At 50.3% G+C, this 138,858-nt stretch overlaps 9 protein-coding genes and 1 pseudogene across 11 annotated transcripts; 7 read left to right on the forward strand and 3 right to left on the reverse strand.

Annotated features, from left to right (window-relative positions):
• Positions 1-1,690: 1,690 nt before the first annotated feature.
• On the reverse strand, positions 1,691-9,247 carry LOC140912229 (serine protease 27-like). The gene is made up of 6 exons (XM_073346359.1): positions 9,190-9,247; positions 8,726-8,752; positions 6,040-6,202; positions 5,498-5,769; positions 2,711-2,877; positions 1,691-2,231 (listed from the first exon to the last, which is right to left on the reverse strand). Exons 1-6 carry the CDS (start codon positions 9,245-9,247, stop codon positions 1,920-1,922), a joined length of 999 nt encoding a protein of 332 aa, XP_073202460.1. The 3' UTR covers positions 1,691-1,919.
• Positions 9,248-22,816: 13,569 nt separating this feature from the next.
• On the reverse strand, positions 22,817-34,458 carry LOC140912230 (serine protease 33-like; annotated as a pseudogene).
• Positions 34,459-34,847: 389 nt separating this feature from the next.
• On the forward strand, positions 34,848-40,782 carry LOC140912311 (serine protease 33-like). The gene is made up of 6 exons (XM_073346525.1): positions 34,848-35,060; positions 36,065-36,085; positions 36,215-36,377; positions 38,437-38,708; positions 39,171-39,340; positions 39,475-40,782. The coding sequence occupies exons 1-6, from the start codon at positions 35,006-35,008 to the stop codon at positions 39,775-39,777; spliced, it is 984 nt and encodes a 327-aa protein (XP_073202626.1). The 5' UTR covers positions 34,848-35,005; the 3' UTR covers positions 39,778-40,782.
• Positions 40,783-46,301: 5,519 nt separating this feature from the next.
• On the forward strand, positions 46,302-48,152 carry LOC140912313 (uncharacterized). The gene is made up of 3 exons (XM_073346528.1): positions 46,302-46,334; positions 46,431-46,839; positions 47,428-48,152. Exons 2-3 carry the CDS (start codon positions 46,434-46,436, stop codon positions 47,967-47,969), a joined length of 948 nt encoding a protein of 315 aa, XP_073202629.1. The 5' UTR covers positions 46,302-46,334; positions 46,431-46,433; the 3' UTR covers positions 47,970-48,152.
• A 2,437-nt stretch (positions 48,153-50,589) lies between these two features.
• Positions 50,590-58,596, forward strand: LOC140912316 (serine protease 33-like). The gene is made up of 8 exons (XM_073346532.1): positions 50,590-50,891; positions 51,088-51,337; positions 51,592-51,724; positions 53,408-53,428; positions 53,715-53,877; positions 55,105-55,376; positions 55,839-56,008; positions 56,143-58,596. Exons 3-8 carry the CDS (start codon positions 51,670-51,672, stop codon positions 56,443-56,445), a joined length of 984 nt encoding a protein of 327 aa, XP_073202633.1. The 5' UTR covers positions 50,590-50,891; positions 51,088-51,337; positions 51,592-51,669; the 3' UTR covers positions 56,446-58,596.
• A 4,373-nt stretch (positions 58,597-62,969) lies between these two features.
• Positions 62,970-64,820, forward strand: LOC140912314 (uncharacterized). The gene is made up of 3 exons (XM_073346529.1): positions 62,970-63,002; positions 63,099-63,507; positions 64,096-64,820. The coding sequence occupies exons 2-3, from the start codon at positions 63,102-63,104 to the stop codon at positions 64,635-64,637; spliced, it is 948 nt and encodes a 315-aa protein (XP_073202630.1). The 5' UTR covers positions 62,970-63,002; positions 63,099-63,101; the 3' UTR covers positions 64,638-64,820.
• A 2,440-nt stretch (positions 64,821-67,260) lies between these two features.
• LOC140912312 (serine protease 33-like) lies at positions 67,261-73,205 on the forward strand. Of its 2 annotated transcripts, XM_073346527.1 has the most exons (8): positions 67,261-67,559; positions 67,756-68,005; positions 68,260-68,392; positions 70,076-70,096; positions 70,383-70,545; positions 71,773-72,044; positions 72,506-72,675; positions 72,854-73,205. In XM_073346527.1, the coding sequence occupies exons 3-8, from the start codon at positions 68,338-68,340 to the stop codon at positions 73,145-73,147; spliced, it is 975 nt and encodes a 324-aa protein (XP_073202628.1). In that variant the 5' UTR covers positions 67,261-67,559; positions 67,756-68,005; positions 68,260-68,337; the 3' UTR covers positions 73,148-73,205. The 2 variants fall into 2 exon arrangements, with proteins under 2 accessions (XP_073202628.1, XP_073202627.1); XM_073346526.1 differs by lacking the exon at positions 67,756-68,005.
• A 3,487-nt stretch (positions 73,206-76,692) lies between these two features.
• Positions 76,693-86,292, forward strand: LOC140912315 (serine protease 27-like). Of its 2 annotated transcripts, none has more exons than XM_073346531.1 (6): positions 76,693-76,740; positions 81,305-81,331; positions 83,118-83,280; positions 83,771-84,042; positions 84,288-84,445; positions 85,120-86,292. In XM_073346531.1, exons 1-6 carry the CDS (start codon positions 76,731-76,733, stop codon positions 85,384-85,386), a joined length of 897 nt encoding a protein of 298 aa, XP_073202632.1. In that variant the 5' UTR covers positions 76,693-76,730; the 3' UTR covers positions 85,387-86,292. The 2 variants fall into 2 exon arrangements, with proteins under 2 accessions (XP_073202632.1, XP_073202631.1); XM_073346530.1 differs by lacking the exon at positions 76,693-76,740 and adding an exon at positions 78,645-78,755.
• Positions 86,293-86,542: 250 nt separating this feature from the next.
• LOC140912231 (serine protease 27-like) lies at positions 86,543-92,705 on the reverse strand. The gene is made up of 6 exons (XM_073346361.1): positions 92,677-92,705; positions 89,788-89,813; positions 89,538-89,700; positions 89,060-89,331; positions 87,158-87,339; positions 86,543-86,854 (listed from the first exon to the last, which is right to left on the reverse strand). The coding sequence occupies exons 1-6, from the start codon at positions 92,703-92,705 to the stop codon at positions 86,543-86,545; spliced, it is 984 nt and encodes a 327-aa protein (XP_073202462.1).
• A 19,777-nt stretch (positions 92,706-112,482) lies between these two features.
• LOC140912232 (serine protease 27-like) lies at positions 112,483-118,832 on the forward strand. Its single transcript, XM_073346362.1, has 6 exons — positions 112,483-112,594; positions 114,534-114,566; positions 114,801-114,987; positions 115,139-115,410; positions 118,048-118,217; positions 118,551-118,832. Exons 1-6 carry the CDS (start codon positions 112,483-112,485, stop codon positions 118,830-118,832), a joined length of 1,056 nt encoding a protein of 351 aa, XP_073202463.1.
• The last annotated feature ends 20,026 nt before the right edge of the window (positions 118,833-138,858 follow it).

Here is a 138,858-nt window from a genome sequence, read left to right on the forward strand (position 1 = left end):
AGGAAAGACAGATCTTCCAGAGATTTAACACTGGCTCCTGATATCCAGGGATCCCAATTTTTTACAATGAAATAGGTACGTCGGGAAAATGCCACGTCTGGTTTCCACCTTAGGGCTCTGAACCACTGAGGGGCATGCTCAGGTTTTATCCCCATTCTAATTTTGGCCTTTTTAAAAAGAAGTTCGTAGCTGTTCAAGTTTTCTTTAGGCATTTCAACTGCCACCTCTGCTAAGGGTCCACTGAGCTGCGGCCTCAGCTCCACCATATACTGGTCTGTAGAGATGCTGTACCCAAGGCGGGCCCTTTTGAAATTTTTTAAGAAGGCCTCTGTATCATCGCCTACCTTGTAGGTGGGGAATTTTTTGGAATGGGGAGCGGTACTTGGAGAAGGACTATTAGGGTTATCTGGTAGACCCAGCTTAGCCCTTTCCCGATCTAAGCGCTTCAGCTCTAACTCTGTCTCCAAGCATTTTGCCTCTGCCTCCAAGCATTTGGCCTCCTTCCTCTCCTCCACTTCCAACTCCAAGCGCTTTAAGGCCATTTCTCTTTCATCTTCTTTCTGTCTCTCTTCAGCTTCCAATCTGGCTAATTCTAGTTTCTTTTGGACCTCACTTCCTGTCATCCTAGCCTTCCTGTGCTTAGCCTAACCTAAGCCAAGAGTGTTACTACAGACATTTCACAATGACATTCATCACCGGCATGGCATTAGCACTCAGAAAAGACCTCGCTCCACACACACTTCTAATGCAGGAATATCATATGCTGTAAAAAGAACAGGAGGACTTGTGGCATCTTAGTGACTAACAAATTTATTAGAGCATAAGCTTTTGTGGGCTACAGCCCACTTCATCGGATGCATAGAATGGAACATATAGTAAGAAGATAGATATATACATACAGAGAATCATGGAAAGGTCCGAGTTGCCATACAAACTGTAAGAGGCTAATTAATTCAGATGAGCTATTATCAGCAGGAGAAAAAAAACTTTTGTAGTGATAATCAAGATGGCCCATTTAGACAGCTGACAAGAAGGCGTGAGGATACTTAACATAGGGAAATAGATTCAATACGTGTAATGACCCAGCCACTCCCAGTCTCTAGTCAAACCCAAGTCAATGGTATCTAGTTTGCATATTAATTCAAGCTCAGCAGTTTCTTGTTGGAGTCTGTTTTTGAAGCTTTTCTGTTGCAAAATTGCAAGTTGATTAAGTTGCTTATCACTTGAGGTTCAGCCCCCCTCCCCACCCCACCTGTATAGCCCAGTAAATCTTCACAAAGGATTCTTCTGAAAAGTAAAACCCAGACTAAGCATCTCTCACCTGCTAGGTGTAGACACCCGGCAGTGTTCTCCCCACTTGTGAGTGTGAGGTTTGCCTCCACCCCTTATTAGTTTGATGGGTCCGTGTGCTGCTTGTATGGAAATGGAGCTGAACACATCATCCTTTCTTTAGGAGAGACCTATTTAACAACTCCCTCGACAAACCTGGTTTGAACTCCTTTTAGTGACCATTCCAGCGTATGTCCATAACCCTTAATACCCCTTGCATATGTAGATCATACAAGGATATGAACGATCAGCAATATATAAGTTTTCAAATCATAGAATATCCGGGTTGGAAGGGACCTCAGGAGGTCATCTAGTCCAACCCCTTGCTCAAAGCAGGACCAATCCCCAATTTTTGCCCCAGATCCCTAAATGTCCCCCTCAAGGATTGAACTCACAACCCTGGGTTTAGCAGGCCAACGCTCAAAACACTGAGCTATCCCTCCCCCCTCACAAGGAGCATTTTGTACAGAGATTGTTACAACAGAGTATAGGGTGTGAATACTAGGGTCTAGTGTCACAGGTGACATGGTCTATCTGCACCAAGGGTTAGAAAGGGCTGGTGTGGGATGGGGACCCAGTCTAGGAGGGGGTCACAGAGTCAGCCACAGAAGCACAGCTAGGAGAAGGACCCTGGGGATTGTAGGAGGAGAACTGGCACTGTTTGGAGTGACAGTGGTAGATGGTTGGGGGCTGATCAGAGTGAAGTTCACCTCTGCGAAAGTCACACCAGGCATGTTCTTCTTGATCCACTCATTGTGGGCATTGGGGCGGTTGTAGACTCCAGGATAACCAGGGGCAACACTGACTACCCCATTCAATTTTATCCCCTTTCCCCAGCTCACAATCCCAGCAAGGTACCAGGTCCCGCCTTCTTCACACACCAGGGGTCCCCCAGAGTCACCCTAGAGAGAGGGAAAGAAATAGGGTTGGAAAGAGTCCAGTCTGCATTGTCCACAAGGGCAGTGCTGGATTCTCCATCTCTCGATGGCTTCACATTCCCACTGGCTGCCTTTCTGGGAGATGCTTTATCCAGACATATGTCTCTGGGCACAGTAAAGGGGTAACCAGGTGCAATTGTTGGCTGGGTTATACACTAGGTCAGACTGAATGGGCTGATGGACCCTGCTGACTTTATACTCTACAGACGCATCCTCAAGGCAAGAGGCGTCTTGTCTAAACACTGGGGAATGAACTCAGGGTTCAGCCCTTCCATCCAAGCCCTCTGTTCGGTGGGTGCCCCCGACACACAACACCAAACCAGCAGGGGCAATGGACCAGGAAGAACAGGGCCCAGCACAAAGGGGGCCCTGATCTTTCTCGGGGTCTGGGTATTGCCCAGCAGAAAGGGGGAGGTCTTCCAATCTCAGTCAGAGAATCTCACCCAAGCAAACCCTTTATAGCCTTCCGGGTACTCAGCACAAATCATGTCATCTTTGATAGGGTTGTAACCTGAAGGCTCTCGTAATCCTCGGTAGCGATCGTTGCAAATCGTGGAGTCTACGGTGAGCACCTCCAGCTCCTGCAGTGTCTCCGGTGGCTTATAAACCGCTGGAATAAAAGGCCCGAGAGCAGGGTGACTCATATGGCACATAATAAGCTGTCACATTAAGGATCTAGAAGAAGTTTCCAGCTCTGGAATGGGAGTGGGGTCTAGTAGGCTAGAGTGGGAGCATAGGAGCCAAAACTCTTGGGTTCTCTCCCCAGCTCTGGGAGGGGAGTGGGGTCTAGTGGGTTAGAGTGGATAGGGGGCAGGTGGCTAGTTTCACGCGTTCTAAAGGCAACAACCCAGATATGTAAAGGTATTTTAGGTGCTGCTCTGATTAGCTTTGCAGCCCCAAACCTGATTTAGAAGCCTAAGTTTAATTATAACCACTTGGGGGAAGATAGTCATAGGGATTCAGGCACTTATTGACACAGGAAGGAATCTAGTGGGATTTTGAAAATCTCCAAGGCACCTACAAAAGATGGTGCTTTGGAACCTAAGTCTAACAGAACGTCAATGGGAGTTAGGCACCTAACCTGCACAGCTATATTTGAATACCCTGTTCGGAGACCGTCTGCACCTTTAAGTGCCGAAAACACAGGCCGGTAGGGTGCATTTGAAAATGCTGAGCCTTGTCTACACACAGTTTGCCCTGGTTTGGTTCAATGGGTTTAAATTTCTGAGCAGAGGCTCCTGATTTCCAGGTCAGGCCTAAACACAAGGCCATGAAGATGTAACTAGGTGTGTGACTAGATAGTGCTGGGTGCCAGCTGGCGGCCACCTCTGACACGGCTTCCTGCTGGTCTAGAACCGGCATCGGCAAATACACAGGTGCCAACTACCCCAAGAGGAGTGGTTTGAAACCCAGATTAGGACTCAGACACACCAAAACACGAACATCTCTTCTTTGTGCTAGGAATTGAATCCCCCATCCATCAAATGATCATATTTATTTTTAAGAATGTTTTTACGTTCATCAATTTAAATGTTCAGTTTTGCAAAATTATGGGTTTTAAGCATTTTTGAATTTTTATTGGCTTAAATTTTCCCAGTTGTGGACGTTTATGGGACGGGCTAGGCAATAACTATTTAATGACAATGGAGGTTGAGATTCAAAGAATCAAAGCTTTATAACCATGAAAACGCAAATTGTCAATATCCCATGTCAAAAAATGGAAAGTAAATATCCTTAAATCAAACTCTGAGTTCTCAAGCAGCATTTCTCATCTTTTGCCTATATGTAAATTTTGATTATTTCCAGTCAAAATACATTTTTGTCCGTCTGTGTGTGTACGGTGAAATCAACATTGACTGACAACAATCCAATCCTTCCAGGGCTGTGTATAATGGTACCCGTATAAATGTGCGGCTGTTAAACTGTGCAACCATATAATAGTTCAATTGTACAACCATACCTGTATAACTATATAACTGTGTCACAGTACAACTGTGGCTGTTTAACCATGAGAACAGCCATATGGGGTCAGACCAAACGTCCATCTAGCCCAGTATCCTGTCTTCCCACAGTGTTTGGTGCCATTCAGAGGGAATGAACACAACAGGGCAATTTATGGAGTGATCCATCCTGTCATCCAGACCCAGTTTCTGGCAGTCACAGGTTTAGGGACACCCAGAGCATGGAGTTGTGTCTCTGACCATCTTGGCTAAAAGCCATTGATGGACCTGTCCTCCATGAACTTATCAAGTTTCAGAGTAACAGCCGTGTTAGTCTGTATTCGCAAAAAGAAAAGGAGTATTTGTGGCACCTTAGAGACTAACCAATTTATTTGAGCATGAGCTTTCGTGAGCTACAGCTCACTTCATCAGATGCGTACTGTGGAAAGTATAGAAGATCTTTTTATACACACAAAGCATGAAAAAATGGGTGTTTACCACTACAAAAGGTTTTCTCTCCCCCCACCCCACTCTCCTGCTGGTAATAGCTTATTTGTTAATAGCTGGATTTGTGCTGGAAATGGCCCAACTTGATGATCATACACATTGTAAGGAGAGTGATCACTTTAGATAAGCTATTACCAGCAGGAGAGTGAAGAGGGGGGAGAGAAAACCTTTTGTAGTGGTAAACACCCATTTTTTCATGGTTTGTGTGTATAAAAAGATCTTCTACACTTTCCACAGCATGCATCCGACGAAGTGAGCTGTAGCTCACGAAAGCTTATGCTCAAATAAATTGGTTAGTCTCTAAGGTGCCACAAGGCCTCCTTTTCTTTTTATGAACTTATCAAGTTCTTTTTGGAACCCAATATGCTTTTGACCTTCACAACATCCTCTGGCACCGAGTTCCACAGGTTGGCTGTGCGTTGTGTGAAAAAGTATTTTCTTTTGTTTAAGACTTCTGCCTATCAATTTCATTGGGTCAGCCCTAGTTCTTGTGTTACACGACGGAGTAAACAACACTTCCCTATTCACTTTCTCCACACCAGTCATGATTTTATAGACCTCTGTCACAACCTCATCTTATCCCTGTAATTGTGTGAATGTACAACCATACAACTGTGGCTATAAAACCATATAACTGCAATAGTAGCTGTATAACCGTGCGACCGTGTAGCTCTTAGGCCATCTGTGTATATATGAGGCTGCTATCACCCAGCCTGTGACCTTCATCCAGTGCTGGCCTTTCCCCTGCCCTTCCCCTCTCTAACAGCTACGAATCTGCCTCACCTTGTGGGACAGTGTTCCCCCAACCAGTCACCCAGCAGGGTTTCCCAGAGGGCACATAGACGGAGGCGTTAAGCAGGCACACGGGGCTGATGGAGGCCGTGAATGCAATCGGCTTCTCCAGCTCCACCAGGGCGATGTCGGCAAGGAAACTTTTACTGTTGTAATTGGGATGGGGGATGATCCGCTTCACCGATGAGAACGACTCGGCTGGGGTCTCACTGACAATCCGTTTTTCACCCAGCTGCACCCGATATGCTGAAATGGCTACGGACCTGGATGCAAGAAAATCTGATTGGGGAAGAACTACACAGCAATGCCTCACAGCCATGGCTTGCGCAGCGCTCAGGTGAAGCTAGCTCTGGGGCAGGGTCGCTGGAGAACAGCCACACATAACACCTCATGGGGGATGGCTTCCTAAAGCAGACGTGCAGCCATCCCTGAGGTGGAGCAGCGGGGGAACACTGCACAACAGGAAGCCAGTAGAGAGGGAGTCCTTCCAGAGCATCTACAGTCACTGTCTCTGCCCTGCCTGGGGTACTCACAGATCGAAGCAATGAGCTGCTGACACCACCCAGCTCTCAGAGACGAGCGAGCCGCCGCAGATGTGGAAGCCGTTTTGCTGCACGCTGACCTGCCAGGGCCAGGCCCCGTCCTTGGCATCTTGACCACTGAAGATGCGCCCTGAGACCGAACGCTTGCCACAGCCTGGGAAGAAAACAGGGAACCTGCATTATCCCCAGGCAAGGGAGCTAAAGTGGGGAGGGATAATGCACTTCAACCCTCAGACCCCACAGCAGATAATACTGGCATTTTGCTTTGGGCACTTTTCCTGCTCGATTCCAACTCCCGCAAGCCCTGTGATACTTTTTGAGGTGACCCACAGTGTCTGGGTTGCACCACCCCCTGCTCCCAGCAGGAGGGAGCCCTACCTGTGTCCACCAGGAAAAACTCTCCCAGCCGCCAGCTGCTGGAATTCCTGGCGTGTCGCGAGTCCTGCTCTATCCCTCTGCAGGCAGCAATTTACACACCCAACACTGTTACACCCCAGTGCCCCGTCCCCTGTCTTCGGCACACCTGCCATGCACATGGATCCACTGCCTCTGTGGAAACAGCGCTCCCCAATTCACTGCTTTCACCTTAGTTCTACCTTCTCCTTAGCACCTGGCATGTAGACGATGTGACAGAATATACCCATATCCACTATTGTAATAATCTTTGCACAGAGTTTTCCTGGTGAAGTATAGTTTGAAAACTCATAATTTGCTGGTCATTAATGTCCTGGTAAAAGACATGCGGCCACATTGCACGTGAAGTTATCAGATTCCCCTGTATGACGTTACTCATACATATTCCAAGTCTGGGGACTGGCCAAACCAGCTCCTCAGAGACAAAGGACAAGCTGACCCCTCAGCCGGGTGTCAGCAACAGCAATGGGCCATTGCCTGCTCAATGTCCATTCTTTGGCAGGAAAAGGGGCAGGGGTGAAAAATCTTCATCTTAGCAGAGAAAGAGTCTGGAGTTCCCATCCACACAGGCTGCCTCTTGCCCTGCTTCCCACTGGAATTGCTTCTCAAAAAAAAGGGACAGGACCATAAAAAGAAGGGGGCAGACACCTCCTGCTCGAACCCACTAACCCCTCCCAGAGCCAGGGAGAGAACCCAGGAGTCCTGGCTCCCAGTCTGCCCCCTGCTGGGCTCAGGTTGCCAGCTCCCTGCAGCCTCTCTCTGATTGGCTGCTTCCCCAACAGCCTCTCTAGGCAGCTTGGAGGATTCACCTCTACTGCTCATCCATGGGGTGGGCTGGGGTAGGACTGTGAGGCCTTCAGCAGGGCCTCCGGGCTTGGTACACCCGGTCACAGCATAGTATTCCCTTAAAGGAATAACAGACTTAATATGGTTGCACTTTCCAGGAGAGAGCTGGGCAGCACAGAACGTACATTTCTGGGGAAAATCTGGGGCTGGGGATATGTCGGGGTCACCCTATGGGACTCTTTAAGGCTGGTAATAGGCAGGGTGTGGCTGGGCGGCTGGAGCCCAGGTTACGGGGCAAGGGTGACACAGCTACTCATTAGTCTGGACTGTGCCCTGGGTATGGTCACGGACATGCCTACAATAAAACCAAAGTGAAGTTGTTTTAACCGGGGGTGAGGGAGAGATTCAAAATAAAGCCAAGGAACATGAGGTTACAGATAGAAGAAAAACAAAACACAGTCTACGGCCTGTACCTGTTAGCAAGATACTGTCCTGTCTGATAGGGTGTTACTCACTAGATGGTGAGTTCTTCCAGCCCTTGTCCAGCCCATAAAGCTGGAATCTACCATTCCTGAGATCTCACCCCCCACTCTCTGCAGGTTCATTTGTCTTTGTGAACCTCCAGCCTGCGTCTCGTCCAGACAGTAAACAGAGGCTGTCTCTACGGGCGTCCAGTTTTCAGACGCCCCATCAGCTTTGGAACACCACAGACTACTTCACTTAGTTCTAAACTCATTCCCCACACAAACGTCTCACAATAATTTGACAATCAGCTGAGCCTCAGAGACCCCACGAGTCCCCTTCAGTGTGCCTGGTTGGACATAGATATAATGTCCCTGCCAGCACGTGGCTGGGTGAGTTTGGGCATGTCTATGTTGCAAGCGCTTAGGGAGTGAAGGAAGAGCAGGCAGGGCTCAGAGTATTGGGAGTTGAGGCTTCCACGGAGGTTAGGTTAAAGATATAATGGGACTGGGGACAAGGTCATTTAGATATAAAAGTGTTATTTACATAGGCCAATTACATAAATTAACAGAAGCCATCTCGGTAAAACTTTAACTCATCCTGTCTTCATTCTGCCACTAGGTCGGAAAGAAAGAAAGAAAGAAAGAAAGAAAGAAAGAAAGAAAGAAAGAAAGAAAGAAAGAAAGAAAGAAAGAAAGAAAGAAAGAAAGAAAGAAAGAAATCAAATGAAAACTAGAGAATGACCTTAACTTCCATGATAAACTTCGTTATAACCCCAATGATAACCTTCACCCAATGATACCCTTAACTCTAACCCAATGATACCCTTAACCACAAGATAACCTTAACCCTTGTCCCTAATCCCAATGATACCACCTTGTTCCCCTGCCCTAACACACGAGACCCCACTCCGTTTGCAAGTCAGGCTAGGACCCAGGAGTCCTGGCTCTCAACCTAATTCTCATTCCAAATCACCAGGGCAGATAAGTCTCACATTTTGCTGTGGGTGTCTTACCTGCCTGATTCTGACTCACTGGAGCACCTAAGGAGCAAACAAAGAGAAAAGAAAGCTATTACTGTGTGTCTGCGGGGGGGGGGTTATACAGTCAGTCCTGTTGTCTGACACAATGTGTCTTTAGGAATGGGTGCCAATAGCTTCACCCACAGTTCTCAGGCTCCACCTACTCTCCTGAACCATCCCTGCTATCCACAGCAACAGCTAAAAGTCTTAGTAGTGTCGCTATTCAACTCACCATCTGTAGGTTCCAGAGTTAACAATCCCCACTGATCTGAAAGGGGTGGATCAGGAGTGAATACCGAAATAGGGGCTAGATGGGGAGGGGTATCTATGAAGGGTGAAGATGTTGGATCCTCCTGTTATTTACTAGCCCAATTCCCTTCCCCCCAAGCCAGTATCTCTCTCCTCTCCCCATGGGAGGTAGGCCCCCGTCTCCCAACTCCATTCCACCCCACACTCACCCTGCACCAGGCTCGTCGCCAGCAGTACTATGGCCAGGAGGGAGCAGAGATGCTCCATGATCCATCCTCGCCTGGTTCTGCCTTGGCCAAACTCAGCTGGCTCCACCGCTCCAACCAAAGCCCAGCTGGAGAATGAATGTGCCGCGGCAGGTTTTTATAGACATGGTTGCTGCCTCCACCCTCCCCAGATCAAGATCAAGAGAGAACAGATGTGACCCATCCCCTCATGAACCACTCCAGGAAACAAGTGCTGCTAAATTCTGCACGCGAACAGGGCGCGACCGTTCTCAGTCTGCTCTACCTGGAATTGCCCCATTAACGAGCATCCTGGAAAACCAACAAAAATGTCCAACAGCCAAGGTTTATGGTGGGGAAGTCCACTGTAATTTTAACTTCCATGTTTTGTTAGTAACTGAATGTGCCAAGAACAGATGGCCAAGGACAATGCCCAGGCAAAGCTAAGGTTGTAATGGGGGTAAGGTTAGCATAGGGGGTTCGTAGATTCTAAGGTGAGAGGACACCACTGTGATCAGTTAGTCTGACCCTTGGTATAACACCGGCCACAGACCTGCCCCCAAATAACTCCTAGAGCCGAGCTTTTCGAATCATAGAATCCTAGAAGATTAGGGTTGGAAGAGACCTCAGGAGGTCATCTAGTCCAATCCCCTGCTCAAAGCAGGACCAATCCCCAACTAAATCATCCCAGCCAGAGCTTTGTCAAGCTGGGCCTTAAAAACCTCTAAGGAAGGAGATTCCACCACCTCCCTAGGTAACCCCTTCCAGTGCTTCACCGCCCTCCTACTGAAATAGTGTTTCCTAATATCAAACCTAGACCTCCCCGTCTGCAACTTGAGACCATTTCTCTTTGTTCTGTCATCCGCCACCACTGAGAATAGCCGAGCTCCATCCTCTTTGGAACCCCATTTCATATAATTGAAGGCTGCTATCAAATCCCCCCTCACTCTTCTCTTCTGCAGACTAAATAACCCCAGTTCCCACACCCTCTCCTCATAAATCATGTGCCCCAGCCCTCTAATCATTGCCCTCCACTCGACTCTCTCCAATTTGTCCACATCCCTTCTGTAGTGGGGGGACCAAAACTGGACGCAATACTCCAGGTGTGGCCTCACCAGTGCCGAATAGAGGGGAATAATCAATTCCCTCAATCTGCAGGCAATGCTCCTACTAATACAGCCCAATATGCCATTGGCCTTGGCAGCAAGGGCATGCTGCTGACTCATATCCAGCTTCTTATCCACTGTAATCCCCAGGTCCTGCTGATCTTGTTTTAAAAAATGTCAGTGATGGAGAACCTATCACAACCTTTGTATATTGTTCCAAACATTAATTAATCTCACTGTTAAAAATGTACACTTTCTTTCCTATCTGAATTTGTCTGGCGTCAACTTGCAGCAATTGGATCAGAGTGACTGAAGAGCCCATTATTAAATGTCTGTTCCCCATCTAGGTATTTATAGACTGGGGTGAAGTCACCCCTTATCCTTCTTAAACTAAATAGATTGAGCTCCTTGCGTCTTTCACTCTCAGGCAGGTTTTCTAATCCTTTAATCATTCTCATGGCTCTTCTCAGACCCCTCTCAATTTATCAACATTATTCTTGAATTGTGGGCCCCGGCAATGGGTACGGAATTCCAGCAGCAGTCACACCAGTGCCAAATACAGAGATAAAATAACCTCTCTTCCTGTTCAAGATTCCCCTGTTTATGCATCCCAGGATCACATTAGCTGTTTTGGCCACAGTGTCCCACTGGGAGCTCGTGTTCAGATGATTATCTTTTTCAGAGTCTCTTCTTCCCAGGAGTGAGTCCCCCATCCTGTAAGAATGGCCAACACTCGTCATTCCTAGATGGACACATTTTCATTTAGCCATACGAATACACATAGTGTTTGCTTGCACCCAGTTTACCGTGTGATCCACATCTGTCTGAGTCTGTGATCTGTCCTCTTCCTTATTTACCACTCCCCCAATTTTTGTGTCATCTGCAACCTTTATCAATCATTTTTTCTTCAAGGTAATTGATCAAAAGTTTAATAAAATTGTGATTCTACACCCCATATTCTTCCTAGAAATATTGTTATAATATGATTATAGCATATCTGTCATAAATATAAAGGGAAGGGTAAACCCCTTTGAAATCCCTCCTGGCCAGGGGAAAGCTCCTCTCAGCTGTAAAGGGTTAAGAAGCTAAAGGTAACCTCTCTGGCACCTGACCAAAATGACCAATGAGGAGACAAGATACTTTCAAAAGCTGGGAGGAGGGAGAGAAACAAAGGGTCTGTGTGTCTGTCTATAGTCTGTCTTTGTTGGGGATAGACCAGGAATGGAGTCTTAGAACTTTTAGTAAGTAATCTAGCTAGGTACGTGTTAGATTATGATTTCTTTAAATGGCTGAGAAAAGAACTGTGCTGAATAGAATAACTATTTCTGTCTGTGTATCTTTTTTGTAACTTAAGGTTTTGCCTAGAGGGGTTCTCTATGTTTTGAATCTAATTACTCTGTAAGGTATCTACCATCCTGATTTTACAGGGGGGATTTCTTTATTTCTATTTACTTCTATTTTTATTAAAAGTCTTCTTGTAAGAAAACTGAATGCTTTTTCATTGTTCTCAGATCCAAGGGTTTGGGTCTGTGGTCACCTATGCAAATTGGTGAGGCTTTTTATCCAACATTTCCCAGGAAAGGGGGGGTGCAAGTGTTGGGAGGATTGTTCATTGTTCTTAAGATCCAAGGGTCTGGGTCTGTAGTCACCTAGGCAAATTGGTGAGGCTTTTTACCAAACCTTGTCCAGGAAGTGGGGTGCAAGGTTTTGGGAAGTATTTTGGGGGGGGAAAGACGCGTCCAAACAGCTCTTCCCCAGTAACCAGTATTAGTTTGGTGGTGGTAGCGGCCAATCCAAGGACAAAGGGTGGAATATTTTGTACCTTGGGGAAGTTTTGACCTAAGCTGGTAAAGATAAGCTTAGGAGGTTTTTCATGCAGGTCCCCACATCTGTACCCTAGAGTTCAGAGTGGGGGAGGAACCTTGACAATATCAAAGACGTATTTTGTGCAAGATGGATCTGGTGTGATATCATTGGAAAGGCTATAATTTGCTGAATATGATTACCTTATCTGTATGCAAGTATCATTTCTGTATCTGAAGTTAGGAATATTGACTATGTAACAATTATAAGTGGGTTTACACCTGGGGAATGCCCACCAGACAGAATGCTAAGGGGGAGCAAAAGGACTTTGAAGATGCTAATCTCCCACCTTCCTGAGAATGTTCCTGGGATGCTAGAAACAACCTTTGACTCATGGCTGCTTTCACACTGCAGGGTCATGTGATTAAGTCACCTGGTACTAGATTCCATGATAGAATACCAGTATTTTTCCACTGGGGGTGGAAAGGAACCACAGTGGCAAACAAAGGATTCCTACCATATGTAAAACCTATTCAAGACAGGGGACTGACTTAATCAGTGTTCAGTCTTCACTGAATCCATGTTCACGATGACTGCTGGAAACATCTAAAAAATGAAGACAAAAGTGGGGGAGAGTAGCCGAGCCCAGGCTGGAAAAGCCCAAGCTAAAACAACATTTAGGGAGATAAATTACTACAACCAGTTTGTGTAGTGTATTATGCTTAGTTTATGTGTTTGTTTTATTTGTTCAGTAATCTGCTTTGATCTGTTTGCTATCTCTTATAATCACTTAAAATATATCCTTTGTAGTTAATAAATTTGTTTTTCTTTTCTCTAAAACCAGTTTGTGGAATTCATAACAGGGGGAGGGGGGACAAAAGATGTGCGTACCTTCCTCTACATTGAAGGAGGGGGCAAATTTCATGAGCTTACGTTGTACAGTTCTCTGTGCAGCACAAGACAATACAATTCCCTAGCCGAGTCTTCCCACGCAGAGCTGATCTTAGTGTCTGTGTCTTTCCGCAGCTGGGTGTGTCCCTACCTGTGTGTGTGTTGGAGGAGGCTTGAGGGCCTGGCTCAGCAGCACAGTGTAAGGGAGTGATGGAACAGCAGGCTCACTGGTACCCCAGTACATCAGGGGGCACCCCAGATTGGGGAGTAACCTGTCAAAAAATGCTGATACATTAAAAATAATGCACATTGGAAACCATAATCCCAATGATAGACACAAAATGATGGTATCTAAAGTAACTGTTACCACTCAAGAAAGAGATCTCGGGGTTATCAAGGATAGTTTTCTAAAAATATCCACTTAATGTGCAGCAGCCGTCAAAAAAGAATGTTAGGAGCCACTGGGACATCGATAGATAATAAACCAGAAAATATCATAATGCCACCATATCAGTCCATTATATACCCACTCATTGAATGCTGCATGCAGTTCTGGTCACCACATCGCAAAAAATATATATTGGAACTGGAAAAGGACCAGAGAGGGGCCACACAAATGATTAAGCGTATGGAGCCAAAGGCCCCGACTCAGTGGGTGCTCTGGGGCTGGAGCAGCCACAGAAAAAAATTGTGAGTGCTCAGCACCCACCAGCAGCCCCATGGATGAGCACCTCCCCCTCCCTCCCAGTGCCTGCCATCCACTGTGATCAGCTGTTCAGCGGTGTGCAGGAGGTGCTGGGGGTGAGGGGGAGGAGCAGGGGTAGGTAGAGGCAGGGGTAGGGCGGAGCATGGGTGGGGGATTGGGGGATGGGGTGGAGTGGGAATGGGTCCTGGGGCAGAGAGGAGGTCAAACACCTCCCGGGAAATGAGGAAGTCGGCACCTATGTATGAGCAATCATAGAATCATAGAATATCAGGGTTGGAAGGGTCATCTAGTCCAACCCCCTGCTCAAACCAGGACCAATCCCCAATTAAATCATCCCAGCCAGGGCTTTGTCAAGCCAGACCTTAAAAACTTCTAAGGAAGGAGATTCTACCACCTTCCTAGGTAACGCATTCCAGTGTTTCACCACCCTCCTAGTGAAAAAGTTTTTCCTAATATCCAACCTAAACCTCCCCCACTGCAACTTGAGACCATTACTCCTTGTTCTGTCCTCTTCTACCACAAAGAATAGTCTAGAACCATCCTGTCTGGAACCACCTCTCAGGTAGTTGAAAGCAGCTATCAAATCCCCCCTCATTCTTCTCTTCTGCAGACTAAACAATCCCAGTTCCCTCAGCCTCTCCTCATCAGTCATGTGTTCCAGACCCCTAATCATTTTTGTTGCCCTTCAGTGGACTCTCTCCAATTTATCTACATCCTTCTTGTAGTGCGGGGCCCAAAACTGGACACAGTACTCCAGATGAGGCCTCACCAATGTCGAACAGAGGGGAACAATCACGTCCCTCGATCTGCTCGCTATGCCCCTACTTATATATCCCAAAATGCCATTGACCTTCTTGGCAACAAGGGCACACTGCTGACTCATATCCAGCTTCTCGTCCACTGTCACCCCTAGGTCCTTTTCCGCAGAACTGCTGCCTAGCCATTCGGTCCCTAGTCTGTAGCTGTGCATTGGGTTCTTCCGTCCTAAGTGCAGGACCCTGCACTTATCCTTATTGAACCTCATCAGATTTCTTTTGGCCCAATCCTCCAATTTGTCTAGGTCCCTCTGTATCCTATCCCTGCCCTCCAGCATATCTACCACTCCTCCCAGTTTAGTATCATCCGCAAATTTGCTAAGAGTGCAATCCACCCCATCCTCCAGATCATTTATGAAGATATTGAACAAAACCGGCCCCTGGACCGACCCCTGGGGCACTCCACTTGACACCGGCTGCCAACTAGACATGGAGCCATTGATCACTACCCGTTGAGCCCGACAATCTAGCCAACTTTCTACCCACCTTATAGTGCATCAATTGCAGTCTGTTGGGGTTCTTGGGGCAGTTGACCTTCCCATGCCCCATCTCGTTACATTTAAAACATTGCCCAGCTGACCGGTCACTGGGGAGAGGTGGGTTGCTGGAGAATGGTGTGGTGGGCTGATAAGGTATCTGGGGTTTTCCTTGGGGAATGGGGGGGCCTTGCACTGTCCCCGGTGAGAGGGTTTTGTTTCATGTCGCCCCTTCTGATATCCGCTCCAACTGCTACTAGCTTTCTTCTTTTCCGCCACCTCCACCCATGGGTTGTATTTCAGGCTCCGGCTAAGCCTCTTGCACAGGTTTAGCTGCTGCTGCCAGGGCGGGCTCGGTGGTGCCCTCCGACACTGGAGTTGCACATGGGGTTGCAAGCGCTGGATTCAGTGCTGGCAATGGTTCTGGTGCTGGTTGCTCCACCAGGTTCCGGTTCTGGGACTGCAGTGGTTCAGCAGCACTCTTCCTAGCAGACTGTCTACACCCCACAGCCCCACTCTGCTTTCCACCAGCCTTGGTTACAACCAGCAAGGGTGACCCCAGCACACCCCCACTCTCAATTTCCCTCAAACTGAAGTGTCCAGCCTTGTCCTAGACAGCTCAGAGAAATCGGAAGGTTCATTTGTTCTTTTAAAGACACAAAAGCACATCACAGCTTATTAACTTAACTGAGGGGTAGATACACTCTTCCCAGCAAACACAGCACTGAGCTGGTGGGTGGTAAAATAAAACATATTTATTAACAATAGGACAGAGGGAAAGTGATGTGAATGGAAAAGGAATAAATGTAGGAAGGGTTACAAGGAACTAAAAGGTTTCAGAGTAGCATCCATGTTAGTCTGTATTCGCAAAAAGAAAAGGAGTACTTGTGGCACCTTAGAGACTAACAAATTTATTTGAGCATAAGCTTTTGTGAGCTACAGCTCACTGAGCTGCAGCACATGAAAGCTTATGCTCTAATAAATTTGTTAGTCTCTAAGGTGCCACAAGTACTCCTTTTCTTTAAGGAAATAAAAGTGAAAACACACAGTAAAAGTCTAAAATTTAATCTAGCAAGATGCAGGCTTCCCATCTCCCTGTGTGTAAATGGGGCTTCCATTGTTTGCATCCCACCAGGCTTAATTTACCTAAGAGACAGGTAAATAGCTCTTCCCCCCCCCACTTCCTGCCTGGGCAGGAACTGCTCCTTCCTTTGTCTGGCCACAGACTTTCAAACACAATATCAATGAGTGTCCATAATTCCCCCTGTAGTGTTACTATAGTCATTTCACAAAGACATTCATCACCGGCATGTCATTAGCTCTCAGAAAAGATCTTGCTCCGTACATGCTTCTAATGCAGGAATACCGTAGGCAATCAGTTGATTCAGCTGCCTATCACTTGAGGTTCAGCCCTCCTATCTTTATAGCCCAGTAAATCTTTGCAATGGATCCTTCTGAAAAGTAAAATCCAGATGGAGCTTCTCTCTCCTGTTGGGTGTAGACACTTGTCAGTGTAAGGTTTGCCTCTGCCCCTTGTTAGGTCAATGGGTCTGTGTGCTGTTTCTATGGAAATGGACATAAACATACATACCTTAGTTTGGGAGAGAGTATAATTTACATTGGCCAATTAAATTAACACAAACCATCTTGGTAAAACTTTAATTCATCCTGTCTTGGTTCTGCCAAAGGAAAGAAAGAAAGAAAGAAAGAAAGAAAGAAAGAAAGAAAGAAAGAAAGAAAGAAAGAAAGAAAGAAAGAAAGAAAGAAAGAAAGAAAGAAAGAAAGACCCTATTTCAACCCTCACCCTATCCCCATGACAAACTTTGTCATAACCCCAATGATACCCTTAACCCTAACCCAATGATAACCTTCACCCAATGATACTCTTATCCCTAACCGCAATGATACCACCTTCTTTCCTCTGCTCTAACCTGCTAGATCCCACTACCTTCCCACAGCTGGGTATAGGACCCAGGAGTCCTGGCTCCCAGCCTCATTCTCATTCCACATGCCCAGGGCAGGTAAGGCTGGTGTTTTTCTGTGGTTGTCTTATCTGCCTTATTCCAACTCCCCTGGGCACCTAGGGAGTGAAGAAAGAGAAGGGGAGCATATTACTCTGTGGCAGGGAGGGGAGGTGTGTGTTATACACAGATATTTCACTGTGTATCTGGGGGAATGGCTGCCAGTAGCTCCACCCACCGTTCCCATGCTCCACTCAGTCTCCTGAAACATCCCGGTTATCCTCAGCAACAGTTAAAAATATTAGCAGTGTTGCTATTCAAGTTGTCATCTCTAGGTTCCAGAGTTAACAGTCCCCACTGATCTGAATGGAGGTGTCTCAGGATTGAATGCAGAAATCCAGGCTACATAGGCAGGGGGGGTCAATGAAGGGTGAAAGGGTTGGATCCCCCTGTTATTCACAAGCCCAATTCCCTCCCCCTGTCAGACCGTATCTCTTTCCGCTCCCCATGGAAGGTAGGGCCTGTTCCTACATCCCCACTCCACCCTCATTCTGCACCAGAGTCATCACCAGAAATGCTAGGGGCAGTGGAGACAACCCATGATCCAGCCTCGCCTCATCCTGTCTTGGCCAACCTCAGCTGCCTCCATTGCTCCGACCGAACCCTGCCTGGAGCGTGAACCCACTGGGGAAGACTTTTAGAGACAGAGCCTCCTGCCGCCACCCTCCCCAGATCTGTGGAAAATAGATGTGACCAATCCCTGAATGAGCTACTCCTGGAAACAAGAGCTGCCAAACGCTATCAGAAGGATCCATTGCAAAGATTTACTGGGCTATACAGATACATAAAGCTCCCACAACATGGAGAGCCTGGGGCCCAAGTGGGCTGGGCAGCTCCCACCAACCTCTGTTCTGCTGGCAAAAAATTGAAAACCTCTGTGCTAAATGGAAGGCAGAAATTTGGTCCCCTCCATGAGTCGCCTCTAGGGGGTGCAAATATGCTTGCTCACCCCGAACCCTGCAATGCCTAGTTACTGCTCTGCTTCCAAATTCAGCAGGTGAGTAGGGCGTGACCGTTATCACTCTGCTCTGCCTGGAATTGCCCCAGCATAGGCACCTCATAAAACCAAATAAAAAAATGCAACCTCCCAGGTTACTGGGGGAATCCTCAGAGTGATTTACATTTTCCTGTTTTGTGAGCAACTGAATGCACCACGAACAGCTGGCCAAGGACAGTGCTCCGGAAAAGCTAAGCTTGCCATGGGGGTAAGGTTATCGGGGTAGTTCATAGATTCTCAGGTGAGAAGGCAGCACTGTGATAACCTACATTGTAGGTTATTGTATAACACAGGCCAGAGACCTGCCCCCAAATAACAACTAGAGCAGAGTTTTCAGAAAGTTTCAGAAGTTTACAGTCTTGCTTTAAAAATTGTCAGTGGGGTGGAGAATCCACCACGACCCTCAGTGAATTCTTCCAGTGGTTAATTACTCTCACTGTGAAAAATTTACACTTTATTTCCAGTCTGCATTTGTCTAGCTTCAACTTGCAGCTATTGGATCTGCTCCACTGAAGAGCCCATTATTAAATATTTGTTCCCAGTGTAGGTCTTTATAGACGGTGACCAAGTGACCCCTTAACCTTCTCTTTCCTAAGCTACATAGCTGTATTATTATGTATAATTCTGCCATTTTCATCTACTAATGGACCAATACCATTGCCAGGATTCTTATTGTTCCTAAAACATTTTTAAAACTCCTTCTTATTGCCCTTAATTCTGCTGGCCATAGATTTCTCCTTGTGTCCCTTGGCTTCCCTTATCAACTTCCCCTATAATCAAAGAACCTCCCCACCCCCCCCCAGCACAGCCACCAACATGCACTTCGTGCACAAGAAATCTCTGCACCTGGAAGGAAACCTCTCTCACTCCCGCGCCAGACTCCCCTGTGAGCTGCCTCTGTTTGCAGCTCTCGCTGGATCTAGTCCCTCAGGAGCTCTCCTGTTAAGGTCAGCGTGAGGTGAGGGTTATAGATTGAAACATGGCAGTGTTGTTCACCTCTTTTCTTTCTTTCTCTCTCCTCCCGAACCAAGACGGGGTGAATTTACGGTCTCACAAGCTGGCTTGGCGGATTTATTTCCCCTTGGTAAATAACTCATTTGTTTTTAAGTGCCCTGCGGGTGTGTCCATCCATTGCTAAGGGAACCCCGGCACCCTGGTCCTACCACGGTTTGACTCATTGCATTCCACCTCCCAGAATTAGCCCGAGGATTTTGATGGGATGGATAAGTCTCTTTTTCAGTTTCTCTTCCAAACTTGCTCGGGAACCTCTCTTCCCTAAATGGGACATAGAACCCAGGAGTCCTGACTCCCAACACCCCCCCGCCCACACACACACACATACTCTCTAAGCAGTAGATCCCACTCCCAGAACTCCATTATGGCATTATAAATTCAGGGTAGGGGGACTCTACCAATTCAACCAGATCTCTTTCTGAACCAACACTGTTAAATCTGTGTATAATATACCTCTTTCTTTCCGTCTTTCTGCACAGTCTTTCCTTTTTAGTCTTTGGTTTTTTAAAACCTGTTCTCAAGATATAAAATAGCTGCAAATCCCCAGGAGCCAGGGCTTGAACCCCAGTGTCCAGGCCAAATTGTGATTCACTCATTCCCATTTTGAGTCCCTGGCTCCCTCTCAGTGCTGGGTGAGCCATTCCCATGAGGTCTCACTGTGTGGCTCTTCTCCAGCTGCTCGCCCCAGAGGTGGCTGCTTCTTGGTGCCAGATGGGGATCTCTGTACAGACAGTGGAAATTTCTGAGGGGTGTATCCCCACACACCCTTCTGCCCCCCCATACCTCCTCCTCCCCTGGGCTTTTCTCTTTCCCCAGGTACCCAGGGACTGTCTCTCCCTATGTGTCTTTGCAGCGCCCAGCCCGACGTGCGGCTCCCTATCTCTGTCAGTACCAGAGAAACCCAATACGCACATCAGATAAATTGTGTGGTCAGAGTGCTTTTTATTCCATACTTTCTGATCTTTTCATTTCGATTAACCTCTTAAAAGGGAGGAGCATTAATATCTGGGGGAAATTCCTTTGTAGGGAGGCGCATCGATTCTCTATCCCGTGGAGTATTGAAATTAAGAGTGAATTCCCTTTCCAAAACCACATGCCAGCTCACCTGTCAGATATGGGCTGGATGGGGAACCCCTCAATTCCCTTTATAAGTGACACATGCTTCCTCAGCTGCTCTAAAGGCCGGGGAGTGGGCGGCCTAGGGGTTAGCACTAGGCATGGGCCAGAGGAACCAGGTCAGGCTGGAATGCCAGGAGTGAGAATCAAGAGAGAAATCAAACGGCAGGGATCAAGGGTCTGTTACCAAGAATACCAGGAGGTCCGGTTCAGAGACCCAAAGCAGGAGCCTTAGAGCTCTCTCTGAGAGAGCGCAGGGGTGGAGCTTATACCCCAGTCGGGGTTCCTGGCCCCCAGTCCTAGCTGCTCTCTGCAAGCTACTTGGTGGAAGACTTGAGTGTAATTCATAGAATCATAGAATCCTAGAATATCAGGGTTGGAAGGGACCCCAGAAGGTCATCTAGTCCAACCCCCTGCTCGAAGCAGGACCAATTCCCAGTTAAATCATCCCAGCCAGGGCTTTGTCAAGCCTGACCTTAAAAACCTCTAAGGAAGGAGATTCCACCACCTCCCTAGGGAACGCATTCCAGTGTTTCACCACCCTCTTAGTGAAAAAGTTTTTCCTAATATCCAACCTAAACCTCCCCCACTGCAACTTGAGACCATTACTCCTCGTTCTGTCATCTGCTACCATTGAGAACAGTCTAGAACCATCCTCTTTGGAACCACCTCTCAGGTAGTTGAAAGCAGCTATCAAATCCCCCCTCATTCTTCTCTTCTGCAGGCTAAACAATCCCAGCTCCCTCAGCCTCTCCTCATAACTCATGTGTTCCAGTCCCCGAATCATTTTTGTTGCCCTCCGCTGGACTCTCTCCAATTTATCCACATCCTTCTTGAAGTAATTGTTCCCAGGTCCTCTGCGGACTGGGGTTCAAGACCCCTATGACCTGACAGCCATCAGATATGGGGTGGTATGTTCCCTTTGTAAGAGACACACACTAGCTCAGCCAGGAGGTAGGGCTTGGATGGAGGATTCCCTTTGTCAGGGTTTCCCCTGAACTCTGGGGTACAGACGTGGGGACCCCCTAAGCTTATTTCTACCAGCTTAGGTTAAAAACTTCCCCAAGGCACAAATTCCTTTCCTTGTCCTTGGACGGCCACCGCCACACAATTTACACAAAAGTTCAGGGAAGGGTCACTTGGAATCCCTATTCCCCCCCAAAAAAAATCCCCCCGAACCCTTTCACCCCTCTCCTGGGGAGGCTTGAGAATAATATACCAACGAATTGCTTAGCAATGTGAGCTCAGACCAGACCCTTTGTCTTCGGGACACTGAAAATCAATCAGGTGCTTAAAGGAAGAACTTTATTTATAAAGAAAAAGTAAAAGAATCACGCCTGCAAAATCAGGATGGAAGGTAACTTTACAGGGTCAATGAAAACACAGAGGATAACCTAACGCATTTCCTTACCTTACTTACAATTTCTGTGATTTTAGATGGATGATTGCAGGTATATTTTCAGGAGATGTTGAATCTGCTTGGCCTCTCTCTCCGTCCATAGAGGGAACAACAAAGAGAGAGCTACAAACAAATCGTCCCCCCACAGATGTGAAAGTATCTTCTTTCCTCATTGGTCCTTCTGGTCAGGAGCTAACTAGGTTATTAGACCTACTTAACCCCTTACAGGTAAGGCGATTCAGGCCAGCTGCCAAGGAGGGATTTTACGCTACCCTTCTCTCTATATTTATGACACCCTTTCTAAGATGGCTAGCTCAGCCATCACATATGGGCTGAAGGGAGGCCTGGGTTGGGCCATCTGGGCTGTGCCATGCATGAGGCTAGACTGGAGGACTGCAGTGATCCCTTGTGGCTGTGCTCTTAGCACCATCCCTGCCATGGGTTCAAATCCTCCCCGATCCCTAAGGGGTGGAGGGGAACTTAAATTATCTTGAGGCTTGGGTTGGTCACGGTCTGCAATTCTCAGCACAGCCAGATGGGGGTGCTGCAGGGCTAAGTCACCTTGTCCCCCTATCTCCGTGGGCTTGCCCAGGGTCTGTGCATGCTGCCCCCACCCCACATTCTCCCAGGCACAAGCCTATTGCATTAGAGTTTTGATGAGGCAATGGGGCAGCAGCTGATGCAGCAGCACATGAGGTAGTGAGGCTAGGAGGATGGAGGCCCCCCACAAGCCAATGCAGTGCCGGTGTCTGGGTGTGTGGTGGGGAAACTGAGGCAGGGAAGCTGGAAAGGGAAAAGCAGGCCAGAGAAGTGGAGCTGCCGGGGAAACAGGCCAGGAAAGATAATTACAGAGAGTGGAGGAAAAGGAAATAACAGTCCCTTCCTGAAAGCAGAGAGATATTTTGGCATCCAGAAGAGGAGGGTAAAGAGGCCTCGAAGGAGCCTGTGGGGTGGCTGGCAAAGAGCCGAAGAGAGGGATAAAGAGGTGGGGGTGGAGAATAGAAGGATATAAGGACACAGTCCGGCATTGAAGCAGGTGGGAGAGGGAGGCTACGGCTTGATTGCTTCTGTGTGTGTGTGTGTCCCTGCTGCCCCCTGCTGGAGGGAATCAGGACCCTTTGCACCCTCGTTAGCATTAGCAGCATTTGCACGGGCCCAGTTGGGATCAGGGCCATGCACCCATCTGAGGCAGAGATGAGCTGAACCCCCATCTGGAGGGGGCTTTCCTGGGGGCCTGGAGGGATGCGCTGGGGCATGGGGGGTGCATCTCACAGGATCATGGGGACAGCTGCAGCGAGGAGAAGCACGGCAGGCCGAGCCGGTGCAGCCCAAGCAGGCCCCTTATCTGCTTTGCCTGTTTTAATGTTGTGTGGGTGGGGGCGGCCCCCAAAATATTCCTTAGGACCCCCAATGGGCTAGCTCTGGTGCTGTTGCACTGCATGACTGACATGCTACAGATGGTGAAGGGTAGGGTGGTAACATGTCCCTGGATCCATTTGGCGTAGGGGGGCAGCAGGCTGTAGACCCCCGGGCGATTGGGGTTCCCGCATTCCACGCCCCAGCTCACCACCCCGGCCAAGAGCCACGTGCTGTCACATTCGCAGACCAAGGGTCCCCCGGAGTCGCCCTGCAGACAGCAGAACAATGGGGTCAATTCCTGGTATGTCCTTGAGGGGGCGCTGGCTCTGATCCGGGCCCAGGACAAGGGACTGGCCGGCTCAGGAGGGCAGGAATGGGACGTGGGACTTTTCCCTTCTAGGGGGCACCAGATCTAGCCCCAGGGAGGGGGACTGGCTGGCTCAGGGTGGGTGGGGAATGGGACGTGGGGCCTGTTCCCTTCTAGGGGGCACCAGATCTAGCCCGAGGGAGGGGGACTGGCTGGCTCAGGGTGGGTGGGGAATGGGACGTGGGGCCTGTTCCCTTCTAGGGGGCACCAGCTCTAGCCCCAGGGAGGGGGACTGGCTGGCTCAGGGTGGGTGGGGAATGGGACGTGGGGCCTGTTCCCTTCTGGGTGGCACTGGCTCCAATCTGGGATTAACTGCCATGGGGGGAGGGAGTCAGGGAATAGGATACAGGGTCTCACCTGACACGAATCTTTCTCCCCTTGCGGATACCCTGCGCAGATCATATCCTGCTTGATGGGATCGATCTCCTGAGGGTCGTCCGCGTATGAGCCGATTTTGAAGAGGCTGTTGCAGGCGTCTCTGTCTATCAGGGGCACCTGCACCTCTTGCAGCGTTTTGGGGGCTGTCAGGTTCCCTGAGGACAGACAGACGAACAGGGCCGAGTCACCCCCCATGGAGACAAGCCTTTCCACAGCTTCAGACCTCAATCGGCGGAGCATTGCCGGACAGCTCGTCCCCAGCCGCTGATGGGACTCCGGCACCAGCACTGCTCTGTGCTGACCAGCAGGGGGAGCCCTTGACCCTCACGGTTGCGTGGATCCGCCCAACTCCCCACCTTCCTGCGGAGCTATCCTGGAGGTCTCTCTCCCTGCCTCAGTTTCCACATCTGTAAAATGGGGATACCAATCCCAACCTCCTTTGTAAAGCTCTTGGAGATCTACGGGATGGATAGAACTAGGTACGAGCCAGTGATGTGTTAATACTAAAGGATCAAACCCACAGCCTCAGTTGCTCCCACCTCGCCACCAGCGGAGGGACCCGCTTCGGGCATGAAACCGCCGGACGCGGGCATCACTAGAGATCCATGCACAGAGCCCTAGCACCAGCCAAATCCCAGGCCGCAGCAGGATGCGCAAAGCTGCCACAGACTCTCACCCAGTGCAAAATCAGGGACCGTAAACTAGGCGTGGAAATTGGAGGGTGCAAAGACAAAGAAGGATGACAGTGGAGATTGCAGTAGCAACTCACGAGACCGGTGGTTTTCAAACGGCGGGTTGTGACCCAGTACCGGGTCACGGAATGTCAGGCCCTGGGTCGCGGCGGCTCTGGTCAGCTCCGCCGACCGGGCCGTTAGAAGTCCCTTCGGCGGTGCTGCCCAGCTAAGGCAGGCTAGTCCCTGCCTGTTCTGACACCGCGCTGTGCCCCGGAAGCGGCCAGCAGCAGGTCCGGCTCCTCGGCGGGGGGGCCATGGGGCTCCGCGCGCTGCCCCCGCCCCAAGCACTGGCTCCGCACTCCCATTGGCCAGGAACCGGCCACCACAGACTCTCCTAGGAGCCCGACCTGCTGCTGGCCGCTTCTCGGGTGCAGCGCGGTCGGCGGTGCCAGGACAGGCAGGAAGCCTGTGTCTGCACCCCCGCTGCCCCGCTGACTGGGAGCCGCCCGAGGTAAGCCTGTGCCCCAATCCCCTGCTCCAGCCCTGAGCCCCACCTCAACCCGGAGCCCCCTCCTGTACCCCAAACCCCTCATCCCCGGCCCCACCCCAGAGCCTGCACCCCCAGCCCAGAGCCCTGACCCCCTCCCCCACCCCAACCCCCTCCCCCAGCCCTGAGCCTCATCCCACACCCTGAACCCCTCACTCCCAGCCCCACCCTGCTGCCCTCACCCCCATACCCCAAACCCCTCCTCCCCAGCTCCATTGGGTCGCGGGCATCAACAATTTTCTTCAACCAGGTCGCCAGAAAAAAAGTTTGAAACCCCCTGCGCTCGACTGCTGCAGCTCCAGGCACAGAGCTAGCATGCTAGCAGATTCCCTTGCTTGGTGTGTGGATGTGAGAAACTAAAGCCTGACCGTGCTCAGTGTAAGATCAGAGGCTGTGATTGAGAAGTGGAAAGTAAGTGCTGTCCAAAGCCAGACAGGAAGGGCAAGCCAGCTCGCTACGGAGCAACCGGGCATGCACGCAGAGCGAAATTTTCAAAGCCAAAGCAGGCTTTCGCCAAAGGCAGAATCAGTGGGGCTAATATCCAAGAGGTGGAAATACCGGAGGCTTAAGCCAGCAGCACACTAGATGGCTGCAAATCCATGCATCCAACGATCACGCCGCAGGGTCACACTGACTGCATGACAGGGGTAAAGCAGGGGTGGGAACTGGAAAATGAAAGGCTGGTCCAAAGCCCAAAGAGGAATGATGGTGGAAAATAGCTAGCAATTGGCCAGCCTGCTATGGATCCATGCACAGAACAGTCACACGAATAAGTTATCTTGCCACAGGAAGATGTACAAAACTAAAACAATCTCTCACCCAATGCAAGATTAGGGGCTTTAAAGGTTAGGGTTAAGGCTAGGGTTGGGGGTAGAGTAGAAGTTATCTCTCTGCTTTCAGGAAGCGGCTGTTATTTCCTTTTCCTTCACTCCCTTTAGTTATATATAGAGGCCGGTAGGGGGAGAGAGAGCTGAGCCCTGATTAGAAGGAAGGGCTTCTCTGACTAGGGGTCCTATAAAGGTAGCCAGCCAGTCGGAGAAGGGTACAGCCAGCAAACAGAGCTGTGAACAGGGGAGTTGGAGTGGGAGTCCTGTTGGAGGAGTTTAGAGGGAAGACTAAGAGAGGCAGGCAGAGGAGCAGCCAGGCTAGTGAAGGGAGTGGGGGGTGGTCTGACAGCATTGTGGTGCTCGTGAGGGGTTTGTTTTGCTGTGGGTGGTGGTGTTTTGCTTTGGTTTGTGTTTCCCGGACTAACAGGACTCAGGTGAGAAGGCGAAGACAGATAGAGAGGCAGCAGTGGGAGTGACCCAAGCAGTGGAAGACACAATGAAGATGAGTGGATGTGGAAGCTGCGGCATGTACATGATCCTGGAGGGGGGACCTGGAAAGAGTTTCGTCTGCATGAAGTGCCACCTGATAGAGCTGATGGAAGAGAAGATCTGAGGTCTGGAGATGCAGATGGAGACTCTGGTTGAGTTTAGAAGGGGGTTCGAGCGGATGGTGGAGCAAAGACATGAGGAGGCTGAAGGGGAAAGCTCAGACTTGCAGATGGAAGCAGGACCGAAGAACTCTGAGGGGAGACTGCTGGGTGAGGAAAGTGGACAGTGGAAGCATGTGACTAAGAGAACCAGGCAGAGGAAAAGACGGGCTAGTGAAGGAGAAATCGAGCTCAGGAACAGGTATGCAGAGTTGGAAAATGAAGAAGGGGCACAGCAGGTGGTCACTGAAGGTGAGAGGGCAAGGAAGAAGTGAAGAGCAGCTAGTCCTATAGGAAGAGGGGAAGAGTCAGTGGAGATAACAACACCAAATATGAGCCCCAGGGGGATACGGGATGGGTTGCAGAGGATTGCAAAGGAGAATAGGAATCGAGAGGACTTGCAGCCAGAGGGAATAGTGGGGAGGGATAGCTCAGTGGTTTGAGCACTGGCCTACTAAACCCAGGGTTGTAAATTCAATCCTTGAGGGGGCCATTTAGGGATGGGGGCAAAATTGGAGATTGGTCCTGCTTTGAGCAGGGGGGTTGGACAAGATGACCTCCTGAGGTCCCTTCCAACCCTAATCTTCTATGATTCTGTGAACAGGGGATAGACTGGAGAATAGCACCGTCACCAGGAAAAGGCAGGTCTATGTGACTGGGGACTCCTTACTGAGAAGAATAGACAGGCCTGTAACAAGAGCTGATCCAGAGAACAGAAGGATGGGCTGTCTGTCGGGTGCTAAGTTATGGGATGTGGACCTGAGGCTGAAGAGGATCCTAACGGGAGTGGGAAAGAATCCACTGATCGTCCTTCATGTGGGAACAAATGATACTGGTAGATTCTCCCTGGAACGTATCATGGGAGACTATGCCAGGCTGGGGAAGACACTAAAGGAAATTGAGGCTCAGATCCTGTTCCTAGAGAAGGGCAACAAAGGTGTGACAAAATTATGCTGCTCAACAGATGGCTCAGACAGTGGTGCCATAAGGAAGGCTTTGGGATGTATGGCCACTGGGAGGCATTCATGGACAGAGGACTGTTCTCTCCGGATGGACTTCATCTGAGTAGGGAAGGAAATAGACTTCTAGGATGGAGGCTGGCACAACCGATCAAGAGAGCTTTAAACTAGGAATCTGGGGAAGATGGCTGGGAGATGTCCAGGTAATCTCCATGCCAGATTTTAACTCTGAGAGGGAAGAAAACGAAGTAAGAAAGGATACAGCCGTGGGTAGGAGAATGGACATAAGGCAAAAGGGCAGTGTGGATACCAGTCTAATAGGTCATACTGGCTGTAGAATGACCGTGCCCAATCGGGTAAGGAATGTGAGCGAGGCCAAACAGCAAAAATTAAGATGTTTGTACACCAACGCGAGGAGCCCAGGTAACAAAATGGAGAAACTAGAGTTACTGGTGCAGGAAGTGAAACCAGATATTCTAGGGATAACAGAAACATGGTGGAATAGTCGTCACGGCTGGAGTACGGGTATTGAAGGGTTTGTGCTGTTTAGGAAAGACCGAAATAAAGGTAAAGGGGGTGGAGTAGCATTGTCTATCAATGATGAGATAGAATGTAAAGAAATAAGAAGCGATGGAATGGATAAAACAGAGTCTGTCTGGGCACAAATCACATTGGGGAAGAAAACTACTAGATCCTCCCCCGGGATAGTGCTTGGGGTGTGCTAGAGACCACTGGGACCCGATCTGGATATGGATAGAGACCTCTCTAATGTTTTTAATGAAGTAAATACTACTGGGAATTGTGTGATCATGGGAGACTTTAACTTCCCAGATACAGACTGGAGGACAAGTGCTAGTAATAATAATAGGGCTCAGATTTTCCTGGATGCGATAGCTGATGGATTCCTTCACCAAGTAGTTGCTGAACCGACTAGATTTTAGATTTGGTTTTGGTGAGTAGTGAAGACCTCGTAGAAGAAATGGTTGTAGGGGACAACCTTGGTTCCAGTGATTATAAGCTAATTCAGTTCAAACTAAATGGAAGGATAAACAAAAATAGATCTGTGACTAGGGTTTTTGGTTTCAAAAGGGCTCACTTTAATAAATTAAGGACATTAGTTAGGGAAGTGGATTGGACTGAAGAATTTGTGGATCTAAAGGCAGAGGCGGCCTGGGATTACTTTAAGTAAAAGCTGCAGAAGCTATCAGAAGCCTGCATCCCAAGAAAGGGGAAAAAATTCACCGGCAGGAGTTGTAGACCAAGCTGGATGAGCAAGCAGCTCAGAGAGGTGATTAAGAAAAAGCAGAAAGCCTACAGGGAATGGAAGATGGGAGGGATCAGCAAGGAAAGCCACCTTATTGAGGTCAGAATATGTAGGGATAAAGTGAGAAAGGCCAAAAGCCATGTAGAGTTGGACCTTGCAAAGGGAATTAAAAGCAATAGTAAAAGGTTCTATAGCCATATAAATAAGAAGAAAACTAAGAAAGAAGGAGTGGGACCGCTAAACACTGAGCATGGAGTGGAGGTCAAGGATAATCTAGGCATGGCCCAATATCTAAACAAATACTTTGCCTCAGTCTTTAATGAGGCTAATGAGGAGCTTAGGGATAATGGTAGGACGACAAATGGGAAGGAGGATATGGAGGTAGATATTACCACATCCGAGGTAGAAGCCAAACTTGAACATCTTAATGGGACCAAATCGGGGGGCCCAGATAATCTTCATCCAAGAATATTAAAGGAACTGGCACATGACATTGCAAGCCCATTAACAAAATTTTTTAATGAATCTGTAAACTCAGGGGTTGTACCGTATGACTGGAGAATTGCTAACATAGTTCCTTTTTTTAAGACGGGGAAAAAAAGTAAGCCGGGTAACTACAGACCCATTAATTTGACATCTGTACTATGCAAGGTCTTGGAAAAAATGTTGAAAGAGAAAGTAGTTAAGGACATTGAGGTCAAGGGTAACTGGGACAAAATACAACACAGTTTTACAAAAGGTAGATCATGTCAAACCAACCTGATCTCCTTCTTTGAGACGGTAACAGATTTTTTAGACAAAGGAAAAGCAGTGGATCTAATTTACCTTGATTTCAGTAAGGCATTTGATATGGTTCCACAAGGGGAATTATTAGCTAAATTGGAAACGATGGGGATCAATATGAAAATTGAAAGGTGGATAAGGAACTGGTTAAAGGGGAGACTACAATGGGTCACACTGAAGGGTGAACTGTCAGACTGGAGGGAGGTTACTAGTGGAGTTCCTCAGGGATCGGTTTTGGGACCAATCTTATTTAATCTTTTTATTACTGACCTTGGCACAAAAAGCGGGAATGTGCTAATAAAGTTTGCGGATGATACACAGCTGGGAGGTATTGCCAATTTAGAGAAGGACCGGGATATCCTACAGGAAGATCTGGATGACCTTGTAAACTGGAGTAATAGTAATAGGATGAAATTTAATAGTGAGAAGTGCAAGGTCATGCATTTAGGGATTAATAACAAGAATTTTTGTTATAAGCTGGGGACACATCACTTGGAAGTAACAGAGGAGGAGAAGGACCTCGGAGAATTGGTTGATCACAGGATGACTATGAGCCGCCAGTGTGATATGGCCGTGAAAAAAGCTAATGCGGTCTTGGGATGCATCAGGAGAGGTATTTCCAGTAGAGATAACGAGGTGTTAGTACCGTTATACAAGGCACTGGTGTGATCTCACCTGGAATACTGTGTGCAGTTCTGGTCTCCCGTGTTTAAGAAAGATGAATTCAAACTGTAACAGGTACAGAAACAGGCTACTAGGATGATCCGAGGAATGGAAAACCTGTCTTATGAAAGGAGACTCAAAGAGCTTGGCTTCTTTAGCCTAACCAAAAGAAGGCTGAGAGGAAATATGATTACTCTCTATAAATATATCAGAGGGATAAATACCATGGAGGGAGAAGAATTATTTAAGATCAGTACCAATGTGGACACAAGAACAAAAGGATATAAACTGGCCATCAGGAAGTTTAGACTTGAAATTAGACACAGGTTTCTAACCATCAGGGGAGTGAAGTTCTGGAACAGTCTTCCAAGGGAAGCAGTGGGGGCAAAAGACATATCTGGCTTCAAGACTAAGCTTGATAAGTTTATGGAAGGGATGATATGATGGGATATCCTAATTTTGGCAATTAATTGATCTTCGACTATTAGCAGTAGATATGCCCAATGGCCTGTGATGGGGTGTTAGATGGGGTGGGATCTGAGTTACTACAGAGAATTCTTTCCTGGGTACCTGCATGGTGAGTCTTGCCCACATGCTCAGGATTTAGCTGATCGCCATATTTGGGGTTGAGAAGGAATTTTCCTCCAGGGCAGATTGGAAGAGGCCCTGGGGGTTTTTTGCCTTCCTCTGCAGCGTGGGGCACAGGTCACTTGCTGGAGGATTCTCTGCACCTTGAAGTCACCATGATTTGAGGACTTCAATAGCTCAGACATAGGTTAGAGGTTTCTTACAGGAGTGGGTGGGTGAGATTCTGTGGCCTGCATTGTGCAGGAGGTCAGACTAGATGATCATAATGGTCCTTTCTGACCTTAAAGTCTATGATTCTATGATCTTTAGGTGTAGGGTGAGCATAACTGTTAACTTGAAGGTCTAGGATGAGGGTTATTGGTGGGGTACAGCAAGATTTAGTGTTTGTGTTAGGGTTAAAGTGAGTTAAGTTTCATGGTTAATAGAGAAGGGTTAAAGTGTTCGTGTTAAGGTTGTGTTAGGGTTAGAATTAAGGGTTAGGGTTAAATGAAAAGGTTTGATTTAGGTAGGTTTGGAATGATTCAGTTTTGATCGGTAACTGTCAATTTCACCAAGCACACACAAAGGGAAGACAAAATATTTCCACTGATAATAACTGCAATTTACATAGAGGCAATGTAAGGAAAGTGCCGCTTGAGAACTCATTGTAGTCACACCTCAATGCGTATAAAACAGGTGGTAATGTATGCTACATAGAGCACGTAGTGACAGTTCTACTAAAACAGCTGGTGTCTGCATTCCCGGGGCACGTGCAGCAGGTAATTATGCAGCGTTAACAAAGCTTTCACCTTATGAATCTCATCATCTACTGGAATTAAATAATTAGTGTCTGACTCTCCCCCTATAATTTCCCACAACTGTGAACATTTAAATTGATAAAAATGGGGAGAAATGCTTAAAAATAAACATTAATATCATCCATCTAAATTATAAAAAAAAGTCAAATTCTGCCAAATCTAAATATGATCAGGGACCATAAAGTTTAGGACTGGGGTTAGGGTTAGGGTATAGTGTTATCTTTTGGTGTAGGGTGAGCGTAACTGTTAACCTGAAGTTTAAGAAAGCCGGTTATTGGTAGGGGGTAAGGTTAGGGTAAGTGTTAGGATTACTCTAACACTTGTTCGAGGTTAAGGTTGTGTTAGGGTGAGAATTCAGTGGTAGGGTTGAGTTTAAGGGTTAGATTCAGTGTTGAAAGTTAAGATTAGTCGTTAGGGTTAGGGTTAAATTTAAGGGCTAGAGATAAGATTAAGGTTAAAGGTTAGTATTAAGGGTTAGTGTATAGCTTTAGCTTTAGCGGTAGGGTAAGCATTTACATTAAATTTAAGGTTAACGTTTAGGGTTGGGACTGGGGTCAGGGTTATGTTTAGGGGTAAGGGTATATCAGGGGTAGAGAGCTAGATTTTTATTTAGATTAGCATTGCAGTTAAAGTAGGGTTATGCTTATCTAGGATTTACGGTTGGTGTTGCAGTTAAAAATAAGGTTAGGGGAGTAGGGGTAGGGGTATAACAGGGGTATAGCGCTAGATTTTGACTTAGGGTTAGTAATGCCCTTAACGGGGCTAGGGTTATGGCTAGGGTTAAGGGTGTACCTGTGGTATAATATTAGAGTTTGATTTACTGTTAGCATTGAAGTCAATCGTAGGGTTATGGTTAGAGTTAAGGGTATAGCAGGGGTATAGTGATAGATTTGGATTTAGGGTTAAGGTCAAGAGTTAAGTTTTATGGTTAATAGTTAAGGATTAATAGTTAGGCTTAAGGATTATTTTGGAGATAAGGTTGTGTTAGGTTTAAAAGTAAGGGTTAAGGGTTATGGTTAGATTTAAAGGTTAGATCAGGAACCATAAAGGTTAGGGTGGGGGTGGGAGCTAGAGTATGGTGTTATCTTTAAGTGTAAGGTCAGGATAACTGTTAATCTGAATATTAAGGATAAGGGCTATTGTAGGGGGAAAGGATGGGGTAGGTTTAGTGTTGGGGTAGGGTTAAGGGTGGGAGTTAAGGTTATGTAGGGTGATAATTAAGGGTTAGGGTTGAGTTTAAGGGTTTAGATATAGGGTTAAGTATTAAGTTTGAGTGTCTAGGGTTAGGGTTAAGGGATACAGATAGGGTTCAGGTTAAAGGTAGCATAGAGTTTTAGCTTTAGCTGTAGGGTGAGCATTTAAATTAAATGTAGGGTTAAGTTTTAGGTTGGGGGGTGGAGGTTTGGGGTCTGGTTTGGGTTAAGGTTATAAGTGGGTCATTATGCTTGATTTTGATTTAGGGTTATCATTACAGTTCAAAGTAGGGTTAGGGTTCAGGTGAGTATTAGGAATTAGGGTTAGGGGTTATGGTTAAGATTATGGAAGAATTATGCCCCAAAGCTGTTTTCCAGTCAACATTCAGGGGACCCCTAGAATCTTCTCCCCAATTAACCCCCAAAGTCCTACCATTTCCCCACAGCCCCCTATTCACCCCCTCACCTCCGTACTTAGTGTCACCCCAGCCGGTCACTCAGCACTCCATGCCCGTGGGGAACTCCACAGAGGAGGCCGGAAGGCAGATGGGGCAGATAACTCTGTTGAAGTTCACAGGGGTTTCCAACTCCACAAGTGCAATGTCACTGCTGGACCTGATATCAGTGTAGTTGGGATGGCGGTAAACCTTCTTGATGGGAAAAGATACCAGACTTTCAGAGGGGGTTCAGGAGCTGATATTCCCCTAGGTTCACATGATAGGCAGACGTGTCCCTGCAAGATACAAGAGGAATATAAAGGTGGTTCAACCAGCAATCAGATGCAGCCAACTCTGGGGTGGGGCAGCTGGGTACCAGCTGCATAATGACAACCGATGTGGATGGCTATCCTGAGGCTGAGATGCAGCTGCCTCTGGGGCAGGGCAGCTGGGGAACAGCAGCCCATAACGCCACACAGGGCTGGCTCGCCTGGCAATGAGATGCAGCCATCTCTGGGGTGGGACAGCTTGGTAATGGCTGTACAGTGACGCTGCATGGGGATGGTTCACCTGGCACTGAGAAGCAGCTGCCTCTGGGATGTGGCAGCTGGGGAACAGCCGCACAGGGATGCTCCCACCTGGGTTACTCACCCATTGAAGCAATGAGCTGCCGACACCACCCAGCTCTCAGCAATGAGGGAACCCTCCGCAGACATGGTTGCTGCCTTCACGGATGCTGACCTGCCAGGGCCAGGACCCATTCTTGGCATCATTACCCCCCACAATGCGGGGAGATTCCATTGGCTGCTCACAAGCTGAGGAGAAAGGTGGGGAGCAGAGTGAATAGAACCCAGGAGTCCTCACTCCCAGCCCCCCCTGCTGTAACCCACTAGACCGCACTCCCCTTCCAGAGCTGGGGAGAGAACCCAGGAGTCCTGGCTCCTGGTTGCCTGGCACATAACCTCTATCCTGTCTTCCCTCCACAACGTCTGTCTCCCCACCCATGTGGTCTCACTTCTAAGGGCTGTTTCCCAGGTCCCCAGCCAACCACTCACCTTCCAGCATGGGCAGCTCCAGCAGCCTCCGAATGGCCAGCAGGCAGATTAGACCTCTCATGACCCACGGCCCTCCAGCTGCACCTGGGACAGAATCCTGAATGGGACAGGGAAAGCTGAGGGGAGGGAAATACAGATACACCCAGTTTCGTAAACAGAGGTATGAAAATGAAGAGCAGGTGGTGACAGGTAACAAGGGAACTTCCCTTCCGAGAGCTGGGGAGAGAACCCAACTGTCCTCGCTCCCAGCTTCCCCTCCTCTAGCCCACTAGACTTTACTCCCCTCCCAGAGCCGGGATAGAACCCAGGAGTCCTGGCTCCCCGCCATGTTCTAACCCACCAGACCCCACTCCCCTCCCAGAGGTCATTCATTGAGTTATTTCCTGGTTTCTGTCTCACTCCATTAAACCTGAAACAGTTTGTTCAAAGCAAATACAAGGTTTAATATTTAAACCCGGATGGAGTTGAACTCCTCTGTTAGCCACAAGCTCTGCTCACTCCTGTCTCCTCGCAGCCCCCTGCTGTCCCAGCCCCGGGCTCCCAGTCGTGTGATCTCCGGGTGGATATATTCATTGCCCCTTTGCTGCTTCTATCTAGTCCCCTTGCTTCGGTTGGTTCTTCCCCCAAAGCCAGAAAGCCATCTACTGTGTCTTGGTGCTCACTTGTTCAGTGCCATTAATCCTATAGGAGAGGACTGTGGGCTAGTGGGTTGGCGGAGGGGGTGCTGGAATTCAGGACTCCTGGGTTCTATCCCAGCTGGGTGGGGGCGGCCATCTCTACCTCTCGTGAACTTACCCGCCTTGTGGTTTTATAGCTCTGTTTATGAATGTGACGTGTAGCCGGTAAATTGCAGCCAGTGACTTTGCCCTCCCGGTCTGTGCTTTGGTCCCAGCCAGCTGGAGTTGGGGGACCTGCTGTCATGGGTGTTCTCAGCTGCCCGCTGGTCACCCTCCTGCTGCTGCCCCTGCTGGAGGGTGAGTGAGGAGTCTGCTGGGGTCCTGGCATTTGACGCCTTCTGACTGTGGAAGTGTGCTGGTATGAAGGATGAGGATTGGAAAGGGTTAGAACAGGGATGCAGTGGGGGGCTGGGAGCCAGGACTCCTGGGTTTTATCCCCAGCTCTGGGAGGGGAATGGGGTCAAGTGGGTTAGAGCGGGGCGAGGGGGGGGGCTCCTGGGTCTAATTCCCACCTCTGGGAAAGGAATGGGTTTCTGTCCCTCACATCTTCAAGCCCATAAGGAATAACTCCCTCTGCAATAACTTGTGGCACTCCCTGCTGGAGGACTCTGCCCTCTGTGGGTTTCAAGAGAAAAAGGGCAGGGGTGGGGTTCTCAGCACTTACACTGGGCAGGAGGGGATGGAAGTGAGGGGTAGGGGAAAGAGGAGATGGTGTTGGGTGGGCAGGGCGAGGGACTGTGGGAAGGGTAGGTTGTGGGTGGCAAAGGAAGGGGAGGATGATGTAGGGCTTGGGGGGAGGAGAGGGGATGGATAAGTGAGGCTGGGGTGAAAGTGTGGGGCATGGGGCAGGGAATAGCTCATGGAGGTTGCGCGGGGGATGCACAACCATGACTGAGAGAATGGGCCCTTCCCCCATCACCCATGGAGGGGAAGTTATGGGGCAGAGAACCTGGATTTAGGATTTGGGCTCTGTGTGGGGAATCTCAGACAGAGGGGAAAATCCTGTATCAGACTATGTCCCCCTACATACCTCACTTCCTGGGGGGGTCATACCCCAGGCCAGAGAACCCACCCACATGGGAGGAGGTTGGGGACCCATGGGAGGCATGGGGGCAAGCCATGGCTCAAAGGGGGCCTGATGGGATTGTGAGAGGAGGAATTTCAGGGATCTGCCTGTGGAAATTGTGTGTGTGTGTGGGTGGGTGTGTGTGTGAGTAGGTGGGTGCAGCGCTGCCCCCTGCTGGAGGGGTCAGGCCGTGTGTGGTTTTCACACCTCACTCATCCCTCTCTTTCTCTTCTAGCTGCTGTGGAGTTCCAGTCAAGTAAGGAATCTGGACACTTTCTATCCCCAGCTCTGGGAGGGGAGTGGGGTCTGGTGGGTTAGAGCGAGAGGGGGCTGGGAGCCAGGACTCCTGAGTTCTATTCACACACCTCTCCACTTTTCTCCCCAGCCTGCGGGCAGTCAGTGACCTCCAGCCGCATTGTAGGAGGGCAGAATGCCCGGAACGGGGCTTGGCCCTGGCAGGCCAGCGTCCGATACAATGGAGTCCACGTCTGCGGAGGGTCCCTCATCACGGGGGAATGGGTGGTGTCTGCAGCTCATTGCTTCAATCAGTGAGTAGAATGATAGTCCAACCCCCTGCTCAAAGCAGGACCGATCCCCAAGTAAATCATCCCAGCCAGGGCTTTGTCAAGCCGGACCTTAAAAACCTCTAAGGATGGAGATTCCACCACTTCCCTAGGGAACCCATTCCAGTGCTTCACCACCCTCCTAGTGAAATAGTGTTTCCTAATATCCAACCTAAACCTCCCCCACTGCAACTTGAGACCATTACTCCTCGTTCTGTCATCTGCTACCACTGAGAACAGTCTAGATCCATCCTCTTGGGAACCCCCTTTCAGGGAGTTGAAAGCTGCTATCAAATCCCCCCTCGTTCTTCTCTTCCACAGACTAAACAATCCCAGTTCCTCAGCCTCTCCTCATAAGTCATGTGCTCCAGACCCCTAATCATTTTTGTTGCCCTCCGCTGGACAATTTCAGTTTTTCCACATCCTCCTTGTAGCGTGGGGCTCGAAACTGGACACAGTACTCCAGATGAGGCCTCACCAATGCCGAATAGAGGGGAACGATCACATCCCTCGATCTGCTGGCAATGCCCCTACTTATACAGCCCAAAATGCCATTGGCCTTCTTGGCAACAAGGGCACACTGTTGATTCATATCCAGCTTCTCGTCCACTGTCACCCCTAGGTCCTTTTCTGCAGAACTGCTGCCGAGCCATTCGGTCCCTAGTCTGTAGCGGTGCATGGGATTCTTCCGTCCTAAGGGCAGGACCTCTGCACTTGTCCTTGTTGAACCTTATCAGATTTCTTTTGGCCCAATCCTCTAATTTGTCTAGGTCCCTCTGTATCCTATCCCTACCACTCCTCCCAGTTTAGTGTCACCTGCAAACTTGCGGAGGGTGCAATCCACCCCATCCTCCAGATCATTAGTACCCCAGCCTGTTCCCTAGCTGTCCCACCCCAGAGGTGGCTGCATCTCAGAGCGGGCTGGGGGGAGGGAATCCCTGTGCAGTGTCACTGTATGGCTATAGCCCAGCTTCTAAACAATCCCTTGGAGGAACCCTTCAGTGTGCCAGACCCCGGTGGGGTCTCACTCTGCCCTCGGGGTCGGCCCCACGGCCCCATCCACTCCATGACTGAGTCTCTGGGCTCCGGGCCTCCTGCTTCAATTCATGAGCTCTGCCCAGCGAGTCCAAGGGAGACAAATCCCCGGTGGAGGCTTCTCTGCTCTTCAGGGGCCTGTGCACCTCAGCCAGGATTTGCAGTGACGCCAGGCAGCCTTGTCATACCAGGGTCCGGTTAATTAATCAACTGGACCACAGCTCCGGAAAATCCTTAGGTGAGCCCAGAGAAACCACAGTGAAGATAGAGGCCATCTGGCCAAGCCAGTGCTCCCCAGCCTGCTCTGGACTCCATTTCACCAGCTGTCTCTTGGGGTACATTTACACTGCAATGAGGGACCCGTGGCAGGGCTGCGGCTGGCTTCGGGCAGCTAGCCAGGGCTTGAAGACTTGGCATGGCAAGGGTTTTTAGTGCAGTGTAGACATATCCGTTGAGCCTCTCCCAAACCTTGGCCAACCCTTTATCCCCTGGCTGTCAGCTCTCAGTCCTTTGTTCTCGGCTAGCTTCTGCTCAGATCCCTGTGGAGATATGGAAGGAATCCACCTTCCTCAGGCTCTTTGGTTGCTAGGTCTCAATGTTCCGGCTATTGCGGTTTTTATTCTCTCCTCAGATTCCCCATTGATATAGGGTTGGCCCCAGCTGGGCCTGCAATGACCCAGTCAGTCCGTGCCAGACAGCAATGACACCCCTCTCCCCCTTGTTTCTCCTGTGCTGCCCCATTGAGAGACTTAACGCTTTTGCACCCAATAGGGAAACTGAGGCACATAGAGGATTCATAAAAATATTACAGAAAATTCCCACTTTGCCACAGGCTGTTCCCCATCTGCCCCGTCCCAGTGGTGGCTGCATCTCAGCCCCAGGCAAGTCACCCTATGTGGCATTATGTGCGGCTGTTTCCCAGCTGCCCCGCCCCAGAGGTGGCTGCGTTTCTGTTCTGTGGTAGCGAGTATAATAACAAACTCCTGCCCAATGTCTCCCCCTCTCCTAGGAGCCTGCCCCTCGCTGGTTACTCTGTTTCCCTGGGGCAATTCCAGCTGAACATCCAGAGCGCAAACGCCTTCACCTCTGCTGTGTCACGGGTCATAATCCACGACAACTACCACCCCACCACCTATGCCTCTGACATAGCCCTGGTGCACCTAAGCACGCCCCTTCTGTACACCGCCTACATCCTCCCTGTCTGCCTTCCCGCCCGCAATGATTCCGTCGCCTCCGGCACCCAGTGCTGGGTCACCGGCTGGGGGAAAGTCCAGACGGCAGGTAAGATGCCTGGAGGGCCTGTGTGGGGTGGGGGTCCCCCAAAGGCGACATGGGAGACCCCTTGAGCCAGGGCTGTATCTGCTGCAATGAGTCATGTCGCCGTCTCGTGGTCGCAGCCCAAACAGGCAAAGCAAAGCCCAATGGCTGCCGAAGAGAGAGATCTTCCAATGGGAGGCAGGATGAGGTGTTGGGAAGCTAGTGGGGGCAAGTGAATTAGAGCAGGGGGGGCTGGGAACCAGGACTCCTGGGTTCTATCCCCAGCTTGGGGAGGGAAGTGGGGACTGCTGGGCTAGAGCAGAGAGTGCTGGGAGCTGATACCCCTCTTGTGCTTAAAAACTCCCATTCACACCTGACCGAGCTAGATTGACCCAGATGAGGTGGGGAACAGAGAGTGAGGGATGATCCTGCCCCGGGGGGAGATGGCTGAGGTGGGCCCTGATGAGGTGTATTTTTTCTCCGCAGAAAGTCTCCCTCCTCCCCGCACTCTGCAGGAAGTTCAGGTCTCACTCATCGATGCCCAGACATGCAATGACCTCTATCGCATACCCATCACAGGGTACCCGGGGTCGCGCCCCATCAAAGATGACATGGTGTGTGCTGGCTACCCTGAAGGAGGGAAGGACTCCTGCCAGGTGAATGAATTCAGGGAAGTCCCAGGAAATCCAGACCCCGGGGCTGAAATAGTAGGGGGCTGTGGGTCGGGCTTGAGGGACACCAGGTCAGGACTGAGGGGCACCAGTCTCACTAATTCTCTTTCTCTCTCTAGGGCGATTCTGGGGGACCCCTTGTTTGTTCGCAGGCTGGCTCCTGGTTCCTGATCGGCATCGTGAGCTGGGGAGTTGGCTGCGGCCTCCCCAACCGCCCTGGGGTCTATACACGGGTCTCCGCCTACTCCGACTGGATCCAGCAGCAGCTCCCCAGTGTGGCATTCGGGGTGGTGAATGTCACCATTAGCACTCAGTCTAATGCCGGCTACGCTCCAGCGCCCACCCCCCTGCTTCTCGGCACCCTCCTGCTGGCCAGCGCTGTCCCGGGGATGGTGCCACCGCTTTCTAAGCTGCTAATTTAACAGTCATCCCTGCCAAGGAAAAAAAAAAAAAACATCAGAATTACAACCCATTATTATAGGGCTGGGAGGGGAGTGGGTGTGACGTGATTGACAGAATCTGTAACCGTGTAGATCACTGTTGCAACCACTGTTATACATTTGCAGCAAATATTGTCCAAAGGTTGTAGTGTGAGGTGTCTGTGGCAAGCTTATGGTTTTCTGGTCATGATGATGCTTTCTATATGTGTGTATCATTTTTGTAGTTGAAGTTATGAATATTGGCTTTGTACCATCTGTATTTCAAACTTGTGCTGTGCTTCTGGGTGACACCCCAGACAAGTTGGTGTCAGCTTGGCCTAGCCTGCTTGATGGCCCATTAAAGACCAGCAGCGACCCAATTGACCCATTGAGAGAAGGCAGATACACCTTGTGACTCAGCAAAGTATGCATGGACTTGCCCATGTGACTCCAAACTCCATTTTGCTGTAATTTTTCATAGTAAGAACAAAAAGGTGTCCTTACACCTGGAAAAGACCATAAAAGGCTGATGTCTCATCTCCATCTTGCCTTCAATCCTGCTTCTTACCTCTGCAGGGACTTTGCTACACACGGAATCTCTACACAAAGGACTGAATGGCCCGTCCCAGCTGGGGATGTTCTCCAGAGGCTTGATTTGAACCTGCCATTTATTCCATCACTGCGACAAGCCTGAACCAAGAACTTGGCCATTACAGTATGTCATTGATCCCATTTAACCTTTTCTAGCTCTCATCTGTGTCTTTTTCCTTTTATGAATAAACCTTTAGATTTTAGAGTCTTAGCCCTGGTCTACACTAGGACTTTAGGTCGAATTTAGCAGCGTTAAATCGATGTAAACCTGCACCCGTCCACACAATGAAGCCCTTTATTTCGACTTAAAGGGCTCTTAAAATCGATTTCCTTACTCCACCCCTGACAAGTGGATTAGCGCTTAGATCGACGTTGCCGGCTCGAATTTGGGGTACTGTGAACACAATTCGATGGTATTGGCCTCTGGGAGCTACCCCAGAGTGCTCCATTATGACTGCTCTGGACAGCACTCTCAACTCAGATGCACTGGCCAGGTAGACAGGAAAAGAACCGCAAACTTTTGAATCTCATTTCCTGTTTGGCCAGCGTGGCAAGCTGCAGGTGACCATGTATTGGATCATATTAAAGAAGTTCTGTATTAAAATCACAAATGAGTTTGATTCCCCAGAGTTTAAATTACTAATTAAGAAGTCTCTTGGTTTTTGGTACTGTTTCTCTCCCTCTCTAACAACAGAAACAGCACCCAGAGACTCCCCGCCCTTTTGTTGTATTAACAATTGTGATTAAAATAGAGATAGAGGATGTATGTGGATGGATGCTTGGTGTGGATAATAACTGAATGATCAGGGAGGTGCCAGCCTAAGAATCCAGTGTCCATCGGCTGAAGAAGGCGTCAAGTGGAAATAATCAGAGGACCACCCCCGGTGGGCAGACTGGAATCCACCCAACAGCCTCAAGAATGGGAGAACCAAAGAACAAGATAACATCTTGGAGCCGTCAGGAATGTGCTATCTGCTGATTGATTCAGCAACAGCATGATGAAGCAATTCCCATAGACTGGCATAGGAAGAAATTCCTATAAAAATAGACTCTAAAAAGTGAGAACTTTGGGGTCTGATTCTGCAAACCAACTTCCAGGAGCATCAGATGAGCATCTGACAAGGCCCTGCTCCCTCCTCATGTCCAGGCCACCTGGCCAGTGGCTTGGCATGAGCAACTCTAAGGCTGGTAACTATGATAACAACCTTGCAGAACCTGTGTGCGTGTGTTTGTATGAATGAATGTGAGAATAAATTTGAGATTGAATGGAATGTTATAGCTATAACTAACTGCTTACTAGGATTCTTTCTGTATTCACAATAAATGTGGTATTTTGCCTTTTTCCCTTTAATAAGATCCTGCTGGTTTTTATTTTATTGGTACAACATTTTGGTGGAGAATTGCGAAAGGGGGAATATTGGTAAAAAACCTCAGTTATTGTAAATATTGGTGTGCACACCGCCAGCTCTAGTGAGCTAGGCATTTCTATTAGGTTAACCAGACCTGCTGGCCTCCGAGAAGGTAGCAGGCGACCTGCTGGCCTCCGAGAAGGTAGTAGGGAAAACAGATTAAACTAGACCTGCTGGCCTCCGAGAAGGTAGCAGGGGACCTGCTGGCCTCCGAGAAGGTAGCAGGGAAAACAGATTAAACTAGACCTGCTGGCCTCCAGGAAGGTAGCAGGGGACCTGCTGGCCTCCGAGAAGGTAGCAGGGAAGAACAGGTTAACCGGACCTGCTGGCCTCCGAGAAGGTAGCAGGGAGAAATAGGTTAACTGGACCCGCTGGCCTCTGGGAAGGTAGCAGGGGACCTGCTGGCCTCCGGGAAGGTAGCAGGGGAAAAACGCATAGATTAAGCTATGATTTCAGAATCTAGGCTGTGTCACTTGCTAAGTAATACCAGCAGTGACAAAGATATTGAAATATCCATGTTAAGATGTTTAAAAGAAAACAGGGTAAGCCAGTACCAGAGGGAGGAATGGAGTCAGAAGGAACTCCAACCTCACCTTTTGTTAAAGAAATTACACCTTTTAAACAAATCCTCCAAAAATGTGGGCACAGTCCTTGGACTAAACAAGCCCTAGCTGATGTCTGCACTATTTCGGACTTAGAGGATAGATTGGCTCAGTATATCCTCATATACAAACCTTCTAGTGCTGCCAAAAGAGATGCAGCAGCAATTTGGTTGTTGTGGGAGGCATGTAAGGCTTCTTCCCTCGGCTTGTCTTCATGTAAAGAGGAAAAGGCACAAATGGAAAAGGGAGCAGACAATTGGAAGGTGCTGGCTACAAATATCCAAAGCCAGCTGAAAATAGTGAAAGAGGCACTCCAGGAATACAAAAAGAGTGAAAAAGTTAACTCTGCAGAGGCTGGAGGGAGGCAGGTAAAGGGGGAGAAGGTCCTATGTACGGCACCCCCAGGCATAATTACAAAGAGAAAAGAGAGTAAAAAAAAAAAAAAAAAAGTTAACTCTGCAGAGGCTGGAGGGAATTAAGCAGTTAAACTTTGTATTTCACCCAAACAACTTTTAACCAAAAATGTTAAAAAGGAAAAGTGTTAGAGAAAGAGCATTCTTGGTTTCTTTGCAGCCATTCTGAAAGAAAAATGGGCCCTTTTCCAAAGGAATGTCTGTAAATTAGCCAGGCAAAAATAAACTATCTGATTAAAATCATTTGACTGGACAATTTAGTCAAATTTGCTAAAAGAACATAAGAGGGTTCTATTGGAACTTAACTGCCTCAAATGTATAAAGGGAATGTAAGATGTAAAAAACAGAGCAGTGTGGAAGGGATGTTAAGGAAAAGAAAACGTGTATGTATCTGTCTGTGTGTGTGTAAATATGTAAAGTTCTAAGGACCAGTTAGTTTTGTTTTTGTTAATGCCACTAAAAATCCATTTGACTCTTTAATTCAAAGTTGCAAAACTGACAGACCTTTTTGCTAGACACAGGTAATTAGTGTTGTTTGGCTTTGGGATTTGGCATTTAACCCTTAAAAGGTAACTCAATGCTTTACAAAATTTAAAATGTTTTTAAGTTGTGGCTGCAGCAGGGCAGTCAAAATCAGGAGAATAGAAAAAAAAATTTGGATTCTTTTTGTTTGTTTGTTTTTTGTTTGTTTGTTTTTGTAACAAAATAGCAGATGAGAGTTGTAGTAAAAAAAAAATTTAAAAAAGACAGTGCCTCTCTGAAGCAACAGCAGGGGTGAGGTGCACAAAACAAAAAGAAGCAATGTTAGAAACACTGAGTCTTAAAATGGCTCTGAGTAATCAGACTGTCACTTTGATAAAGGTACATGAAAACTCTGTAAGCAAAAAAAGAAATAGTTACACCTTATGTAAAAATGGATCTGGATAATGTTATAGAAGTTAAACTATGGAAGGAATGTGCATTTGCCCCAGAACATGTGCAGGGTATATTGTAGAAGGGGCAAAAGAAATGCAAACATACCATGCTACTTAATTAAAATGCTATTAGGGCTCCAAAGGGAGCCACAATAGGTTGGGTTTTCTTTTTCAGATTGCTGTGTGTTTTGGAAGCAGAAGTTAAAAGTAATCAAAACTCTGGTGAAAGTTGATTGTGTCCCTTTTAAGATAGAGTCTCTGAGCTGCTGATGGCTTTAAATCCAAAAGCAGGAAGTTTCTGTGAAAATGCAAATGACCTAAATGATAAAGGAAGGAAAGAACTAGCCGCACAAAGGAGCTGCAGATAAAGGACATACCTGGTCAGCAAACAAATTGTCTAAATAAAAGGCATGGGATAACAAGATAATTTTAATAAATTTAATGATAATAAGTATCCCTGTAACAACGTATAGTGTGTATGATTTTTGGAAAAATCCTTTAAGGTCGTATGGTAATGATGCTTCTCAGTTATTACCTGTAGATAAAACTTAAAGCTTAACACAGCAGGAAAAACATTATAAACTTGGTCTGCTGTATAAGAAGGAAAACTCAGGGATTTAATGACTAAACAGTGGGATAATTTCCCCATAACCCTTAAAAGATAAAAGCCTTTGAAACCTGGCCTGCCTATAGAACAAAAACAGGAAAATGTGGGGGCAATTCCTCTGTTTTGCCTGCAATCAGCAAGGGTATTTGTAAAAGAAATATTTTAAGCAATAATCTGCCACCCCAAAAGGGGTAGAAACATGTTCTTTTTGTCTTTCAGAAAATCAGGAAAAGCTGCCAGCTGAAAAGCAACCCAATACCATGAATCTACTGTCACAATAGAAATTGTGTTTTGTGTTCTATGTTTTGTCTTGTGTTTTGTGTTGTTGCTCGCACTGTTGTGTGTTTAAAAAAAAAATACTGAAGACCTGCAGGAACTTAAAAATAAATTAAGCTTTCTGTCCCAGCTACAGGACAGCCTGATACAAAAACAAGTACATGCCAATGTAGACTTGGTCCAAATTGGTCTGGGTAACCTAAACGGCCAATGGAATCTTTAGTAATGGCTTAATACTACCACATGGCTTATCCATAAGAAAAAAAAAATATTAGAAATAGGAAACTACACAGCCATAGCTATGGGATGCACTGAAATGCAGATACTTGCACTAGCTACTTTGGAACACAAAATGTTCTGCGTCATATTGGGAAATATTAAGGGTTTGATGCATTTGTTAAAAAAGAAAGAGATCATTGTTTGACACTTATCAATATGAATGGATGCAACATGTTTCCACTATTGTAAACCAGACTTGTTAATGGGAGAAATTGTTGTCAAAATTGCACACCAACAGTCCCTGGAGGCAAAGGTATTGAAGGTTAACCCACTCCCCATATTACACATGGGATCCTTTTGGCTACCCTGGACCTTGAGCCAGTGAGCTGGGGAGGGAGGGAAGCTATTGGACACTAGAGGTTGTACCGAATGGACTCCTCAAAAGTGGGTGTGCCTCACCTTGCCTGTTGCCCCAGAACCTTGTAGTAAAGATACATCACTAGGATCATGTATGTGGCATGAATTGGAATCACAAACTCAAATTGCCTCACAGTACTTTCTCTTGAATAGGCTACATAGAAAGTGACACTGACGATTATAAATCTTAGTGTCAAAAGGGGGATTATGTTGGATCATATTAAAGAAGTTCTGTATTAAAATCACAAATGAGTTTGATTCCCCAGAGTTTAAATTACTAATTAAGAAGTCTCTTGGTTTTTGGTACTGTTTCTCTCCCTCTCTAACAACAGAAACAGCACCCAGAGACTCCCCGCCCTTTTGTTGTATTAACAATTGTGATTAAAATAGAGAGAGAGGATGTATGTGGATGGATGCTTGGTGTGGATAATAACTGAATGATCAGGGAGGTGCCAGCCTAAGAATCCAGTGTCCATCAGCTGAAGAAGGCGTCAAGTGGAAATAATCAGAGGACCACCCCCGGTGGGCAGACTGGAATCCACCCAACAGCCTCAAGAATGGGAGAACCAAAGAACAAGATAACATCTTGGAGCCGTCAGGAATGTGCTATCTGCTGATTGATTCAGCAACAGCATGATGAAGCAATTCCCATAGACTGGCATAGGAAGAAATTCCTATAAAAATAGACTCTAAAAAGTGAGAACTTTGGGGTCTGATTCTGCAAACCAACTTCCAGGAGCATCAGATGAGCATCTGACAAGGCCCTGCTCCCTCCTCATGTCCAGGCCACCTGGCCAGTGGCTTGGCATGAGCAACTCTAAGGCTGGTAACTATGATAACAACCTTGCAGAACCTGTGTGCGTGTGTTTGTATGAATGAATGTGTGAATAAATATGAGATTGAATGGAATGTTATAGCTATAACTAACTGCTTACTAGGATTCTTTCTGTATTCACAATAAATGTGGTATTTTGCCTTTTTCCCTTTAATAAGATCCTGCTGGTTTTTATTTTATTGGTACAACACATGCAGAGCTCATCAGCACAGGTGACCATGATGGAGTCCCAGAATCGCAGAGTCCCAGAATCGGTCCAGCATGGACCGAACGGGAGGTACGGGGTCTGATCGCTGTTTGGGGAGAGGAATCCGTGCTATCAGAACTCCGTTCCAGTTTTTGAAATGCCAAAACCTTTGTCAAAATCTCCCAGGGCATGAAGGACAGAGGCCATAACAGGGACCCGAAGCAGTGCCGCGTGAAACTGAAGGAGCTGAGGCAAGCCTACCAGAAAACCAGAGAGGCGAACGGCCGCTCCGGGTCAGAGCCCCAAACGTGCCGCTTCTATGATGAGCTGCATGCCATTTTAGGGGGTTCAGCCACCACTACCCCAGCCGTGTTGTTTGACTCCTTCAATGGAGATGGAGGCAATACGGAAGCAGGTTTTGGGGACGAAGAAGATGAGGAGGAGGAGGAGGTTGTAGATAGCTCAAAGCAAGCAAGCGGAGAAACCGGTTTTCCCGACAGCCAGGAACTGTTTCTCACCCTAGACCTGGAGCCAGTACCCCCCGAACCCACCCAAGGCTGCCTCCTGGACCCAGCAGGTGGAGAAGGGACCTCTGGTGAGTGTACCTTTTAAAATACTATACATGGTTTCAAAGCAAGCATGTGAAAGAATTACTTTGCCCTGGCATTTGCGGTTCTCCTAGATGTAGTCCTAAAGCCTTTGCAAAAGGTTTCTGGGGAGGGCAGCCTTATTGCGTCCTTCATGGTGGGACACTTTACCACTCCAGGCCAGTAACACGTACTCGGGAATCATTGTAGAACAAAGCATTGCAGTGTATGTTCGCTGGCATTCAAACAACATCCGTTCTTTATCTCTCTGTGTTATCCTCAGGAGAGTGAGATATAATTCATGGTCACCTGGTTGAAATAGAGTGCTTTTCTTCAGGGGACACTCAGAGGAGCCCATTCCTGCCTGGCTGTTTGCCTGTGGCTAAACAGAAATGTTCCCCACTGTTAGCCACGGGGAGGGGGGAAGGTTGAGGGGGTAGTCACTCGGTGGGAGGAGGCAAAATGCGACCTTGTAACGAAAGCACATGTGCTATGTATGTAATGTTAACAGCAAGGTTTACCCTGAAAGAGTGTAGCCACTGTTTTATAAAATGTGTCTTTTTAAATACCGCTGTCCCTTTTTTTTTCTCCACCAGCTGCATGTGTTTCAATGATCACAGGATCTTCTCCTTCCCAGAGGCTAGTGAAGCTTAGAAAGAAAAAAAAACGCACTCGCGATGAAATGTTCTCCGAGCTCATGCTGTCCTCCCACACTGACAGAGCACAGACGAATGCGTGGAGGCAAATAATGTCAGAGTGCAGGAAAGCACAAAATGACCAGGAGGAGAGGTGGCGGGCTGAAGAGAGTAAGTGGCGGGCTGAAGAGAGTAAGTGGCGGGCTGAAGACAGGGCTGAAACTCAAATGTGGCGGCAGCGTGATGAGAGGAGGCAGGATTCAATGCTGAGGCTGCTGCAGGACCAAACCAGTATGCTCCAGTGTATGGTTGAGCTGCAGCAAAGGCAGCTGGAGCACAGACTGCCACTGCAGCCCCTCTGTAACCAACCACCCTCCTCCCCAAGTTCCATAGCCTCCTCACCCAGACACCCAAGAACGCGGTGGGGGGGCCTCCGGCCAACCAGCCACTCCACCACAGAGGATTGCCCAAAAAAAAGAAGGCTGGCATTCAATACATTTTAAAGTTGTAAACTTTTAAAGTACTGTGCTTAAAGTGCTGTGTGGCATTTTCCTTCCCTCCTCCACCACCCCTCCTGGGCTACCTTGGTAGTCATCCCCCTATTTGTGTGATGAATGAATAAAGAATGCATGAATGTGAAGCAACAATGACTTTATTGCCTCTGCAAGCGGTGATTGAAGGGAGGAGGGGCGGGTGGTTAGTTTACAGGGAAGTAGAGTGAACCAAGGGGCGGGGGGTTTCATCAAGGAGAAACAAACAGAACTTTCACACCGTAGCCTGGCCAGTCATGAAACTGGTTTTCAAAGCTTCTCTGATGCGTACCGCGCCCTCCTGTGCTCTTCTAACCGCCCTGGTGTCTGGCTGCGCGTAACCAGCAGCCAGGCGATTTGCCTCAACCTCCCACCCCGCCATAAACGTCTCCCCCTTACTCTCACAGATATTGTGGAGCACACAGCAAGCACTAATAACAGTGGGAATATTGGTTTCACTGAGGTCTAAGCGAGTCAGTAAACTGCGCCAGCGCCCCTTTAAACGTCCAAATGCACATTCTACCACCATTCTGCACTTGCTCAGCCTGTAGTTGAACAGCTCCTGACTACTGTCCAGGCTGCCTGTGTACGGCTTCATGAGCCATGGCATTAAGGGGTAGGCTGGGTCCCCAAGGATACATATAGGCATTTCAACATCCCCAACAGTTATTTTCTGGTCTGGGAATAAAGTCCCTTCCTGCAGCTTTTGAAACAGACCAGAGTTCCTGAAGATGCGAGCATCATGCACTTTTCCCGGCCATCCCACGTTGATGTTGGTGAAACGTCCCTTGTGACCCACCAGAGCTTGCAGCACTATTGAAAAGTACCCCTTGTGGTTTATGTACTCGGCGGCCTGGTGCTCCGGTGCCAAGATAGGGATACGGGTTCCGTGTATTGCCCCACCACAGTTAGGGAATCCCATTGCAGCAAAGCCATCCACTATGACCTGCACATTTCCCAGGGTCACTACCCTTGATATCAGCAGATCTTTGATTGCGTAGGCTACTTGCATCACAGCAGTCCCCACAGTAGATTTGCCCACTCCAAATTGATTCCCAACTGACCGGTAGCTGTCTGGCGTTGCAAGCTTCCACAGGGCTATTGCCACTCGCTTCTCAACTGTGAGGGCTGCTCTCATCTTGGTATTCATGCACCTCAGGGCAGGGGAAAGCAAGTCACAAAGTTCCATGAAAGTGCCCTTACGCATGCGAAAGTTTCGCAGCCACTGGGAATCGTCCCAGACCTGCAACACTATGTGGTCCCACCAGTCTGTGCTTGTTTCCCGAGCCCAGAATCGGCGTTCCACAGCATGAACCTGCCCCATTAGCACCATGATGCATGCATTGGCAGGGCCCATGCTTTCAGAGAAATCTGTGTCCATGTCCTGATCACTCACGTGACCGCGCTGACGTCGCCTCCTCGCCCGGTATCGCTTTGTTTCTGCCCCTCTGTCTAAATTCTGCCTGTCTAGGCTGTCTGTCTCCTAATGTGTTGCATATGACCATATGTCTCTATTGTGTCCGTCTGTTGGTTTAGATTGTGTCTATCTAGATTGTGTCTGTCTGTACTGTCACCATCTGTCTATATTGTGTCTGTCTGTCGAGGACGGGTCTATCTCTTATTACCCACAATGATATAAAGTAAATAACCCCAAGAATACTGTGAATTTCCTTGGGCTGTTCTGTCCTTGGTCATTTACACAACAAAGAGAACACAAAGGACCCATGCACCTCTGAGGTACACACACACACACACACACACACGCAGACACCCACAGCAGAACCAGGTGAATCCCCTGGGGAAGCCTCCCTGACCATTTCAGGAAACATTACCCCATTCTGCACATGCCAGCAGCATCATGTTGTGAAAACACAAGGGGGCGGGGGTTATCAGCTGCACAGGACCTAGGAAAGGAATGAGGGGCCAATGCAGCTGGGACGTGGGCAGGCTGGATACAGGGAGAGTGAAAACAGGGATGAGGGGTGGAGGCCCAAGAAGCGGTTTCCCTAGAACGGTGAGAAGAGGCAGGCGATGGGGGGATTGGCTGGGTGACATTCCCCGGCAAGGCAGACAACTGACACTGGGGATTGGGGTCACTGGGGCAGCTCACTGACCATCTACTCCCCTGCGGAAGCAGAGCTGGGAGCTGCTGTGCCATGTATAAGCAGGGTCTGAATGAGCTCTCCCCTGACAGCTGGGAATGGGGAGAGACTTCAGGAGCAAATTGAATTTACATGACCACATCTACTCTGCCTAGGTACCCAGCAGACAGGAGCTGTGTTTTCAAAGTGATCAACTCTGGCTGGTGTTGGGATACAAATCACTTTAGTACTGAATGCAACAGTAGTGAAATGCTCTTACTAATATTGTTGCCTTTATTGTATGAATAAAGGGGAGCAGAACTGTGCTTAACCTGTCCCGAATGAGGGGGTCACCCTCCACTGAAGGGACCTTGTTAAGCCAGGGGCTCAAATGCCAGAGGCCTGTGAAAGTAAAAGGGGGTGGAGACAGATGTCCCCGCTAGGAGGTGTGGTCTCTCCCTCAGATTTCTCAGTCTGGTTTAACCTGTTTCCGCTTACTGTTTGAAGTTCATTAGGAGCATTTTGTTATCTTAGAGTGCTCAAATGAGAGCTGAAATCACTGGTGGTGGGGCAGTGTGTCTGCAAAAAGCTGCCAGTCAATAAAAGACTGACCTGCAGAGGTCACAGCAGAGAAGCAGGTGCCAGCAGAAGGTGACTGACAGTCAGCTGGTGGACAAGTGGCCGGCAGGGCAGCCAGCCAGAGCAAGCACTCAGATGGCAGAGCAAGCAAGGTGCCTTCTTCCCAGAGGTGGGAAGTGAACTCACACAGATGTACCTCTCAACCCTGGATCCTGTCTGACCCAGGACAAGCACTGTGAGTGGGGTGGAGTGAGGCAGCAAAGCGGGGCACAGGAAAGGCACTTTTGGCTGTAGACTGATGAACATGAGGTGGAGGGCACTGCCCCATGCAGTCTGGGGTGGGCATCCTGTTCACAGGTTTATGATTATGAATTCTGCTTGTGGCATTTTCCCTTATTAATGTTGCGTGACTTCTCTCCTTTCACTAAAAGTTTCTTTTCTACACTCAGACTCTGTGATTGCGATTGGGGAAATATTGCCTCTCAGAGGCACCCAGGGGTGGGATGTAAATTTCCCTGGTCACTGGGTAGTGGCTTGAGCCGGTTCTGTGTTGTACTGTTGAAAAGAAACCCCTAGATATTGAACGCGGCTCCGGTTGCTGCCGGCTGCACCTGGTGGAAGGGTTACTGGGAATACCCTGTAAGCCAGGAACCATTCGTTTCCTGCTACCCACGCTGCAGAGTAAGTGGGGGCTGGGAGCCAGGATGCCTGAGTCGTATGGGAGGGGAGTAGGGGCCAGTGGGTTGCATTCCTGGGTTCACTTGCAAGGAGAGTGCGGTCTACTAGCAAGTGGGAGGGGGGATGGGAGCCAGGATGCCTGGGTTCTATCCCAGCTCTGGGAGGGTGGAGCTGCCATTGGCACCTCTCATGAATTTACCTTCTGTGTGGTTTTATAGCTCTGTTTATGAATGTGACCTGTTACCTGTAAATTGCAGCCAGTGACTTTTCCCTCCCAGTCTGGGATTTGGTCCCAGCCCTTGGAGGAGCCAGCTGGAGTTGGGGAAACGGGTATCATGAGTGTTCTCAGCTGCCTGCTGGCCACCCTCCTGCTGCTGCCCCTGCTGGAGGGTGAGTGCAGGGTCTGCTGGAGTCCTGACCTTGGGAATCTGCTGGGATGAGGGATGAGGATCAGAAAGGGACAGAACAGGGACTGTGTGGGGGTGGAGGAGAGTGGTCGCTAGTGGGTTAGAGCAGAGGGTGCTGGGATCCAGGACTCTTGGGTTCTCTCCTCAACCCTGTGAGGGGAGTGGGTTTCTGTCCCTCAAACCTTCAAGCACAAGTGGGATGGAGCTGTCCATGAGGAAGTATTCCCTCTGCCAATAACTTGTGGCACTCCTTGCTGGAGGACTCTGCCCTCTGTGGGTTTCAAGAGAAAAAGGGCAGGGGTGGGGTTCTCAGCACTTACACTGGGCAGGAGGGGATGGAAGTGAGGGGTAAGGGAAAGGGGAGATGGTTTTGGGTGGGCTGGGCGAGTGCCTGTGGGAAGGGTAGGTTGTGGGTGGCAAAGGAAGGGGAGAGTGATGTAAGGCATGGGAGCAGAGGAGGGGATGGATAAGTGGGGCTGTGGTGAATGTGTGGGGCATGGGGCAGGGAATAGTTCATCGAGGTTGAGCGGGGGATGCACAACCATGGCTGAGTGAATGGGCCCTTCCCCCATCATCCATAGGGGGCAGTTATGGGGAAGAAACCCTGGATCTAGGGCAGGGGTGAGCAAACTTTTTGGCCCAAGGGCCACATCTGGATATGGACATTGTATGGCAGGCCATGAATGCTCATGAAATTGAGGGTTGGGGTGTGGGAGGGGGTGAAGGCTCCAGCTGGGGGCATGGGCTCCAGGATGGGGCCAGAAATGAGGAGTTCAGGGTGCTGGAGGGGGCTCCGGGCTGGGGCAGGGAGTTAGGGTGCAGGTGGGGGGGTGAGGGCTCCAGCTGGGGGTGCAAGCTCTGGGGTGCAGGAGGGTGGAGCCGAGGGGTTCAGATGGTGGGAGGGGGATCGGGGCTGGGGGTTGGGGCACGGGAGGAGGTCAGGGATGCAGGCTCCAGGTGGCACTTACCTCAAGCAGCTCCCAGAAGCAGTGGCATGTCCTCCCTCCGGCTCCTATGCTTAAGCGTGGCCAGGCGGCTCTACGCGCTGCACTGTCCACAGGTGCCTCCCCCGCAGCTCCCATTGGCCATGGTTGCTGGCCAATGGGAGCTGTGAGGGGTGGAGCTTGAGTCAGGGGCAGAGTGTGGAGCCCCCTGGCTGCCCCTACGCGTAGGAGCCAGAGGGGAGACATGCTGCTGCTTCTGGGAGCCACTTGGCCCCCAGACCCCGCTCCCCAGCAGGAGCTCGAGGGCCAGATTAAAACATCTGAAGGGTAGATAGGGCCCCCAGGCTGTAGTTTGCCCACCCCGATCTAGGGTCTGAGCTCTCTGTGGGGAATCTCAGGCAGAGGGGGAAAGCCTGTATCAGACTATGTCCCCCTACATACCTCACTTCCTGGGGGGTCACGCCCAAGGCCAGAGAACCATCCCACTCCATGGGAGGAGGCTGGGGACCCATGAGAAGCATGGGGGCAGGCCATGGGAGGAAGAGGGCCAGGTGGGGTTGTGAGAGGAGACATTTCAGGGATCTGCCTGTGGAAATCATGTGTGTGTGTGTGTCTGTGTGTGGGTGTGTGTGTGAGTAGGTGGGTGCAGCGCTGCCCCCTGCTGGAGGGGTCAGGCCGTGTGTGGTTTTCACACCTCACTCATCCCTCTCTTTCTCTTCTAGCTGCTGTGGAGTTCCAGTCAAGTAAGGAATCTGGACACTTTCTATCCCCAGCTCTTGGAGGGGAGGGAAGTGGGGTCTAGTGGATAGAGCGGGGGGGACTGTAAGGCAGGACTTCTGGTTTCAATCGCTGGCTATGAGAACGGAGTGGAGTCTGGTGGGTTAGAGCGGGGGTGGGCTGGGAGCCAGGACTCCTGGGTTCTATCCCCAGCTCTGGGAGGGGAGTGGGGTCTGGTGGGTTAGAGCGAGGGGGAGCTGGGAGCCAGGACTCCTGGTTTCTATTCACATCCTTCCCCACTTTTCTCCCCAGCCTGCGGGCAGTCAGTGACCTCCAGCCGCATTGTAGGAGGGCAGAATGCCCGGAACGGGGCTTGGCCCTGGCAGGCCAGCATCCGATACAATGGAGTCCACATCTGCGGAGGGTCCCTCATCATGGGAGAATGGGTGGTGTCTGCAGCTCATTGCTTCAGTCTGTGAGTACCCCCAGCCTGTCCCCTAGCTGTCCCACCCCAGAGGTGGCTGCATCTCAGAGAGGGCCGGGGATGGGGGGGGAGAGCATCCCTGTGCAGTGTCACTGTGCGGCTATAGCCCAGCTTCTAAACAATCCCCTGGAGGAACCCTTCAGTGTGCCAGACCCTCTTGGGGTCCCACTTTGCCCTCGGGGTCGGCCCCACGGCCCCACCCACTCCATGACTGAGTCTCTGGGCTCCGGGCCTCCTGCTTCAATTCATGAGCTCTGCCCAGCGAGTCCAAGGGAGACAGATCCCCGGTGGAGGCTTCTCTGCTCTTCAGGGGCCTGTGCACCTTAGCCAGAATTTGCAGTGACGCCAGGCAGCCTTGTCATACCAGGGTCCGGTTAATTAATCAACTGGACCACGGCTCCGGGAAATCCTTAGGTGAGCCCAGAGAAACCACGGGATAGATAGAAGATAGAGGGCCATCTGGCCAAGCCAACGTCCCCAGCCTGCTCTGGACTCCATTTCAGCCACTGTCTCTTGGGGTACGTTTACACTGCAATGGGGGACCCGTGGCAGGGCTGCAGTTGGCCTGGGGCAGCTAGCCGAGGCTTGAAGACTTGACCCGTCAGGGTTTTTTAGTGCTGTATAGACATATCCTGTGTCCTCCTTTGTCCCGAGACATTGAGCCTCTCCCAAACCTTGGCCAACCCTTTATCCCCTGGCTGTCAGCTCTCAGTCCTTTGTTCTCAGCTTGCTTCTGCTCAGCTTCCCTGTGGAGATGCGTAAGGAATCCAACTTCCTCCAGGTCTTTGGTTGCTGGGCCTCAGTGTTCTGACCACTGCGGTTTTCATTCTCTTCTCATCTTCTCCAGTGATATGTAGTCGGCCTTAGGTGGTCCTGTAAGGACCTCTTCAGTCCAAAACAGAAAGCAATGTAACATAACCCCTCTGCCCGGTTCTCCTGTGCTGCCCCATTGAGAGACTTAACGCTTTTGCACCCAATAGGGAAACTGAGGCACATAGAGGATTCATAAAAATATTACAGAAAATTCCCACTTTGCCACAGGCTGTTCCCCATCTGCCCCGTCCCAGTGGTGGCTGCATCTCAGCCCCAGGCAAGTCACCCTATGTGGCATTATGTGCGGCTGTTTCCCAGCTGCCCCGCCCCAGAGGTGGCTGCGTTTCTGTTCTGTGGTAGCGAGTATAATAACAAACTCCTGCCCAATGTCTCCCCCTCTCCTAGGAGCCTGCCCCTCGCTGGTTACTCTGTTTCCCTGGGGCAATTCCAGCTGAACATCCAGAGCGCAAACGCCTTCACCTCTGCTGTGTCACGGGTCATAATCCACGACAACTACCACCCCACCACCTATGCCTCTGACATAGCCCTGGTGCACCTAAGCACGCCCCTTCTGTACACCGCCTACATCCTCCCTGTCTGCCTTCCCGCCCGCAATGATTCCGTCGCCTCCGGCACCCAGTGCTGGGTCACCGGCTGGGGGAAAGTCCAGATGGCAGGTAAGATGCCTGGAGGACCTGTGTGGGGTGGGGGTTCCCCAAAGGCGACATGGGAGACCCCTTGAGCCAGGGCTGTATCTGCTGCAATGAGTCATGTCGCCGTCTCGTGGTCGCAGCCCAAACAGGCAAAGCAAAGCCCAATGGCTGCCGAAGAGAGAGATCTTCCAATGGGAGGCAGGATGAGGTGTTGGGAAGCTAGTGGGGGCAAGTGAATTAGAGCAGGGGGGGCTGGGAACCAGGACTCCTGGGTTCTATCCCCAGCTTGGGGAGGGAAGTGGGGACTGCTGGGCTAGAGCAGAGAGTGCTGGGAGCTGATACCCCTCTTGTGCTTAAAAACTCCCATTCACACCTGACCGAGCTAGATTGACCCAGATGAGGTGGGGAACAGAGAGTGAGGGATGATCCTGCCCCGGGTGGAGATGGCTGAGGTGGGCCCTGATGAGGTGTATTTTTTCTCCGCAGAAAGTCTCCCTCCTCCCCGCACTCTGCAGGAAGTTCAGGTCTCACTCATCGATGCCCAGACATGCAATGACCTCTATCGCATACCCATCACAGGGTACCCGGGGTCGCGCCCCATCAAAGATGACATGGTGTGTGCTGGCTACCCTGAAGGAGGGAAGGACTCCTGCCAGGTGAATGAATTCAGGGAAGTCCCAGGAAATCCAGACCCCGGGGCTGAAATAGTAGGGGGCTGTGGGTCGGGCTTGAGGGACACCAGGTCAGGACTGAGGGGCACCAGTCTCACTAATTCTCTTTCTCTCTCTAGGGCGATTCTGGGGGACCCCTTGTTTGTTCGCAGGCTGGCTCCTGGTTCCTGATCGGCATCGTGAGCTGGGGAGTTGGCTGCGGCCTCCCCAACCGTCCAGGGGTCTATATCCGGGTCTCCGCCTACTCCAACTGGATCCAGCAGCAGCTCCCCAGTGTGGCATTCGGGGTGGTGAATGTCACCATTAGCACTCAGTCTAATGCCGGCTACGCTCCAGCGCCCACCCCCCTGCTTCTCGGCACCCTCCTGCTGGCCAGCGCTGTCCCGGGGATGGTGCCACCGCTTTCTAAGCTGCTAATTTAACAGTCCTCCCTGCCAAGGAAAAAAAAAAAAAACATCAGAATTACAACCCATTATTATAGGGCTGGGAGGGGAGTGGGTGTGACGTGATTGACAGAATCTGTAACCGTGTAGATCACTGTTGCAACCACTGTTATACATTTGCAGCAAATATTGTCCAAAGGTTGTAGTGTGAGGTGTCTGTGGCAAGCTTATGGTTTTCTGGTCATGATGATGCTTTCTATATGTGTGTATCATTTTTGTAGTTGAAGTTATGAATATTGGCTTTGTACCATCTGTATTTCAAACTTGTGCTGTGCTTCTGGGTGACACCCCAGACAAGTTGGTGTCAGCTTGGCCTAGCCTGCTTGATGGCCCATTAAAGACCAGCAGCGACCCAATTGACCCATTGAGAGAAGGCAGATACACCTTGTGACTCAGCAAAGTATGCATGGACTTGCCCATGTGACTCCAAACTCCATTTTGCTGTAATTTTTCATAGTAAGAACAAAAAGGTGTCCTTACACCTGGAAAAGACCATAAAAGGCTGATGTCTCATCTCCATCTTGCCTTCAATCCTGCTTCTTACCTCTGCAGGGACTTTGCTACACACGGAATCTCTACACAAAGGACTGAATGGCCCGTCCCAGCTGGGGATGTTCTCCAGAGGCTTGATTTGAACCTGCCATTTATTCCATCACTGCGACAAGCCTGAACCAAGAACTTGGCCATTACAGTATGTCATTGATCCCATTTAACCTTTTCTAGCTCTCATCTGTGTCTTTTTCCTTTTATGAATAAACCTTTAGATTTTAGAGTCTTAGCCCTGGTCTACACTAGGACTTTAGGTCGAATTTAGCAGCGTTAAATCGATGTAAACCTGCACCCGTCCACACAATGAAGCCCTTTATTTCGACTTAAAGGGCTCTTAAAATCGATTTCCTTACTCCACCCCTGACAAGTGGATTAGCGCTTAGATCGACGTTGCCGGCTCGAATTTGGGGTACTGTGAACACAATTCGATGGTATTGGCCTCCGGGAGCTACCCCAGAGTGCTCCATTATGACTGCTCTGGACAGCACTCTCAACTCAGATGCACTGGCCAGGTAGACAGGAAAAGAACCGCAAACTTTTGAATCTCATTTCCTGTTTGGCCAGCGTGGCAAGCTGCAGGTGACCATGTATTGGATCATATTAAAGAAGTTCTGTATTAAAATCACAAATGAGTTTGATTCCCCAGAGTTTAAATTACTAATTAAGAAGTCTCTTGGTTTTTGGTACTGTTTCTCTCCCTCTCTAACAACAGAAACAGCACCCAGAGACTCCCCGCCCTTTTGTTGTATTAACAATTGTGATTAAAATAGAGATAGAGGATGTATGTGGATGGATGCTTGGTGTGGATAATAACTGAATGATCAGGGAGGTGCCAGCCTAAGAATCCAGTGTCCATCGGCTGAAGAAGGCGTCAAGTGGAAATAATCAGAGGACCACCCCCGGTGGGCAGACTGGAATCCACCCAACAGCCTCAAGAATGGGAGAACCAAAGAACAAGATAACATCTTGGAGCCGTCAGGAATGTGCCATCTGCTGATTGATTCAGCAACAGCATGATGAAGCAATTCCCATAGACTGGCATAGGAAGAAATTCCTATAAAAATAGACTCTAAAAAGTGAGAACTTTGGGGTCTGATTCTGCAAACCAACTTCCAGGAGCATCAGATGAGCATCTGACAAGGCCCTGCTCCCTCCTCATGTCCAGGCCACCTGGCCAGTGGCTTGGCATGAGCAACTCTAAGGCTGGTAACTATGATAACAACCTTGCAGAACCTGTGTGCGTGTGTTTGTATGAATGAATGTGTGAATAAATATGAGATTGAATGGAATGTTATAGCTATAACTAACTGCTTACTAGGATTCTTTCTGTATTCACAATAAATGTGGTATTTTGCCTTTTTCCCTTTAATAAGATCCTGCTGGTTTTTATTTTATTGGTACAACATTTTGGTGGAGAATTGCGAAAGGGGGAATATTGGTAAAAAACCTCAGTTATTGTAAATATTGGTGTGCACACCGCCAGCTCTAGTGAGCTAGGCATTTCTATTAGGTTAACCAGACCTGCTGGCCTCCGAGAAGGTAGCAGGCGACCTGCTGGCCTCCGAGAAGGTAGTAGGGAAAACAGATTAAACTAGACCTGCTGGCCTCCGAGAAGGTAGCAGGGGACCTGCTGGCCTCCGAGAAGGTAGCAGGGAAAACAGATTAAACTAGACCTGCTGGCCTCCAGGAAGGTAGCAGGGGACCTGCTGGCCTCCGAGAAGGTAGCAGGGAAGAACAGGTTAACCGGACCTGCTGGCCTCCGAGAAGGTAGCAGGGAGAAATAGGTTAACTGGACCCGCTGGCCTCTGGGAAGGTAGCAGGGGACCTGCTGGCCTCCGGGAAGGTAGCAGGGGAAAAACGCATAGATTAAGCTATGATTTCAGAATCTAGGCTGTGTCACTTGCTAAGTAATACCAGCAGTGACAAAGATATTGAAATATCCATGTTAAGATGTTTAAAAGAAAACAGGGTAAGCCAGTACCAGAGGGAGGAATGGAGTCAGAAGGAACTCCAACCTCACCTTTTGTTAAAGAAATTACACCTTTTAAACAAATCCTCCAAAAATGTGGGCACAGTCCTTGGACTAAACAAGCCCTAGCTGATGTCTGCACTATTTCGGACTTAGAGGATAGATTGGCTCAGTATATCCTCATATACAAACCTTCTAGTGCTGCCAAAAGAGATGCAGCAGCAATTTGGTTGTTGTGGGAGGCATGTAAGGCTTCTTCCCTCGGCTTGTCTTCATGTAAAGAGGAAAAGGCACAAATGGAAAAGGGAGCAGACAATTGGAAGGTGCTGGCTACAAATATCCAAAGCCAGCTGAAAATAGTGAAAGAGGCACTCCAGGAATACAAAAAGAGTGAAAAAGTTAACTCTGCAGAGGCTGGAGGGAGGCAGGTAAAGGGGGAGAAGGTCCTATGTACGGCACCCCCAGGCATAATTACAAAGAGAAAAGAGAGTAAAAAAAAAAAAAAAAAAGTTAACTCTGCAGAGGCTGGAGGGAATTAAGCAGTTAAACTTTGTATTTCACCCAAACAACTTTTAACCAAAAATGTTAAAAAGGAAAAGTGTTAGAGAAAGAGCATTCTTGGTTTCTTTGCAGCCATTCTGAAAGAAAAATGGGCCCTTTTCCAAAGGAATGTCTGTAAATTAGCCAGGCAAAAATAAACTATCTGATTAAAATCATTTGACTGGACAATTTAGTCAAATTTGCTAAAAGAACATAAGAGGGTTCTATTGGAACTTAACTGCCTCAAATGTATAAAGGGAATGTAAGATGTAAAAAACAGAGCAGTGTGGAAGGGATGTTAAGGAAAAGAAAACGTGTATGTATCTGTCTGTGTGTGTGTAAATATGTAAAGTTCTAAGGACCAGTTAGTTTTGTTTTTGTTAATGCCACTAAAAATCCATTTGACTCTTTAATTCAAAGTTGCAAAACTGACAGACCTTTTTGCTAGACACAGGTAATTAGTGTTGTTTGGCTTTGGGATTTGGCATTTAACCCTTAAAAGGTAACTCAATGCTTTACAAAATTTAAAATGTTTTTAAGTTGTGGCTGCAGCAGGGCAGTCAAAATCAGGAGAATAGAAAAAAAAATTTGGATTCTTTTTGTTTGTTTGTTTTTTGTTTGTTTGTTTTTGTAACAAAATAGCAGATGAGAGTTGTAGTAAAAAAAAAATTTAAAAAAGACAGTGCCTCTCTGAAGCAACAGCAGGGGTGAGGTGCACAAAACAAAAAGAAGCAATGTTAGAAACACTGAGTCTTAAAATGGCTCTGAGTAATCAGACTGTCACTTTGATAAAGGTACATGAAAACTCTGTAAGCAAAAAAAGAAATAGTTACACCTTATGTAAAAATGGATCTGGATAATGTTATAGAAGTTAAACTATGGAAGGAATGTGCATTTGCCCCAGAACATGTGCAGGGTATATTGTAGAAGGGGCAAAAGAAATGCAAACATACCATGCTACTTAATTAAAATGCTATTAGGGCTCCAAAGGGAGCCACAATAGGTTGGGTTTTCTTTTTCAGATTGCTGTGTGTTTTGGAAGCAGAAGTTAAAAGTAATCAAAACTCTGGTGAAAGTTGATTGTGTCCCTTTTAAGATAGAGTCTCTGAGCTGCTGATGGCTTTAAATCCAAAAGCAGGAAGTTTCTGTGAAAATGCAAATGACCTAAATGATAAAGGAAGGAAAGAACTAGCCGCACAAAGGAGCTGCAGATAAAGGACATACCTGGTCAGCAAACAAATTGTCTAAATAAAAGGCATGGGATAACAAGATAATTTTAATAAATTTAATGATAATAAGTATCCCTGTAACAACGTATAGTGTGTATGATTTTTGGAAAAATCCTTTAAGGTCGTATGGTAATGATGCTTCTCAGTTATTACCTGTAGATAAAACTTAAAGCTTAACACAGCAGGAAAAACATTATAAACTTGGTCTGCTGTATAAGAAGGAAAACTCAGGGATTTAATGACTAAACAGTGGGATAATTTCCCCATAACCCTTAAAAGATAAAAGCCTTTGAAACCTGGCCTGCCTATAGAACAAAAACAGGAAAATGTGGGGGCAATTCCTCTGTTTTGCCTGCAATCAGCAAGGGTATTTGTAAAAGAAATATTTTAAGCAATAATCTGCCACCCCAAAAGGGGTAGAAACATGTTCTTTTTGTCTTTCAGAAAATCAGGAAAAGCTGCCAGCTGAAAAGCAACCCAATACCATGAATCTACTGTCACAATAGAAATTGTGTTTTGTGTTCTATGTTTTGTCTTGTGTTTTGTGTTGTTGCTCGCACTGTTGTGTGTTTAAAAAAAAAATACTGAAGACCTGCAGGAACTTAAAAATAAATTAAGCTTTCTGTCCCAGCTACAGGACAGCCTGATACAAAAACAAGTACATGCCAATGTAGACTTGGTCCAAATTGGTCTGGGTAACCTAAACGGCCAATGGAATCTTTAGTAATGGCTTAATACTACCACATGGCTTATCCATAAGAAAAAAAAAATATTAGAAATAGGAAACTACACAGCCATAGCTATGGGATGCACTGAAATGCAGATACTTGCACTAGCTACTTTGGAACACAAAATGTTCTGCGTCATATTGGGAAATATTAAGGGTTTGATGCATTTGTTAAAAAAGAAAGAGATCATTGTTTGACACTTATCAATATGAATGGATGCAACATGTTTCCACTATTGTAAACCAGACTTGTTAATGGGAGAAATTGTTGTCAAAATTGCACACCAACAGTCCCTGGAGGCAAAGGTATTGAAGGTTAACCCACTCCCCATATTACACATGGGATCCTTTTGGCTACCCTGGACCTTGAGCCAGTGAGCTGGGGAGGGAGGGAAGCTATTGGACACTAGAGGTTGTACCGAATGGACTCCTCAAAAGTGGGTGTGCCTCACCTTGCCTGTTGCCCCAGAACCTTGTAGTAAAGATACATCACTAGGATCATGTATGTGGCATGAATTGGAATCACAAACTCAAATTGCCTCACAGTACTTTCTCTTGAATAGGCTACATAGAAAGTGACACTGACGATTATAAATCTTAGTGTCAAAAGGGGGATTATGTTGGATCATATTAAAGAAGTTCTGTATTAAAATCACAAATGAGTTTGATTCCCCAGAGTTTAAATTACTAATTAAGAAGTCTCTTGGTTTTTGGTACTGTTTCTCTCCCTCTCTAACAACAGAAACAGCACCCAGAGACTCCCCGCCCTTTTGTTGTATTAACAATTGTGATTAAAATAGAGAGAGAGGATGTATGTGGATGGATGCTTGGTGTGGATAATAACTGAATGATCAGGGAGGTGCCAGCCTAAGAATCCAGTGTCCATCAGCTGAAGAAGGCGTCAAGTGGAAATAATCAGAGGACCACCCCCGGTGGGCAGACTGGAATCCACCCAACAGCCTCAAGAATGGGAGAACCAAAGAACAAGATAACATCTTGGAGCCGTCAGGAATGTGCTATCTGCTGATTGATTCAGCAACAGCATGATGAAGCAATTCCCATAGACTGGCATAGGAAGAAATTCCTATAAAAATAGACTCTAAAAAGTGAGAACTTTGGGGTCTGATTCTGCAAACCAACTTCCAGGAGCATCAGATGAGCATCTGACAAGGCCCTGCTCCCTCCTCATGTCCAGGCCACCTGGCCAGTGGCTTGGCATGAGCAACTCTAAGGCTGGTAACTATGATAACAACCTTGCAGAACCTGTGTGCGTGTGTTTGTATGAATGAATGTGTGAATAAATATGAGATTGAATGGAATGTTATAGCTATAACTAACTGCTTACTAGGATTCTTTCTGTATTCACAATAAATGTGGTATTTTGCCTTTTTCCCTTTAATAAGATCCTGCTGGTTTTTATTTTATTGGTACAACACATGCAGAGCTCATCAGCACAGGTGACCATGATGGAGTCCCAGAATCGCAGAGTCCCAGAATCGGTCCAGCATGGACCGAACGGGAGGTACGGGGTCTGATCGCTGTTTGGGGAGAGGAATCCGTGCTATCAGAACTCCGTTCCAGTTTTTGAAATGCCAAAACCTTTGTCAAAATCTCCCAGGGCATGAAGGACAGAGGCCATAACAGGGACCCGAAGCAGTGCCGCGTGAAACTGAAGGAGCTGAGGCAAGCCTACCAGAAAACCAGAGAGGCGAACGGCCGCTCCGGGTCAGAGCCCCAAACGTGCCGCTTCTATGATGAGCTGCATGCCATTTTAGGGGGTTCAGCCACCACTACCCCAGCCGTGTTGTTTGACTCCTTCAATGGAGATGGAGGCAATACGGAAGCAGGTTTTGGGGACGAAGAAGATGAGGAGGAGGAGGAGGTTGTAGATAGCTCAAAGCAAGCAAGCGGAGAAACCGGTTTTCCCGACAGCCAGGAACTGTTTCTCACCCTAGACCTGGAGCCAGTACCCCCCGAACCCACCCAAGGCTGCCTCCTGGACCCAGCAGGTGGAGAAGGGACCTCTGGTGAGTGTACCTTTTAAAATACTATACATGGTTTCAAAGCAAGCATGTGAAAGAATTACTTTGCCCTGGCATTTGCGGTTCTCCTAGATGTAGTCCTAAAGCCTTTGCAAAAGGTTTCTGGGGAGGGCAGCCTTATTGCGTCCTTCATGGTGGGACACTTTACCACTCCAGGCCAGTAACACGTACTCGGGAATCATTGTAGAACAAAGCATTGCAGTGTATGTTCGCTGGCATTCAAACAACATCCGTTCTTTATCTCTCTGTGTTATCCTCAGGAGAGTGAGATATAATTCATGGTCACCTGGTTGAAATAGAGTGCTTTTCTTCAGGGGACACTCAGAGGAGCCCATTCCTGCCTGGCTGTTTGCCTGTGGCTAAACAGAAATGTTCCCCACTGTTAGCCACGGGGAGGGGGGAAGGTTGAGGGGGTAGTCACTCGGTGGGAGGAGGCAAAATGCGACCTTGTAACGAAAGCACATGTGCTATGTATGTAATGTTAACAGCAAGGTTTACCCTGAAAGAGTGTAGCCACTGTTTTATAAAATGTGTCTTTTTAAATACCGCTGTCCCTTTTTTTTTCTCCACCAGCTGCATGTGTTTCAATGATCACAGGATCTTCTCCTTCCCAGAGGCTAGTGAAGCTTAGAAAGAAAAAAAAACGCACTCGCGATGAAATGTTCTCCGAGCTCATGCTGTCCTCCCACACTGACAGAGCACAGACGAATGCGTGGAGGCAAATAATGTCAGAGTGCAGGAAAGCACAAAATGACCAGGAGGAGAGGTGGCGGGCTGAAGAGAGTAAGTGGCGGGCTGAAGAGAGTAAGTGGCGGGCTGAAGACAGGGCTGAAACTCAAATGTGGCGGCAGCGTGATGAGAGGAGGCAGGATTCAATGCTGAGGCTGCTGCAGGACCAAACCAGTATGCTCCAGTGTATGGTTGAGCTGCAGCAAAGGCAGCTGGAGCACAGACTGCCACTGCAGCCCCTCTGTAACCAACCACCCTCCTCCCCAAGTTCCATAGCCTCCTCACCCAGACACCCAAGAACGCGGTGGGGGGGCCTCCGGCCAACCAGCCACTCCACCACAGAGGATTGCCCAAAAAAAAGAAGGCTGGCATTCAATACATTTTAAAGTTGTAAACTTTTAAAGTACTGTGCTTAAAGTGCTGTGTGGCATTTTCCTTCCCTCCTCCACCACCCCTCCTGGGCTACCTTGGTAGTCATCCCCCTATTTGTGTGATGAATGAATAAAGAATGCATGAATGTGAAGCAACAATGACTTTATTGCCTCTGCAAGCGGTGATTGAAGGGAGGAGGGGCGGGTGGTTAGTTTACAGGGAAGTAGAGTGAACCAAGGGGCGGGGGGTTTCATCAAGGAGAAACAAACAGAACTTTCACACCGTAGCCTGGCCAGTCATGAAACTGGTTTTCAAAGCTTCTCTGATGCGTACCGCGCCCTCCTGTGCTCTTCTAACCGCCCTGGTGTCTGGCTGCGCGTAACCAGCAGCCAGGCGATTTGCCTCAACCTCCCACCCCGCCATAAACGTCTCCCCCTTACTCTCACAGATATTGTGGAGCACACAGCAAGCACTAATAACAGTGGGAATATTGGTTTCACTGAGGTCTAAGCGAGTCAGTAAACTGCGCCAGCGCCCCTTTAAACGTCCAAATGCACATTCTACCACCATTCTGCACTTGCTCAGCCTGTAGTTGAACAGCTCCTGACTACTGTCCAGGCTGCCTGTGTACGGCTTCATGAGCCATGGCATTAAGGGGTAGGCTGGGTCCCCAAGGATACATATAGGCATTTCAACATCCCCAACAGTTATTTTCTGGTCTGGGAATAAAGTCCCTTCCTGCAGCTTTTGAAACAGACCAGAGTTCCTGAAGATGCGAGCATCATGCACTTTTCCCGGCCATCCCACGTTGATGTTGGTGAAACGTCCCTTGTGACCCACCAGAGCTTGCAGCACTATTGAAAAGTACCCCTTGTGGTTTATGTACTCGGCGGCCTGGTGCTCCGGTGCCAAGATAGGGATACGGGTTCCGTGTATTGCCCCACCACAGTTAGGGAATCCCATTGCAGCAAAGCCATCCACTATGACCTGCACATTTCCCAGGGTCACTACCCTTGATATCAGCAGATCTTTGATTGCGTAGGCTACTTGCATCACAGCAGTCCCCACAGTAGATTTGCCCACTCCAAATTGATTCCCAACTGACCGGTAGCTGTCTGGCGTTGCAAGCTTCCACAGGGCTATTGCCACTCGCTTCTCAACTGTGAGGGCTGCTCTCATCTTGGTATTCATGCACCTCAGGGCAGGGGAAAGCAAGTCACAAAGTTCCATGAAAGTGCCCTTACGCATGCGAAAGTTTCGCAGCCACTGGGAATCGTCCCAGACCTGCAACACTATGTGGTCCCACCAGTCTGTGCTTGTTTCCCGAGCCCAGAATCGGCGTTCCACAGCATGAACCTGCCCCATTAGCACCATGATGCATGCATTGGCAGGGCCCATGCTTTCAGAGAAATCTGTGTCCATGTCCTGATCACTCACGTGACCGCGCTGACGTCGCCTCCTCGCCCGGTATCGCTTTGTTTCTGCCCCTCTGTCTAAATTCTGCCTGTCTAGGCTGTCTGTCTCCTAATGTGTTGCATATGACCATATGTCTCTATTGTGTCCGTCTGTTGGTTTAGATTGTGTCTATCTAGATTGTGTCTGTCTGTACTGTCACCATCTGTCTATATTGTGTCTGTCTGTCGAGGACGGGTCTATCTCTTATTACCCACAATGATATAAAGTAAATAACCCCAAGAATACTGTGAATTTCCTTGGGCTGTTCTGTCCTTGGTCATTTACACAACAAAGAGAACACAAAGGACCCATGCACCTCTGAGGTACACACACACACACACACACACACGCAGACACCCACAGCAGAACCAGGTGAATCCCCTGGGGAAGCCTCCCTGACCATTTCAGGAAACATTACCCCATTCTGCACATGCCAGCAGCATCATGTTGTGAAAACACAAGGGGGCGGGGGTTATCAGCTGCACAGGACCTAGGAAAGGAATGAGGGGCCAATGCAGCTGGGACGTGGGCAGGCTGGATACAGGGAGAGTGAAAACAGGGATGAGGGGTGGAGGCCCAAGAAGCGGTTTCCCTAGAACGGTGAGAAGAGGCAGGCGATGGGGGGATTGGCTGGGTGACATTCCCCGGCAAGGCAGACAACTGACACTGGGGATTGGGGTCACTGGGGCAGCTCACTGACCATCTACTCCCCTGCGGAAGCAGAGCTGGGAGCTGCTGTGCCATGTATAAGCAGGGTCTGAATGAGCTCTCCCCTGACAGCTGGGAATGGGGAGAGACTTCAGGAGCAAATTGAATTTACATGACCACATCTACTCTGCCTAGGTACCCAGCAGACAGGAGCTGTGTTTTCAAAGTGATCAACTCTGGCTGGTGTTGGGATACAAATCACTTTAGTACTGAATGCAACAGTAGTGAAATGCTCTTACTAATATTGTTGCCTTTATTGTATGAATAAAGGGGAGCAGAACTGTGCTTAACCTGTCCCGAATGAGGGGGTCACCCTCCACTGAAGGGACCTTGTTAAGCCAGGGGCTCAAATGCCAGAGGCCTGTGAAAGTAAAAGGGGGTGGAGACAGATGTCCCCGCTAGGAGGTGTGGTCTCTCCCTCAGATTTCTCAGTCTGGTTTAACCTGTTTCCGCTTACTGTTTGAAGTTCATTAGGAGCATTTTGTTATCTTAGAGTGCTCAAATGAGAGCTGAAATCACTGGTGGTGGGGCAGTGTGTCTGCAAAAAGCTGCCAGTCAATAAAAGACTGACCTGCAGAGGTCACAGCAGAGAAGCAGGTGCCAGCAGAAGGTGACTGACAGTCAGCTGGTGGACAAGTGGCCGGCAGGGCAGCCAGCCAGAGCAAGCACTCAGATGGCAGAGCAAGCAAGGTGCCTTCTTCCCAGAGGTGGGAAGTGAACTCACACAGATGTACCTCTCAACCCTGGATCCTGTCTGACCCAGGACAAGCACTGTGAGTGGGGTGGAGTGAGGCAGCAAAGCGGGGCACAGGAAAGGCACTTTTGGCTGTAGACTGATGAACATGAGGTGGAGGGCACTGCCCCATGCAGTCTGGGGTGGGCATCCTGTTCACAGGTTTATGATTATGAATTCTGCTTGTGGCATTTTCCCTTATTAATGTTGCGTGACTTCTCTCCTTTCACTAAAAGTTTCTTTTCTACACTCAGACTCTGTGATTGCGATTGGGGAAATATTGCCTCTCAGAGGCACCCAGGGGTGGGATGTAAATTTCCCTGGTCACTGGGTAGTGGCTTGAGCCGGTTCTGTGTTGTACTGTTGAAAAGAAACCCCTAGATATTGAACGCGGCTCCGGTTGCTGCCGGCTGCACCTGGTGGAAGGGTTACTGGGAATACCCTGTAAGCCAGGAACCATTCGTTTCCTGCTACCCACGCTGCAGAGTAAGTGGGGGCTGGGAGCCAGGATGCCTGAGTCGTATGGGAGGGGAGTAGGGGCCAGTGGGTTGCATTCCTGGGTTCACTTGCAAGGAGAGTGCGGTCTACTAGCAAGTGGGAGGGGGGATGGGAGCCAGGATGCCTGGGTTCTATCCCAGCTCTGGGAGGGTGGAGCTGCCATTGGCACCTCTCATGAATTTACCTTCTGTGTGGTTTTATAGCTCTGTTTATGAATGTGACCTGTTACCTGTAAATTGCAGCCAGTGACTTTTCCCTCCCAGTCTGGGATTTGGTCCCAGCCCTTGGAGGAGCCAGCTGGAGTTGGGGAAACGGGTATCATGAGTGTTCTCAGCTGCCTGCTGGCCACCCTCCTGCTGCTGCCCCTGCTGGAGGGTGAGTGCAGGGTCTGCTGGAGTCCTGACCTTGGGAATCTGCTGGGATGAGGGATGAGGATCAGAAAGGGACAGAACAGGGACTGTGTGGGGGTGGAGGAGAGTGGTCGCTAGTGGGTTAGAGCAGAGGGTGCTGGGATCCAGGACTCTTGGGTTCTCTCCTCAACCCTGTGAGGGGAGTGGGTTTCTGTCCCTCAAACCTTCAAGCACAAGTGGGATGGAGCTGTCCATGAGGAAGTATTCCCTCTGCCAATAACTTGTGGCACTCCTTGCTGGAGGACTCTGCCCTCTGTGGGTTTCAAGAGAAAAAGGGCAGGGGTGGGGTTCTCAGCACTTACACTGGGCAGGAGGGGATGGAAGTGAGGGGTAAGGGAAAGGGGAGATGGTTTTGGGTGGGCTGGGCGAGTGCCTGTGGGAAGGGTAGGTTGTGGGTGGCAAAGGAAGGGGAGAGTGATGTAAGGCATGGGAGCAGAGGAGGGGATGGATAAGTGGGGCTGTGGTGAATGTGTGGGGCATGGGGCAGGGAATAGTTCATCGAGGTTGAGCGGGGGATGCACAACCATGGCTGAGTGAATGGGCCCTTCCCCCATCATCCATAGGGGGCAGTTATGGGGAAGAAACCCTGGATCTAGGGCAGGGGTGAGCAAACTTTTTGGCCCAAGGGCCACATCTGGATATGGACATTGTATGGCAGGCCATGAATGCTCATGAAATTGAGGGTTGGGGTGTGGGAGGGGGTGAAGGCTCCAGCTGGGGGCATGGGCTCCAGGATGGGGCCAGAAATGAGGAGTTCAGGGTGCTGGAGGGGGCTCCGGGCTGGGGCAGGGAGTTAGGGTGCAGGTGGGGGGGTGAGGGCTCCAGCTGGGGGTGCAAGCTCTGGGGTGCAGGAGGGTGGAGCCGAGGGGTTCAGATGGTGGGAGGGGGATCGGGGCTGGGGGTTGGGGCACGGGAGGAGGTCAGGGATGCAGGCTCCAGGTGGCACTTACCTCAAGCAGCTCCCAGAAGCAGTGGCATGTCCTCCCTCCGGCTCCTATGCTTAAGCGTGGCCAGGCGGCTCTACGCGCTGCACTGTCCACAGGTGCCTCCCCCGCAGCTCCCATTGGCCATGGTTGCTGGCCAATGGGAGCTGTGAGGGGTGGAGCTTGAGTCAGGGGCAGAGTGTGGAGCCCCCTGGCTGCCCCTACGCGTAGGAGCCAGAGGGGAGACATGCTGCTGCTTCTGGGAGCCACTTGGCCCCCAGACCCCGCTCCCCAGCAGGAGCTCGAGGGCCAGATTAAAACATCTGAAGGGTAGATAGGGCCCCCAGGCTGTAGTTTGCCCACCCCGATCTAGGGTCTGAGCTCTCTGTGGGGAATCTCAGGCAGAGGGGGAAAGCCTGTATCAGACTATGTCCCCCTACATACCTCACTTCCTGGGGGGTCACGCCCAAGGCCAGAGAACCATCCCACTCCATGGGAGGAGGCTGGGGACCCATGAGAAGCATGGGGGCAGGCCATGGGAGGAAGAGGGCCAGGTGGGGTTGTGAGAGGAGACATTTCAGGGATCTGCCTGTGGAAATCATGTGTGTGTGTGTGTCTGTGTGTGGGTGTGTGTGTGAGTAGGTGGGTGCAGCGCTGCCCCCTGCTGGAGGGGTCAGGCCGTGTGTGGTTTTCACACCTCACTCATCCCTCTCTTTCTCTTCTAGCTGCTGTGGAGTTCCAGTCAAGTAAGGAATCTGGACACTTTCTATCCCCAGCTCTTGGAGGGGAGGGAAGTGGGGTCTAGTGGATAGAGCGGGGGGGACTGTAAGGCAGGACTTCTGGTTTCAATCGCTGGCTATGAGAACGGAGTGGAGTCTGGTGGGTTAGAGCGGGGGTGGGCTGGGAGCCAGGACTCCTGGGTTCTATCCCCAGCTCTGGGAGGGGAGTGGGGTCTGGTGGGTTAGAGCGAGGGGGAGCTGGGAGCCAGGACTCCTGGTTTCTATTCACATCCTTCCCCACTTTTCTCCCCAGCCTGCGGGCAGTCAGTGACCTCCAGCCGCATTGTAGGAGGGCAGAATGCCCGGAACGGGGCTTGGCCCTGGCAGGCCAGCATCCGATACAATGGAGTCCACATCTGCGGAGGGTCCCTCATCATGGGAGAATGGGTGGTGTCTGCAGCTCATTGCTTCAGTCTGTGAGTACCCCCAGCCTGTCTCCTAGCTGTCCCACCCCAGAGGTGGCTGCATCTCAGAGAGGGCCGGGGATGGGGGGGGAGAGCATCCCTGTGCAGTGTCACTGTGCGGCTATAGCCCAGCTTCTAAACAATCCCCTGGAGGAACCCTTCAGTGTGCCAGACCCTCTTGGGGTCCCACTTTGCCCTCGGGGTCGGCCCCACGGCCCCACCCACTCCATGACTGAGTCTCTGGGCTCCGGGCCTCCTGCTTCAATTCATGAGCTCTGCCCAGCGAGTCCAAGGGAGACAGATCCCCGGTGGAGGCTTCTCTGCTCTTCAGGGGCCTGTGCACCTTAGCCAGAATTTGCAGTGACGCCAGGCAGCCTTGTCATACCAGGGTCCGGTTAATTAATCAACTGGACCACGGCTCCGGGAAATCCTTAGGTGAGCCCAGAGAAACCACGGGATAGATAGAAGATAGAGGGCCATCTGGCCAAGCCAACGTCCCCAGCCTGCTCTGGACTCCATTTCAGCCACTGTCTCTTGGGGTACGTTTACACTGCAATGGGGGACCCGTGGCAGGGCTGCAGTTGGCCTGGGGCAGCTAGCCGAGGCTTGAAGACTTGACCCGTCAGGGTTTTTTAGTGCTGTATAGACATATCCTGTGTCCTCCTTTGTCCCGAGACATTGAGCCTCTCCCAAACCTTGGCCAACCCTTTATCCCCTGGCTGTCAGCTCTCAGTCCTTTGTTCTCAGCTTGCTTCTGCTCAGCTTCCCTGTGGAGACGCGTAAGGAATCCAACTTCCTCCAGGTCTTTGGTTGCTGGGCCTCAGTGTTCTGACCACTGCGGTTTTCATTCTCTTCTCATCTTCTCCAGTGATATGTAGTCGGCCTTAGGTGGTCCTGTAAGGACCTCTTCAGTCCAAAACAGAAAGCAATGTAACATAACCCCTCTGCCCGGTTCTCCTGTGCTGCCCCATTGAGAGACTTAACGCTTTTGCACCCAATAGGGAAACTGAGGCACATAGAGGATTCATAAAAATATTACAGAAAATTCCCACTTTGCCACAGGCTGTTCCCCATCTGCCCCGTCCCAGTGGTGGCTGCATCTCAGCCCCAGGCAAGCCACCCTATGTGGCATTATGTGCGGCTGTTTCCCAGCTGCCCCGCCCCAGAGGTGGCTGCGTTTCTGTTCTGTGGTAGCAAGTATAATAACAAACTCCTGCCCAATGTCTCCCCCTCTCCTAGGAGCCTGCCCCTTGCTCGTTACTCTGTTTCCCTGGGGGAATTCCAGCTGAACATCCAGAGCGCAAACGCCTTCACCTCTGCTGTGTCACGGGTCATAATCCACGATAACTACCACCCCACCACCTATGCCTCTGACATAGCCCTGGTGCACCTAAGCACGCCCCTTCTGTACACCGCCTACATCCTCCCTGTCTGCCTTCCCGCCCGCAATGATTCCGTCGCCTCCGGCACCCAGTGCTGGGTCACCGGCTGGGGGAAAGTCCAGACGGCAGGTAAGATGCCTGGAGGGCCTGTGTGGGGTGGGGGTCCCCCAAAGGCGACATGGGAGACCCCTTGAGCCAGGGCTGTATCTGCTGCATGAGTCATGTCGCCGTCTCGTGGTCGCAGCCCAAACAGGCAAAGCAAAGCCCAATGGCTGCCGAAGAGAGAGATCTTCCAATGGGAGGCAGGATGAGGTGTTGGGAAGCTAGTGGGGGCAAGTGAATTAGAGCAGGGGGGGCTGGGAACCAGGACTCCTGGGTTCTACCCCCAGCTTGGGGAGGGAAGTGGGGACTGCTGGGCTAGAGCAGAGAGTGCTGGGAGCTGATACCCCTCTTGTGCTTAAAAACTCCCATTCACACCTGACCGAGCTAGATTGACCCAGATGAGGTGGGGAACAGACAGTGAGGGATGATCCTGCCCCGGGGGGAGATGGCTGAGGTGGGCCCTGATGAGGTGTATTTTTTCTCCGCAGAAAGTCTCCCTCCTCCCCGCACTCTGCAGGAAGTTCAGGTCTCACTCATCGATGCCCAGACATGCAATGACCTCTATCGCATACCCATCACAGGGTACCCGGGGTCGCGCCCCATCAAAGATGACATGGTGTGTGCTGGCTACCCTGAAGGAGGGAAGGACTCCTGCCAGGTGAATGAATTCAGGGACATCCCAGGAGATCCAGGAGCCCGTGTCTGCAATTGGAGGGGGCTGCGGGTCAGGACTGAGGGACTCCGGCAGAGCTGGGGAGGGTCAGGTATGTAGTCCCTCGGGGCTGCAGATTGGGATTGAGGGGCACTGGTCTAACTGGTTCTCCGTCTCTCTCTAGGGCGATTCTGGAGGACCCCTTGTTTGTTCTGAGGCTGGCTTCTGGTTCCTGATCGGCATCGTGAGCTGGGGAGTTGGCTGCGGCCTCCCCAACCGCCCTGGGGTCTATACACGGGTCTCCGCCTACTCCGACTGGATCCAGCAGCAGCTCCCCAGTGTGGAATCCGGGGTGGTGAATGTCACCATTAGGAGTCAGCCTAATGCAGGCTACACTCCAGCGCCCACCCCCCTGCTCCTCATCACCCTCCTGCTGGCCAGCGCTGCCTTGGGGTTGGGGCCACTGCTTTGTTTCTGAGCTGTTAATTTAACAACCAGGCCTGCCATGGGGGAGACAAGGCATGGTTATGGGGCTGGGAGGGGAGTGGGGTCTAATGGGTTAGCACATGGGGAGCTGTGCACCAGGACTCCTGGGTTCTCTCCCCAGCTCTGGGAGGAGAGGGGGGTGTAGTGGGTTAGAGCAGGGGACAGGGGCTGGGAGCCAGGACTCCTGGGTTCTCTCCCCAGCTCTGGCAGGGGAGGCAGTTTTAGTGAGTTAGAGCAGTGGTTCTCAACCGGGGGCCCACGGACCGCTGGTGGGGTGTAAGCCATTTCAGTGGGTCCATGAGCCTCCTTGCCCTATATGGCTAAAGCTGGGAGCCCAGAATTCCAAGCCCCAGGGCCCCATGGGGCTAAAGCCCTGAGCCATGGCTCCCTATGAGGCAGAAGCCCTGCTCACCCCTGCCCTGCATGGGTAAAGCCCCCCAGACCTGTGAGGCAGAAGCCCCCGTGCCCACATCTAGCGGCTGAAGCCAGAGCCCCAAACCCCCGCCCCCCATCTACACACACACACACAGAGCTGAAGCCTGGAGCCCAGGACCCCGCCCCTCCGCTGGGCCCTGGAATTGAAATAACAGGTTGGGAGTCCTCAGAAAGAAAAACCTTGAGAACCCCTGAGTTAGAGAAGTGGGGGCTGGGTGTCAGGACTCCTGGGTTCTATCCTTGGCTCTGGGAAGGGAGGGGGGGGTCTAGTGGGTTGGAGCAGGGGCTGGGAGCCAGGCCTCCTAGTTTCAATCTCTGGCTCATCCACAGATTTCCCACGTGACCCTGAGCAAGTCCTGGGTCCCTCTGAGTCTCAGTTTCCTTCAGTGTGAAAGCGGGAGAATAAACCTGTGTTTGTTTGGAGCAGGTGTTCAGACAACACGTTTTTTGGTGTCCTCAGGGTGCAGCCACCAACTCTTGCTCGTGGCTGCTCTGAGACTTTTTCCTAAAATACTTAATTTACTTTAGGAAAAACAAATAAATCTGCACATACACATGTCCACATCATTGTCATTTATTTATGTAGGGTTTGTTTTGTTTGTTTGTTTGTTTGCAGACTCAATAATAAAAATAACGCACAGTTGTTTCTATTCTTTGCTGGAGCTAAACAGAATAGAAGCACTAATTAGGTGCTTTCCACGTTCTTGTCTTTTGTTATCGTTTCTTTTGCTTTTTTGGGAAAAGGTCGCTGTCGCGGACTCACAGGTCATGGCCACACCGGTGCGGTCCCTGGGGGGAACCCCCTTCAGTGTGACAGCCCTTCTCGGGGGTCCACTCTGTCTTGGGGGTTAAGCCCTTCCACCACCTGGAGCCGCACCTCTCTGAGCCTTAGCATGCCAGTCTCTCGCCCGTGGGCCCCTCAGCAAGTTCACTCGCTCTGGACCCCTGGGGCCTCCACTCCCAGAGGGAATAATGCCCCCCCCCCCCCCGATCTCCAGACCGGAGCGACTCTCAGCCAGTGTAACACAGGAGGGTTTATTGAGCATCTGAACACAGCGTAGGACCTCTCAGGGCCCTCAGGCCTGGCCTCCCTCAGCAGAGCACATCCCAGTCTCCCCTGCATCCAGGTGGGCTCTGCCTACTCCCTCTCCCCAGTCCCATGAAGCGAGCTGTAGCTCACGAAAGCTTATGCTCTAATAAATTTCTTAGTCTCTAAGGTGCCACAAGTCCTCCTTTTCTTTTTGAGGATACAGACTAACACGGCTGCTCCTCTGAAACCTGTACCCCCTTCAGGGTCTTTTTCTGGCACTGATATTTTGTCCAACTTTCTGATACCCGGTTCGCATTTTTAACTCTTTTGCCTTCTGCCAGGAACGAGCTCAAGCTGCCCAAACACCACGCAGTGATTTTGCTGGCGATGACGTTAGCCGATAGCCGCTGACGGAGCTACAGGGGGGCGAGAGGTAAACACAGCAATTAGCCAACGAATACGCTTCGAGACTTGAAAGACAGCCATGCCTATGTCGTTCAGCTCCATCTGCCCTGTAAGGAACGAGGGTGCATTTGGGGTGTATGGCGTTTACCCGGCAACTTTAAAATGTAACATTTCAGCATTTGTTGGGGCACTTTGGTGCATAGGCGTAGTATGACTTCCATGTATGGGGGGTGGGGGCAGAGCGGGGGGATATTTAACGACAGCCCAAGCCCCGGCCCCCTGCAGCTGATGCACAAAGCCAGAGTCCCGCCACCCTGGGGCTGAAGCCCAAAGCTCGGCCACCCCTAAGAAGGTGGGTTGGGAACTCATCAGCCACCTGCAGGTCCCTCTGGCATTGCGCATGCCGGCCACACATGTCTCCAGAGCTGCTCCCTGGAGCCCCCGAGGAGGCTGCGTGGTGCAGGGCGCTGATCCCTGTGAGCAGCACCAGCAAACACCAAGGCAGCATATCCAGAAGCAAGAGCCGGGTGCTGGGGGAGGGCAGCTTCTTATCTGCCTCCCCGCCCGCATCTCCTTCCAGGAAGCTGTCGTGGTCGCAAAAAAATCCGCTGGTGGCCACGGTGGCCACATTTGAGAAATGTTGGTTTGGACTGTGAGCCCTTTGGGGTAGGGACTGGCTCCCACTGTGGGTCTGGGCAGCCATGTTCGGGTGTCGTAGGTCCTACAATAATACAGAGAATACTAGTAACAAAATATATGTCTGTCTGTCTCAGCTGCTTCGGTCTGTCTCGATTGTACATGCCCATCTGTCGAGTTTGCCTTGTCTGTCTAGATTGTGTCTGCCTTTCAAATTCTGCCTGTCTAGGCTGTCTGTCTCTTAATGTGTGAGATCCAACCATCTGTCAATACTGTGTCTGTCTGTCTGTTTAGATTGTGTCTATCTAGATTGTGTCGATCTGTACTGTCTCCATCTGACTCTGTTGTGTCTGTCTGTCTGTTTAGATTGTGTCTGTCTGTCTAGGATGGGTCTATCTCTCATTACTCAATGATACAAAATAAATAAGCCCAAGAATACTGGGAATTTCCTTGGGCTGTTCTGTCCTGGGTCATTTACCCAACAAAGACAACACAAGGAACCCCAGGCACCCCTGAGGTACACACATACACACCCCGGAGTCCAGGTATAGGCACCCAAACACTCTGGAGTTTAGCTATAGACACACATGACCTGTGGAGTTGAGCTGCACACACAAACACACAGATGCACACAATTCGAACACAGCAGAACTCGGTAAGCCCCCTTGGGAAGCCTCCCAGGCCATTTTGGGACACATCCCCCTATTCTGCAAAGGTCAGCAGCCGGGTGTCACAGGAACATGAGTGGGGGAGTTCTCAGCTGCACAGGACCCGGGGGACGCAGCGAGGGGCCAATGCGGCTGGGGCAGGTGGGAGGCTGGGAATGGGGAGGGTTAACATGTGGCAGGGTTTGGTGGCACAAGAAGCAGTTTCCCTGGAAGGGTGAGATGAGGCAGGCGATAGGAGGACTGGCTGGGCCACATTCCCCAGCCAGGCAGACAGCTGACACCAGGCTTTGGGGTCACTGGGGCAGCTCACGGATCCTCTAGTCCCCTGCGGAGGCCGAGCTGGGAGCTGCTGGGACATGGGAGCACACTGCACCCCAATAACCATCCTTCTCCTGCTGCCCATGCTGCAGGGTAAGTGGGGGCTGGGAGCCAGGATGCCTGGGCCCTATGGAAGGGGAGTGGGGGCTAGTGGTTTAGCACAGAGGGGTGACCGGGAGCCAGGACACCTGGGTTCTATCCCAGATTCTGCCACAGACTCCTTGTGTGACCTTGAGCAAGTCCCGCATCTCTCTGAGTCTCAATTTCCCTGGATGGAAAAGAGGGAGAATGTTCCTGCCTTTGTCTGTTTAGACTGTGAGCCCTTCGGGGGCAGGGACCGGCTCCCACTGTGGGTGTGGGCAGCACCTGGCACAAAGGATTCCTGGCTCATGTTAGGGTATCGTAGGTCCTACAATAATACAGAGAATATTAGGAACAAAAAATATGTCTGTCTGTCTCAACTGCATAGTATATGCCCGTCAGTCTAAATTGCATCTCAATGTCTAGATTGCCTCTCTCTCTCTCTCTCTCTCTCTCTCTCTCTCTCTCTCTCTCTCTCTCTCTCTCTCTGGATTGTGTCTGCCCCTCTGTTGAAATTCTGTGTGTTTAATTTATTGTATCCAACCACCTGTCTCTATTGTGTCTGTCTGTCTGTTTAGATTGTGTCTATCTAGATTGTTTCTGTCTGTACTGTCTCCATCTGTCTCTATTGTGTCTGTCTGCCTAGGATGGGTCTATCATTACCCACAATGATACAAAATAAATAACCCCAAGAATACTGGGAATTTCCTTAGGCTGTTGTCTCCTTGGCCATTTACACGACAAAGAAAACACAAGGGACCCCATGCACCCCCCAGGTACACACACATCGGAATTTAACTGCACACTATCATGGGGTTCCCGGGCGATGCCCTGGACCTGCTCCCCATGAAGCCAGTCAGGACTCTGGGGAAGTCTCCTTTCTGTAAGCAGCCTGTCTGCAGGACACACAGCTCCCCCGGCTTCCACCTTCCTGGGTCTGGCCTCGGAGCATTCAGCCTCCTCTGCCCCTCCGTGCGCTTCCCACAGCGAGTCCGCCCAGCCGGGGCTCCTGGGGAAGCCAGAGGGTCCTGCCCCCCAACTCCGCAGTCAGCCAGCCAGGAAACCAGAGGTTTATTAGATGACAGGAACACGGTCTAAAACAGAGCTTGTAGGTGCAGAGAACAGGACCCCTCAGCTGGGTCCATTTTGGGGGGCAGTGAGCCAGACAACCCCGTCTGCCCTTCACTCCTCATCCCCAGCCAGCCTCAAACTGAAACTCTCTCCAGCCCCTCCTCCTCTGGGCTTTGTCCCTTTCCGGGGCCAGAAGGGCACCTGATTCCTTTGTTCTCCAACCCTTTGGCTCTCACCTTGCAGGGGGGAAGGGCCCAGGCCATCAGTTGCCAGGAAACAGGGTGTCGGCCATTCTCTGTGTCCAGACCCCTGCACACACCTGCCCTGTAGGGCTTTGCAAGGATCATTCACCCTTATCTCACCACCTAGATACTTAAGAACTGCCTAGGGGAAACTGAGGCACCCCCACAATATTCAGAGGAAACATTAAGAACAGTCCCGCTTTGTCACACACACACCCAAGTCTAGCTATAGACACACACACTCTGGAGTTGAGCTGCACACACATAAACACAAACACAGATGCACACAGCAGAACCCAGTGAGTCCCCTTGGGAAAGCTCCCCGGCCATTTCAGGACACGTCCCCCCTATTATGCAAAGGTCAGTGGCCGAGTGTCACAGAAACACAAGTGTGGGAGTTCTCAGCCGCACAGGACCCGGGGACAGAGCGAGGGGCCAATGAGGCTGGGGCCGGAGGCAGGCTGGGAACGGGGAGGGTTACCATAAGTGCGGGGAGGGCGGGGGTTTCCCTGGAAGGGTGAGATGAGGCAGGCGATAGGAGGACTGGCTGGGCCACATTCCCCAGCCAGGCAGACAGCTGACACCAGGCTTTGGGGTCACTGGGGCAGCTCACCGACCCTCTAGTCCCCTGCAGAAGCCCAGCTGGGAGCTGCTGGGCCATGGGAGCGCCCTGCACCCCAATAACCATCCTTCTCCTGCTGCCCATGCTGCAGGGTAAGTGGGGGCTGGGAGCCAGGATGCCTGGGCCCTATGGAAGGGGAGTGGGGGCTAGTGGTTTAGCACAGAGGGGTGACCTTGAGCCAGGACACCTGGGTTCTATCCCAGATTCTGCCACAGACTCCTTGTGTGACCTTGAGCAAGTCCCGCATCTCTCTGAGTCTCAATTTCCCTGGATGGAAAAGGGGGAGAATGTTCCTGCCTTTGTCTGTTTAGACTGTGAGCCCTTCGGGGCAGGGACCGGCTCCCTCTGTGGGTCTGGGCAGCCCCCAGCACCACAGGGCCCTGATCTCGGCTGGAATCTGGGCAGCACCTGGCACAAAGGATACCCGGCCCATGTTAGGGTATCCTAGGTCCTATCATAATACAGAGAATACTTGTAACAAAATATATGTCTGTCTGTCTCAACTGCATCTGACTGTCTACATAATATATGCCTGTCAGTCTAGATTGTGTCTGCTCCTCTGTCTAAATTCTGCTTGTCTAGGTTGTCTGTCTCTCTTTCTGTCTCGAATCTGACCATCTGTCTCTACTGGGTCAGTCTGTCTGTTAACATTGTGCCTATCTAGATTGTGTCTGTCTGTACTGTCCCCATCTGTCTATATTGTGTCTGTCTGTCCAGGATGGGTCTATCTCTCATTACTCACAACAATACAAAATAAATAACCCCCAAAATACTGTAAGTTTCCTTAAGCTGTTCTGTCCTTGGCAGTTTACACAACAAAGACAACACAAGGGACCTCGCACATCCCTGAGGTACACACACACACACACACACACTGTGGAGTTGAGCTGCACAAACAAACACACACACACAGATACAGAGGCACACAGCAGAACCCAGTGCGTCCTTTGGGGGCAGGGACTGGCTCCTACGATGGATCTGGGCAGCACCTGGCACAAAGGATTCCTGGCCCATGTTAGGGTATCGTAGGTCCTACAATAATACAGAGAATACTAGGAACAAAAAATATGTCTGTCTGTCTCAACTGCAATAGTATATGCCCGTCAGTCTAAATTGCATCTCACTGTCTAGATTGCCTCTCTCTCGCTCTAGATTTTGTCTGCCTCTCTGTCTAAATTCTGCCGGTCTAGGTGATTTGTCTCTTGATGTATTGTATCCAACCACCTGTCCGTATTGTGTCTGTCTCTCTATTTAGATTATGTCTATCTAGATTGTTTCTGTCTGTACTGTTACCATCTGTCTCTATTGTGTCTGTCTGCCTAGGATGGGTCTATCTCTCATTACCCACAATGATACAAAATAAATAACCCCAAGAATACTGGGAATTTCCTTAGGCTGTTCTGTCCTTGGCCATTTACACAACAAAGGCAACATCAGTGTCCCATACACCCCTGAGGTACACACACAGACACAGACAGACGCACACAGCCCCGGAGTCTAGCTATAGACATACACACCCTGGAGTTTAGCTGCACAAACGCACAGAAGGGCACAGAAGAACCCGGTGAGCTCCCTTGGGAAAGCTCCCCGGCCATTTCAGGACACGTCCCCCCATTTCACGAAGGTCAGCAGCCGGGAGTCACAGAAACATGAGTGGGGGAGTTCTCAGCTGCACAGGACCTGGGGACGCAGCGATGGGCCAATGCGGCTGGGGCAGGTGGGAGGCTGGGAATGGGGAGGGTTGACATGTTGACAAGAAGCGGTTTCCCTGGAAGGGTGAGGAGAGGCTAGCGATGGGGGGACTGGCTGGGTGACATTTCCTGGCCAGGCAGACAGCTGACACTGGGCAGTGGGGTCACTGGGGCAGCTCACCGACCCCCTAGTCCCCTGTGGAAGCTGAGCTGGGAGCCGCTGGGCCATGGGAGCGCCCTGCACCCCAAAAACCATCCTTCTCCTGCTGCCTAGGCCGCAGGGAAAGTCGGGGGTTGGAGCCAGGATGCCTGGGTCCTATGGGAGGGGGCTAGTGTGTTGCAGCAGGGTGGGCAGGAAGTCAAGATTCCTGTGTTCACTTGAAAGGAGAGTGGGGTCTATTAGGCTAGAGTGGGGGGAGGGGCTGGGATCCGGGACTCCTGGGTCCTATGAGAAGAAAGTGGGGACTAGTGGGTTAGAGCAGGGGGGGCTGGGAGCCAGGACTTCTGGATTCAATTCTCAGTCTCAGCAACAGACACCCTCTCTCGCCCCCACCCTCTGAGCCAGCCTCAGAAATGTACCTTAGGGCTCTTGAAATGCTCTAAATAGTGTAATAACCCAGGGATGAGGCTTCAGCAGGGAAGCGGTTAACAAGATATGAAGTGCAGCTGTGTCCCATGGGCAGGGCAGGGTGCGAGACTCAGCTGTTGTCCCAGAGCCAAGGAGGAACCCAGGAATGCTGGCCTCCAGCCCGAACTGCTCTAACCACTAAACCTCCCCGGTCTGGGGAGAGATCCCAGGCACCCTGAGAGCTGTGTGTTATTTTGCACTGTTTACTTTTAGTCAGCATTTCTTTCTGCCTTTCTTTTCCTGTCTTCCTGATTCCTGTTCATTTCTGAAACCGGTTCCCCTGCTTTGTGCCATCTGTGACTCCTTCTCCTGTCTCCCTCAGCTGCACCGGACCGTGGAATCCAGACAGGTATGTAACCTACCACTGAAATCATGTCACCTATCACTTCAATCAGCCTCTGCACCAGGTGGCTGGAAGGTAGTTAATGTGATACCGATTTTTTTAAAAGCTCCAGAGGCGATCCTGGCAATTACAGGCTGATAAGCCTAACTTCAGTACTGAGCAAAGAGTTTGAAACTATAGTAAAGGACAGATTTGTTGGGGAAGAGTCAACGTGGTTTTTGTAAAGGGAAATCGTGCCTCACCAATCTACCAGAATTCTCTGAGTGTGTCAGCAACCATGTGGACAAGGGTGATCCAGTGGATAAAGTGTACTTGGACTTTCAGAAAGCCTTTGACATAGTCCCTCACCCAAGGCTCTGAAGCAAAGTAAGCAACCATGGGATAAGAGAGAAGATCCCTTCATGGATCAGTATCTGGTTAAAAGTCAGGAAACAAAGGCTAGGAATAAATGGTCAGTTTTCACAATGGAGAGCGGTAAATAGGGGTCTGTACTGGGATTACTGCAGTTCAACACATTCGTAAATCATCGGGGAAAAGGAGTAAACAGTGAGTGGGCAAAGTTGGCAGATGTTACAAAATACCTTGTTAGTTAAGTCCCAGGCAGACTGCGAAGAGCTACAAAGGGATCTCATAAAACTGGGTGACTGGCAATAAAATGGCAGATGAAATTCAATGTTGATAAATGCAAAGCAATGCACATTGGAAAACATAGTCCAAACTATATATATAATATGATGGGGTCTAAATTAGCTGTTACCACTCAAGAAAGAGATTTTGGAGTCATTGTGGATAGTTCTCAGCGGCAGTGAAAAAAAACAAAGAGAATGCTGGGAATCATTAGGAAAGAGATAGATAATAAGACAGAAAATATCATATTTTCTCTCTATAAATCCATGGTGCGCCCACACCTTGAATACTGTGTGCAGATGTGGTCGCCCCGTCTCAAAAAAGATATTTTAGAATTGGAAAAAGTACAAAGAAGGGCCACCAAAGCCATTAGGGGTTTGGAACGGCTGCCGTATGAGGAGAGATTAATAAGCCAGGGACTTTTCAGCTTGGAAAAGAGACGACTAAGGGGGGGATATGACAGAGGTCTATAAAATCATGACTGATGTAGAGAAAGTAGATAAGGAAGTGTTATTTACCCCTTCTCATAATAGAAGAACAAGGGGTCACGCAAAGAAATGAATAGGCAGCAGGTTTAAAACAAACAAAAGGAAGTATTTTTTTCACACAACACACAGTCAACCTGTGGAACTCCTTGCCAGGGGATGTTGTAAAGGCCAAAAGTGTAACTGGGTTCAAAAAAGAGTTAGGTAAGTTCCTGGAGGATAGGTCCATCCGTAGTTATTAGCCAAGATGGGCAGGGACACAACCCCATGCTCTGCGTGTCCCTAAACTGCCGATTGCCAGAAGCTGGGGCTGGATTGACAGGGGCTGGATCACTGGATGGTTCCCTGGTGTGTTCATTCCCTCTGGGGCACCTGGCGTTGGCCACTGTCGACAGACAGGACACTGGGCTGGATTGACCACCGGTCTGACTCAATACGGCCGTTATGAATCACGACACCGCAGGATGGTGCTAGGGGGCGCTGTGCTGCAGGGAGCTGGGGGGCGCCCTCCCCAGACCATGAGTGCCGGCCCCGATGCCCGAGGGCGGCGCTAGGGGGCGCTGTGGAACACCAAGCCCCCCACGGGAGGCTGCCTTGCAGCTCAGCGCAGCTCCAGTCCCCTCCACCAGGGAGCGCCGCGTGTCCTCCGTTCCGTCATGGTTCTCTCCCTCCGCCCGCAGCGTGTGGCCAGGCGGGGCCCCAGGACCGGATCGTGGGCGGGCAGGACGCCCCGCTGGGGGCCTGGCCCTGGCAGGTCAGTCTGCAGTATGAGAATCGCCACATCTGCGGGGCGACCCTCATCAACGCGGAGTGGGTCCTGAGCGCTGCACATTGCTTTCCCAAGTGAGTGACCAGGGCTGGGCCAGCAGGGGGCTGCGGGTCGGGAGGGGGGGGCACCGGTAGAATTCGGGGGGAGCCCAGGGCTGGGCCAGGAGGGGGCTGCGGGTCGGGAGCGGGGGGCACCGGTAGAATTCGGGGGGAGCCCAGGGCTGGGCCAGGAGGGGGCTGCGGGTCGGGAGCAGGGGGCACCGGTAGAATTCGGGGGGAGCCCAGGGCTGGGCCAGGAGGGGGCTGCGGGTCGGGAGCGGGGGGCACCGGTAGAATTCGGGGGGAGCCCAGGGCTGGGCCAGGAGGGGGCTGCGGGTCGGGAGCGGGGGGCACCGGTAGAATTCGGGGGGAGCCCAGGGCTGGGCCAGGAGGGGGCTGCGGGTCGGGAGCGGGGGGCACCGGTAGAATTCGGGGGGAGCCCAGGGCTGGGCCAGGAGGGGGCTGCGGGTCGGGAGCAGGGGGCACGGCTGTTGGTCTCTGGGCGCTGACCCCTCTCTCGCCCCAGGCATGCGGAGCTGTCTCGGTACCGTGCCGTCCTGGGCTCCCGCCAGCTGTCGGTCCCAGAGCCCGGCTCCCTGCGGCTACCCCTGTCCCGCGCCCTGGGCCATGCGCTCTACTCTGGGGAGGGCTCCAGCGGAGACATCGCCCTGGCCCGGCTGGGCCGCCCCGTCACCTTCACCCCGCAGGTGCTGCCCGCCTGCCTCCCGGACGCCGGGGTCCACTTCCCCGCTGGGACCCTCTGCTGGGTTACTGGCTGGGGGTCGCCACGAGAGGGAGGTGAGGAGGGGGGGAGAGGAAGGGAGGGGGCAGGAGGAAGAATAGAGAGGGAGAGGTGGGGGAGTGGAGGTGGGAGGGGCCATGAGGAAAGGGGGAGGAGAGGGGAACGCAGAGGAGGAGGGGTAAGGAGGGGGGAGCATTGGAGGGGGCAGGGAGGGGGGCATTGTGTCCTCCTCCTCCTCCCCCAGGGTCCCCTCCCCCACCCTGGCAGTGTTAACCCTTCCTTTCCCCCCCTCCCCCCGCAGACCTGCTCCCGGCCCCCATGACACTGCAGCAGCTGCAGGTGCCCCTGATCGACCCACTGCCCTGTGACGCCCTTTATCGGCGCCGGAGCTCCATGAGGGAGATCCAGGACGACATGGTGTGTGCCGGCTACGCCGAGGGACAGAGAGACGCCTGCCAGGTGAGAGCAGGGGGCTGCGGGTCAGGAGAGAGGGGCATCGGCAGAGCTGGGGGGGGCAGGGGGCAGAGGGTCGGGAGAGAGGGGCATCGGCAGAGCTGGGGGGCGCAGGGGGCAGAGGGTCGGGAGAGAGGGGCATCGGCAGAGCTGGGGGGGGCAGGGGGCTGAGGGTCGGGAGAGAGGGGCATCGGCAGAGCTGAGGGGGGCAGGGGGCTGCGGGTCAGAAGAGAGGGGCATCGGCAGAGCTGGGGGGCGCAGGGGGCTGTGGGTCGGGAGAGAGGGGCATCGGCAGAGCTGGGGGGGCAGGGGGCTGAGGATCGGGAGTGAGGGGCATCGGCAGAGCTGGGGGGCGCAGGGGGCAGAGGGTCGGGAGTGAGGGGCATCGGCAGAGCTGGGGGGCGCAGGGGGCTGAGGGTCGGGAGAGAGGGGCATCGGCAGAGCTGGGGGGGCAGGGGACAGAGGGTCGGGAGTGAGGGGCATCGGCAGAGCTGGGGGGCGCAGGGGGCTGAGGGTCGGGAGAGAGGGGCATCGGCAGAGCTGGGGGGGGGGCAGGGGGCTGAGGATCGGGAGTGAGGGGCACCGGCAGAGCTGGGGGGGCGGGGAGCCGAGGGCTGGGCTAGCAGGAGGCTGCAGGTCCGGACTGAGAGGCCCTGGTGTCACCGATTCTCTCTCCCCAGGGCGATTCGGGGGGCCCCCTGGTCTGCCAGAAGGCTGGGCTGTGGTTCGTGGCCGGCGTCGTCAGCTGGGGCGAAGGCTGCGCCCTGCCCAACCGCCCCGGGGTCTACATCCGCGTCGGCGCCTACCTGGACTGGATCGGGCAGCACGTGCCCAACGCCACCTTCGGGGTGGTCAATATCACCACCTACAGCCTGCCCGGGGGCGGGCCCCCCGGCCCTGCCCCCACTGCCCTGCTTCTAGCCGCCTGGCTGCTCCGAATTCTCTGAGCCCCGCCCCCCAGCAGTTAAGGCCACACCCACCCGGATAGGCCACGCCCCAAGGGGAGAGTGCCACGGAACCGCTCTCCAGTGACCCCGCCCCCTTTCGGTCACGCCCACCCAGCCACGACATGTCACGCCCACCAGTGGACTGTGCCACGGAATCCCCCCTCCCCTGTGGACTCTCCCTCGTGGCCAATGGATGGGTCCTGCCTACCTCATGTCAAGTGACCCCACCCCCTTCCGGTCACGCCCACCCAGCCACAACATGTCACGCCCACCAGTGGACTGTGCCACGGAATCCCCCCTCCCTTGTGGACTCTCCCTCGTGGCCAATGGATGGGTCCTGCCTACCTCATGTCAAGTAACCCCGCCCCCTTCCGGTCACGCCCACCCAGGCACGACATGTCACGCCCACCAGTGGACTGTGTCACGGAATCCCCCCTCCCTTTTGGACTCTCCCTCGTGGCCAATGGATGGGTCCTGCCTACCTCATGTCAAGTAACCCCGCCCCCTTCCGGCCATGCCCACCCAGGCACGACATGTCACGCCCACCAGTGGACTGTGCCATGGAATCCCCCCTCCCTTGTGGACTCTCCCTCGTGGCCAATGGATGGGTCCTGCCTACCTCATGTCAAGTAACCCCGCCCACTTCTGGCCACACCCACCCAGGCACAAGCCCTGCCCCTGCGGGGGAGAAGGACCATGGCTTCCCCGCAACATGGGTGGGTCACAACCACCACGCTTCAGCCTGCCGGAAATATTCTCCCCCACAGGACCAAGTATGGGTCTGAGCCAGGGCAACAGGGAGGAGACGGGATAACGGGCTAGATGGGCCCATGGGTCTGATCCAGCCGGGTCCCTTGTGCACTGTTTTAATTTAAACGCGAAAGACTGGAATAATAATAAATAAATAATTTACTGTTCTTCAGTGCCTGAATGCAGATTACAAAAGTGCTTTACAAACAGGAATAAAAGAAACCTTAGAATAATTCCAGCGGGCGGGGGGAATGGGACTACTATTGTACATGGGGAAACTGAGGCACCAAGCAAGGCAAGAACAGAACTGGGGACAGAACCCAGGAGTCCTGCCTCCCAGCCCCCACTGCTCTAACCCACTAGACCCCACTGTCCTCCCAGACACAGAACCCAGGAGTCCTGGCTTTCAGATGAGCTGTAGGGCACAGGCCACAAGAAGCAGGGTGTGGGCTAGCACCATGGGCGCATGATTGAAGCTGCCGTCTTTTAATTTTTTCTCGCAGTTCCTGTTAGCCACGGAGCTGTGGGCTGTTCCATTCGTGGTGCCCTGGACGAACGCCAGGTCTGGGACGGTCTCTTGGAGCCAGCCGTGGTAACTGGTGACTCGGATGTAAACGCCGGGGCGGTTTTTCTGAGCACAGCCTTCTCCCCAGCTCACCACGCCTGCCTGGACCCAGCTCTGTCCCATTTTACACACCAGCGGACCACCGGAGTCACCCTAGCGGTCAAAGAGCCAGACAAGGGGTTACTGAGATGCAGCCACCTCTGGGGTGGGGCGTGGGGGACCCCCTTGCCCAGCACCGAGGTGCGGCCCCTCTGGGTAGGGGTGCAGGGGATGTTCACAGAGGGACCCCTCACCCAGTGCTGAGACACGGCCCCTCTGGAGTGGGGTGTGGGGGCTGGTTATGTGTGGACACCTCGCCCGGCACTGAGATGCAGCCACTTCTGGGGTGGGATGCGGGGGCTGTTTGTATGGAAACCCCAGCACCAAGATGCAGCGGACTCTGGGGCAGGCTCTCACCTGGCAGGCATCCTTGCCCCCTTTGGTGTACCCGGCACACAGCATGTCCTCCTGGATGTTCTGCCCTTTGCCCCTGCAGTAGAGGGCGTCGCACGATGCCTGGGCGATGATGGGCACCTCCAGCTTCTGCAGCGTCTCCGGGGCTTTGCCTTTCCCTGCTGGGGGAGGGGGCAGTGGGACAGCTGGGCTGGGAGCCACACCCACTGCCCCTCCCCCTGCCCAGCGGGGTGAGGGGCCACCATAAATGGGGGGGGCATGGACAGGGGGGCACAATCCCTTCCCCCCACACTAACTTGTATCTCCTGATCCTTTCTGCCCTGCATGCTGCATTGCCTCCTCCCTTTCACATCTATCAGCCCTCCTTCTTTCTTCCTTCTTCCCTCCATCGCTCGCTTTTCGTCTCTCCGAGTCCCTTCATCTTTCTTTTTCTCTCTTTTGTTCTTATTCCAGTCATTCCTTTCTTCCTTTCTTATAACATTCATTCGTGTCTCTTGCTTTCTTACTTTTGTTCTTAGGCCATTCATCTTTCTTTCTTTCTTTCTTTCTTTCTTTCTTTCTTTCTTATTCTATTCATTCATTACTTTCTTTCTTTCTTTCTTATTCTATTTCTTTCTTATTCCATTCACTCTTTCTTTCTTTCTTTCTTTCTTTCTTTCTTTCTTTCTTTCTTTCTTAATCATTCCTTTATTTCTTTCTTTTTCTTTCTTATTCTATTTCTTTCTTTCTTATTCCATTTATTTCTTTATTTCTTATTCCATTCTTTCTTTCTTTCTTTCTTTCTTTCTTTCTTTCTTATTCTAGTCATTCATTTCTTTCTTTCTTTCTTATTCATTCCTTTATTTATTTCTTTTTCTTTCTTAATCTATTTCTTTCTTTCTTTCTTTCTTTCTTTCTTTCTTTCTTATTCTATTCATGCATTTCTTTCTTTCTTTCTTTCTTTCTTATTCTATTCATTCATTACTTCTTTCTTTCTTTCTTATTCTATTTCTTTCTTATTCCATTCACTCTTTCTTTCTTTCTTTCTTTCTTTCTTTCTTTCTTTCTTTCTTTCTTTCTTTCTTAATCATTCCTTTATTTCTTTCTTTTCTTTCTTATTCTATTTCTTTCTTTCTTATTCCATTTATTTCTTTCTTTCTTATTCCATTCTTTCTTTCTTTCTTTCTTTCTTATTCTATTCATGCATTTCTTTCTTTCTTTCTTTCTTTCTTTCTTATTCTAGTCATTCATTTCTTTCTTTCTTTCTTATTCATTCCTTTATTTATTTCTTTTTCTTTCTTAATCTATTTCTTTCTTTCTTTCTTATTCTATTCATGCATTTCTTTCTTTCTTATTCTATTCATTCATTACTTCTTTCTTTCTTATTCTATTCATGCATTTCTTTCTTTCTTTCTTATTCTATTCATTCATTACTTCTTTCTTTCTTATTCTATTCATGCATTTCTTTCTTTCTTTCTTTCTTTCTTTCTTTCTTTCTTTCTTTCTTATTCTATTCATGCATTACTTCTTTCTTTCTTATTCTATTCATGCATTTCTTTCTTTCTTATTCTATTCATGCATTTCTTTCTTTCTTTCTTTCTTTCTTTCTTATTCTATTCATGCATTTCTTTCTTTCTTTCTTTCTTTCTTATTCTATTCATGCATTTCTTTCTTTCTTTCTTTCTTTCTTTCTTTCTTTCTTTCTTTCTTTCTTTCTTATTCTATTCATTACTTCTTTCTTTCTTTCTTATTCTATTCATTGATTTCTTTTTTTCTTATTCATTCCTTTCTTTCTCCCCCCCCCCCGCCCCACTTCCAGTACAGCCATGCCCCAGATTCTTTATGTCCTCCCTCCCCACTGTAGCTTTCTCAGGATCTGGGCCCTGTCTCCCGCATCCCCCAACCCCAGCCACACACTTCACTCACCTCCACCTTTGACATTCCCCCAGCCAGTGACCCAGCACTTGGTCTTTGGCAGGAACTGGACCTCGGCAGCGGGGAGGCAGATGGGGACGATGCGGTCAGTGAGGTTCACGGGCCTCTCTAGCTGGACCAGGGCAATATCCCCACTGGAGATTTTGCCCCCGTAGCGGGGGTTGCAGATAATCTTCCCCACGGAGACTACGACTGCATGGGGGCTGGGGTGCAGCTGCTTGTGGGTCCCAAGTAGCACTGAGAACCGGGAAGGGTCCTTGGTCCTAGAGACAGAGAACAGCAGTGAGAGGAGCCCGGGGCTGGGCTAGCAGGGGGCTGTGGGTCGGGAGTGAGGGGCACCGGCAGGGCTGGAGGGAGCCCAGGGCTGGGCTAGCAGGGGGCTGTGGGTCGGGAGTGAGGGTCACCAGCAGAGTGGGGGCTGGGCGAGCAGGTGCTGCAGGTCGGGAGCGAGGGGCACCCTGATACTCACTGTCTGAAGCAGTGGGCTGCCGTCAGCACCCACTGTGGGGAGATGAGGGACCCCCCGCAGCGGTGGGTGCCGTTGAGTCTCAGGCTGACCTGCCAGGGCCACTCCCCGTCCCGCGCCTCCGAGCCCCCCACGATTCGCTTCGTAGGGCTCTGACGCCCGCACACTGTGGAGAGAACAGGTGGGAGTTGGGATCGGCTGGGATGGGAGGGGTCGGGGGAGCTGTTATGGGCTGTATGGACCAGCCACTCACCTTTAGCAACTGCCCTGTGCTGGGTCCTAGACACAGAGAGTCACAGAGAGCTCAGAATCCAGCCCTGGCTCCCTGGGCGTCCGTGGGGTCGCTCTGGATTTACCCCGGAGCTCGCCGAGCCAGGACCCAGCCCTGGCTCCCTGGGCGTCCGTGGGGTCGCTCCGGATTTACCCCGGAGCTCGCCGAGCCAGGACCCAGCCCTGGCTCCCTGGGCGTCCGTGGGGTCGCTCCGGATTTACCCCGGAGCTCGCCGAGCCAGGACCCAGCCCTGGCTCCCTGGGCGTCCGTGGGGTCGCTCCGGATTTACCCCGGAGCTCGCCGAGCCAGGACCCAGCCCTGGCTCCCTGGGCGTCCGTGGGGTCGCTCCGGATTTACCCCGGAGCTCACCGAGCCAGGACCCAGCCCTGGCTCCCTGGGCGTCCGTGGGGTCGCTCCGGATTTACCCGGGGGGTTGCAAAGCTCATAATCCAGCCCTGGCTCCATAGACCTCATCACAACACAATAAAGAATAATTACCGCAGCTAATTTTATAGTCCAATGAAAAACCCAGAATTATAACGAGGCAGGAGAATTATCTTGGTACCTGTTGTACTAAGAATCCCAGGTCGGTACAACACTGAGAACAAGCCACTAATAAGCCAAAAACTGAAAATTCACAGTTAATTACCTAACAAAGCAATTATATTAACCAAGGCTAGTGGTTAGAGCCCGCAAGGGGCTGGTAGCCAGGACTCCTGGGTTCTCTCCCACCTTGGGGAGGGGAGGGAAGTGAGGTCAGGTGGTGAGAGCAAGGGGGCTGGGCGACAGGACTCCTGGGTTATCTCCCAGCTCAGGAAGGGGAGTGGGGTCTAGTGGTTAGAGCAGGGGGGGCCTGAGAGCTAGGATTCCTCAGTTCTATCCACAGCTCTGGGAGGGGAGTCAGGTCTAGTGTTTAGAGCAGGGTGACACTGGGCAAGCCCCCGTGCCTCCATTTCCAAAGGAGGATAATAATCCTGCCCTCCTTTGTAAAGTGCTTTGAGATCTACTGCAGGAAGGAAAGGGGGTTCTCGGTAATAACCCCAATTCCCTGCTAATCAGTTGTAAAATCAGTTCCACCTCTTCCATTACATAGATTCATATTTCACTGCCTATCCATTAATAAAGCAGTTCTCCTTCTTGCAGCAATGATCACGTGCCATGTTCTACTCATGATCACACAGCGACACCATGCAAGAGACTTGATCAAACGATTCATTGCTAATTAACTAACAATGGTACTACCATTGCTAATCATAATTAATAGAATCTCACCACTCAAGAGTTAATAATAACCACGTTATTAGAATGATAGCAATAATATTAAAAACACTAAAAACATTAAGGGATAGATAGATAGATAGATAGATAGATAGATAGATAGATAGATAGATAGATAGATAGATAGATAGAGGGGGAGTGTGGGGAAAGAGAGAGAGAGAGGGTGTATCGGGGTAGATAGATAGATAGATAGATAGATAGATAGAGGGTGTATGGGGACAGATAGATAGATAGATAGATAGATAGATAGATAGATAGATAGATAGATAGATAGATAGATAGATAGATAGATAGATAGATAGAGGGGGTATATGGGGAGAGAGAGAGAGAGAAGGTGTATGGAGATAGATAGATAGATAGATAGATAGATAGATAGATAGATAGATAGATAGATAGATAGATAGATAGATAGATAGATAGGGGGTGTATGGGGATAGATAGATAGATAGATAGATAGATAGATAGATAGATAGATAGATAGATAGATAGATAGATAGATAGATAGATAGATAGATAGATAGATAGATAGATAGAGGGGTGTATGGGAGAGAGAGAGAGGATGTATGGGAATAGATAGATTAGATTAGATAGAGGGGGTGTGTGGGGAAAGAGAGAGAGAGAGGGTGTATCGGGATAGATAGATAGATAGATAGATAGATAGATAGATAGATAGATAGATAGATAGATAGATAGATAGATAGATAGAGGGGGTGTGTGGGGAAAGAGAGAGAGAGAGGGTGTATCGGGATAGATAGATAGATAGATAGATAGATAGATAGATAGATAGATAGATAGATAGATAGATAGATAGATAGATGAGAGGGGTGTATGGGGATAGATAGATAGATAGATAGATAGATAGATAGATAGATAAGGGGGTGTATGGGAGAGAGAGAGAGGATGTATGCGGATGGATAGATAGATAGAGGGGGTGTATGGAGAGAGAGAGAGAGAGAAGGTGTATGGGGATAGATAGATAGATAGATAGATAGATAGATAGATAGATAGATAGATAGATAGATAGATAGATAGATAGATAGATACAGGGGTGTATGGGGATAGAGAGAGAGAGAGAGAGAGAGAGGATGAAGAAAGAAAGAAAGAAAGAAAGAAAGAAAGAAAGAAAGAAAGAAAGAAAGAAAGAAAGAAAGAAAGAAAGAAAGAAAGAAAGAAAGATGAGTGTATAAGCATAGGACGACAGATAAATAGATTAGATTATAAGGCTGTAGAAAGAAAAGTCTCCCAGCTCCATTTGCACTGGATATTAGCTTTCACCCACCCAGACAGCTGGCCAATTTTTCTCACCAGATTGTGCCAGGCAACTCCCTGCCTGGGGTCCATCCCCTAGGAGCCCTGCCAGGGTCAGCAGTGCCAGCAGAGTCCCTCTGCCCATCACCCCTCTCCTCTGGGCTGCCCGGTGCTGCTCCCCCATGCCGCTCATCCTGGGATACAAGTAGAATGTGAGGGTGCCCCATGGCACTGCAGGTTCCTATATACTCAGCCCTGGCAGGGTGTGGGGCTGGGAATGTCGCCTGACTTGTCGGACCAACGTTGGCAAACGCCTCTCTACTTCCTTCCTTCCTAGCAACCTACCTTCCATGTTCTTGCCCCGGGCACGCCATCTCGGGAGCTGCTCCCCTCCCCCATCCCAGCCTGCAGTCCCTCCACCGCCCCCCTCACCCTCCATCCACCCCCCACGCCACCCACCTCCTCTGCTGCCAGGATCCCGCCCCAGTCCCTCTGCTCTGCACACCTCTCTCCCCTTCCCAATTTCCATCCCCGTCCGACTGGTCTCCCCTCCACCAGCCATCCCATCCCAAGTCCGCTTAGCTGGCGAGACCCCCCAGGCCACTAACCCATTGGGAAACAGGAGAGAGGCCTGGCTTGGCCTGGGAGGGGCAGGTTTGCAAAAGACCCAAAGGAGAAGTCTGTTAGGAAAGACCCGGGGATGAAGACACTCAAGGAAACAGGTGACGCAGGAGCATTACCCCACCCCGGCCTCACGTACGATGAGCCACAGTCCTGGGCAGAAACCAAGGGCAGAAAGGTTCACCTGAGGTGTCTTGGGGGTTGGCACCTGGGTGACTAACTGAGGAGCAGGAGAAGGCAGTGGACATCCTTGCTCCGTTGAAGCCAAATTCCCTTTGGCGAGGAATTCCAATTGGGGGTGTGATGATGGCCCCAACCCGGCCAGCCAGCGCCCGGGGCTGCCACCTCCAAGAAGCAGAAAGTCCAGACTCTGCATCCACCCCCACCTGCCTGACCTTGCTGTGACAAACCGGGCCCTATTTTTGGGACACCGATGCCTGCCTCAGTTTCCCTCTGTGATGCGCATCGCTACCCGGTGTGGGGGGGGAGGGGCAAAAAGGATTAAGAAAGCCACTCTTGGGGGAAATGGGGTGTGGGGTGACATCGGTGCCTGGGGTGAGGTGACGGGGTCATTACAGGACTGGCCGACACTGACCCGTATCAGGGGAGGGTTGGCCAATGAGAGCTCCAAGGAGTGAACAACTGACGCTGATCCACAGGGATCTCCGGCGGGAGGCCCATGGGAGCCTGCGGATTGACCTGAATTCTGAGCTTAGCTGTAAGAAATCCAGGACCGTTCATGGGACGTCCCAGTAATGGAGGGCCTGAAAGCCTGACTTAGTCCAGACGAAAAGACCTGCCGATATAACTCAAGGGCCGTGTTACCCTCAAGCCTGGTAAACAGCCAAAACTGGTGTGTCGGAAATTAGACCTTACCGGTGGGCTGCTCCACCCATGGCGTAAGAAAAAGATCTTGAGGGGGAAATTGCCTTCACCATCCCGGTGCCACCCCCATTCTCACCTGGGAACCCGCTCTTTGTCGCTCTGCTCTTAAAAACCATCCTGTTCAGACCGGCCCGGAGAGAGGGACCCAGACAACATCGCCACCGACCCCAGGGGAATCCCAACCGCTGCCTGGGATGGAAAAGGATCAGACATTAAGAACAGCTCCGGCCCATCTCAGCTGCCTTCTCCTCCAGTTATTACATCTTGGCTACCGTCTAAGAGACAGTTAAAGGAGGCTTTCCCTGCTAAAACCTCTCCCCTGTTCAAGGGCCAGGGACCAAGCGCTGGGTGGGGGGAAACGAAAGCCTTGGTTCCTGTGTTACATTTCCAAGGTTTTCGCTGGTTTTCGCCTTCTTTTCTGGATTTTTCCGGGGCGGGGGGTTGGCCGCCCTTCTCCTGAGGCCCCTCTCCTCCACCTCGTCTTCCCTCCAAGACCACACCCCCACTCGCTCCTCTTCATCCCCCCACATCGCGCATCCTTACGGCCTGTAACAAGTGGGAGGGCTATATTTAAAACTGATGGGGCCATGGCCCCTTCCCCCCCGTTCCGATGCCCCTGGCCGGGACTGGCAGAGAGACGGCGAAAGAGTCCACGGCAGCTTGGCTGGGTCGAGTCTGTCTTCACCTTTGCTTCTCCGGGCTAACCTAAGGACTTCCCGTGCTGTGGTCCGGCGGATAAAATACCCGGCTACTACAGGCTGCCGGGCGTCACTGCAAATCGTGGCTGCGGGGCATTGGTCCCTGCGGCGTGGGTAGGCCTCTATCTCAGCTGGACTCATTGGACAGAGCTTGTGTGGTTGGAGGCCTGGAGCCCAGAGACTTTGAGTCCGGGGGGAAGAGAGGGCCTCCGAGGGGCTGTGGCAAAGCGGGGGCGTAGCACCGATCCTGTGCACCCGGGACACCCTGCGACGGGGCACGGCGAAAAACCAGCCAGGCTGCTTCAACGCTGGCCAGATGGCCACCGTAACAATGCCTCATGCTGATTTCGATCCCCCGAGATCAGGTGTTCTCAAACTGGGGAGGGGGGGGTCACAAGATCATTATGTGGGGGTCATGAGTACACGCATGAAACAGAGAGAAACGGCTCTAAAATCTATTATTTAAAGCTAGCCTTTTAGAAAGTCCCACACACCTTTCCGTCACCATGTAGCATATGTACATAAAAAGTATGGCAAACGTCCAACACAGCGATCATTGTTCCTAAGCAAAATACATACGGTATTATCACCACCCAGCTCTGCATTGAAAATAGTGTTAAGTAAACAAAACGTTTGTCATTTGTACAGGGGTTCGCTCTCCGAGGTGTGCTGTCTGAACGGGGGCGTCAGTACAAGAAGGTTGAGTCGCAGGTGCCGGGAGGAATCTGGAGTCAGGTTAAAAAAAAACCCAACACATTCTCCACCTGGAGTCTCCATCTTTGGGTGGCTTCTAATGTGGCCTGGAGGCCAGTTAATATGAGACAGTCCCGGGCACTAATGGGCTCTCGAACCAGGAAGAGAAAGAACCAACGGCCTGACGTTAAAGCCAGGCAAATTCCCATAATTGATTCTGAGCAGCTCAGGTGACTAAGTATTGGAACAAACTCCTAAGGGAAGGGGAGGGAAGGGAAGGTTTCACCATTTCTGGTCAGCTTCCAATCAAGACAGGAGACCTTCCTGGAAGACACCTTAACCAAACACAAGTTACAGGACTAAACACAGGAGGAAGTGGATGAAATGTAATGCCCTGGGCTACACAGGTGGACAAACCAGATGATCTACTGGTGACTTCTTGCCCTTAGAATCCATGACTCTTCCATCGATTCTGATGGATGCAGCTAGGACAATTCGCCGCAGAGAACAAGACGCCCCTAAAATGCTAAAGGATGGAAGCAGTAGCCCAGAGGGAATTTCAACCGCTGAGAATCTAAACGGCAGCTAACAAATCACAAGCGCATGACAAGCGTAACGGATAAATTACAATTAATATAACTATTCATAATCATTTCTGTAGATTTTATCTCGTACTTTCCAACAGCATTTCTCAAAGTACAGTACAAAGGAGGTTAAAATAATGATCAAATAGAAATTAATTAATTATTCAATAATAAGAATAAGAATAAATCACAGCAACCAGGAATTACTAGATCTGGTTGACAATCTTCCAACAGTACCCATTTTGTTGCAAGCGCAGCCATCCGTGGGAATGTCTCTATTTCAAGGACGTTTTGTTTTGAAGAGCACGTCAAAAGGCAGCAAAACAAACTCAAAACCTTCCATGTAGCGAGATGTTGGAGGGAAGTTTTGGGTTTGGTTTTTTAATTTCATTTTGAAATAAGCTTGCATTTGGAAAGGTCGTTGATAGGATTCATTTCAGGTCCATTGAAATGGCTTGTTCCCATTTTGCCCTCGTAAGAAATGTGACAAGAATTCTACAAAGAAATAGATAAATATACACCAGTAAATGACAGCAAATAAACTATCAAACAATAAATAATTGGGAAATAAACAATGCAAATAATAGAAAAACAGAAACCAATAACTGACAACTAATACATTTGTCTTTAAGCTTCCACACCTGCATGGAGCATCCACCAGTTTCCACCTCTTATTCCAGTCTTGCTCTGGTCTGCTCAAGCATCTGAGCATCATGGGGATGGATTTGGCTTTTTCCTCTATTGGTCGCCCTCTTTTTCTGTTTCCATATTGGCCCTTGCCATGGAAATCGTGTTGATGGTCCTAAATATATCCATCACCTTCTTCTCCCTCCGTCTGATACTTCACATTGGTTTGCTCTGCTTACAGTTTTGGATGTTGCAAGATTCTCTCTCTTTCCAATGGTCTCTAACGATCTTACAAACCAACCAATAACTAGAAAATAACCAATCCAAATCACAGACAAAAATCTACTAATAACTGACAACGAATTAATATGAATGCAATAAATAATTAGGAAATTAAGTTACAGATATATACAAGCTAATAAATCGCAGCTAATAAATGAATGATAAAACAATGAATACTTAGGAAGTAACCAATACAAGTTACAGAGAAATATGAACCAATACATAGTATTGAGTAAATATATTACAAACCATAAATAACTATGAACTAACAAATATGAATACCAGATAAATACAAAATTATAACTGACAGCTAATAAATATATTAAAAACAATAAATAACTAGGAAATAAGAAACTCAAATGACAGATAAATAGATACCAATAAATGACAGCTAATAAGTCTGTAATAAAAAACAACTAGGAAATTATCAGTGCAAATAATAAATAAATGTAAACTAGAAATAAATATGTTACAAAACAATAAATAACAAGAAAATAACAGATTAATAGCTAGAAAGTAAGAGATGATTAACTAATAAATGACAACCAATACATATATTACAAAACAATAAATAGCTAGAAAATAAGAAAAACAAATGATGCATTTATTAGCTGTCATTTATTAGTTTATCTTTTACAAAATAAATAGCTAGGAAAGAATCAATGCAAATAATAGATAAATGTAAACTAATAAATGAGAGTTAATCAATATATTACCAAAGAATAAATAACTAGGAAATAAATAATTGTTAAATATCTAATAAATGACAACCAATTAATACATTACTAAAACTCGAATAAAAATAATCGATCACCATAAACGAATACATTACAACTAATAAAGACATTACAAAATAATACATCGCTGGGAAAGAATCAATGCATATAATAGACAAATATAAATTAATAAATGACAACTGATGAATAAATTACAAACCAATAACTAGCTATTTACTAAGAAATGCATTTCACAGACAAAAGGACTAGATAATACTCATCAAGAGCTAGAATCCAAAACAGTGGCTTTCAATCTTTTTTTTATTTGCAGACCCCGAAATAATTTCAAAAGGAGGTGTCTTTGGGAATCTTAGACATAGTCAACGGACCGCCCCGGGTCCATAGATCACAGGTTGAAAACCACGGCTCTGTGGTAACAACAACCTTTCGCGGACCGCTCAGACACAGTCTGCAGACCCCCAAGGGGCCCAGGGATGCCAGGCTGAAATCATTTCCATGTTCCAAAAGAATCACAGGCCACACAGCTCTCATACTGTGCCGGGGGAAATGCATCATGTTCCACCGGGGATGCAGTTATTTAATTACTGATATCTCACCCACAAGCTTGATGTCTGAGCACAAAATAGGCCAGAGCAGTGGGACCCCAACAGACAGCTAAGAAAAAAATGGCAAAACCAGTGGAGAGCGTTACTAAAGACAGATTGGCTAGGAAATAACTATCAAATAGGAAACGCACAATAGATAGCTTGTCTTTCTTTCGAAGCACTAAGAAATAAAAAGAAATAACAAAAATAGCAATAACAATAAACAGTGCTATTAACAAAATATCGGCTAAGAAATAAAAACAAATACCACAAAACAGAAAAATCAATAGATCGTTCTTATTAGGAAAGATCAGCAAAGGAATGAAGTGCTAATAAAGAATGAAGAGCTAACAAGTAAAATAAACTAACCATCACATAACAAAACCACCTGAGAGTGCTCATAAAGAAGGAAGAGCTAATAAAGGAAACAGAAATAACTATCAGATAACAAATGCCATAGATGTGCTAATAAAGATAACAAGCATCAAAGAGCAAATATAGATAAACAACTAGATAACTAGAAACTAAAAAAATTGTCAAAAAAAAACCCCAACAAATAATAATGAATAGAAATACAAAATAACAAAAAGTGTAGAAAAGAACAAATGCAAACAATAACTAAATGGAATAACTAACCCACAAGTGACAAGTGTAGAAAACAATGGCTACTGGACACATGCCCCAAAAGTAAACCAATACATTTGAAGAACAATAGCTAATACATAAATGTCACAAAAATAAACACATCATAGACTATCAGGGTTGGAAGGGACCTCAGGAGGTCATCTAGTCTAACCTCCTGCTCAGAGCAGGACCAATCCCCAATTTTTGCCCCAATCCCTAAATGGCCCCCTCAGGGATTGAACTCACAAGCCTGGGTTTAGCAGGCCAATGCTCCAACCACTGAACTATCCCTCCCATTCAAGTTTTGCTTTCAATGGGAGTCACATTTTTGCACAGAATATCAGGGTTGGAAGGGACCTCAGGAGGTCACCTAGTCCAACCCCGGGCTCAAAGCAGGACCAATCCCCAATTTTTGCCCCAGATCCCTAAATGGCCCCCTCAAGGATTGAACTCACAACCCTGGGTTTAGCAGGCCAATGCTCAAACCACTGAGCTATATAATCAATAACCAAGAATATGAAATGCATAGGTCAAGCCATTGACTAAGAACTAACTTTCCCAAGAGTAAATAAATAGCCCAAATAATCGACTTTCTTCATAAAAAATGACAATCTAATAAGTAAATAACATTTTTAATCCCTAATGGCAAAATAGATAAGAACTAACTAGAAACTAAAACAAAACCTAGACAACACAAATAACTATTGACTATTAAACACATTTCACAATAATAAATAAATAACCAAATAGATAGGGCTAATAAAGAGCCAACTAATAAATAAACAACAAAAAATAGCTGTCAAAGAGCAATCATAGATAAAAATGAAGGAATACATTGCTAGAAACAAAAAACTAATCAAAAATATATAAGTAGCAAGCTTATAAATACCTAAGAAGTAAAAATAGACAAACTAATAAGTAACTCGGGAGCGAATACAAATAAATATTTAGTTCTTATCTTGTAGATACAAACCAAGTATTCATCAGGAGATCTCAAAGCACATTTTATTAAATAAAATATCTTTACATATAACAACTGGAGAGGTAACAGCACTAAACAAATAACTAGCAAATAAACGTTGACTACGGAGACCTCCGGAGGTGGCTTGATGGGAGATGTAGAAGTAATCACCATATTGTACATCAATCATCTAGAACAATCTTCTTCGTCATTAGGTGTATTATGGTAATACCAGTCACGGAAGCAGGAGCCCCTTGTGTCAGGCGTGGAGCATTTTGCATTAGGTTATTATGGTTGCACCTAAAAGCAGCAGTCAGAGACCACGGCCCCACTGCGCCAGGCGCTGTACGGTATTTATTAGGGGTATTACGTTAACGCCTAGGAGCCCCAGTCATGGCCCACAAGCCCATTGCGCCAGGCGCTGTACAATATTTATTAGGGGTATTACGTTAACGCCTAGGAGCCCCAGTCATGGACCACAAGCCCATTGCGCCAGGCGCTGTACACACACACCATCTCTGCCCCAGTCTGTGTGTATGACAAGAGATGCCAGATGGAGGCAGGCAGACAGAGGACCACAAGAAAACCATGGTCAACGGCAAGCTGTACACATCAGCAGCCGCACCGTTGTCGGCATCACGCGTGGGTGAGTTTTGAAGAGGGGTTTGAACACAACGCTGTATTGATTATTTTGACAGTTTTTAAGCTGACAGCTGGAGCCCGGCCACCCAGGGCCAACAGCCGGAGCCAGGAGTGGCGGAAGTGCCCTAAAAGTGGTCGGGGGGAGAGGGGCGCACAGGCACCCAACCCCTGGCCCCGCCCCCACCCCCACCCCTCCGAGTCCTGCTCTCACACTGCCTCTTCCCGCTGGCCCCCCGCTTTTCCGGCACCCCTGGCCGGAGCCCCGGCCGTTCTCCTGATGATCTGAATTTTTGGTGATCTGATCCGGGCCCGGTCCCAGTTTGATCGGGCAATCGGGGTTCCACTGTACAAGGTTTTAGTTGGTTCACAACATGTAAAAACTAAAGATTCCCTGTGAAAACGCAAACTCCGTGGCCAATGGGTTTCTCGGATCCCGGCTGATGCTTCATGGAGGCTGCTGCTGGGGTGTTCACAGCGGTCGTGCAGCCCTCGAGGGCCTGGCTCCTGGTCCCAGGTTCCTGGAGGGGTGGGAAATCCGTCCCGCCGGCCTGTTGCAAGGCCCTGCCTGATCTCACCTCCGAAGCATCCCAGCTTTGCAGGAGCTTCCTGCCAGGGGGCTGACTTGCCCGGCCTGCTCAGGGCGCCGTCAGAGGGATAATTACAGGGAAGTTCGGTGCCTGCAGGGCTCGGTGCCCGGCAAACACTGCTGGGGGGTGCTGTAACGGGGGCAGACTGGTGCACGCCGGACCGCAAGCAGGGCGTGCCCTGAGACATGAGGGGTGATGATGTTTGCACGACCAGACTCAGGGAGTTATGCCAAGATGAGCATTTGCCTTGACGGAAGGTGGATGGGTTTAAAGCGGTGTGAGCCGCACGGCCCCTTGCTGGCCGTCAATAGAACCCAGGAGTCCTGGCTCCCAGCCCCACCTCACTCCAACCCACCAGCCCCCACTCCCCTCCCAGAGCTGGGGAGAGAACCCAGGAGTCCTGGCTCCCAGCCCCCGCCCCCCCCCCCCCGCTCTAACCACTAGACCCCACTCCCCTCCCAGAGCTGGGGAGAGAACCCAGGAGTCCTGGCTCCCAGCCCCCGCCCCCTCTAACCACTAGACCCCACTCCCCTCCCAGAGCTGGGGAGAGAACCCAGGCATCCTGGCTTCCACCCCCCCCTCCTCTAACCACTAGACCCCACTCCCCTCCTAGAGCTGTGGAGAGAACCCAGGAGGCCTGGCTCCCAACTCTAACCACTGGCTACCGCAGCTTGACATCAGCAAGCCTATTTCCACCTTACTGAAATAAACTTGCTGCTGGGCTCAGGGTAAGAGGTGGTGTGTGTCAGCCAGAAAGAAAAGCAATAATCACGAACAATAACAATGAACCATGAGGTATATTGAAATGGACAGCCCCATTTCTTCCCCAGTGACTCACCCCCTCCAAGCCATGCAGCCCTGGCTGACTCATCACACAGAGCCTTTAAATTCCCATGGGGATGAGTATGACAGATCACCATCGCGTTCATTGTAGGACTGCCTGGAGACCACTGTGATGGGCGCCACACAGACCCTCTGACTGACGGTGCTGCTGAGGTTCCAGCTGCAGGGTGTGAAGGGGAGATGGGACTATCCCCAGCTCTGGGAGGGGAGTTGGGGCTGGGAGCCGGGACTCCTGGGTTCTCTCCCCAGCTCTGGGAGGGGAGTGGGCTGGGGTCTGGTGGGTTAGAGCTGGGGGGGTAGAGCCAGGATGCCTGGGTTCTCTCCCCAGCTCTGGGAGGAGAGTGGGGTCTAGTGGGTTAGAGCATGAGGGGGACTGGGAGCCAGGACTCCTGGGTTCTCTCCCCAGCTCTGGGAGTGGAGTGGGGTGGGGTCTGGTGGGTTAGAGCATGGGAGCTGGGAGCCAGGACTCCTGGCTTCTCTCCCTGGCTCTGGGAGGGGAGTGGGGTCTAGTGGGTTAGAGCGGGGCAGGGGGGTGGGAGCCAGGACTCCTGGGTTCTCTCCCCGGCTCTGGGAGGGGAGTGGGGTATAGTGGGTTAGAGCGGGGGGGGGGGCTGGGAGCCAGGACTCCTGGGTTCTCTCTCCAGCTCTGAAAGGGGAGTGGGGTCTGGTGTGTTAGAGCAGGGCGGGGGACTGTGAGTCAGGACTCCTGGGTTCCATCCCCGGCCAAGAGAGGGAGGGAGATCTGGTGGCTTAGCGCTCCGGTCCAGGTGCTGGGTACCAAGGTTAATTCTCTCTGTTCCCGACCATTGCAGTGTGGGTCCTGAGCCACAAGGGGTCAGCCAAGGCCCAGCAATGGGAGCAAGTGGCTACTGGTGAGCTGAACAGGAGGGGCTCCTTCAGGTGTCCTCCAGGGCCCCTGCCCTTGTGAGCTGGGCTGCGTGCCAGCCCCCTGGCACTGGTAGGGGAAGGGGCTGGGACTGAATCCATCCCTTAGTGAGACAGCCGGGGGTTGGCTCCCTGGTGGTGAGATGCAGCCGCCTCTGGGGCAGAGTGTCCCGGGGTCCCCGGGCGATGCTCTGGAACTGCTCCCCATGAAGCCAGGCAGGACTCGGGGGAAGTCTCCTCTCGGGGAGCAGCCTGTCTGCAGGACACACAGCTCCCCCGGCTCCACCTTCCTGGGTCTGACCTCGGAGCATTCAGCCTCCTCTGCCCCTCCGTGCGCTTCCCACAGCGAGTCCGCCCCGGCGGGGCCCTGGGGAAGCCAGAGGGTCCGGCCCCCCAACTTCGCAGTCAGACGGGACTCTCAGCCAGCCAGGAAAACAGAGGTTTATTAGACGACAGGAACATGGTCTAACACAGAGCCTGTAGGTACAGAGAACAGGACCCCTCAGCTGGGTCCATTTTGGGGGGCAGTGAGCCAGACAACCACGTCTGCCCTTCACTCCATGTCCCAGCCAGCCCCAAACTGAAACTCCCTCCAGCCCCTCCTCCTCTGGGCTTTGTCCCTTTCCCGGGCCAGGTGGGCACCTGATTCCTTTGTTCTCCAACCCTTTAGCTATCACCTTGCAGGGGGGATGGGCCCAGGCCATCAGTTGCCAGGAAACAGGGTGTCGGCCATTCTCTGTGTCCAGACCCCTGCACACACCGGCCCTCTAGGGCTCTGCAATGATCATACACCCTTACCCCACCACCTAGAGACTTAAGAACTGCCTAGGGGAAACTGAGGCACCCCCACACTATTCAGAGGAAACATTAAGAACAGTCCCACTTTGTTACATCTCTCCCCCCTTCGAGACCGAACTGAGCAGGGTCACTTTTGCCGGTGACCTGGGGAAGTTCGAAGCCACCAACGTTCCCATGAATGCCCCAGCATCTATCCGGTTCCTAGGTGGGAGTTACACCAGGCCCTTCCAGTTTCACGCCCTCCCTTAGGTCGGGGGTGGTCGATAGCACTTGCAGGCCACATGTGGGAAGGTTTACGCGGCCCGTGCCCTTTAGCCACCCCAAAACCCCGGGGGGTCAAACTGGGATCGGGTCTTCTCCCAGCGCTCCAGTCTGGAGGGCTGCAATTCGGGCTCTCTTGGCTAAGAGCCCCCATCTTGACCTGGGCCACATACTGTTCACTGACAGAACCAGCATGGAGACATCCCTTTCTCCACAACCTTGTCTCCCCAACAAGCTGGCCAAACACAGCCACTTGGTTAGAGGACTGTTTAACTTTCTTAACAGCTTTCACTCCATCTGAGACCTTCTCAAAGCTATCCACACTGGATCTTTCAACAGGAAAGTCAGTGGATCCATTCACAACCGAAAATTTCTGGCTGTTAGGAACTGAAACTTTCTTGATTAAATCACTTTCACACCCTTCAGTGGCAGTCAACTGCTTGCAAAGACTCCCTGAGGATTCCTTTCCCTAGGGTGTAACAATTCACCCCTCACAGAAATTCTGCCCTTACCCTCTTTACCTAGGGCTTGCTCTAGAGGAACACTTTCCTGAGCAACAACAGACTCTTTCTGGGTCTCCCTTACATCCAGAATCACCTCTGGCCCATCCAGCGGGTTCCTACACAATCCCCTTTCAGGCAAACTTACAGACTTCCTAGAGAAAAGGTTAGAAGCATTCTCCTTCCCTTTGCCACACACAAGTTCAGGAACCTTTTCCTTCTTGCTACAGGTTTCCACACCCTCAGTAGGTAACACAATCACATCACCTTTCTGCTCTCCTTGTGCCCTGGCTAGGATCTCACCCTGATTAGACAGAGTTGCTGCACCCTTTCCCAGCCACACACGAGCAACGGGCAAAATACAAGCACCAGAATTGTCTGGTCTCTGGGGTTTTACATAGACACTAACTGGATGTGACCTAGTTACAGGGCCATTCTCCTGAGCAGACACAAACTTAGGACCCTTCCCTTCCTGGGCTTTAGCTGGATCCAGAACCAGCTCTGGGACAACTGCACGACCCTCAACCGTCACAGGCTGAAAGGCCCCTTCTGTCTGCTCCACAGACAAAGAAGAGCCGGACACACTTTCTCCTTTCCCAGACACACAGCTTGGGGTCTCTTTCCCCTGGTCCCAGCACACAAGGCTGGTCACAGACAACTGCTTGGAGACCAGGGTAGCTCCCTCCACAGGCAAGTCAATACCCCTGACAGACACAGACACGTTTCCTTCCCTGTCCCAATTCTCCACCCAGCTAACAGGTTAGGTCCAGGGACTCTCATCTTCCACTCTCCTCGCCTTCCCACCCTGCTGACGAGACACAGCCATCAGCTCACAAGGCTGCCTAGGCTCATCCAGGCTCCTTACCAAGCACCTTGCCATTCCCCACAGATCCCCTGCCCTGCCTGTGTCTCCCCCACTCAGCTGGGGTCTCAGCTCCCACTGTGCTCAGCACTGCCCTTGCTGTCCCGGTGGGGTAGGCAGCGAGCTCCCTGCTTTCCTCACTGCATCAGAGCCAGCCTGAGCCCCCTCTCCGGTGTGCAATGGGGCGGGGAGCCCCAGGGGTCTGGTTACAGGCAGGCAGGTAGCCTGAGCCTAGCAGCTCCTCCCCGCTGCCAACCAGGTCATCTGCATTTTCACTGACCATTTCCCTCTCCACCAATTGGTTCCCTGGATTCAAATTCAAACCCTTGGCCGTTTCAGGAGCAGGGCCTGGATCCTGTCCCAAAGACACACAGTCACCAACAACAGGGTCTCGCAGCTGATATCCTGGGGAACCCCAACGGCCAGCCAGCCCCACCCCTCCTGGGTCTGCACAGGGATCTGGGCCATAGGCAGGGCAAGGGGCTTCGTCCCTGGGACCCTCACCCAGCTCACACAGCCCCTCAGCCTCTGAGGCTGCACCACCCGGGGCCTGACAACAGTTCTCTCTGTCCCAGGATCTCGCCACCCCAGGAATGTCTCCCCATTGACCATCACCTTCTGCTCCCACTGGGGGTCCAAGGGGCCTGGCCCCAGGAAACTCCACACAGACATATAGGTTGGGGTCAGGAGTGGGAGCTTGTCCACCTCCCCACCCATCTGGCTGACGGAGTCTGTGGCCTTGGGACCCAGCAAGGGAGCTAGACACCGGGGCTTTTCTGCAGGGTCCCCCGGTTCAAATCTCCAGCCTGCTCAAAGGCAGTGAGGTGGCATCCACATCCCCTCACCTCCCTAACCAGGGGCAGCGATTTAGTCTCGAGGTTCCCTGCGGAACTGGCCCCCCGGGGTCTATCCCCACTCACCCCGGGGAGGTCTCCTAGGCCTCTCCGCTCCCCACCGCTAGTTCATGCTGCTGCTGCTTCTGCAGCTCTTTCTTGGGCTCTCACTGGCTCTCACCGTCCTCTTGCTCTCTCGGACTCAGCTCCAATCCCGTCCGTCTCCGATCCCCCGATGGGGAACCCGATCGTGAAGACCTCATCTGGTCGGGGACAGGAGTCTTGGCAATGCCTGGCTCCCACTCCAGCTGCTCCCAGATCCTGCGATAGCCCCATTTGGGGTCAGGAATCTGTTCCTTAGAGCGGTCATCCTCCTCCAGCTGCAGGATGAACTGTGCTTTGGTGAACTTTCCAATGCTCAACCTCTCTTTCTGCACAGGGTTACAACATCTTTCTGAAGGAGATGGTGACAGGCCATTGCTCCGCTCTTCCCAAGTTGTTGTGGATTCACAGGCCTGTGTGCTCTCAGCTCCCCGTGGTTTCCAGGGAGAACCCCGAGTGTGCCAGCCCTTCTTGAGGTCACCCCCTCTTTGCCAGGGTCGAGCTGCAGACTCCTCTGCCCCTGGGACCGCTCGCTGCAATCCCCAGGGGAACCCTGTTACTGCAAAAGTCCTTCTCTCTCCCAGGGCCAAGCCGCAGGCTCCTCCGCCCCTGAGACTGCTCATCACGGTCCCCAGGGGGACCCCATTACTGCACAGTCCTTCTCGCTGGTCACACACTCCCAGGGGTTAACCACCCCCCAAAACCGCTCCTCTCTGAGCCTTCAGCAGGCCTGGTCCTCGTCAATCCCCCTTCGTTTTACTGCTCCCCAGTTACTTACTGCAGGAAGCGCCATCCGCGGGGTGCAGTACATCCCACCGCTGCCACCAGTTGTCACAGAGTCCCCGGGCGATGCTCTGGAACTGCTCCCCATGAAGCCAGTCAGGACTCTGGGGAAGTCTCCTTTCTGTGAGCAGCCTGTCTGCAGGACACACAGCTCCCCCGGCTCCACCTTCCTGGGTCTGACCTCGGAGCATTCAGCCTCCTCTGCCCCTCCGTGCGCTTCCCACAGCGAGTCCGCCCAGGCGGGATCCTGGGGAAGCCAGAGGGTCCTGCCCCCAACTCCGCAGTCAGACGGGACTCTCAGCCAGCCAGGAAAACAGAAGATTTATTAGACAACAGGAACATGGTCTAACACAGAGCTTGTAGGTGCAGAGAACAGGACCCCTCAGCCGGGTCCATTTTGGGGGGGGCAGTGAGCCAGACAACCACGTCTGCACTTCACTCCATGTCTCCAGCCAGACCCAAACTGAAACTCCCCCCAGCCCCACCTCCTCTGGGCTTTGTCCCTTTCCCGGCCAGGAGGTCACCAAATTCCTTTGTTCTCCAACCCTTTATCTCTCACCTTGTGGGGGGGAAGGGCCAGGCCATCAGTGGCCAGGAAACAGGGTGTCAGCCATTCTCTGTGTCCAGACCCCTGCACACACCTGCCCTCTAGGGCTCTGCAATGATCATACACCCTTATCTCACCACCTAGATACTTAAGAACTGCATAGGGGAAACTGAGGCACCCCCACACTATTCAGAGGAAACATTAAGAACAGTCCCCCTTCATCACACAGAGCAACTGGGGAACAGCCACACATAACACCGCATGGGGAGGGCTCCTCTGGTGCCGAGAGGCAGCCGCCTCTGCATTCCAATCTGAATTCTAGCTAGGACACCTGGGTTCACACCCTAACCTTAAATGGCTTCTTTCTCGCACAATTAGGGCTATCAAAATGCATTTACGGAGTTATACGTGTGTTTGTCCAAACCTGCGAGCCTGCCCAGGGCACAGCCATAAAAACCTCAGTAATAAAACAATCAGCAACCATAAATAAGTGGAAGCATCGTAGAGACAAATTGTGTCTCTTTCCCTTTGTCCGAGGCGTTAATGAGGTTACCGGGTAGGGAGGGGGGAGCTGGGAGGCAGGACTCTTGGATTCTAGTCAGCTGCCACATTTCACCATTAAAGTTTGCATCCTTGGGTCCCAGCCCCCCCTGCTCTAACCACTAGACCCCACTCCCATCCCAGAGCTAGGGAGAGAACCCAGGAGTCCTGGCTCCCAACCCCCCACTAGACCCTAGAGCCCTGCACAAGAGTATCGTTTTAATCTCGCTCCCTCCCGCCCCGCCTTGTTTCCTGCATTTTTCTCTTGCTCCCGCTCGCACAAACCTTAGAGCCCGCAAATCCCGCCAGAGGGACAGATTCCCCCACGCGACTAACAAAAGAAGGTCGGCTCATGTCTGATAGATAGACACGGAATTCAGCCACGGGGGTTCCCACCAAAAGACTAAAACGACTCTTGCTGAAGCCGTGGTAAAAAAAAAAACCCAACCAACCAGACTTCAACTCCTGCTCTAAAAAGCGACAAATCGCTTTCTAGCCCGAGCTTCGACTTAAGTAGTCGCAAAACCAGCGAGGAGTCCTTGCTGATACAGGCTCACAGGGCTGCCCCTCTGAAACCTTTACGTCTTGAACCTTGTGTTTACAAAAGGCAAACATGCTTCACGTCGCTCAAATTCCCTTTGTGATGCCGTCTGCCCACCCAATCCCGCCCGCAGCCACGAAGGGTTTACCCACTCCCACTGTTTATTGCAGCAGGAGCCAGGGGACCCCAGTCCCACCGCAGGGCCTCAGCTAGACCCCCCCCCCCATCCCTGCCCAGAGCCAGGGCTTTTCCTGACGCCCCGTGTCTGAAGTAGAAGCCTGCCGGGCCTGCCCGTGTGGTTTTAAACGCTACGCTCCCTTGCAAACCTAAAAGAAATTAAAAGCCACAGACTCGAGTCGCTTCTCCAACAATTCCCAATACGGTTGGACCAAGCTGAGCCGGAAGTGTGACTGTTTTGGTTTGAAGTGTGTCGCTGACACCCGACAGGTGTTGCAGAGATGGGCGCGCATCCGGCCACCGCCACATCCCAGGAGAGGAGGGCGGCGCTGGCCACATGGGTAAACTAAGGCACTGAGAGAAGGCTGCCTTGCCATGGGCAGTGGTCTAGTAGGGTGTGGACTGGAGTGCAGGAGTCTGGTCTCCCAGACCCATCTGTATTAACTACTGTATTCCTATCCCTGCCCTGCCTGGGAAAGAACCCAGGAGTCCTGGCTTCCAGCCCCACAGCTCTAGCCCACTAGCCCCCACTCCCCTCACAGAGTCAGGGACAGAACCCAGGAGTCCTGGCTCCCAGTCCCACAGCTCTAGCCCACTAGCCCCCACTCCCCTCACAGAGTCAGGGACAGAACCCAGGAGTCCTGGCTCCCAGCCCCACAGCTCTAGCCCACTAGCCCCCACTCCCCTCACAGAGTCAGGGACAGAACCCAGGAGTCCTGGCTTCCAGCCCCACAGCTCTAGCCCACTAGCCCCCACTCCCCTCACAGAGTCAGGGACAGAACCCAGGAGTCCTGGCTCCCAGCCCCACAGCTCTAGCCCACTAGCCCCCACTCCCCTCACAGAGTCAGGGACAGAACCCAGGAGTCCTGGCTTCCAGCCCCACAGCTCTAGCCCACTAGCCCCCACTCCCCTCACAGAGTCAGGGACAGAACCCAGGAGTCCTGGCTTCCAGCCCCACAGCTCTAGCCCACTAGCCCCCACTCCCCTCACAGAGTCAGGGACAGAACCCAGGAGTCCTGGCTCCCAGCCCCACAGCTCTAGCCCACTAGCCCCCACTCCCCTCACAGAGTAAGGGACAGAACCCAGGAGTCCTGGCTCCCAGCCCCACAGCTCTAGCCCGCTAGCCCCCACTGCCCCCGCAGAGCCAGGGACAGAACCCAGGAGTCCTGGCTCCCAGTCCCACAGCTCTAGCCCACTAGCCCCCACTCCCCACAGAGAGTCAGGGACAGAACCCAGGAGTCCTGGCTCCCAGTCCCACAGCTCTAGCCCACTAGCCCCCACTCCCCTCACAGAGTCAGGGACAGAACCCAGGAGTCCTGGCTCCCAGTCCCACAGCTCTAGCCCACTAGCCCCCACTCCCCTCACAGAGTCAGGGACAGAACCCAGGAGTCCTGGCTCCCAGTCCCACAGCTCTAGCCCACTAGCCCCCACTCCCCACAGAGAGTCAGGGACAGAACCCAGGAGTCTTGGCTCCCAGCCCCACAGCTCTAGCCCGCGAGCCCCCACTGCCCCCGCAGAGCCAGGGACAGAACCCAGCCCCCCTGCTCTAACCACTAGACCCCCCACTCCCCTCAGAGAGCTGGGCATAAATCCTTACAGCCAGTGGATCTAAAGTCCAAATCAAGGCGATTACAATAATTACTTTTAAAAACAGGCTCTAAATTAATAGAGCAGTTAGATTAATATATGAAGTGCCCAGATGTTCGTATAAGAGATAATTAGGTTATCTTAGATTATGGAGTAACAGATTAAATTGGATTGGATTGGAACAGGGATATTTTAGATTAGAGGAGATGAGATTAAATTGGTGTCTTTCAGAATAGATAAAATTAGATCATGGAGGTAGAAATTAGATCAGGGAAGACAGAATTGAGGAGAGTTTAGTTTAAGAGCGAAGTAGCAAGTGGAAGATTATTTTAGTTAGAAATTAGATTCAACTCAATTAGAAGAGAAGTAGATGGACAATTTGGGTAGCAAATCTAACAGGACAGAAGCTGGGTGACTGAAGCACTGAAATAGCTGGAGAGAGAGATATTAGATTAGTTGATAGTCAGATGAGTTTCAGATGGGTTAGATTTGATTTTCAGAGGTTTACATCAGATTTTCTGAAACTCACCTTAAGAATACATTTAATTCTTAATTTCTTAAGAATTAAGAAAGCATCATATTTGATTAGATTTTCAGAATGTCAGATTAGATTAGACTTGGTGAGATTAGATTAGGAAAGGCTCAAATTAGAAGAGATTAGGTTATCAGGGGAGTCATATTGTATTGGATTAGATTAGATTAGATTAGGAGAGGCTCAAATTAGAATAGATTAGGTATCCAGGGGTATTATTAGATTAGATTAGATAAAATTAGATGAGATTAGGAGAGAGGTTTTGGATTAGAAAGTTCATTTTAGGAGGGACAAGACTAGGAAATATCAGATTTAGGAGAGAAGGGTCAGTTTATCAGAGTGACGGGCACAGAGATTAGGGCAGGCAGATTAAATTAGATTATATTAGGAGATTGGCAGGCAGATGGGAGGTGGTGGGTCACGAGCAGCTGTTCTCACTGGGGAGAACTTGAGTTACCCTCCTCAAGCAGCCAGGGCATCTCACAGAAGTAGGCACATAGACCAGCGTGGGCGGGAGGAGGAACTGGGCTAACTGCCAGGGTGGCATGCCTGGCGTGGGTGGGCGTGTGGGTGGAGTAAACAGTGAGAGCTGGGACCGGTCTAGGCACTGCCGGAGCGGTGAGAAAACTGAGCCTTGAAGATCGAATGGGACCGTACCATTTCCAACCCACTTGCCTCTGCTCCCATGGCAGTTGGAGGTCTCCTGGGAAGAGCAAGAGAGGTTTCAGAATGAAAGGGTTTTGTCCGGGGCCTAGCCCCATGGGGTAGCAATCCGTCTCCGGGCACTGGAGGTGGTACCACAATACAGAGAGTAAGACACAAAGGCCTGAGCTGCCGAAATTTAACTCAAAATGTGTTCCTCCCAAGTGCATTTTGGCTGTTTGAGTTAAATAATAGTAATCACCATAATTATAGGTCAATACCAGCTCATTAATAATACCGGAAACGTCTCTAGCATGGGTTATCTTCAGAGTTTTACAAACCAGGTCACAAGCAATGAACCGGAGATCTTAGCTTCAAAACCGCCAGGGAGAAACTTACAGAATCTGATGAAAAATAATAAAATGCAGAGACTGGGGGGTTTTCACCCTGGCTCAGACCCACAGGCCCACCTAGCCTAGTCTCCCGGCGGCTTTAGGGGCTTGGCCAGCAAGGCCGGAGTCTGACCCCCGTGAGCCCAGTGTAAATCCGGAGCTACCAAAGGAGTTAGAAATTGGGGGGTAGTGGGGTTTCATGGGAGCAATGATAGGTGATCGATAGGAGACAGATGGGTGGTCACCTACCACCCAGACACCGATTACTATACTAACCCGATTACTGTAATAAAATCCCAGCACTGAACATTCACGGGTGTCCATCAGGGGCCCCAGTCTTGGGCAGGGTCTGCGCAGTGCCCAGCAGAATGGGAGGGGTGTGGGGTCTAGTGGGTTAGAGCAGGGGGGGCTGGGAGCCAGGACTCCTGGGTTCCATCCCCATCTCTGAGAGGGGAGTGCAGTCTAATGGTTAGGGTGGGGGGGCTGGGAGCCAGGACTCCTGGTTTCTATCCCGGCTGTGGGAGGGGAGTGTGGCTAGTGGGTTAGAGCAGCGTGGGGGTGGTGCTAGGAGCCAGGACTCCTGGGTTCCACCACACACAAGTTGGAGCAAAGCTTAGGATCCTCACCTAGAACGAGTTGGGCCACTTTGTTCCCCGCCCTGCTCGCCTGGGTATATAGGAGTCCCGAGCCCCAGAGGGCACCCGGCAGCTGTTCGTTGGCTGCCTCGCAGGAGAGGCTGTGCTTGTACCCTTCAGGAGTGGTATGGGGGAGGGACGAGGAGCTGCCCAGAAGGGATGGGTGATGGGCTGGGGGGGGCTGCGGCTCCTCGTCCTGGCCGGGCTGACAGGGACGGCTGCCAGCACGCTGGATTTCTACTGGAAAGGCTGCAACGAGATGGAATCGCTCTCCAGAGGTGAGAGCCAGGACTCGGGGAAGGGAAGGCAGGAGAGTGGGGTCTAGTGGGTTAGAGCGTGGGGGTTGGGAGCCAGGACTCCTGGGTTCTCACCCTGGCTCTGGCAGGGGAGTGGGATTGAGAGGTCAGAGCAGGGGGCTTGGGAGCCAGGACTCCTGGGTTCTATTCCCAGCCCTGACAGTGACTCAGCATCATCTGCCCTCGCGTCACCTCTCCTCCTCGGGGCCTGGGCGTCAGCTCCACGCAGGGAGAAGGCGCTTGTAGGGCTGGGAAAGCCAAGGGGCCCCGAATGGGGTCAGTCACAGAGGCCAGCCTGAACCCCCTCCCCCCACCCCCTTGGCCTTACAATCTGCCTCCCCCCTCCTCCTCATCAGAGGCCTGAGGACAGGGGAGTGGGTAGACAGGGGTTCGGCCAGTTGCAGCTGCCCTGGGACCCCTGGCCTGTCAAATTTGCTCCTGGGGAAGTTCAGACCACAGAGATGGGGGCCCGGAAACCTCCAGTTCAACTTAGATTCACATTGGGAAATCCTGGACCTGTCCCCATGACAGCATCTGTAGTAGATGAAACTAATGGATCCATCTAGCCTTGTATCCTGCCACCCCCCGGATAAGCCCCATGGGCCCTTCTAGTCCAGTATCCTGTCTGCAGCTCCTGTCACCCCGGCTGGAAAGTGCTACGGTCCCTGCAGGAGGCAGCTGTGGGTCCCCCCGCCCGCCCCATGGGGGAGTTTGCCTCACACCCACATTAGCCGGCGGTGGTTATGTCATGCCCAGCCTTAAGAAGGAAGGTGTTCTTTCAGCTCTCAATGGCTTCTGATCAGAGAGCCAGTATGATTTAGGCCACTCTGTGCCTCAGTTTCCCCCCTCCCTCCCCCGCCCTTTGTCTCTCTTTGTTATTCAGACCGGAAATTCTTTGGGCCGGGGACTGCCTCTCTCTCTCTCTGTGTCTGGGTGGTGGCTGGGACAAGGGGAGCCCTGATCTTGGTCACAGGGTCTGTACAGTGCTGGGCACAATAGCGGCTCTGATCTCAGTCAGCGGGCTGTGCAGTGATCTCCGTCGTGGGGGGTCTGTGCAGCGCCTGGCAGAACGGGGCCCTGATCTGTCTGCTGCCGTGAAAACTGATTTATTGTCCCACCCTCCGCGGGAGATGAGTGCTGATTTCACACGTGGCACGAGGTAGGTCCTGGGTAGCTAAAAACACAGTGCCAAGCGATGTGAATGTGGGTGGGACTGACCAATGGCAATAAAGCCTAATGTAGAACTCAGTTAACCTGCAGATCGCCCTGCTGCAGGACGCGACAGGGTCACGAGTTTTCCCAGGATTTCAAGCCAAAGTGCGGAATATCTGGAGGAAGGAGAGAAATTCCCTACACGCTTAGAGACAGTGTTTCTCAAACTGGGGGTCCTGTCCCAAAAGGGGGTCGCAAGGCTACTGTGGGGGGGGGGGTTGCAAGATCACCAAAATTGTATCCGGTTTCCATACGTCCAGGTTTTCACGGACATGAACTCCTTTTTCGGTCCTTGCTCGTCCTTTTCCCTCGCCTTCAGAGCTGGGTGGCCAGAGAGTGGCAGCTGCTGGCCGGGAGCCCAGCTCTGAAGGGTGGCCTGGTATAGTTACCTAGCTCTGCAGGGATCTGCACCAGATACCGCAAAAACTATGTCCAGTACCAAAAGTCGAGGGGGGAGGGGGACCATCACAACCTGATATATTTTCAAAGGGGGGCCCAGGAATAAAAGTTTGAGAACCCCTGGCCGAGGACCACACATATAGATTGGGCTACAAACTTCATGCCTCAGAGGAGAAGCCAGTGTCAAACTCAGGAAGGCTGGGGAGATATTTTGCCCGTGATCTGATCCCAGTTGGCAGGGAGGGGGAAGGACACTGGGCTCGGTGGGCCCACGGGTCTGATCTCTTACCTTCTCTCTGATCTCTTTCAGTTCCCAGCACCCACATGATCCGGTCCAATAGAGGTGAGTTTCTGGTCCCTCCCTCCCCATTAGTAACAGCTGGGGTTACCCAGGCAGCTGGCTCCCAGCAGCCAATTGGATCGGGGCTCTGTCTGGTTCTGCTGTGGGAGACGGATCCAGCCAGGGCCCAACGTGGGGCTGGTTCAAGATCTGCCTAGGGCAGGGGTGTGGGGATGAGCCCCAGATGTACCCAGCTGTTTTCTGCTAGCTCCAGCAATCCCCCCCAGCCTGTCTGAGCATCCCCCGCCTCCTTCTCCCCAGTATGTGGCCGCCCCAGAGCTCAGTACCGGAGCGTGGGGGGTGAGGATTCGATGGAGGGCGAATGGCCCTGGCAGGCAAGTCTGCTCTGGTACAACAAACACCTGTGTGGGGGATCCCTCATCTCCAACCAGTGGGTGGTGACGGCAGCTCATTGCTTCCAACGGTGAGTGTCAACGTCCCTTGATCCCGACCCGCAGCCCCCCTGCTGTCCCAGTCCTGGGCTCCTCTGACCCCCAGCGCTGCCGGTGCCCCCCAATCCCAGCCCGCAGCCCCCCCACCCAACCCCTTTTTCTGACTCCTCTCTCCATTCTCAGGAGTATGGACACCTCCAACTATGCGGTGCTACTGGGAGTCAACAAGTTGGCCAACAGTCAACCTCACAAGCTGTCCTTGGGCGTGAGACGCATCATCCGCCACCCGATATACTCAGGGGAATCCTCCAGCGGTGACATAGCCTTGGTGGAGCTGGAGAGACCCATCCAATTCACCAATTATATCCTCCCCATCTGCCTCCCAACGGCCTCTGTTCAGTTCCCAGCAGGCATGAAATGCTGGGTGACTGGCTGGGGCAACATCCAGGAAGGTGGTAGGTGTCTTTGGAGCTGGGATCATGGCACTGGGGCAGAGAAACTAGGGAAGCGGTGGACTCGAGGGGCAGGTGGGAGTCAGCAGTTGGGGTGAAGGATGCAGAGGAAGGGATGGTTATTTAGTAGGTTCAGGATTTGAGATTTCTTTTCCCGAGATGATTCATGATGGCAAATGGTCTACGAAGAAGAACTTTGTGGGGGGATTCGAAAAGGGGGAAACTGGGGAACCGGTAAACAAAATCGGATCCCGAGAAACAAAACACAGAAACCGATGAATGCAATTGATAAAGAAAACCTAACAACGCAACCCAATAAATGACCAACCTAAAAACAAAACCCAATAAATGATTAAAGGAGCACAACTGATAAACCAAACGCAATAAACGATAAACAGAACATGATAAATGAAACTGATACACAAACCTGAGAAATGATAAAAGGAATACAACAAACAAAACCAATAAACAAAACATGATCAGTGGTAAAAAAAAACATGACAAAGGAAACCCAACAAACACTACCTGATCAGTAAAACACCATCAACAATCAATGAAACATAAGAAACAAAACATGATAAAAATGGAAGGTGATAGAAGGAAACCCAATAAGCAAAACCCAATCAACGATAAGTGGCATGCGATAAATGAAAAACAAACAACAATAAGTGAAATACAATAAACAGTAAATGAAATAAGATAAACAAACCACAATAAGCTACAAAGGAAACGAGATAAATGACAAATGAAATAAAATAAATGAAACACAATGAAGAAAGAAATGAAAATGCAAGCCCAATAAATGAAACCTGATCAAGAAAACACCAAACCCAATAAACGGAACCCAATAAATGAAACAGGAAAACTGGTAACGGAAAAACAGAACCCGATAAAAAAGATCTGATAACTAGCCTTGGTAGAATTTGATTTTTTTTTTTTATCATTTCAACCAGATACCGATATTTGTTTTTAAGCTTTTTTTTCTTACTTTTATCCATGCAAATTTTCACAGTTGCCCAAAATTATGAGTTTTAAGCATCTTTTTATTTTTATCAATTAAAATGTTCAATTGTGGGGAATTATGGGGGGCCATCCGAAAACAGGCTGCGTCAGACAGTAATTATTGAATGACTGCAGACACTGATTTCAAAGAGTGAAAGCTTTATAACTGCTAACACAAATTGTCGAAATCACGTCAAAATATACAAAGGATATGTGTAAATTTCTGTTACCATCGATGGAAATATTTTCTCGTCCGTTTGTGTGTGTGTTCGGTGAGACTGATGTCTACCAACATTTACTGATAAAAATCTAATCCTTCCAAGTCTACTGACAACAGAAACATGAAACCTGATATACAAGATTCGATAAATGTAACATGAAACCCAGAAACAATGCCGATAATGGAAAAGTGAAACCCAGTAAACAATACCCAATAATGGCAACATGAAACCTGATGAATAATACCTGATAATAGAAACCGATCAACAATACCCAATAACGGAAATGTGAAACCCAATGAATAATACCCGATAAATGCAACATGAAACCCGATAAATGATATCGATAATGGAAACAAAAAACCCAATGAACAATATCCAATAATAGCAACATGAAACCTGATGAATAATACCCAATAATGGAAACAAATAAGCAGTATCCAATAGTGGAAATATGAAACCCAATGAGCAATAGCCAATAAATGCAACATGAAACCCGATAACCAATACCAATCATGGAAACCAATAAACAATAACTGATAACAGAAATACGAAACCTGACAAATAATACCCGATCATGGCAACATAAAACCCGATAAACAATACCCAATAAATAATACATGAAACAACCCAAAGCCCGAGAAACAAAATCCCTTAAATGAAATGTGAGACATGAAACCCAAACCCCAGTAAAGCACTCAACAAGCAAAACACAAAAACAGATCAATGAAACCAGAAACCCAGCAAATGAAACCCACTACCTGAGAAAGGAAAACTGATAAGCCAAACTGCAAACCTAATCAATGAAACCCAAACAAAGAAACGATAGTCAATAAACAAAACCCAACAACCAATGAAAAGCAAACCTCCCAAAACAGAGCCTGATCATTTGAAACCGACCTCCCTCCCCACCAAAAAAAAGGTTAAACAAATCTTGGGTGATGAAAACTTATGTTTTTGTTGTTAAACAACAATTCAAACAATGAACGTCCACCGTTGAATCCAGAGAGATTCCCCTTGACTGAACAAGGCCCATCACCTGCACACAGATGTTCCCACGGGGACTGTGTGATAGCACCCGATATGGACGACTGCTCTGGATGAGAGGGGAGATGCTCTGATCTCCCCCCATCCTCCACTCCCTTTAGAATCGATGGCTCTGCTTCAGAGCCATCTGGGCCCCTCACCATTGTCTCTGGCTCTCCTTCGGGGGGGGGGGGGGAGGGATAGCTCAGTGGTTTGAGCATTGGCCTGCTAAACGCAGGGTTGTGAGTTCAATCCTTGAGGGGGCCATTTAGGGATCTAGGGCAAAAATTGGGGATTGGTCCTGCTTTGAGCAGGGGGTTGGACTAGATGACCTCCTGAGGTCCCTTCCAACCCTGATGGTCTATGATTCTATGGTCTATGATTCTATTCCCAGAGGACCTGCCAGCTCCACAGACCCTCCAGAAGCTTCAAGTGCCCATTATAGACCAGGAGACCTGCAGGGATCTCTACAACACGGTGGTGGGCAAGAACTTCCCGCCCAAGTCCATCCAGAACGACATGATGTGTGCCGGGTATGCTGAGGGCATGAAGGATACATGCAAGGTGAGTGCCTCCTGGCCAGGGAAGGCGGAGTCCTGACACCCTCCCTGGTTCAGACCCATGAACCCATCTAGCCTGGTATCCCGCCCCCTCCCTGCTGGTCCATGGGCCCATCTAGCCCAGTATCCTGCCTTTCACCCTGGGTCAGACCCATGGGCCCATCTAGCCTGGTATCCCGCCCCTTCTCTGCTACCCTGGACCAGCCTGTCTAGCCGGGTGTTCCATTTAGCCTGATTCACTCCAGCATGAGCCAGGGCTGCTCACACGCACACAAGGCCCCGATCCCCAGCGCCGCTCTCCGCTCTCCTTCCGACACCCCCGTCTCTGCCCCCACAGGGGGACTCCGGTGGCCCGCTGGTCTGCAAGGTGTCCAAGGAGTGGCTGTTGGCCGGGATCATCAGCTGGGGCGAAGGCTGTGCCATCAAGAACCGCCCTGGGGTCTACATCCGCCTCACCTCCTACGAGGCCTGGATCCACAGACACATCCCCGATATCGAGTTTGTGCCAGACGAGAAGGGGAGGAACATGCTTGGCAACGCTGCGACTGGCTGGGCCGCAAGGACAGGCATGACCACCTGGCTGCTGCTGCTCATGGGGCGGCTCCTCATGGAGGTCTAGAAAGGGCTACCGGGGGGGAGGGGTGGCTGGACCACCTCCCATCCTGTCCCCAGGCTGGGAAGGGGGGTGGGATCTGTCGGTGCACCTGCCCTGTCGGTACAGCCCCCCCAGGGGGCACTGCCCCATGCACAGACCTCCTGAGGAGGGCATGCACCCCCGCCACGCTCGCTCACACCCGCGGGGGGACAGGGCAGTGTGAGCAAACTCAGCATCTGTCTGTCTGTCCTTCTGCAGCCATCCACAGCCCAACTTTCTCATCTCTCTGATCCAAGCCCTATTTATTGATCTGTCTGTCTCCAGAGCCACTGACTTTCCGTCTGTTGGCCTCTCTATGCCCTGCTCTGTCTGTCTGCATATCCCCATACACACATGCCTCCATCCATCCATCCATCCCTAATCTCCATATCCCCCATCTAATCTATCTATCTGTCTGTAACGGGGTCTGCAACCACCTCTCGTGAGCGCCCCCTCTGGTTGGGTGTGTCTGCGTTCTTTCAGTTCTGGTGACCCCCTTCAGTGGTTCTCGGGTGGTTTTCTCACGGACTCAGCCCTCCGGCCGAGTCAGAACAGATCCCTTCCAGGACATACAGTCCACCAGGGCCTACCTGTGTACCCCTCTGGTGGTGTCTCTCTAGCCCTCCCTGGGCTCAGTCTTTAAGTAGCCCTTCCTGGTATGGGGCATATCTCCAGGGCTTCCTCCGTGGAAACACTATCTTCCTGTGGCCCTCCAGCTGGGCTCAGTCCCTACTCAGTCCTAGCAGCGAGCTAGGAGCTCCTTCATTGCTCCCCTGGTCCCTGCCCCCACTTAGCCGTCAGTGGTCCTGCTGCTCTTCCAGCCAGGCATGCTGTCCTTTCTTCTCCAGCTCCAAGCAGCAGTTGACTGCTAGTGCTCCTCTATTCCGCAGCTCCTTTGATATGGCCCTGCTGGTCCCTGATTAGCCGTTCTAATAGCCCCTCTGATTGGTTTCTTCCTCACAACCATTCGAGGCCGCTTGGAGGACCTCTCCACTGCTCCTTTCCTGGGATGGGTGAGGCAGGACCCTGAAGTGTCCAACAGGGGCCTTTGGGACTAGTCCACCCCATCACACTGTCTATCTATCTATCTCCATGCACCTACCTCTAGCTATCAATCAATCAATCCCTATGCACCCCATGTATCTATCTATCCATCCATCCATCCCCACGCACCTCCTCTATTATCCCCATACACCTCTCCATCCACCCATTTATCCATTCCTATACACACCCCTCTATCTGTCTGTCTATCCATACATCCCCAAAGACCCCCTTCTATCTATCTATCTATCTATCTATCTCCCCTACCAAGACAGAGATCTGACAATATAAACCCAGTGTAGATGAGATTCCATATTTTTATTTTTTGGAAGGGCTTGGTAGTTTTTCATTCCCCCCTCAGAACGTTTCAATAGCGATGAATGAAAAAACCTGCCCTGGAGAATTTAAAATCAGTGGCTGATTCACACTCGGCTGATTCACTGATTCACACTCAGCTAAGATAAAAACCAGTCAGCCTACCGAGACTTGGCCTAGGAAACTAGAATTGGATACGCTTTTTAATCCCCAGGAGAGTTGTGTTGGGGGAGAAATGAGATCCGCTCCAATTAGATGGAAACATTTCTTTGATGGAATATTTTGTGGTTGGGATGGAATATTTTGTGGCTGATTCATTGACATCAAAATGAGGACAGGTCAATTTCAAGGAAATTTCATTTCAAAATTGTATTTCACTTTCAAATGGATTCGATTTTCTCTTCTGTTGTAAATAATAAAGAATAGGCGAGAAAATAAAATTAAAAAATATAAAAGTGGAAATAATATACAGTAAAATACAGTCGAAGATCAAGAGATGACAAGACAAGAAAAGACAAAGAAACGTTTTGATTTTTCATTTTTGAAAGGACTTTTTATTTTGAAATTGATTTGATTTTCCATTCTATTATAAATACTACTTGAATTGAATAGACGCTAACGTAAAATAAAATACAAGATCAAGAAATGAAAAGTCAAACCCCATTTGAAACATGTCTATCAGGTTAAAATGTTCCAGTTTTTAATTTCAAAGTGATTTGAAATACATGAATATAGTCGTCTATAAAATAAAATTCAAAATATAGAAATGAACTAGGAAATAAAACACAAGATCAAGAAATTAAATATATTAATAATATAGGAGACTATAAAATAAAATAGAAAATAGAAAATGAAATGCAAAATAAAATGCAAGATCAAGAAAAGCAAAGCTGAAATTAAATATTGCAATTTTTCCTTTTGAAATGGATTTTATTTTATATTCTAAGTTGAGTAGACTAGAATAAAAATTATATATATATATATATATATAAATGAAACAATACAAAATAAAATACAGGATGAAGAAATGACAAGAACAGTGAAGTTGAAATTGAAATGAAACTTTATGATACTTTGTTTTGAAATTTATCATGCTTTATAGTCTACAGAGGAGAGAATATAAGATACTATCCCACATACACACACGCTCTTTCTCTTGATCTTGTATTTTATTTTAAAATAAAGAGATGATAAGAAAAGCTGACATCGGAATGGAACATTTTGATCAGATTGAAAAGTTCTGACTTTTCATTTCAAACTGTATTTTAACTTATACATTATAAAATAAAAAGACCAACCACATACAGAAAAGTGGAAATCAGAACAAAAATGTTTGAATCAGAACAATACATTCCATTTCTTAAAAATCTGGAAATGACTTTTCAGTTAGAAATGTGTTTTACATGATACATTACAGGAAAGAAAACCATAATATGAAAAGAGCAAGAACATAAACTGAAATTTTAAAAAATCAAATTCAAAACTTGAATTTTTCAAAAATTTTGTTTCATGGAAACTTTTAAAATTTTGGAGGGATTCATTCTGAATCGGAAAGCATTCCCCCCCATGCCTCCCCCCCAAAATATAAGGAATTCCAGATCTGGAACAGCTTTAATTGGAAGGAACTTCTTTTACATCAAACTATTAAATTCCACCGGGGCAAATTTAAGGGGACCACTGAATTTTCTGATCTTTTCTCTAGTTAAAATACTCTCTGACTTTAACTTGCAATATAGTTCATGCTTTTGTTCTCATTTAACATTCACAAAAGTGGGTGGCAGGACCACAGTGTCCAGTGGTTACAGCACAGAGTCTGGAGCCAGGACTCCTGGGTTTGTTCTCCAGCTGTGGGATCTAGTACTTAGTGGAAGGTGGGCTGGGAGCCCGGACTCCTGGGTTCTATCCTGGGAGGGGAGGGCTGGGAACCAGGACTCCTATGTTCTCTTCCCAGCTTTGACAGGGGAGTGGGGTCTAGTGGTTAGAGCAGGGGGGCCTGGGATCCAGGACTCCTGGGTTCTGTGTCTGCCTTTTAGAGGGGAGTAGTGGTTAGAGGTGGTGGGATTGGAGTCAGGACTCCTGGGTTCTATTCCCAGCTCACCGAGGCGAGTGGGTCTAATGGGAGTGGGGGGGTTGTATTCTGCTCCCAGCTCTGCCAGCAGTTTACAGTGTGACCTTGGGCCAGTCAATTGGCTTCCCTCAGTTCCCACCCCACATCTGTCAAACGGAGTTTGTAAAACTGTCCTACCTCACAGGGGGAGGCTGTGAGAAGTCATAAAGGGAGGGGCTGGGGTCAGTCTAGGGGTAAGGAATTAACACACACACACCCCCATTTCAGACATACACATACACACTGTTTGGGAGGGGGTCAATTCTGCTCTTGATGTGACATAGCTTTCCGCATCTATTGTTAATAAAAAGCCTTTGATGCAAAAATGAATCGAAGCTGTGTCTATTTACAATCCAGGGGCGGGGGGAATAAGGGAAATAAGGGGTGTGGCTCTCCTTCGCTCCTCCCACAGCATAAGCCCCACCCACTTGGGATTTCAAAGCAGGTAGGTCCCTATACAATACAATCCTCCTTGTTTTGTTCCAATCGGCCATGAAATGGCACATCTAGCACTGGGCAAATAAGGGATTTTTTTGAAAACTGGGGGGTGGGATGGGTTGAACCAAAAAATTAGATTTTAGACTTTTTTAGCGAATCGAAAATGCCCCCCAAAAATTCATTTGGGGTCAAATGAAATGTTTCATTTCGAAAAAATTGAAACTTTTCAGCTGTTTTTTAAACATTTCGGGGGGGGGGTTAAGTTAAATGACAAGGAAGCTTGAACAAAGAAGTCATTGCAAACTGAAAAAGATCAAAATGTTTCAGCCGATTTGAAACAGTTTTCATTTTCTTACATTTCAGCTGAAGGAACTCTCAAAATGCCACTTTGTTTCGGAGCAAAAAACCCCAATCTTGCAACCACTTTGAAACACTGCTGATGTTTCTTGAAATTAAATTACACACACCATCTTTTTGAACCAAATGAAATCAAACCTTTTCGATATTTTTCAACCTTTTTAATGGTGTTCCTAATAAAACAAAATGAAATCTCAAAATGAAAAATCAAAGCATTTTGTTTAAAAAATGTTTGATTTTTTCTGACTTGCCTTTGATAAAAGAAATTTAGCAAAACCAACACAAATCCACAAAACATTTTTGGGGGTCACCAAACCTCCATTTTTTTTTCTGGCTTACCAGTTTTGGTTGAAAAAATTCCCCTCAGTTCCAATCGTGTTTATCGTTAGACTTCAGAATTAATGAACACTCACAATATAGGGTTAGCAGGACACATGCCTCTTGGGGCTACCATGCCAGGCTCTCTGCAGTCTCAGGCAGGTGCCCCCATGTCAGTTCCAACCCATGCCCATTATTATCATTAGGTTTCAGAGTTAACACTCCATTGAGCCCATTACATTCCATCTGTCAGCGAACCATTTGTTCAGGCTGCCTGCAGATTCAGACAGATGGCACCGTATTGGTTACCCTCAGTTCTAAAATGATCATTAAAGAAAAATTACGATCATTAGGTCTGAGGAGCCCTGATCTTAGTTGGGGTGGGTCTGTACAGCACCAAACACAACAGAAGACCTGATGGTGGTCGGGGTCTGTGCAGCGCCTGACATGATTGGTGACTCTGGGGGCTACCATCCCACAGATAATACATCGTGCAGTCCCGATTTTTTCAACCTCGTGCATTTGCAAAATCACCCCAGCGTCTGTCAGGCAAAAGAACTTATATAACCCTCCAAAGCTCAGCAACAATTAGGTGACACGGGAGGTGTTGTTGACAGTTGTGATAATGGGTGAGGCGTCGCCAAGACTCAGTTGAAACCCGTGTTGATCGCGACGGGAGATAACTTGGGATCTGGCCGTATCAGTTGGATGAGAAATCCCGGTGGCCAGCTTCTTGTTTTTCATGCTGTTTCATGGTTGAGCCGGCCTTAAAATTGGAGCCAAAATTCCCATCCCCTTAAGAAGGATCCCGGGTGGAAAGATTGAAGAGGTCATAATGGACAAGGAAAACTCAGTGTGAGCTCCCCGCCTGATGCTGCACCTCAAAGGGCTTGTGCGGTGATTCTACCTCGGTACCGGTGAGACATTGCGTCCACTTCTGGGCAGGCGCAGGTTAAAACGGCCGTGCAAAAATTCAGAGAGGAGCCACAGAAACGGTCCGAGGGCGAGAGAAAATGATAGGAAGCGTACAGAGCTCGGTCTGTTTCACTCACTGGGGCGGCGTCTTGATTTGGGGGGAGCAGAGAAACGCACACACATCTCAGCCTCCCCGCGCCGTGGTCGGAGCATATACCTTCACCGCGTTCTCCACCTTGCTTCCGGCGCTTCCGGGCCGCTGAGCTTGGGCAAACGTGGTGGCGGCCACTGCTGCATTTGCTAGCCGGCTGGCTTTTTTGGCAACCAAGGGACGAGAACGCCGGGTGACACGTTTGGGGTACATTTGTACCCCCCCACACACACACGCTTCCCGGGGGTACCCGGGGCTGCCTCTTCACCACCTGCCCACTGGGGTTCAGCCCAGGAGTGCCGGAAGCTCCCTGGAAGCGGAGGGCCACCAGTGCCCAAGCCGTGGCCCCGCTGCCTGGTCCACCCCTCACCCCGAGACCCTGCCCCTGCTCTGCCTCTCCCTGGATGCCCCTCCCATGCTCCGCCTCTTCCCCTGAGGCTCCGCCCCCTCCTCCCATCACTCGTCCTTAAAGCAGATAAAAAGTGATGGGGACGTGGACCCCCCCAGCCCCGGTTCTGGCACCCCTGGTTCAGGCCCCTGATTTATCAGCCGCAGGCAATACAAACCCCGGCCCTCTCGGCCCACGCAGGCCCCGCTCTCGCTCTATGGATTAGCAGCAGGTACGCTCCGGGCCTTGAACGTCTCCCCGGTCCGCTGGAGGCTCATAGCATTCACAGAGATCTGCTTCCCAGGGCGCCCCAGCTTACCAGCTCCAGCTGAGCACGCGGCCCTTAGAGGGGCTGCCAGTGACCGCAGGTCGGAGTGCATGTCACACGGCACAGCGAGCCTAGTGACAGCAAGGAGAAGCATTGGAAACCAGCGGCTGCCTGCATGGAAAATGAACGCCGAACCCGCAGCGTAGCTGACAAGATACTCTCCTGCCTAGCTAAATATTGCCCAGCCAAAGACCCTGACAGCGATTTACAGCCAGGTTTGGCTGTGATCCTCCGGCCACCAGGCAAACGCACGGTCAAGTTGCTTCCTCGGCAAAGGATCTTGCCCGTCCCTTTGCCCCAGAACGGCCCGTTCTCCTTATTCCCAAACCTGGCGCCCAGTGCTTAATTTGTGCCAGGGCTGAGCCCCAGCACCTCTGGGCTTGGCAGGTCCAGAGCCCCGGCAGGTCAGAGCCCCGGCAGCTCTGGGCTCGGCAGGTCCAGAGCCCCGGCAGGTCAGAGCCCCGGCAGCTCTGGGCTCGGCAGGTCCAGAGCCCCGGCAGGTCAGAGCCCCGGCAGCTCTGGGCTCGGCAGGTCCAGAGCCCCGACAGGTCAGAGCCCCGGCAGCTCTGGGCTCGGCAGGTCCAGAGCCCCGGCAGGTCAGAGCCCCGGCAGCTCTGGGCTTGTCGCATCAGTGATGAATGCAAAAAAACTGCTCCAGCCCCAGGATCTCTTTCATTACAAATTAAGGCCTGCTGGCACCCCCTCCCTGCTGATTGCGAAATCTGCAAGAAAGGAACTGACCAGAAAGCCCCATCTCTTGCTTAATGCTGGGCTGGTGATGGGGTTCTCACCCCACGCCTGCCCTCAAGGGGTTAAGGGGGCCCAGAAGAGGCCGATTAACCTTCACAGGTGCATCGAAAGAGCGCCTCGGGGCGGGGGGGGCGGTTATACGTGTGGAATTGCTGACACAGCCCAGGTGGGGGCGAAGCTGGGAAAGGGTTATAAAGAGAGGACGTTTGACGCAGCTGGGGGGAGAGGCTCTCTCTGACTCTGAGGGAAGAGAGGAGAAAGTCCCAGGGGAGCTGTGGGGAAAGGAAGACGCCCAGAGAAGCAGCAGCCAGGATGGGGGCTTGTGCAGGCCTTGGCTGCCGGTTACAGCAGGGACCTGGGCTGCAACCCGGGGTAGAGGGTTTCTCTGCCAGCCACGGGCACAGGGCCGGCACAGGCCCCACCGGGAGCCGCTGGTCCCAGGGAGACGTTGTGACGCCGCGGAAGGGGGGGACGATGCAGTGAGCCGGGAATAGGGGGCGCTGTGACGCGCGGGAAGAGCGCGCACCGCAGCGGCAGAGTGGCCGCCAGCAGAGGGCGCCGTGGGCGAAGGAAGCCGCCACGCCACGCCCGGCCAGGGGGAGGCGCTCTTGTGACGGGGCCCCGTTGGGAGACAGACGACACACTTCGCACAAGCGAGCAGGCAGAGTGCGTTACCCCCCCGCCCCCCACCGCCTGCCTCCTGCCTTAACTTTCTGGCTTGCAGAACAGAATTTGCAGAGGAGGTACACAGCTCCTTCGACAGTCTCCATACACCCAGTTCACAAGGATTGTGACGGCCAGCGGGCTACCGGCTCTCAGCAGAGACCTCACATGCAGACATCCGACCTAGGGAAGCCCTGTAAAATCTTATGCACCCCGTGCCCTTTGCCAGTTGGCAGCCGGTGGTCACACGGGGGATCAACCGTTAGAACAAATCCTGATGGGCAGCGGCTGATGGCTTCCTAGCCAGCCTGGGCACCTATCTGGAAAACGCATTAGCCCAGCGCAAGTTACAGACTTCAATAGAGGGGGACGCGGGAGAAATTTTCGGGCCCGTGAAATATGGGCGGCCGGACTAGGTGATTGAACAGCCCCTTCTAGCCTTAACTAGGGAGGGTTCTGCTTTCTCCCTGTGCTTTGGGCCTCCGACCAGAGGTCTGGCAGCCCGAGCAAATTCATGACACCGATGCTTCCCGACCAGGCTGGGGCGTCCCATTGCATCAGCCGGTCCCTAGAGGGCAGTGTTGAGAAGCGATGCTGTATTGGCTCAGCGAACTGGCTTCGGAGTGAAATTTCTGAGTCACGGGGTCCAAACGGGCGGTCTCGCGGTCTCAAAAGAGCACAAAGCTCCCGTCGTTGAGCGAAAGGGGGAAGAAAAGAAGCAGGCCAGGGGCTGTCCCTCTGTTCTGCGCTTGCACCAGCATGGGGAACTGGTTAATGCCACTTCCCGGGATCTGTTTGATGACACCGCATTTAATAGGGATAGGAGTATGATCTCGGTGACCCCGGGGCTAAATCCAGACTGACACCCCTTCCCCCCCCCCCCCCCCCCGATTTCAGTGTACAGCAGCTAAAGATCTGGCCCCATCAGCCTTTATAAGGCACTTATCTCTTGCCCAGAAAGCGAAGGCTACAAGAATAGCTATGTCCCGAAATCAGAACGGGGGGCCCACCTCTGAGATCAGCTGCCCAAATCCTCCCCAGAACCCGAAGCAGGCATGAGGCAGCGATGGGGAAATCAGCTGGGATCTTGCACAGCCAGGATGGGAATAAATCCTGTGGGCAGCGAAAAGGAAGGGAACAACAGCACACTGTTGCCACTGATTAGGGGAATATGCTTCATTTGAGGAAGGCACCGGCTTTACAGTTTCCTCTTGATATATGGGCCAGGGAGATTTCCGGCCAGAGGAGTGTTTGAGAGCTGATTTGCACACCTGTAAGTGACTGCATGATACACAGAGCTTTCTAGACCCCTCCCAGCCCTAAAGATAGCCCTGGCTCCCTCCCCCCGCCCCGCTCTACCCACTAGACCCCACTCCCCTCCCAGTGCTGGGGATAGAACCCAGGAGTCCTGGCTCCCATGGTTTCCTTTGCCTCACACAGTAAAAGGTCAAGAAGTCAAGGCCTCTCAGCAGAGACAGGGAGGTCCCAGGGAGGCACTCCCCAGTAATGGCTGCCTTGGCGTGGTGATAGGCATATGATTGATGGGAGCCACCCTGGGAAGGGCTGCAGTGACCACTGAGCCTGGCTGCTGCATCCCCTCCCTCCTGTCTGCCACGTTCAGTCATCCCAGCCTGGCAGGAATTAGCCTGGCAGCATTTTGTGATGATCCCAGTGGCCGAAATTAACACTCGTGATGTAATCTACTAGCCCTCAGACCCCTCCCCTGGGAGGGATAGACCCCAGGAGTCCAGGATCCCAGCCCCCTGCTCTAACCCACTGGACCCCGCTCCCCTCCCAGAGCCGGGAGAGAACCCAGGAGCCCTGGCCCCCAGCCCCCCCCACCCCGCTCCCCTCCCAGAGCGGGGGAGAGAACCCAGGAGTCCTGGCTCCCCAACCCCCCCCACCCCGCTCCCCTCCCAGAGCTGGGGAGAGAACCCAGGAGTCCTGGCTCCCCAACCCCCCCCACCCCGCTCCCCTCCCAGAGCGGGGGAGAGAACCCAGGAGTCCTGGCTCCCCAACCCCCCCCACCCCGCTCCCCTCCCAGAGCTGGGGAGAGAACCCAGGAGTCCTGGCTCCCCAACCCCCCCCACCCCGCTCCCCTCCCAGAGCTGGGGACAGAACCCAGGAGTCCTGGCCCCCAGCCCCGCTCTCACCCACCAGACCCCTCTAGCCAGGGACCCAGGAGACAGGATCCTTCTAGCCAGGGCCCTGTGATGGGGCGGGGGGGGGGGAGGGGAGGGTCAGAGCACTTCTTTCCTGTCCCCCTAGTGCCTCAAGTCTGTGGGGCTGGCAGTAGGGGAACCTGTGCCCTCCCACCCCCCGGGGCTGGCGGTTCAGGTGCATTGCTTGGGCAAGGGTTTCAGCTAGCCTCCTCCGTGGATCACCTTCTACTGCCCAGCACCCCCTTTGCCTCTCCAGAGGCCAAGCAGGGGTCCAGCTATTGGCTTACAACCTGTCTTCAACTGAAAGGGCGCCAGGGGCTCTTCCCCCTCACTCACAGGCTCTCTGGGGTCTGCTCCAGGTGGCATGGTCGGCTCCCTTTCACTGGCCCCCCGACTGAGCTGCACTGTACCCCCAGTGAGAGGGTGCCAGGCAGGTGAGGCTGGGTGAGGCCTCCTGGCCCAGAGCTGCTCCTTAACCATCTGCTTCCCCTTGTGGGGTTTGTACAGCCCATCCCAGGTCCAGGAGACCTGGTCCTTCCAGCCAGGGCCCCAGGAGACCTGGTCCTTCCAGCCAGGGCCCCAGGTGACCTGGTCCTTCCAGCCAGGGCCCCAGGAGACCTGGTCCTTCCAGCCAGGGCCCCAGGAGACCTGGTCCTTCCAGCCAGGGCCCCAGGTGACCTGGTCCTTCCAGCCAGGGCCCCAGGTGACCTGGTCCTTCCAGCCAGGGCCCCAGGAGACCTGGTCCTTCCAGCCAGGGCCCCAGGAGACCTGGTCCTTCCAGCCAGGGCCCCAGGTGACCTGGTCCTTCCAGCCAGGGCCCCAGGAGACCTGGTCCTTCCAGCCAGGGCCCCAGGTGACCTGGTCCTTCCAGCCAGGGCCCCAGGTGACCTGGTCCTTCCAGCCAGGGCCCCAGGAGACATGGTTCTTCTGTTATACCATAAAATAAAAACCAGCAGGATCTTATTAAAGGGGAAAAGGGAAAATGCCACATTTATTGTGAATACAGAAAGAATCACAGTAAGCAGTTAGTTCTAGCTATAACATGCCATTCAATCTCATATTTATTCACACATTCATTCATACAAACACACACACACAGGTTCTGCAAGGTTGTTATCATAGTTACCAGCCTTAGAGTTGCTCGTGCCAAGCCACTGGCCAGGTGGCCTGGACACGAGGAGGGAGCAGGGCCTTGTCGGATGCTCATCTGACTCTCCTGGAAGTTGGTTTGCAGAATCAGACCCCAAAGTTCTCACTTTCTAGAGTCCATTTTTATAGGAATTTCTTCCTATGCCAGTCTATAGGAATTGCTTCATCACGCTGTTGCTGAATCAATCAGCAGATGGCACATTCCTGACGGCTCTGTGCTGCCAGGTGTGATCTTGTTCTTCGGTTCTCCCATCCTTGAGGCTGTTGGGTGGGTTCCAGTCTGCCCTCCGGGGTCCTCTGGTTGTGTCCACTTGACGCCTTCTTCGGCTGATGGACACTAGATTCTTAGGCTCCCTGATCATTCATTTCTTATCCACCCCAAGCCTCCATCCCCATCCATCCTCTATCTCTATTTTAATCACAATTGTTAACAAAGTGAGATAAATACAACAAAAGGGCGGGGAGTCTCTGGGTGCTGTTTCTGTTGTTACAGAGTATTGCTTGGAGTCTCTCTCAGTGTGAGTAGTTGTTGTTACAAAGTATAGCTTTGAGAACAGACTCTGTCTTAGGATGTACGAACACAATTAGCAGCCAAAAACCAATTAGTAATTAATTAGTAATACCCTGGAATTTAAACTATGGGGAATCAAACTCGTTTGTAAAAAGAAAAGGAGGACTGGTGGCACCTTAGAGACTAGCAAATTTATTTGAGCATAAGCAGCTCACGAAAGCTTATGCTACAATAAATTTGTGAGTCTCTAAGGTGCCACCAGTCCTCCTGTTCTTTCTGCGGATACAGACGAACACGGCTGCTACTCTGAAACTCATCTGTGATTTTAATACAGAACTTCTTTAATATGATCCAACATAATCCCCCTTTTGACACTAAGATTTAATAATCGTCAGTGTCACTTTCTATGTAGCCTATTCAAGAGAAGGTACTGGGAGGCAATTTGAGTTTGTGATTCCAATTCACCCCACATACGCGATCCTAGTGATATATCTTTACTACAAGGCTCTGGGCAACAGGCAAGGGGAGACACTTCCACCTTTGAGGAGTCCATTCGGTGCGGCCTCTAGTGTCCAATAGCTTCCCTCCCTCCCCAGCCCACTGGCTCGGGGTCCGGGGTAGCCAGAAGGATCCCATGTGTAATATGGGGAGTGGGCTAACCTTCCATACCTTTGCCTCCAGGGACTGTTGGTGTGCAATTTTGACAACAATTTCCCCAATTAACAGGTCTGGTTTTATAATGCTAGAAACATACTGCATCCATTTGTACTGATAAGTATCAAACAGTGATCTTTTTTTCCCTTTCTTTTTGTATCAGGCTGTCCTGTAGCTGGGACAGAGAGCTTAATTTATTCTTAATTACCTGCAGGTGTGTTTAGTTTTGTTTTTTTTTTTAAACACACAACAGTGCTAGCAACAAGACAAAACACAAGACAAAACATAGAACACAGAACACAATTTCTGTTGCGACAGTAGATTCATGGTATTGGGTTGCTCTTTTCCTGATTTTCTGAAAGACAAAAAGAACATTTCTACCCCTTTCGGGGTGGCAGATTATTGCTTAAAATATTTCTTTTCCAAATACCCTTGCTGATTGCAGGCAAAACAGAGGAATTACCCCCATATTTTCCTGTGTTTGTTCTATAGGCAGGCCAGGTTTCAATGGTTTCTATCTTTTAAGGGTTATGGGGAAATTATCCCACTGTTTAGTCAATAAATCCCTGAGGTGGGGTACCTCAGTTTCCCTTCTTATACAGCAGAGCAAGTTTATAATGTTTTTCCTGCTGTGTTAAGCTTTAAGTTTATTTACAGGTAATAGCTGAGAAGCATCATTACCATATGACCTTAAAGGATTTTTCCAAAAATCATACACACTATTCATTGTCACAGGGGTACTTATTATCATTAAATTTATTAAAGTTACCTTAAAAAGAAAAGGAGGACTTGGGGCACCTTAGAGACTAACCAATTTATTGGAGCATAAGCTTTCGTGAAAAGGGACACAATCAAATTTCACCAGAGTTTTGATTACTTTTAACTTCTGCTTCCAAAACACACAGCAATCTGACAAAGAAAACACAACCTATCGTGGCTCCCTTTGGAGCCCGAATAGCATTTTAATGAAGTAGCATGGTATGTTTGCATTTCTTTTGCCCCTTCTACAATATACCCTGCACGTGTTCTGGGGCAAATGCACATTCCTTCCATAGTTTAACTTCTATAACATGATCCATATCAATTTTTACATAAGGTGTAACTATTTTTTTTGTGCTTACAGAGTTTTCATGTACTTTTATCCAAGTGACAGTCTGATTATACAGAGCCATTTTAAGGCTCAGTATTTCTAACATTGCTTCTTCTTGTTTTCAGAGTAGCAGCCGTGTTAGTCTGTATCCATAAAAAGAAAAGGAGGACTTGAGGCACCTTAGAGACTAACCAATTTATTAGAGCATAAGCTTTCGTGAGCTACAGCTCACTTCATCGGATGCATTCAGTGGAAAATACAGCGGGGAGATTTATATACACAGAGAACACGAAACAATGGGTGTTACCAGACAGATTGTAACGAGAGTGATCAGGAAAGGTGAGCTATTACCAGCAGGAGAGCGGGGGCGGGAACCTTTTGTAGTGATAATCAAGGTGGGCCATTTCCAGCAGTTTACAAGAACAGCAGGAGGGGAAATAGACAAGGGGAAATAGTTTTACTTTGTGTAATGACCCATCCACTCCCAGTCTCTATTCAAGCCTAAGTTAATTGTATCCAGTTTACAAATTAATTCCAATTCAGCAGTCTCTTCTTGGAGTCTAAAGAAAAGGAGGACTTGTGGCACCTTAGAGACTAACCAATTTATTTGAGCATGAGCTTTCGTGAGCTACAGCTCACTTCATCGGATGCATGCCGTGGAAACTGCAGCAGACTTTATTTATACACAGAGAATATGAAACAATACCTCCTCCCACCCCACTGTCCTGCTGGTAATAGCTTATCTAAAGTGATCATCAGGTTGGGCCATTTCCAGCACAAATCCAGGTTTTCTCACCCTCCACCCCCCCACACAAATTCACTCTCCTGCTGGTGATAGCCCATCCAAAGTGACAACTCTTTACACAATGTGCATGATAATCAAGTTGGGCTATTTCCTGCACAAATCCAGGTTCTCTCACCCCCTCACCCCCCTCCCAAAAACCACACACACAAACTCACTCTCCTGCTGGTAATAGCTCATCCAAAGTGACCACTCTCCCTACAATGTGCATAATTAAGGTGGGTCATTTCCAGCACAAATCCAGGTTTTCTCACACACCCCCACCCCCATACACACACAAACTCACTCTCCTGCTGGTAATAGCTCATCCAAACTGACCACTCTCCAAGTTTAAATCCAAGTTAAACCAGAACATCTGGGGGGGGGGTAGGAAAAAACAAGAGGAAATAGGCTACCTTGCATAATGACTTAGCCACTCCCAGTCTCTATTTAAGCCTAAATTAATAGTATCCAATTTGCAAATGAATTCCAATTCAGCAGTTTCTCGCTGGAGTCTGGATTCGAAGTTTTTTTGTTTTAAGATAGCGACCTTCATGTCTGTGATTGCGTGACCAGAGAGATTGAAGTGTTCTCCGACTGGTTTATGAATGTAGCCCATCCAAAGTGACCACTCTCCCCACAATGTGCATGATAATCAAGTTGGGCCATTTCCAGCACAAATCCAGGCTTTCTCACCCCCCACCCTTTTTCCCCGGGGACACACACACACAAACTCACTCTCCTGCTGGCTATTACCAGCAGGACAGTGGGGTGGGAGGAGGTATTGTTTCATATTCTCTGTGTATAAATAAAGTCTGCTGCAGTTTCCACGGCATGCATCCGATGAAGTGAGCTGTAGCTCACGAAAGCTCATGCTCAAATAAATTGGTTAGTCTCTAAGGTGCCACAAGTACTCCTTTTCTTTTTTCAAATAAATTGGTTAGTCTCTAAGGTGCCACAAGGACTCCTGTTCTTTTTGCGAATACAGACGAACACGGCTGTTACTCTGAAACCTGTTCTTGGAGTCTGTTTCTGAAGTTTTTTTGTCGAAGAATTGCCACTTTTAGGTCTGTAATCGAGTGACCAGAGAGATTGAAGTGTTCTCCGTCTGGTTTTAGAATGTTCTAATTCTTGACGTCTGATTTGTGTCCATTTATTCTTTTACATAGAGACTGTCCAGTTTGGCCAATGTACATGGCAGAGGGGCATTGCTGGCACATAGAATCATAGAATCATAGAAGATCAGGGTTGGAAGGGACCTCAGGAGGTCATCTAGTCCAACCCCCTGCTCAAAGCAGGACCGATCCCCAATTAAATCATCCCAGCCAGGGCTTTGTCAAGCCTGACCTTAAAAACCTCTAAGGAAGGAGATTCTACCACCTCCCTAGGTAACGCATTGCAGTGCTTCACCACCCTCCTAGTGAAAAAATTTTTCCTAATATCCAACCTAAACCTCCCCCACTGCAACTTGAGACCATTACTCCTTGTCCTGTCCTCTTCTACCACTGAGAATAGTCTAGAACCATCCTCTCTGGAACCACCTCTCAGGTAGTTGAAAGCAGCTATCAAATCCCCCCTCATTCTTCTCTTCTGCAGACTAAACAATCCCAGCTCCCTCAGCCTCTCCTCATAACTCATGTGTTCCAGACCCCGAATCATTTTTGTTGCCCTTCGCTGGACTCTCTCCAATTTATCCACATCCTTCTTGTAGTGTGGGGCCCAAAACTGGACACAGTACTCCAGATGAGGCCTCACCAATGTCGAATAGAGGGGAACGATCACATCCCTCGATCTGCTCGCTATGCCCCTACTTATACATCCCAAAATGCCATTGGCCTTCTCGGCAACAAGGGCACACTGCTGACTCATATCCAGCTTCTCGTCCACTGTCACCCCTAGGTCCTTTTCCGAAGAACTGCTGCCTAGCCATTCGGTCCCTAGTCTGTAGCTGTGCATTGGGTTCTTCCGTCCTAAGTGCAGGACCCTGCACTTATCCTTATTGAACCTCATCAGATTCCTTTTGGCCCAATCCTCCAATTTGTCTAGGTCCCTCTGTATCCTATCCCTGCCCTCCAGCGTATCTACCACTCCTCCCAGTTTAGTATCATCTGCAAATTTGCTGAGAGTGCAATCCACACCATCCTCCAGATCATTTATGAAGATATTGAACAAAACCTCCCCAGGACCGACCCCTGGGGCACTCCACTTGACACAATGGCATAGATCACATTGGTAGATGTGCAGGTGAACGAGCCTCTGATAGTGTGGCTGATGGGATTAGGCCCTAGGATGGTGTCCTTTTTAATTTCTTATTTCTTATTTTATTTTTTTTACTACAGCTCTCGTCTGCTATTTTGTTACAAAAACCAAACAAACAAAAAGAATCCAGAATTTTTTCCTATTCTCCTGATTTTGACTGCCCTGCTGCATCCACAACTTAAAAACATTTTAAATTTTGTAAAGCATGGAGTTACCTTTTAAGGGTTAAATGCCAAATCCCAAAGCCAAACAACACTAATCACCTGTGTCTAGCAAAAAGGTCTGTCAGTTTTGCAACTTTGAATTAAAGAGTCAAATGGATTTTAGTGGCATTATTTAAAACAAAAACAAAACCAATTGGTCCTTAGAACTTTACATATTTACACACACACAGATAGATACACATTTTCTTTTCCTTAACATCCCTTCCACATTGCTCTGTTTTTTACATCTTACATTCACAGAATATCAGGATTGGAAGGGACCTCAGGAGGTATCTAGTCCAACCTCCTGCTCAAAGCAGGCCCAATCCCCAATTTTTGCCCCAGATCCCAGATGGCCCCCTCAAGGATTGAACTCACAACTCTGGATTTAGCAGGCCAATGTTCAAACCACTGAACTATCCCTCCAACCCGCAGAGATGCTTTCTCAGTTCAAGTGGCAGGATCCTGTGCTTTGGGGGAGCAGGAGCTTTATACATTTGAGGCAGTTACGTTCCAATAGAACCCCCTTCTGTTCTTTTAGCAAATTTGACTAAATTGTCCATAGTCAAACGATTTCAACCGGATAGTTCATTTTTGCCTGGCTTATTTACAGACATTCCTTTGGAAAAGGGCCCATTTTTCCTTCAGAATGGCTGCAAAGAAACCAAGAATGCTCTTTCTCTCACACTTTTCCTTTTTAACATTTTCACAAAGTTTAGCTGCTTAATTCCCTCCAGCCTCTGCAGAGTTAACTTTTCACTCTCTTTTCTCTTCGTAATTATGCCTAGGAGTGCCGTACATAGGACCTTCTCCCCCTTCACCCGCTGTAATGGCAGTTACCTGTTTAGTGGCAAAGCCCAATTTTTGTCTCAGACTCTTACTTAGTGACTCACAACGACTGTGATTTGCAGGTGCTCGGCCCTGCTTCAAGGTTCATTTCTTTACCATACCTTGGACCACATGATTCTCTCTTTCAGTTTTCTCAGAGGCTTTAGCTTGGTCTGCCGGGAATCTCTCTCTCTCTGCATTCCTGGAGTGCCTCTTTCATTATTTCCAGCTGACGCTGGGTATTTGTAGCCAGCACCTTCCAATTGTCTGCTCCCTTTTGGTTTGGCTTTTCCTGTAAAGATGCCTTTTCCTCTTTACATGAAGACAAGCAGAGGCAGGAATCATTAAAGGTCTCCCGCTACAACCAAGTTGCTGCTGCATCTCTGTTGGCAGCTCTAGGAGGTTTGTATATGAGGATATACTGAGCCAATCTATCCTCTAGGTCTGAACTAGTCCAGACATCAGCCAGGGCTTGTTTAGTGCAAGGACTGTGCCCAAATTTTTGAAGGATTTGTTTAAAAGGTGTAATTTCTTACAGGAGGTTGGAGTTCCTTCTGACTCCATTCATAGAATATCAGGGTTGGAAGGGACCTCAGGAGGCCATCTAGTCCAACCCCTTGCTCAAAGCAGGACCAATCCCCAATTTTTGCCCCAGATCCCTAAATGGCCCCCTCAAGGACTGAACTCACAACCCTAGGTTTAAGCAGGCTAATGCGCAAACCACTGAGCTATCCCTCCCCCTCCCTCTGGTACCGACTTACACTGTTTTCTTTTAAACGTCTTAACACGGGCATTTCAATCTCGTTGTGACTCCTGGTATTACTCAGTGAGGGACCCAGCCTAGATTCTGAAATTGTAGCTTCTCAAATTTCCTCGTCACACCTGGCACAGGTCAGCGAGTGTCACAGCCGAGATCCTCTGATCCTGCTACTCCTTGTTCCAGCGAGCAGCACTGCCTGGCCCTTACGCCTTCTTGTTGCCCCTGATACTTCAGTGAACAATAGGACTTGGATTCTGTAATCGTAGCTTAATAATATGAGCTCTGTATATTTTACCTCTGCCTCCTGGAGGCCAGCAGGTCTGGTTAACCAAATAGAAATGCCGAGCTAAATAGAGCTGGCGGTGTGCACACCAATATTTACAATAACGGAGGGTTTTTACCAATATTCCCCCTTTCACAATTCTCCACCAAAATGTTATACTGATAAAATAAAAACCAGCAGGATCTTATTAAAGGGGAAAAGGGAAAATGCCACATTTATTGTGAATACAGAAAGAATCACGGTAAGCAGTTAGTTATAGCTATAACATGCCATTCAATCTCATATTTATTCACACATTCATTCATACAAACACACACACACAGGTTCTGCAAGGTTGTTATCACAGTTACCAGCCCTAGAGTTGCTCGTGCCAAGCCACTGGCCAGGTGGCCTGGACACGAGGAGGGAGCAGGGCCTTGTCGGATGCTCATCTGATGCTCCTGGAAGTTGGTTTGCAGAATCAGACCCCAAAGTTCTCACTTTCTAGAGTCCATTTTTATAGGAATTTCTTCCTGTGCCAGTCTATGGGAATTGCTTCATCACGCTGTTGCTGAATCAATCAGCAGATGGCACATTCTTGACGGCTCTGTGCTGCCAGGTGTGATCTTGTTCTTCGGTTCTCCCATCCTTGAGGCTGTTGGGTGGGTTCCAGTCTGCCCTCCGGGGTCCTCTGGTTGTGTCCACTTGACGCCTTCTTCGGCTGATGGACACTAGATTCTTAGGCTCCCTGATCATTCATTTCTTATCCACCCCAAGCCTCCATCCCCATCCATCCTCTATCTCTATTTTAATCACAATTGTTAACAAAGCGAGATAAATACAACAAAAGAGGGGGAGTCTCTGGGTGCTGTTTCTGTTTTTACAAAGGATCGCTTGGAGTCTCTCTCGGTGTGAGTAGTTGTTGTTACAAAGTATAGCTTTGAGAACAGACTCTGTCTTAGGATGTACGAACACAATTAGCAGCCAAAAACCAAGAGACCTACCTCTTAATTAGTAATACCCTGGGATTTAAACTATGGGGAATCAAACTCATTTGTGATTTTAATACAGAATTTCTTTAATATGATCCAACGCTTTTAGCCAGGGCCCCAGGAGACCTGGTCCTTCCAGCCAGGGTAGAGGTGATGTCTTCTGTACAAGCTCATTCGTGCTGGGATAATATGCAAGGTGCTTTGCTGTGCAGATCCGTGGAAAACAAGAATTCCATTCTGAAAAAAAAGAGGTTACTTTTTTCAATCCACATCATAATGAAACTCAGACCCAGCTTCCAGTTCTCACGGTACCAAATATAGTGAAGGGACACAATGCAGGGTCTTCTGCCCTGGCCCCCTGCAATGAGTGCTCTGCCCAAACTGCTACTGGTCTGTCTGGGGCCTTGCTCTTGGTCTAGGACAGTGGTTTCAATCTTCTTTCATTTGCAGCCCCCTAAGCAATGTTGACTGGAGGGGTGGGCCCCTTTGCAAGTCTTAGTCATAGTCTGCGGACCTCCGTGCATTTGAGATCACTTGCAAGGGGCGCTGTCCTGTAGAACTGACTTGGGCCTTTCCCAAATGACTGTGC

The sequence above is a fragment of the Lepidochelys kempii genome, chromosome 6, assembly GCF_965140265.1.
Source record: "Lepidochelys kempii isolate rLepKem1 chromosome 6, rLepKem1.hap2, whole genome shotgun sequence".
In the NCBI taxonomy this organism is placed as follows: Eukaryota; Metazoa; Chordata; order Testudines; family Cheloniidae; genus Lepidochelys; species Lepidochelys kempii.

Coding starts and splice junctions, on each gene's coding strand:
- LOC140912316 (XM_073346532.1), top strand. CDS start 51,670: ATGAGTGTTCTCAGCTGCCTGCTGGCCACCCTCCTGCTGCTGCCCCTG. Junction 51,725..53,407: donor GCTGCTGCCCCTGCTGGAGG/GTGAGTGCAGGG, acceptor TTTCTCTTCTAG/CTGCTGTGGAGTTCCAGTCA. Junction 56,009..56,142: donor GAGGGAAGGACTCCTGCCAG/GTGAATGAATTC, acceptor TTCTCTCTCTAG/GGCGATTCTGGGGGACCCCT.
- LOC140912314 (XM_073346529.1), top strand. CDS start 63,102: ATGAAGGACAGAGGCCATAACAGGGACCCGAAGCAGTGCCGCGTGAAA. Junction 63,508..64,095: donor AGGTGGAGAAGGGACCTCTG/GTGAGTGTACCT, acceptor TTTCTCCACCAG/CTGCATGTGTTTCAATGATC.
- LOC140912312 (XM_073346527.1), top strand. CDS start 68,338: ATGAGTGTTCTCAGCTGCCTGCTGGCCACCCTCCTGCTGCTGCCCCTG. Junction 68,393..70,075: donor GCTGCTGCCCCTGCTGGAGG/GTGAGTGCAGGG, acceptor TTTCTCTTCTAG/CTGCTGTGGAGTTCCAGTCA. Junction 72,045..72,505: donor GGGGAAAGTCCAGACGGCAG/GTAAGATGCCTG, acceptor TTTTCTCCGCAG/AAAGTCTCCCTCCTCCCCGC.
- LOC140912315 (XM_073346530.1), top strand. CDS start 78,701: ATGGGAGCGCCCTGCACCCCAATAACCATCCTTCTCCTGCTGCCCATG. Junction 78,756..81,304: donor CCTGCTGCCCATGCTGCAGG/GTAAGTGGGGGC, acceptor TGTCTCCCTCAG/CTGCACCGGACCGTGGAATC. Junction 84,043..84,287: donor GGGGTCGCCACGAGAGGGAG/GTGAGGAGGGGG, acceptor CTCCCCCCGCAG/ACCTGCTCCCGGCCCCCATG.
- LOC140912229 (XM_073346359.1), bottom strand. CDS start 9,247: ATGGAGCATCTCTGCTCCCTCCTGGCCATAGTACTGCTGGCGACGAGC. Junction 8,753..9,189: donor GGCGACGAGCCTGGTGCAGG/GTGAGTGTGGGG, acceptor TTTGCTCCTTAG/GTGCTCCAGTGAGTCAGAAT. Junction 5,770..6,039: donor GCAGCTCATTGCTTCGATCT/GTGAGTACCCCA, acceptor TCTTGCATCCAG/GTCCGTAGCCATTTCAGCAT.
- LOC140912313 (XM_073346528.1), top strand. CDS start 46,434: ATGAAGGACAGAGGCCATAACAGGGACCCGAAGCAGTGCCGCGTGAAA. Junction 46,840..47,427: donor AGGTGGAGAAGGGACCTCTG/GTGAGTGTACCT, acceptor TTTCTCCACCAG/CTGCATGTGTTTCAATGATC.
- LOC140912232 (XM_073346362.1), top strand. CDS start 112,483: ATGGGCTGGGGGGGGCTGCGGCTCCTCGTCCTGGCCGGGCTGACAGGG. Junction 114,567..114,800: donor CATGATCCGGTCCAATAGAG/GTGAGTTTCTGG, acceptor AGCCTGTCTGAG/CATCCCCCGCCTCCTTCTCC. Junction 115,411..118,047: donor GGGCAACATCCAGGAAGGTG/GTAGGTGTCTTT, acceptor TTCTATTCCCAG/AGGACCTGCCAGCTCCACAG.
- LOC140912311 (XM_073346525.1), top strand. CDS start 35,006: ATGGGTGTTCTCAGCTGCCCGCTGGTCACCCTCCTGCTGCTGCCCCTG. Junction 36,086..36,214: donor TGCTGTGGAGTTCCAGTCAA/GTAAGGAATCTG, acceptor TTTTCTCCCCAG/CCTGCGGGCAGTCAGTGACC. Junction 38,709..39,170: donor GGGGAAAGTCCAGACGGCAG/GTAAGATGCCTG, acceptor TTTTCTCCGCAG/AAAGTCTCCCTCCTCCCCGC.
- LOC140912231 (XM_073346361.1), bottom strand. CDS start 92,705: ATGGCGTGCCCGGGGCAAGAACATGGAAG. Junction 89,814..92,676: donor CCGGGGCAAGAACATGGAAG/GTAGGTTGCTAG, acceptor CTCTGTGTCTAG/GACCCAGCACAGGGCAGTTG. Junction 89,701..89,787: donor GCACAGGGCAGTTGCTAAAG/GTGAGTGGCTGG, acceptor TTCTCTCCACAG/TGTGCGGGCGTCAGAGCCCT.